At 35.6% G+C, this 144,179-nt stretch overlaps 1 protein-coding gene and 1 long non-coding RNA gene across 3 annotated transcripts; both read right to left on the bottom strand.

Moving 5' to 3' along the window:
* Positions 1 to 24,066: 24,066 nt before the first annotated feature.
* On the bottom strand, positions 24,067 to 120,465 carry LOC149786504 (baculoviral IAP repeat-containing protein 7-B-like). Of its 2 annotated transcripts, XM_089978216.1 has the most exons (7): positions 120,300 to 120,465; positions 61,490 to 61,673; positions 40,492 to 40,693; positions 39,808 to 39,959; positions 37,074 to 37,122; positions 26,579 to 26,692; positions 24,067 to 24,269 (listed from the first exon to the last, which is right to left on the bottom strand). In XM_089978216.1, the coding sequence occupies exons 3-7, from the start codon at positions 40,691 to 40,693 to the stop codon at positions 24,070 to 24,072; spliced, it is 717 nt and encodes a 238-aa protein (XP_089834342.1). In that variant the 5' UTR covers positions 61,490 to 61,673; positions 120,300 to 120,465; the 3' UTR covers positions 24,067 to 24,069. The 2 variants fall into 2 exon arrangements, with proteins under 2 accessions (XP_089834342.1, XP_089834341.1); XM_089978215.1 differs by lacking the exon at positions 120,300 to 120,465 and having other exon boundaries at positions 61,490 to 61,830.
* On the bottom strand, positions 88,059 to 93,862 carry LOC149786505 (uncharacterized). Its single transcript, XR_016424934.1, has 2 exons — positions 91,306 to 93,862; positions 88,059 to 88,343 (listed from the first exon to the last, which is right to left on the bottom strand). It is a non-coding gene; the product is annotated as an uncharacterized LOC149786505 (long non-coding RNA).
* Positions 120,466 to 144,179: the final 23,714 nt, after the last annotated feature.

Here is a 144,179-nt window from a genome sequence, read left to right on the forward strand (position 1 = left end):
AATATTGTCAAACATGGTCTTTTAATTTGAATATGTGCTCTGCCCTACAAACATGATCCCTAAGATTCCAGTTGGAAATAAATATTTATAAACATCGGTCATCTTTCGTTGACCATATATTTTCTTAATATTTTCTTAAAATATATATTATTTTAACCTGAGAAGGCTTATATGATGATCTTGTTGTTGCACTACTACTGCTACTACTACTACTGCTGCTGCTGCTACTGCTGCTGCTGCTAATAATAAGTTTTTTTTTGATCATGTTGGTGTAGCAGATACATGTCAATATTATGATGGGTTCAAATAATATCTTTGTGACATAATATTAATTACCTGAAACAATATTTTTTGGATTACTCGGACTGTACGTCAGTTTTTCCCTGGTTGGATATTGAGAAGTAGATTATATCACTCATTAAGTGGGTCATACAAACCTCTGCGCTTACAACGGATCAAATGTCCTTCTTCAGGAAAAATTCATTTGCAGCAATTTATTCTATGAAGCGAATTTATGATATTAAATGTTTACTGGCAAATCATTCTTAGTGTCTTTATATTTTAAATCTACTCAAGTCTCTTGAGATAAAATATTATAATGGTTGTTTTTCGTTGCGTGCTAATAGGTGAACGCAGATTGTATACTATGTAATACTGACGCTATTTCTCCTGCTAAATTATGTATTTGTTGGTCCATTGATCGTTGAATCGAAACAAAAGTACAAAAAGCTATATTAAAGCAAAGCTAAAATGTAACATAAAATTAAATTACATCAAATTAAATCATATAAATAAAAATGAACAAAACAGTTATGTTAAACTATTAAAACAAACTCTAATTTGAATGTTATTTCAGTTAATTTGTCATAATATGCATTTGACTTTTATTTCTGAATTATGTGAACCTGTACTGGCAATACTGATCTACTGTACAAGAAAACAGAAAATCAGGAGAATTCAAAGTAAATGAATACACACACAAATGATAATAAACAGCAGTAACTTGAATATGCTTGTTTAAAGTAAATTAAAATATTGAGGTATGCTACTTTAATATGGATTTAGTTCACTGATGAATAAAGAAATAACATTCAATGTTCGCTCTCGGTAGTACACAGTAAACTTTGAATATAGTTGATGATCCACTAATCTCCGCTACCTTGAAGGACTGAAACAACACAAAATAGTTTTCATTAATTTTAATTGCCAACATCGTTTGTTTTATTATTTGTGAGTCTCTGTTGTTGAGGCAATGCATGGTGTTTTAAGTGTACTTGAAAGCCCAAAATAATGCGTCACGGCAAGTTATAAAACTCATCACTTGATTTGTAATTCTGACACTTTTAGTCAATATTTTCTTTCATTCGTACAAATCGTAGCCATCTATAGTTAGCAAATTACCACCAGTATGAAAATCAATTGCATCCAAACAATATAATTGAATTAAATTAGACGTTTAAGATTGTAGAATTATTCAATGCGTTTGTTTTATTTACCCATACAAATGATACATTGCTTGTTTCAAAGATCCCAGAGATCTCCAAAAGTTTTAGTAATTATTACAATGATTAGAAATTACACTGAACGTGAACAAAACAAGGCTATAAAGCAAGCAATATCATCAACCAAGAAAGTACTATTGCTTTTAAAAACAAGGGCACATGGAACGTTGACCTACTTCGAGATTTCCATTGAAAATTATTCGATAGTATCATGGCACATATTTTACTATATAGGTCGGAAAGTTAGTGTTCTGAAAATTGTGAAATCTTTGAGAGAATTTGTAAAGATCTTCCCAAATTGTTTTTAAATGCAAAAGGATTGTGCATGCTTTGTACAGAAACTGGAACACACGCACTTACTTTCAAATTGAAACTAAACACTTGGAAATATTTATGTAGAATAATTACGGAAAAAACCCGGATAAAAACGATAAAGTCATATATAACATGTGTTAGCCATGCTACATGTATATCTGATGTATGGCCTGATTGATTGTCATTCTGGAAAAATGCCAAATGTAACATGACTCAGCATTTTACCTTGCTCTGTATGCAGTGACAATGTGCAGTCATTGGTATGTTCATTATACAGACCACTTTTGGCTTTCCTGGTAGGAAGTTCGATATATCAGTGCTATGTAGCCATAATACAGATCGACCAAGTACACGACCTTGCTAATATTTAGACGATGCACGTGAATTATGTCTGTGATTCAAAGAGATAATGATGACTACATGATCCTTGTACATTTATAAAGTTTATGTACTTAGAGGATTATTTATAAAGGCTGCTACGTTGACTGAAGGAACATTTATGAGTGGAGAATTTATGATACTGTACGTTAATGATTCTGCCCTCATCAGTTATCAATCCGAATCAATCGTGCATATTAAATTACTGAATTATCACAATCGTTAGTACATAATCCATCTTATGACATTATCAAGGATGGTTGGCCAGTAGAATCCAGGAAAACCCCGGGAAGAACCACCGTCCCACGGGAAGCTATGGATAAGCTTTCTCACATATACACATTGAGTGAACCCGAGACTCGAGCCCACGCAGACTGAGGCGATTTAGCATTAATCTATAAAGGCAAGCGCCTTAGATACTCAGCCACCCGGGGCTATGACAGTATCAAGGCGTACTTAGACATGTTTTAATTACAGTTTCGTAGATATGTGGTTAATAAAGGTCTTTTGTCTTCGGAAATCTTGTACACCTCTACACTCTGCATTCATCTAATAATAACATCACAACTTTTATCCCAGAGGTTTTAGTCAGAAGTCATTTTAAATGTTAGTGAAACATTTTCTCCAGTAAATATTATGTTATACATCAGCGATGGATGCATGAATATCGTTGGCGGAGGGGGGGTTTCTAAACAAGTATTCATGGTGTATGTGGAATGTAATCCTTTGTCTGGCCCTGGGGGCGGGGGTGAAGTCCCCATAAGCTCCTGCGTTTACATCATATCCGGGTTATAATGTTAACCGTCTTACTGCAAAGAAACAAAAACTTGTTCTACTAAACGTTCCGGTAGTTTCGCGCACAACTTTTGGGGGTATCGCGCAGGCCTACTACCCCTTCCCGTAGCTTATTTGAAATATCGTAAAAATATATTTCAAAATGGAATGCACACATTATTCACAGAATATAATCGATTCTACTCAGTAAATAAATTGCACAATTTAAGGTGCTATAAATGTTTATCCTTGAAATGGTTTGAACTTATCGTGTATTGACATTTCGGTGGGTGATCAAAACACTCATATTACGTTTGATGGCAGACACAAGAGAAACACAGAGTGAATATAAATGAAACATGTAACAAGATTGAGCTTGTCGCAACATATGAATCTGTCTTGTATTATCGGTTGTGAAGACGGGTCAGTCTCAAATTATGGAAATGACAGCTATCTGATGTAAATCAAATTGACAAGTTCAGTGTATAATTTGCGCATTTATGTAAGGTCTTAAGCCGTCTTTCTTTATTGTATTGCCCTAAAGTGAAGCATGCATATAGAGAACATGTATGTGAACAGAAAATGTGCCCTCTATGAATATGTGATATCTGTATAAGGGTAATATTTGCATGCAAAATGATAATGCTCATAAAATATTGTCCTCTTTAAGCAGGTGTCCTCTAAATGACTGCGTTAATTCAGGTCGTAGTGCATTTATTACACCACCAGTTGCGTGAGAAATCAATATATCAGAGTTCACAACTATCCACCCACACACACATATATGTACGGAAGAGACATACCAAAATAACACCTGAGAAAACTAATAAACAAGGCTGCTCTCGTAAGCATTTCGCACCATGACAAACTCTACCAAAACGGGTGTAATACACCATTCCATTCACATGTTGTGCTGAAAAAGAAACAGAACAACAGCAGCAATAAAACGGATACAAATTCCATTATTGCATGTTTTAAGTACTTCACTGGTACCTAATTTGTGGGGGCCCCGAGTGGCCGAGTGGTCTAAAGCGCTCTTCGTTACGGATCACTGCCATCTCACCTCTGTCTGCGGCGGTTCGAGTCAAGGATTCAGCCAATGTGGGTATGTGAGAAAGCTTGCCAGTAGCTTCTCGTGGGTCGGTGGTTCTTTCAGGGGTTTTCCCGGGTTCTTCCTCCACCATTAATACTGGCCGCCATGTATAGCCTATCGTGTGCTGAAAAATGGCGTTAAACCCCACAACAACAAGAACAACAACCTAATTTGTATGGCGTTGTTTTCGCTTACATTCTGCCAGTGTTTGAGTTACTGGTTCTATTTCACTAGATCGCGTAACTGTTAAACGTAAGTGGAAGTATGGGTATAGTGCTTTTTGAACATGCAGGAACAGCGTCCCCCTACTTTCTTTGCGCGTTTCCTTCCTTTGTTGTGCTCGCCATTGTCCCTCCGCATTTGAGTAACATGCGTTCTCTCACATCTTTATTGCGTTTTCTTACTTCATTGTTTAGCAGGTCACCACTGCAAAATAGATGTGGGTGAGGTTATTTTGTCGTGACATCCACATTTCCTGCCGTCTCCGACAAGCTCAAAAAGCTTTGTGCAGTTCAATACGTAGGTGAGAACCTACTTAATTTTCTACTTCGTGGGCGTAAGAAATTCGTGTAGTTTTCCTGGAAAGTGAAGAGGCAACAGTCTTACAATTTTTCGTATCTTGGCTTGGCCTTTATTTTTCTGCCAAAGGTTTGATGTAACTAACTGAACCAATCTGTCAAATATTCAAAGATCCCGACCCTCAATAACGCAAGAATCACTACTTTGTATAAACTCCACTTAACTGGATCAGGCATATTGTTATACCCTACGTTTGTACTTCTGTATGTTCGTCCCTCTGCTTAGCTGCCTGTAACACTGTCTTATTACAAACTAATTTAACCAAAAGTACTAGTATTGTTGTCCATAGGATAACCATACACAAGACATATAGTATGCTGTTTTGCTTTATCCCCTAAGGTCCCCCATTGGAGAGTGGGGAAAGTCAGGGGTCGGGGTTGTATGTTTAAAAAAATGTAAATGTATAGTCATATTTTCAAATATATTGTGATCAAACGTTACAGATTTAATCCTAAGGATAGGTCACAGTATATCTGTTGTGATGTGGAGTGAACAATAAGCACGCACTCTCCATACGAAATGTGTTTATGTGCTTTACTATAAATGATAATATTTTCAATTAGTCGTTCAATCATCACCATCCAGTGGTAAAATGGCTACAACAGCAACAACAACAACAATAATAATAATCTGTCTTCTTCCTCGTTGTTGCTTTTGCTGTCTGGTGTTTCATTATATTGTTCTTGTTGACGGTAATGATGATTAAACATGTCATGTATTATGTTGCTTTTTGATCATTAGTATTGATATTGTGCGTGTGAATGTGTTTGAGAGAGAGAGAGAGAGAGAGAGAGAGAGAGAGGGACGTGGTGGGATCAACATTATCAAATGAATTTAATTTCGCCTTGTAGCCGGAGTAGTATATGTGCTACCTTCCCGGTGCATGTCGGGTAGCGACTCCAGCTATGAGGAAGATCTGGCCACCTGACACCGACTAGAGCCTGAAAAATTGGTCCTCGACAACTTAAACATAATGGCTAATAAAAACTGGGCAAGTGGCAAGAGCTGCAATAAACTCCAACGATAAGTCTGGGAAGGGTCGTTGAGGGTAGTGTCAGCTGCTATAGTATTACTATTGATATAAATTTACAATATATTTCATATTTGATGTAGATACAAATTTTCTCTGCAAATTTTCGATATAGATATAAATTTTGTAGAAAAGCAATATTTGATATAGAAGAATCCGTACCATGTAAGTACTCGTGAAATAAATATCCATGCTTTCTTCATAAGTGCTGACGAAAACCAAATAGTGATGTCATTTTGTCATGATATAGGTAGATATGTCATGACTGTGAGTTTTATAATAATTAAATATATTACCGGACTGTCACAGTAATAAACACATGAAAAGAACTTAATTTGATTTCCATGGCTTATCCACACAGTCATTCAAACAAAAGGTATACTGTATGTCTTATCCTTAGCATCAGGTCCTTTTTCAAATACACGGTGCAACATCTGTTTTATATCGTTACATATCCCGCCATGTCGACCAAAAATAAATAAATCATATATAAAACAATTTCAAATCGAATATGAAAGACAAGATATGTTACTCGATTATGCGTACCTTAACTCCTTCTACTATAAGGGCATGCACTTGACTGCATATGTAAATGTTTTGAATGTATATAGGTCACAGTTTGATTGCTTCGATCAACATGAATCACTCAAATAAACTGCATGACTAGAATCAGTTGCTCAGTCCATACGATCAACTTTATGTTGACTGTGACCTCAAAAATCTCCAATTGAAGACTTTAAATATGGGTCCAAGTATATCGGGTTCTTGAAGTCATATTTTTGTGTTGAGTAGTTCGGTACGTTCGGTACGTCAAATCATGTCAATAGCTCTAGTTTTCGGGGTATTTTTAAACCTTCAATAACTGTGTTTGAGACAATGTTTTACTGTCTTTTCTCGATATATATTATGACAGAATATATTGGGTGGGTGGAATTAGTTTCTATGTGTTTAATTATGATAAGATAGTATTTCTTCCCCTTGACATAATCTAGTGTAGAAAACGGAAAACAAAACCTATTCACTGTACATAGAGCAGGGTAAATTTTCTGAGCAAACATTGTCCAAATATTTCGAGAAATTTGGAAAATCGACAGTTTTTATACGTGTAACCTAGCGCGAAAACAAATTAGACGCAGTAGGGCTTAAGAAACTCGAAGTACTACGGGTCCAAATATTCTATTCGAGGTTTGGTTCTTTCGAGTTTTCTGGATTTGCAGAGAATATATTACCCCGCATCGCGATTGGGAGCAAGTCATTCGAGTTCTGCTAAGTTTCGAGTCATTCATGCAAGAGTTTTCGAAGTTTTAGTCGGTAACTGTTGCATCCTAGTATCCATATTGTCGATGTTGCCAACATCATTAGTAGCATCAGCTATACTATTATTCACACATCGTAATTGTTTTTATTTCTGTCACGACTGGCCGCGGCGAACGCCTGTAGGAAGACAAGATTAGTGCTGGAGCATCATATTTGTAATTTACTCGGCTTATCCGACCGCTCACTACTAATTAATACATTTATTTCGACTAATCTTTCATACCGACGGTAAGCATTATCCCTATTGATCCATTACGTTAACTAGATTCTAATAATATCTTTTTTAATCACTGTTTACCTTGGAGTTTAATTGGTGACATGTGCGTGGAAAGCAGTATCAACCCAAGGTAACATCAACGTGTCGCAACCGTACCACATATTAGAATGTCACGGTGATATAATGTATGCACTTGCTTATAGGTCAAAATAAACAGCAAACATCCAGATCTGCCTTAGTATAATCAGGGTTTATCTCGTTTGTTCTACTGATTACTTAAGAAACTGTTTATTATTAATCAGTCTCCAAACATTCTACACAGCGCTTAATGGGTTACTATCGGTTCAGCGTTCGTCCCAACTTCATTCCTTTACCTTAATATTCCGTTCGCTTATTATTTGCTTAACAAACATATAGCACTGTCATGTTTACCCCGACCCAGAGTAACCCCAGTTTGAAACATGTAAAATCTTAGAACAGGAAATTCTCAGTACTGAGAGCTTCAAATAAGGAAGCTTTGAGGGACAGACCAGTTACAGATTGGTCCCGTAGTCTCAGATAGAGAGACGGAGGAAAGGAAAAGAAAGGAGAGAAGTCAGGAAAAGTTGAAGTATGGGAGCGAAATTGGAGGAGGAGATATTAGAGAGGGAAACGGAGTTGAAGGAGATGTTAGAGGAACGGAAAGAAGGAAGGAATTAGCGGGAAAGAAAGAGATGAGTAGATGCAAGGACAGGGGGAAAATCGAACTCACACTGTATATCACGGGATGAATTAGGCTGTCACTTGGTCGAAGGAAAGACGGGTGATTGAAACTTATCGTTTTCAATTATCGAATTTATTAAATTGTTATTGATTGAATTTCATCTTCGTGTTCTCTATAATTAAGCCGTCGGCATTGCTGACTGGGGGCTCAGAGCTGTAAATCTACCTCGTCACTAATTCAACTTTCTAACCTCACGAGCCAGGGTGGAACTTCCATCATAACTTAATTAAAATATATAGGAAGAACCCCACCCCAATGCGTGCAAACGTCACAGTGGGCGCTTCGTCCGGGATTTGAATTAGACATAAATATTATTTTACGACCCAAAGTTTATTTGTTAGGAGTATTAGTGAACAGTGTGAAATAGTTGTGAGATATTTTCCATCCTGTGTATTTTGAATTTGTATGATTTTCTCATCTTCTGTTTGATATATCTGATATTTGCATGCTTGGTAGATCTTTAATTACTTGCAAGCAAATATCGAGCAAATATCTTACCTGAATGAACTTAGTTGCTGTCGACGGGTAAGTATTTGACTGGGAACTTGTAATATCTGTCCAATGTTAGTAAGGTCAAAACAAGGTATCACTTCCTATCCGGTGGCCTAGTGGTTAGAGCGTCCGCCTTGGATGCGGGAGGTCGTGGGTTCGATCCCTGGCCGAGTCATACCAAAGACATACAAAAATGGTACTAACAGCTGCCTCGCTTGGCGCTCAGCATTAAGAGGTTAGTGTTAGGACTGGTCGGCCCGGTACATGTCTGCGACATGATGCCCTAGTGCTAGACATCACTATAAACTGCCACATTGCAGACATCGTAGCGATATGACTGAAAAAATGTTAAAGCTACGTTAAAAATCAAAATCACATCACCTTTTAGTATTATAATATGGCTACAGAAAGGCAAATGATCAAGGTGTACCGTGCCATGGGTTCGGAGGATCTCGGATACGAGGGAGATCGCCTGGCAGCATTTATTGAGGAAAGAATCAAGGAATGGAAGGCAGAAAAATCAGCGGGTAAGGCGCTGGCTAAGATAGCAGCGGAGCAAGAGCTGGCCAAGATAGCAGCGGACAAAGAGCTGGCCAAGATAACAGCGGACAAAGAAACCCAGAAAGAGCTGGAGCTGGCCCGGATAGCAGCCGAAAGAGAAACACGGAAAGAGTTGGAGCTGGCCAGGATATCAGCGGCCACAAAAGAACGAGAGCTCGCTCACACTCTCGAAATGGAGAAGGACAGGTTAGCGGCTACGATCACTAATAGGGACGAGTTCGGAAGGGACCGGACGACCTTTCATCGACCACCGAATGGTCCAGATAAGTATGCCACGGTTTAACGATAAGGAGGAATCTATCGACGATTTTCTGGTGCAGTTTGAGAAACTCGTTCACGCTCATAAAATTCCTGAGCAACATTGGGCGATTAATGTCTCAGCCTTTTTGCTTGGTGCAGCTCGTGAAGTCTATCACGGCTTAGCTGCAGACGATGCTGACGAATATAATGCACTCAAGAAGGCCCTTCTTTGTCATTATCGGCTGACCGCCGAAACTTTTTCGGGAGTCGACGAAAAATGCAACGGAGACCCACTCTCAGTTACACAACCGTGTTGGAGGGCTTTTTGAGAAGTGGATGAAGATGGCCGAAGTCGAACGATCGTACGACGGGCTACAAGAGGTTATACTCAAGGAACACGTCCTGAGTACTTACCGTCGCGAGTTGATAGTCTTCCTAGCAGAGAGAGAGCACCGGACACTCGAAGAGTTCGCTAGCATGGCGGAGCGATACGAACAGGCACACTCGAAGAGTGGAGGTTCCGAGGGTGCGGACCGACCCCGACCCACTGAGTCACGCCGTGTGATTGAGGTAGAGCCGGCTGTCCGTAACCGTCAGGGCGACGGGAGGGTCGGAGGGGGATCTACAGGCAAGGATGCCAACCATAGACCTGGACAGGCCTCACCAACAAAGGCGGGACTTGCAAGTCGGCGCGGGCCGCCGACTTGTTACGACTGCAAGCGCCCGGGGCATATTGCCAGGGACTGTCCCAAGGGTAGGCAGATCCAGGTGAATGTCGTCGCTAGGAAGAAGCGAGCCGGAGGCAAGCTGTAACCCAGCCAACCTCGCGTCTACTACTGTCAACGGAGAAGGTGCCACCATCTTGTATGACACTGGATGTAGCTTTCTAGCCCTTGTCGACAAGAAATACGTGAAGCCCGAAGATTACACAGGGGAGGTAATCGAAGTTCAGTACGCGACCAGCGCGCGTGACTCATTGCCAGTGGCTGTCATTGACCTTGATTCACCGTACGTGAAGGGGAAAATTGAAGCTGCATGCTTGGATGGTTTATCACATGACGTTATACTGAGATGTCGTTATGTGTTGCCACAACCGAACCCAGAAAACTGCACACTGATGCCGGTGAGTGCTGTGGAAACCAGGTCCAAGAGTCGACAGACGAAAGCGAAGCCGATGGAAGTTACATCGACACCGGTGAGTAACGTTCTTCCGGCCGAGCTGAGGAAGCTGCAACAGGAAGACGCAACTATGGCGCAGTTGCACAAACACGCTGCAGCAGGAACGGAGAAAGAAACTCAGAATGGCGTGGTGAAGTTTGCATACAAGAAGGGGATCTTGTATTGCCACACCAGGAATGGTAATGAACACTTTAAGCAAGTCGTCGTGCCAAAGGAGAAGCGAGGTGAAGTGTTGAAACTCGCGCACGAGAGTCTCATTGGTGGACACATGGGAATTGCCAAGACGCGTGACCGTCTTGTCAAAGAATTCTACTGGCGAGGGGTCCAGGGAGACGTTACGTGGTCCTGTCTCTCCTGTGACAAGTGTCAGAGAATGGCACCGAAAACGGATCATCGACCCGTCCCCTTGGGGAGTACGCCCCTTATCGATGAATAATTTAGACGTCTCGCGATGGATTTGATCGGACCGATAAAACCCGCATCGTCGCACGGAAATCGGTATATTTTAACGGTCGTAGATGACGCTACACGCTATCCGGAGGCCGTTGCGTTGCGTAATATTGATTCGGAAACCGTCGCGGAAGCGCTGTTTGGTATTTGGTCAAGAGTCGGAGTACCCGACGAGATCCTGACCGATCAAGGGACGCAATTCATGAGTCGTGTGATGGCGGAGGTGAACCGACTGATGTCAATTAAGCACCTCACGACTACACCGTATCACCCCCAATGTAACGGACTGGTCGAACGGTTTAACGGGACCCTAAAGAACACGCTCAAGAAGTGTGTGAAGGCCGCCCCAAGGATTGGGATCGGTATGTTCCTGCCATGCTTTTCGCATACCGGGAAGTACCACAAGCGAGTTTAGGGTTCTCTCCCTTTGAACTCTTGTAAGGGAGGACCGTACGTGGCCCAATCGCCGTACTGAGACAGCTGTGGACGGACGATCACGCTTTGGAGGAGGTACGCACTACCTACCAGTACGTCGCGGACTTGCGCAACAAACTGAAGAAAGTTTGTTCCCTCGCACAGGAAAACCTCAAGCGAGCGAAGGCGCGTCAGGCGAAGAATTACAACAAGCGCGCAAAACCACGCCAATATGAAGTAGGGGACAAGGTGTTGTTGCTGTTGCCCCAAGAACACAACAAGTTGCAAGTTTCCTGGAGAGGTCCATACGCTGTCACCGAGAAGGTCGGAGGTCAAACATATCGGATACGGCTACCAACGAAGGAGAAACTGTACCATGCCAATCTCCTTAAAAGATACCGGGAAAGAGAGACCGTCAACTATTTTGTTATCGCCACGATAGTCACCGAGGACGCCGAAGGCGATACGGAATGTGCCAACACTCTCCCGAGCTGTCCGTCAACGAGGTCTGAGACACCCTCGGACGTGGAGTGCGACCCCATGTTGACTGCGGTACAGCGGGAAGAGATTGAGACGTTGATGGCCCGGTATTCCGATGTGCTTACGGAAATACCCGGGAGAACGTCGCTTGTCGAGTTCGGGTTAAAGCTGGCGGACGACCGGCCAGTTCAGCGGAGACCCTACCCCTTGCCCCACGCAAAATGACAAGTCGTAAGGGAGGAGATCGAGCAGATGATTGCTCTGGGAGTAATCGAACCCGCCGACTCTCCGTACAGCTCTCCGGTCGTCCTAGTGCAGACGAAGGACGGCACCCATCTGTTTTGTGTCGACTACCGGAAGCTGAATCAGGTGATAGAATTTCAAGTCGAAATGCTACCTGACCAGGAACATATTTTCGCTTTTGTCTCGAAAGCGAAATATTTCTCCAAGCTGGATTTGTCCAAGGGCTATTGGCAAATTCCGGTAAGGGAGGAGGATAGGGCAAAACTCGCTTTCGCTACTCTCGACGGGACCTACCAATGGTTGGTCATGCCATTCGGGGTACAGAACGCGCCTAGCGTCTTTACTAGGATGATGCGGAAGTTGTTGGAACCCTTGCGCGATAGGGGTGTCCACAACTTCATGGATGACCTCTTGTTAGCCACAGAGACATGGGGTGAACACCTCACTCTGTTAGTTGACGTTTTGGAGCGACTACGTCAGGCGGGATTGACAGCTCGCCCTTCCACATTGGCAGGGCCGGAGACTCGAACGCACACAGACAAAGTTGATGTAGCAGTGATCCGTAACAATCATTGATAACATATGTTATATGTGACTTCACATATTTATCTTGTTCTTCCATAATTATACAAGACAAATATTTCAATGCATTAAGTTTCAGTTTAAGTGTAAGTGCCTGTCTTGCAGTTCCTACATAAAGCATGGACTTTCTTTTTTCATTCTAAAGCTTAAAAAATCTATTAACATTCTCTCATAGATTTCACATTTTTCGAAAGGCCCCAAATATATGACTTATATGTACTATGGTAGTATCGAATAATGTTTGCTGCCAATGTCTAGGGAGGTCAAAATTCCTTGTATCATTGGTGTTAACAAGAATAATGCTTTCTTGGTTGTTGATATTGATTGCTTTGTAACCTGGGAAAATCGTCCGTCTTACTCAGATTTCCAAGATAACTGTATTCATTAGCCTCTCCTAACATTATGCTTTTATATGCAAACTCAGACTTTTTTCATGTAATATTTACCGAACACTCGTAAGTTCCTTGCGTTCATATTCGCTTTTAATTTCCAACCATCGCAATAATTACTAAAATTATTTATCAGTGATTCGAGATTGTTGGAACTGTCTTTGAGGCGAACTGTAACATCTATGTAAAGATGTAAAACAAACTTAAATATTTAATAATTTCATCATCAGAAACGTTTAGTTTAATGCAATTGTATGATCTGTGATGCGATGGGTTTTAATGATGTTGGCAGTTTGCTATTGGTCGAGTACTACGAAAGTCTTAGCATTGCGCATCAAGCTGCAGATGACTGTTGCGCCAGGTGGACGGTTTTATTAGTTTTATTTACTATTTGATGTCTAGATATTGTTTTAATATGCATTGTTTTTAAAAATTACTTTTAAATTATAACGCCTAAAAGTATCCAACATAATCTTGCGCCATGTAACATCGTGTGATATTTAAAGATTTAAATTCAAAAAGTAATTTGCACTATATACAGTGTATGTGAATTACACCTGACACTGTGGATGGGACTTACAGTATACCATTATATAGCCTGTGATTGACTGCCTTTGTGGATAAACAGTGAAGAAATATCTGCTCTCAGTGTGAACTACTTCAATATATGGAATGATTATTTTGTACCGTAAGATGATGAACGTTGTGAAATATCTTTTTGCATCATTATATAAACTAATGAGCCTTATAAATTTTCTTCAGCACTTTCAGCACTCACCAAGATGTCATGATCTTTCATGTCCGAATCTGATATACCTACAATGATATAGTAAAATATGTACGTTCCTAGCCCTAGTATCACAGCATTTAAATCATTCATATCCCCATTAATTTCGCATATAAAGACACCAGAATGTAAATACTAGGATTGTTAAAAATCCTATTATTATAACTGGCATTGACAATGGAATTCATCCTACCCTAATCTTGAAAGGACTCAGAACCTAGATCATAGCATAAACTAAAGACATACCCACCAAGTAACTATGTACATACTTACTGGAAATGAAAATACCATGCTAAGCTCACATTTGGCCCCTGGACAGTCCTCACCTTAAGAATCTATCGAAGTTATTCAGATGTAGGTCGAAAAGGGGAATGCACACGGAGATGTGCTTTGCAAACTTATAATTCTAGTTCATATTAGAAACAAGATACTCATTATTAAAATAAATTCACAATCATAAAATCCTGATAAAAATGCAAGAAATATATTTTCTTGATAACCAGTCAATTTTTTTCTGTAACACACTGTCCAAAGCTTAACATTCGTACAACGTCATGCACAACGTCATTCAATTGTAACAAACTGGTTTGTTCAGTCACCGAGTACGTCATCCACTCGTAACCCACTGGATCGTTCACTAGTCGCTGGTCGGATGGCCAATATAATATCACTTGTTACTGGCAAGGTATTAGGACCTTATAAACCGTCCACTGTTAATTCAATGAATGATAACATTAAATTAATCTTATTCGATCATGATCCCGTTCCTTCGTTGTGTGTTACAAAAAGCTGTTCTTGCTTGATCAAAGTTAAGATAAATTCTTACGATCTGACCCTTGCAGTGACTTATATTATTATTTGCTCATCACAAACACAGCTTTCAAGTACATTTAAAACACTATGCATTGTCCACGCATTATCATGCGTCTCATTTACTGCTTTTTATTGAATGGTGTGCTATTTATCTGTGTTTGGCGTTCAGCCATATTCTTTTGACCTTGAAACTAGAGAAATAATTACATGTGTATGAGGTTTATCTCTCAAAAGGTGTGGGACTACAAAGTGAATGAAACAGTACAATATATTTATGCGTCAGCATAAGGTCCGCACCACAACAAATGACAATAAAAAGTAAAGTCATAATACAAAATAACTATTTTCTTACTGTTAATGTTTTTAGGGTGAGTAAGGCATATCAATTAAATTCTTGCTCTCTCTCTCTCTTTCTTTCTCGGCACGTATCGTAAGTTGTGTCATTGTGATGTCATCAAGTCATTGATCGAGACTTACATATTTCAACTCGAACATGCAACATCGTTTTGTCAGGCAATACGCTAAAGTTGTTGTAAGACTTCATTCAATAACGAATTGTCCATTTATGCTGATACTATTGGAATGATCGCATAAATCTCTTGCTTCCTTTCTCTTTATGTGTTGGCCTTGATAGTTTGGATATGTTCCTCTGACGTATTAGTATGCTATTTTCTTTGAAGTTCTATATTTTATAATTTTGACAATTTGATTATTTCACTAAAAACAGCTGAATAATGGCCACTTTATTACGGTATGTGTTATATTAAGAACTTCCTGGCTGTCACAAGTTTCTTCTTTCGTGGTCTATCAAACAACTACTATCTTGGGAACTATACTAATTCTTTTTAAATTATATCTACACATTTATTGTCTTTTTATTATTATATAGTACAAACAGCATATATGGCAGAATAAATGAAGTACCAGATGATGCGAATTAAAGATAATAAAAATTATTTTATGTTGTTTCAAGCCTTCTAGATAGCTGAAATTAGCGGATCATCCGCTTTATTCAAATTTTATTGTGTACTACCCTGAGCAAAAATCATAATTTCTTCATTGATCGGCGTAATGAAAACACCAAATTCTTATTACAAAGACACCTCCGTCATGCGTGCAATTTTCCTAAAATAATAGTATTTACCTTTCTCTTATGTATTATGATTTGCGTGTGCGTTCACTTTTTATGCATTGTCCTTATTGTCTGTTTTCTTATACAACATATCAGCAATACCGATATAGATTCAACTAAATTAGAAACAGAAAGCTGAATGCATATGGTGATAACTATTCTGACTATCTCTCTCTCTCTCCCTCTCTCTCTCTCTCCCTCTCTCTCTCTCTCTCTCTCTCTCTCTCTCTCTCTTCACCACCTTCCCAAGAAAACACGTAAGCAATTAGTGATCGTCGTTTTGTGTAAATTATCTTGGCTTGCTATAATTGCTTATCGCTTTATATTGTTAGCATACATCCATGGGGTATCTTCTGCCCTACCAACCTAATCTCACTAAGGGAAATCACTAATAACAGCAACAACAATCTAATTATCTGTGACGAATTCAACCCACACAGTGAATTATGGGGAGGTAAAAAGAAAGATCAAAGAGGGAAAATGGTTGAAAAATGGATAACTGAGAACACTCTGGTCATCTTAAATGACGGGTCGAACACTAGATTAAACCCTGAGGATGGCACTTTCTCAGCCATAGACCTAACCATCACTACCCCAAAGCTGGCTCAAATCACAAATTGGTGGGTGGATCAAGAAGATACGTTAGGAAGTGACCATTTCCCCATCACATTCGTTATTCAAACAAAAGCTCAACACATTCGAAACGAAACCCCACCTAAATTGAGGTACCAACAGGCAGACTGTGACCAATTCCAATTATTACTAGCTAGAATAAACCCAGATAACTTCGAAAGCCCAAATATTGACATGTATTATGATAACATAACAGACACAATTATAGAGGCAGCTAATCGATGCATCCCAAAGACAACTAATATCCAAAATAAAAACCCTGTACCATGGTGGACTAAACAGTGCACTATAGCACATAAGGACAAAAAAAGGGCCTTAAATAAATATAAACGAACCAAAAATTCTATATACTTCCAGCAATATAAAAATAAAGAAAAAGCTAAAACCAAACTATACAAACTGCTAAAATTATTCTATGGCAAACCTTTTGCTCTAAACTGAGTCTAAAATTTAACTCAAAACACATATGCGACAAGACAAAGCCATAAAAGGGAAAGCAACTACCTCAGCCCCCAAAAATAAAATGCCATAACACATAAAGACAAGACAGACCTCGTAGCGAAGCATTTTTCGAACATGATTAGCAACAATAACCACACCAGAAACTTTCAAGAACACAAAAAACTAATGGAGGAAACCCAACCTCAAATGTTTCAAGATCAAGGAACAAAATGATCTCACCTAAACAGCGACATCACAGTACATGAATGGGAGATAGCCCTACGATCCAAAAACGAAACATCCCCTGGTAAGGATCAGTTAGGTTACATTATCTATAAAAAAAACTACCTATCAACATAACAATAGCCATAATCAAAGTCTTTAATAGGATATGGGATAAAGGCCAACTACCCACCAAATGGAAACAGTAATAGCAAATCCCCAAGCTAGGTAAAGATCCTAACAACATAAATTCGTACCAACCCATCTCCCTTACAAACAATATTTGCAAAATAATGGAGACAATAATCACACATAGGTTATAACACCACCTAGAAACCAATAATCTACTCTCCATAAATCAATGTGGCTTTCAGAACAAACGGTCCACCACTGACCAACTTCTCAGACTGGAAACATACATCAAACTCGCTTTTAGCGCACATTGGAAAACCGATCGCAACTTCATAGTGGTTTTTCTAGACGTAGAAAAAGCGGTCAACCTAGTATGGACCAATGGACTAATGACCAAATTAAACAATTTGGAATAACTGGACGCTTGTTCAACTGGATTAGCGATTTCCTCACAGGCCGGAAAATTACCACAAGAACAGGCAACATCCATTCGGAAGAATTTTCACTTGAAAATGGAACACCGCAAGGAAGTGTAATAAGTCCCCTCATATTTAGCCTAATAGTAAACGACCTTGACCTCAATACAGCCTCCACAAAAATAAACTTGATACAATTTGCAGATGATAGTGGCATATGGAAGAATGGAAATCCTGCCAATAAAACAGCATTTAAAGAAATCCAGCAGAGCCTAGACAACATAGGGAGATGGACGGACAAATGGGGTTTCAAAATATCTCATGAAACAAATGTGGCAATCATATTTCACTCCCAAACGAAATAACAACCTAGTCTATCCAAACTTCTATATATAAAATCAATTAATCAAGTACGTAACAGTAGTAAAATTCCTAGGAATGTTTTTTGACATCCACCTCACATGGAAACAGCACATTGAACAACTCACCCAGAAGTGTGACAAAAGATCTGAATTTACTCAGCAACATCACAGGGACTGACTGGGGATCCAACCAGGAAACCATCCTCACGATATATAAAACCCTAATTAGATCAAAACTGGATTACGGTTGCCAAACATATAATTCAGCTAAGCAGCCTGTACTACACAAACTTGACACAACCCAGAGAAAAGCCTTAATATTATGCACATGAACACTCCCCTCAACATCATTAGAAGAACTACAAACACTAACAGGAGAACTACCCTTAAAATTACGTAGGCAAGAACTGCTCCTCCGATACTCCATTCGATTAGATACCCACCTAGACAACTATCCCACCAAAATAGCTATAAACAAGTGTAAAGTTGTCTTCAAACCCACAATCATACCCACCTCATAAAGTGGCAATGTAATGCTTTAACTAAGAGAGAAAATACCTATACTGAAAAAAGGTAACAAACAATACAGACCAGAACAAATCATGGTTACAAAAACCACCAAGGATTAACATTGAAGTTACCAAATTAGGCAATAAAGAAGGACAAGAAAACATACTGAAACCTGTACTGGTAAACGAAATCAACCAAAAATACTCGGACTATGTTAAAAGATATACCAATGGATCAAAAACAAACAACCCACCAAGAACAGCAGCAGCAACAGTCATCCCTGAATTCAATATACAAACTGGATCCAGATTATCTGACTACTGCTCCATTTACAATACTGAATTCTGGGCTATACTTGAATCACTAGAATGGATCAAAGACAACCAAATACCTAAAGCATTCATTATAAGCGATTCCCTAAGCGTTATCAAATCGATCCAAAATCGCAATATACACTCTAGGGAACAATTCCTCGACAGAGCATGCCAATTAATCGACGATAACACCACAGCACATCAGTTAGTCGAGCTCATGTGGATACCGTCGCACATTGGAATCTCTGGCAACGAAACAGCAGACAAAGTTGCACAAACCAAACTAGGAGATTAAAACTCTATCAAGCTTAACTGTAGCTCTACAGAAGCACTAAGCTTCGCACAAACATAAATAGACCAAAAAAAGGCAAGATTTTTTAACTCCTCCACAAAAGGTAAAAAGCACCATGAAACCCAAAAAACCCTAGATAGGAACATACAGCTACATAAGGGTACATATTTAGAACAGAAAACCATAAACAGGATATTCACTGGAAAAACTAAACTAGCAAGCAGTTTTGGAAGGTTCATAGGACCCAAACCAGCAAATATTAACTGCTTTACCTGCCACACCACGGAAGATCTACACCATGTATTCAATATATGCCCGAAATATCAACCCGCTAGGAAAATATTTATCAAAAACCAAAAAGAGACTGGATCACCACATACATACCCAGAGTTACTTATGGACTCTAATAAAAATACACAATCAGCAAATAAAAAAATAAAAAAATTCATTGACTCAGCAGGACTTAGGAACAAAATATAATTACTATCCCCACAAAAACAAAATACACAGTAACTAGCTAAGTACATTTATTAGCCTCCACATAAAAACCCATAACATATCATTCAATTTTATAAAAATATTAATAAATAATTCACTTACGAAGCACCTATCAAAAACTAAGGAAACCGCAAAATCGGATGTCCTAGATGTCCTTAACGAACCGAATAATCAGCTAGGACTCTGGTCCTAGATGTCCTTAACGAACCGTGCAGTAATCGGCTAGGACTCCGTTCTCTTGCTAAATAAACTATAAATAACATTCATTCTCTAAAAACATTAATAAATACATAACTTAAAGAGACAATATCTAAAAACGTATAAATAACATAACGTAGGAGGCACACACTAAACACCTCGACTAGTAATACCATAATATTCTTGAAAATCTCTCTTCATACATGATTTCTACTAACAACCGCTATAAACAACATATAAAACACGACTTTTTATAACACTTTTGGGGGAATAAACAACAAAAAACAAGAAAAACTAGGCAAATTCAACAAGAAACCAGCGATGTGAAGCCACCAAGCTCTCCTTCCCACTAATGACAGCCAACCATTCAAGTGTAAGGGACCTTTATGGACCCACAGATTGAGGCCAAACTATCAGGGTTCCTTGAACCCATAAATCCTGGGGGCGGTGGCACCATTCCCTTCGCCAAGAACAACTAGCAGGCTGCGGTGCTGTCAGAAAAAAGAGGCACATTCACAATTGTGCGCACGCCACTATAATTAAACTCAACAACAAAAGCACAAACATCCTGTGTTAATTTTATCCACATTTAATGACTGTTTAGTGCTACAAATAAAAGTGCATTACAATTGTTGAACTCTATCAATGTTATTAGCCGTATCCAGTGTCCACGATTATGAAAATAAAATAAGGCTTTGCATATAAAAATATATCCCAAAAAGCATCCTTTAAATATGTGTTTTGTAAAATAACACAAACCTTATCGTTTGCTTCAGTAATTTCACAAAACTGTTGTTTTTTTTATAAATCTGATCTAATTTAATTTTTTTAGATTTAATTTTATATAACATTTCATGTTTGCTTTCATGTAAATTTTGTACCTTTGTTTTGCTTACCTCTGGAACGGAATCCAAGATTCAAGACCAACTAATACTTAAGTTAGTAGAGAAAGTGCGTCAATCTTAAAAAGTATATCATTTGCTCGCAACGATGCTCAAGCAACGAAAACCTACACGTATGATATCTTATTCCCAGAGACTGGAGTTGGTTCAAATACAAAGACACAAATGGAGGCGTGCCAAAAACTATTTAATATCGTAAAGGTGGTTTAATTGAACTGAGTTTTATCAAGGAGGACATTAGGTCCATTGTACGCACAGATACAGCCAAAGTAATCCATGCTGATACAGGTAATTAAAACCCCAAGCCACAAAGGGAGTTCATATCTTTCTTTGAATCATGATATTCACGTGTATCTGCTACATCAACATAATAAATAAAACTAGTAGTAGTAGTTTAACACCACACGTATGCACGTAGCCTTCTCAGGTTAAAATAATCTCTATTTTAAGAAAATAATAAGAAAATATGTTGATTAACCTAGGATGACCCATAACATTTAGAAAAATATATTTCCAATTGGAATCTAAGGGGTCATGGTTGTTGGGAAGGGCAGATATTGCAAACAAATGATTAATGTTGACCAACGTAGGAAATTAGTTTAAAGTATAGAAGCGTACACTGGTTTCATACATAGAGGATCTTAAATGGGTAACGATTTACTTTTGAATTTATGAAACGAGCTGAATAATGTTCATCTTTTGTTAGCATTGTCTCATAAATGTAATATTAAAACATTACCCATTTGTGATTCTTTTTATCACATACAGAAGACGTAAACAAATCTCTGAGTCGGACTTGCATCACATAATTACCGCGTACATATGCTGTGGTTGGACAAAGTTCTGTCAATTGCAGAGACCGGTTTATGTCTACATTCTTCTGTGAACAAATGTGAGTTTATTTACTTCAGTAAGTTCATGTTTAAACCAAAGCTTGCATATAGGGTGGATTCCATGCTACATATATACCGTCCATCCATCCCCACTCCAACTCTCGTTATCATCTAAGCAATACCGGCAGTTTTACTTATTGTTATTATTCTTGTCTTGGGGTGTTTGCCATTTTTCATGTTATGATATGTTATACACAGGGGCGGATTAAGGCTCACTGGTGCCCTAAGCACTGACAGATATTGGTGCCCCCTCCTTTCCACGTACACCTGGGAAGATAACGCTAGGGTGCACCATGATCAAGAAACAGAACATTATGATCAATTTGCACTAGTTTTATCAATTTTTTTACAAATCTTCATACGTTTTTTATCCTTTCACCCATTTCTCAGCTTTGTGGTGCCCCCTTTAGCCCTGGTGCCCTAAGCACGTGCGTAGTCTGCTTAATGGTTAATACGCCCCAGGTTATACAAGATATAACAAACCCCTGTAGGGGTACATTTGCAATATTGAAAAACAGACGAGACCATATTTTCCCAATTCCCTTTTGCTAGTAGATTAAAAAAAAAATTGCGGCCAAAATGTTCAATGAAAACGAAAAATTCCAGAAGGATGGTTTAAACGTTTTTCCCACGATCGCAGCCAATCAGTAAAGAGAATACTGCAGAATAATTTCATGGGCTTATTTGGACTATATAAAATGATACGTTCAGATTTATAATATGTCATGTTCAGCTATCACAAAAGCTTCGAATGAATAATCAAGGAAGACACGAACATACTAGTTGGAGAATAATAATAAGAATGTGCCATATTTGTATTTGCAGTGGCGGCGCGAGGGTTGCAGAAATAAGTTTGTAGCTAGATACATGTACGAATGGATGTCATCTGTCTGTAAAATCAGTCAAGATATTAAAAATGTGTCTAAAACAAAACGAGAAAGCATTCTGAGTACACGTATTTGCTACTATAAAAGACTTATGGCAAACCATTGGTTAACGTACCCATGGCTAAAAGGCAACGATAATCGTTGCTATCCTATCTTAATTTCTAAACGTACTGCTTCTAACGCTTTGCTTTATTAATCCGCTGTTGCTCTTGTAATAATAATAATAATAATAATAACAACAATAATAATAATAATAATAATAATAATAATAATAATAATAACAACAATCTTAATATTAATATTAATAAATAAGAACATCAACTACTGCCAACACTGCTACTTCAATAAAGCAAGTTGACCCCTTTCCTTTTATATTTATTATATGGCTAAATATGAGGATGCAGTAGTGATACGTAATATGAGGATGTAGTAGTGATACGTAATATGAGGATGTAGTAGTGATACGTAATATGAGGATGTAATAGTGATACGTAATATGAGGATGTAATAGTGATACGTAATATGAGGATGTAATAGTGATACGTAATATGAGGATGTAGTAGTGATACGTAATATGAGGATGTAATAGTGATACGTAATATGAGGATGTAATAGTGATACGTAATATGAGGATGTAATAGTGATACGTAATATGAGGATGTAGTAGTGATACGAAATAAAAAAATATTGTAATGATACGAAATATGAAGATGTAGTATTGATACGAAATATGAGGATGTAGTATTGATACGAAATATGTGGCTGTAATAGTGATACGAAATAATATTCTTTTGTAGAACCATATGCTTTCAAATGTGTGCATACCTATGACGACACAACTTATGTTGTATCAAAATATCCAAGTAACTCTTCAAAGTCTTTGAAGCATATGAAGTTTCCTAGCTGGATCCTGTTTCATGCCCAAGTTGTGTATTCGTGCTGATACACAGATAGCTCTTATAAATGTTTTAACCTACATTCTGTATGAGATGAAACAAATGTACTGGCCAAACCACTGGTCAAATCAAACCTGAAATTATTATTTGCATATCCAAATGTAGTTTAAAATACTCTTGTAATGGGATAAATGGTTGCATAGCGAAATTGGGAATTCAATAATATGACTGAGTTTGAGATCTACAGTCCGACTCCTATACGACATCACACGCCATTGACTCAAAATTTAGCAAACAAATTACAGTTTTGATTTTTATGAACTTGAAGAACGTCATTTGGAACTTATCGCCAGTAACGATAAATGTCACTAAATTGAAATATATTGCAATGTCTGATATTCGTTCTACATAATATCTAATAGGGAGGCGCATGGATGTTTTGTTTTCTTTCTAAAACTTATTTATATTTTCTCATCTCAAGGCTGAATGTGTCCATCCTACATCTGAACCTGGATCAACCGCCGCGGCGTATCTCTGGAGAGGATACATTATCCCAAATTGTGTGATCTTAAAAGTATCATACATGTATTGATTTACCATTAAAAATCAATTAATCAACTGCACAATCTTTGCTTTTGTCCCCTCAAGCAAATGTAACTAAAGGCCCCGTTTGTAAGTACTTAACTAAATATATCTGACGCACCAATTCAACTATTAAACAATGACAAATTCTAAGATCGTTTTCAGATTATATGTGTTTTAATTTTGCAACTGATATTCTTGTTGCAGATAGGGCAGATAAGTGTTTTGTCAGCGCAATTCGAACAAAGACAGAGATGCGTGCACGGTAACAAACAAATGTCTTTTTTGGTTACTTTACAAACAGCGCATAACACAAGTTTCCGAAGTCTTGTATTTTCTTCGATGAGACTTTCCTTTAAATCTGTTAAAGACAAAGAAATTCATGTTGTAATATGAAAAAGACATGCTCGATGAGAAGTATAAATATTGATACCCGCTTCCTTCGTTGGTATTAGAAATCAAAATGTCTCCAGATGGTTTCTGTTTTATAGCATATGAAATTGATAATTTCCAACTATACATAGCTTCCTTGCATAATTATAATGAGGTATCAATTATTTTCTTCTAAAATGTTTTACTTCCAACGCGCTTTACATAAGATCTAATCAAGGTTTGTTGATTATTTTAAAGTTGTGTTGTTTTAATAACGGCGACTTTGTGTTTTGGGAGACTAAGTTTACTTGCATACATTTATAAGTACTGATAACAGGATGCCCTCTGTCAAAGTTCAGTAATTTACTTGTGTTTAATTGTACTTACAATAAGTTTCTGAAAAGTGGTTTCTATTTCTAGAAAGTTACTTCTATTATCTAACAATAGAACCATCTTTGACATCAGAAACAAATCATTTTGTTTACATTGTAAAGTTCTTTATGCAAGGACAATTTTTACAAACCCAATGTTCTACAGCAGATTAAAGAATAATAAACTACATGCCGGTGCCCACAGCACGATATATAATACATGCAGATCAGGGATTTATCACATATTAATTGTATTTTGGCTCAATATCTGAGTTGTTATAGAGTGTCACATAAACATTTATGGCAAATGCAATAATTATCTACCTTTTTTAGTGTGTGCTTTATATTAGGACTTTAAGAAACACGTATCAAAATCATAACTGTATTCACCAGATAAGGATATAAATCGGGTCCGTTATCTTTAATATCTGAAACTATATTGTTTGCCGTCAAAACCGATGAATTGGTTATTGAGGCTAAACACATTTCCATGCAAATTTAGTATGATGATGACAGTTTCGTGTATGGTGTACAGGGAAGAATGGCTCCAAAATTAATCAAAATTCAAAGTCATAGGATTAAGGTTGATGAGCGTTCGTAGTTCATTACATCATGTATTTCGACCATATGATTTCTAACGAACACAGCAGAAACTATACATTCTAATTACTTTTAATAAATAGGTACAAATATTTCGTTAACGTCCCTTAAAGAAGCAATTGATTTATGTAATTTTTAATTTCGAAACCTTCACCGGAAAATGACAAAGTCAAAAGGATTTCAAAAATATTTTTACACAGTCCATGACAATACATGTGCGGGTGTATTCACACCATAGTTACCATAGTGTTTATCTATTTAAGCCATAGTGGTCACTGACATTACAGACTGGTAACCTAGAGTATACAATTACACGTTTAGGTTTACTTTGTGCTTTATTTCTAAACCGGATGTTAATCATTCGGACACTGTCTAATTTTGGCAAATTTTTGAAAACTAAAACTAAATACCCACATTGCTGGTTCTAGTAGCAGTTGATTAACTTTTCATGACTTATTTTATGACGCAATCTATCTAAAACTTATTTACAGCATTGGACGCTACTTGTCGTGGTTTATTATGGCAGATTGATTCAAACCATATGAAATATATACAATTAGTTAAAGAATACAACCTCTTGACCCTTTCGTACTATGATAATTTAAAAGTCTCAAGATCCAGGCACTATTGATTGCCCGTTTCCACAAACTCGTCTTAAATCCATAATTATGTTATACAATGATATTGGTAATTGTGATATTTATATCCTATATTTTCTCTTCAGTTTTAAATTTCAAATTTCGTTCTTACTGGTCTGTTAATTCTTATTATTATTTTGAAATGTATGCATCTTTATGAATGTTTAAAATGTTTGCGTAACACCAAAGCCTGATTGATTACTGTTCTTTTCTTACTTTTCATCAAAATTGAAAGAATACATTATTATGACTATACAATTAGAACTTTATAATATAAATAGGTTCTAAAGTTGCTAGATTGTAATGTTTTGACATCCACAATTACTGACAAATTTACGTTGATGAGAGAGAATATAAAGATGCCCTAAAATGGAAATAATTCACTACTTAACATGCTTATTAATAATAGGAAGTTAATATTTAACTTTAAAGTAAGAAACCATACACGCCACTTATAAAACGAAATTGTCCCGAAAATAAGCTAAGGTTCCTCCACTACCATCATAAAAACTGTGTGCAATATTACATTCCTTTTTGTGTCTCCATTATCTTTGATTTTCATAGCATTCACTAGGTTTGTATCGCACATTAGGTAAAGAAGAAAGTGTGGTACGTAGCGCAAATATTAAGATATATTTTTGACAAAAATTGGAAACCATGAATTATGGATGAGGAGTAAAATAACTTACCATTCCTGCGACTGCTAGGCCTTGGTGTGAGTGAATGATTTATATCCCCATCAACCGTATCTTCCTGCTCTATAGTTACGTTGATCATATCCATCGAAGGATAGTCCACATTTCCTTTAATTAATAAACAAAAGCCAGCCATATTCGTGCCAAGATAAATAAGATTATATTTGCATATGCCGGTCTGAAGAAACATCATTTCACCACTGTTTGTCTAATTGCTTTATACCATTTGCAAATAGGCACAATATAAATATGTAAACCCTAATATGAAAACGAGGTCATGGAATATTTAATTACCCATGAATTCAGATTTAAATTCAACGCCATTACTACATTAGATTTTACGTTGAAGCAGTGATGGACCTTTATGCATCATAGGAGGAACCCGATTTCAAAATATATGTGTAAATTTAAACAGAATCTATTACAAGAAATATAAAAATATATACATTCGGAAAAGGAGAGACATATTTGAACAACGTGTCAGATAAATGTTAAAGAATCAAGGAAATATTTGTTAGAAATTGTGCAGATTTAAGTATTCTTTTAAAAACGAGTATAAACTCCCAGTTCTTTGTATTTGTTTATTTTCTAAGCATTCAGCCACATAATAAAATTTGTCAAAGTTAGACTGCATGTAATTATTATTAAAGAAAAATCAAAGAGTACTTAAAAGTCTGTTAGAAAGTAGAAATGCACAAAAAGAAATGTAGTAAAAGAAATCCAATTGCAAATATAAGTTTCATATATGATTGCGATGCCAAAATATCATAAAGCTCATTTTTGCAGAGCACTGCTATCGAACGTAGTGATGTAGTTTCTACAAAATGGTTTGCAAATGAGGTCTTTACCAATTCGGATAAAATATATGCGAAATGAAGGCAGAAATATCAGACCAATCAGTAGAGAACAATACATATTGAGTATGATTTTTTTTATCTGAAAGGATCCAAGAATGGGTTTGTACTGTGTAAGCATACAAACCTTTAAACACGTCATATACTGATATAAACATGGGAGCAACCAAAAGCATTTGAATTTTGATGCAATGGATAGATACGGACGATCAAAAAAACTCTGGGTAAATTGCTTTTGAAGGACATTTATTTACTATTGGTATTAATAGCATATTTTGTTTAACATTCCTGACAATAACGTAAAATACAAGAAAACAATATCGCTACTGTAACTATGGTTCAATTCGATGTTATATAATGTATTTCAGCTTTGTTCCATCCAAACAAGTTGGTACTTGTAAGACATGCAAATGCAATCTACAGCGAAATCATTCTTATAAGAATGGTGCTGCTATTTCAGTAGTTCCTTTTATGTTCCTTGATAGAGGACGTTCTACGGGTTGTGTAGGCAGCATCACTTCTGTATTGACGAAGAATATGTTTTGTATATTGAGGAGGTACAATAGAACAAAACAACTATATGTGTCTGCAATCCAAATTATTAGCACTACACATGTATTACCCTATGGAACAAGTAAAAAGGCCCTACAAGCAACCTACTATGACACTATGAAGCCAAGAATAAGCGCTTAAGATATATATATATATATATATATATATATATATATATATATATATATATATATATATATATATATATATATATATATATGACATGTCAATGCAGCATAATGTCCATACAAATTTGCAAGATAATCCATCTGCTGAAGAAATATATCTTCTCTTCAGTATTTAGCGTATTTGGTAAGATTTAAATCGAGTCAGTAGCTTGATTAGCGATATTGTTATTAAATCGAGGCAGTAGATTCAGCTATGTTTCTTTCTTTGTGGAAGAGAGTGTCATCCAAAATGGGAGCAGGACATTACCCCCCCCTGTCAATTACCCCCCTGCAACTACCCCCCTGCCATTACCCCTATAAATTACCCCCCCCCCCCCGCATATTACCCACTGCCATTAGCATCATTTAGACATACAGATACAAAATAGAACTAAAGCAAATCCGACGAATTAAAAGTGTACACAAACACAATCTGATAACCCGTGCCCAATCTATACTATTGCTTTGTCTTCAGCTCACTGAATAAAATTTGAGCAGAAATGGTTTCTAATTAAGTGTACACAAACACAATCTGATTAGAGTATTGTCTTCACAACAATAAAAATGATTTTAGCAGTTTAATCTGTGGTCCATCTATACATGTGTGTTGGCTTCACCTCACTGAATATACTTCGAGCAGAAATGGTTTCTAATTACGTGTACACAAATACAATCTGATAAGGGAATTGGCTTCACCTTATTCAATATACTTTAAGCAAAAATTATTTTTATATGTATGCTCCAGAAAAAGAAAAAAAAAAAAAAAAAAAATATATATATATATATATATATATATATATATATATATATATATATATATATATATATATATATATATATATATATATATGTGTGTGTGTGTGTGTATATATATATATATATATATATATATATATATATATATATATATATATATATATACACGTTCTTAAAAAGATATATCACCAGAAATATTTTTACCATGGATAAAGTTCAGAGTATACGTGGAAAGCAAAAATTATGCACAATGGATATGTCTATGTAAAGCAGAAAGATTTAGCGGCAGGTGTAATCAGTTACGAATGTGAAAAACGACGAGGAAATTTATTAGGAGTATCTGAATGTAAAGCAAAGATCAAAGTTAAAAATGGTATTGTAGTAGGATCTCTGTATGAATATACACATGCACCAGATGCAGCACGATGTGAAGTTCTGCAACTTAGACAAAGCATTACAAAAAGAGCAGTGGAAACAGAAGAAACACCTCAACAGATTCTTGGCCGGGTAATGCAGAATCTAAGTGAAGGAGCATCAGTACAAATGGTTCCTATAAAACATCTTCGTCGTCAGGTCCGACGAAAGCGACAAGTTATTCATGCTCCACAGCCTCTTCCAACTGATCGAGCAACCATTGAACTGCCTGAGGTATACAAGAAACTTCCAAATGGTGAGAATTTCTTGTTATTTGATAGCGGTGTAGGAGATATAAACAGAATTTTAATCTTTGGGACTGATAAAACGTCATCATTATTAGCACAATCTCCTAACTGGTTCATGGATGGAACTTTTGCTATTGTGCCTGAGCTTTTCTTTCAATTATATACGGTGCATGCACTCATCGGTGGTGATGTCATTTCTTGCCTCTACTGCTTGCTCCCAAATAAAACTATGGAAGCTTATCAACGTCTCTTCATCGAGATAAAGGCACTAATTATAAATGCTCAGCCTGCAACAGTTATGATGGATTATGAAAATGCAGTCATGAATTCTGTTGCAGAATGCTACGCAGGGATAGATGTACAAGGATGTTTTTATCATTTTTCACAGAGCATATACCCAAAAGTACAAGCTCTTGGCTTTCAGGAAAGATATCAAGATGATTCAAAATTTGCAATGTCAGTTAGAATGGTAGCTGCTTTGACTTTTGTGCCGCTTTCGTACACTGTGCAGGTTTTCGAAGAACTTCAAGAACTTACAGAAGATGACGACATGAATCAATTGTTAGATTATTTTGAAGATAACTACATTGGCAGAAGAAGACGTCGAAGCCGAGCTAATCCTGTCTTTGTTCCTCAAATTTGGAGTGTACACAGCCGTGTTCAAAATGAATTGCCTCGCACTAACAACAGCGTTGAAGGTTGGCATCGAAACATGCAAGCTGCCGTTGCTGCTGACCATCCAAACATTTGGCGCTTTTTGACAATCCTTCAAAGACAGCAATCATTCCTGAACGTGATAATTTCTCAGCAACTTGGAGGACATCCAGCGGAAACAACTCGAAAGAAATATCGTGAATGCAATGCTCGGATTATGAACATTGTTAATGACTTTGCTAATAAAGAGCACTTAGAATACTTGCGAGCGATTGCACATAACATTCAGCTGTAATCTTATAAATATAACATATTTTATGGTATTATAACATTATGATATGATGATTTTACTATTGAATATTCCAGGACAAGTATATGTTTTCAAGGCTGAGATTCATTTACTAAAATAAAAATTTAAAATAAATTCTTTTGAAATTTATTTTAATTTATTATTTACTCTTGGAATATATCAATTATATGTTATATAGTAATAGAGGGGGGTAATGGCAAGGGGGTAGTATACGGGGGGGGGGGGGTAATTTCCTAGACCCAACCAGAATACCTGTTCCTGTCTGTTGTGTTAGATAATATCAGATGATATTTATTTCTTAACCATATTTGTTTGATCTAGTGATTTTCTCTGTGTGCTTATCTATTCAGCGAGTGATTGCTCTGTTGCTCATCTGGCCAGTTTCACTAATAACACATGACTGTATTATATATATATATATATATATATATATATATATATATATATATATATATATATATATATATATATATATGAAGAAATATCACCAATACAAATCATAGCAAAATAAATGCATCACTCTTTGGTAAATAAGACCGACAAGCAATATCTAGACGCTCAGAATGTATGACAGTTTTTTTTCTCACTTACAATATTTTGTAGGTATGATGTTCAATTAATCATGAACGAATCTAATAAAACGATTATGACCTACATAATGAATCAGTGTAGATGCATACTGAAAAATTTAACATGCACTCAAATAAACTAGTCAACGATGTTGACACAACAAACGTCAGACAATCCAATGCTTTGTCTCTTCTTCTGCTAAAGCGGGCTGAGTAGACAAAAATAGTACCAAAACCAAAATTATAAAGACTAGTTAGCAATATCTAAGAAAACGAAAACATCAATTGTAACATGTTTTCAGGTCAATCTGATTTACGTATCTTTTCAGGGTAGCCAGTTTCTTGAGAATAATGTTTTAGAACCTCGATAAAAAAATTGACGGACTTTAAGAACTTTGCATACATTTTAGCTGAACAATAGAGGAACAAGTCATTATAACTGTAGTAGAGGTAAGGAATACAATAAACTGTGTTGTTATGAATGATCATGACTTTTTGCAGTGTAAGTTGGTTTCTCCCCAAGTCACTGTTTAAGCACTCTTTTATCTTCGAATCCAAGATGATTTAAGTAGCTTTCGCATCGTAGATCTCCATATGCACGCAAACTTCGATCGTGCACAGCAACATGTTTCCATTCCTTCCGGAAAGGCATAACGGCTCACTGTTTTCTTCTTTATAAAGAGCCATGATAGATATTAATTGCTCAACAAACTTTATAATTTATGTGTTCCGTTATCTTAAACTAGATTTTGTCCTCACATAATTCGTTACCTGATCATAATACCATACGAGAACTACTTATATGTCGAACATCCCGGTTAAAACTCTTTAGCTAAGAAGGTAGAAGTTATCTGCTAACATATGTTGCAGTTGGATTGAATGATCCGTGAAAACTCCAGTTACTAATTCCGTTCCTGTTACGTTGCGCGCTTTCTACAGACAGAGGAACCTCGCAATCCGCATACAAGTATTTCTGAAGTTTTCTACTATAAAGCAAGCTGATGGAGTGTTTCCCTAGATTCCAAGTATATTCCATCTCAATTTTAGAACTTCTCGGTCTTACTTATAATTATATTATCTCCACGCACTTATACGCCCTGTGTATGTCTCTGTATTGGTCGCTAGTGCGTCCCTCACATTGATGTAGCTTTATTTCACGTTCATGTATTAGGTGTGCTATATCAGTAGTATTGTATGCTTCCGCCGTGGTCGGATAAGAACAGCTAAGTTTGCTATAGTCTAGTCATAACATCCACTTAGCAAGTACCTTATTCGACGCTCTGGTGATTTTATTTGTATAGGCATTCGATTCGCCTTTCCAGATCACTTTTCTTAAATTGATGTACTAACGTCCACTTAGTGCGTATTAATGGCAAATCTACAACACTCTATCTGTATTGGATTAACGTGCGTACTTTTACAGGCAAACTGTGCAATGCCGTAACAACTGCTACTAACTGACAACTGCAAATACAAATTCAAAATGCAGTGATCTCCACTTTCACCTTTCTTAGAGTTTATCATAATGCCTAGTTAAGCGATCAGCCAGTATTATATAATCTTCTATTCTTTGGTCAGGTTGAGTAAATCAGAAAGCGATCCAAACAAGAGACTAATATCCCTCAAGCACAGCGTCGGCCACAAAGGACAGAATTTCGGTAAAATCAACAAAGGATCGAAAGTACTTCCCTCGGACATAACGTTACCAACTACAGCTTCCATGGACGAAAGCGGACAAGAGTTAGAAAGAAGGATATCTTTTTGTCCTCCTTTCACTAAACGCCAGGTTTCCTACGCAAATAATGACATCGTCTTCACGCTGCCCTTGTCATGATCCAGGTGGCGGGAAGGAATATATTCTTTGCTGCCGAATGGGAACGTATTTGCTAATACGATTAATGGACCCAGTAAGTGGTTTTACAGGAACTCAATCAAGTTCAGCACACGCCCTCCATTATCCAGGTTCACTTCAGGTACCAAGGTTCCGTCCACTCTACATTAATAAATCAGCAACCTTATCAAGAAAAGGTCTGTCCGAAGCGTTCGCAAGGTAAATTCCTTAAAGTTGTATTCAAGACCGTTCTCTAAGTCTAACCGCACTCTCCGACCTATTTTAGACATAAGCACCCTGAATCAACTCATGGGTACCGCATTGTTCAAGATGGAAACATCAAAACTGCTTTTAAAGCCGCTCAGGAAGCAGACTTCGCAATTAGAGTGGACTTACATGCTCTTTATCACGACGCATTCGGAATGTCATCCAGCTTGCTTCACACGTCTGATGGGCATATTATTTCCGCATGTACGGACTACCTCTACAGCGGCAACATCAAACCACCTGATTAGCATTGTACAAAACACCCTAGGGTGAATTTTGTTCTATAGCACAATATGGCATCAATTGTTACAAGACATGTTGTCCCTTGCAAGTCTTTTACAGCCCTTCGTTCCTTTACAAACAAGAAAAAATCCGACCTCGTAGTCATATGTATGTCTATATTATGGGCTTCATTTTTAATTCATGATCGTAGATTGGAAGGGTAAGTTTTGTTAATACATTACATAACATATGATAGTGGGATGTACATTTTAATTTGAATAAACATGTTTATATGGCGTTTTGAGAGGCTATAGAAGTGATCTTGGTGATCTTGTTCACGAAATTTGATGTGATTTGAGTTAAGCCCATTGGTTTCCCCATTGAAAAGAACCTAATCTTTTTTACAATTCAGAAAGTTCTGGAAATTAAAGTATCCCCCCCCCCAATGGTTCTGAAATTTAGTTTTAGTATTTTGTTATATAAAAGTAGCGGGTAGAATGATTCATTATTCCTATCATAAACATCTTTCATTTAGTTGTGATCAAATATCCATTGGAATTAGAAAGTGGTCATCATTTTAGGACTAGATAACTGTTTTTGAATAACTGTGAATTCATTTAAAGACCCTTTGGGTAATATCATTGCGATAAATCAATCTTGCTAGCATATACACTGATATGGTGAACTTATTATTCACAAGATGTATCTAACTGAAAAAAGGAGTCATTCATGGTAAAATTAATTTAGTAAAGGTGACAGAAGAGAGTTTTGATAAACATGTCCGTTACATCATTACGATGGGAAACCGAAGCATTTTCTTCCTGAAATAATACATATCGGTTTTCATTGACCCTTTAGCAGGTAATTCAAGAGTCTATCTTCTGCACAATAATTGAACTCAATATTTTAATACAATATCAGAACTATATATTATCTTGTCAACGTTGACGCATTATGTGCATTTTAATTTAACATATTCTGTAAAGAAGAATACAAGTGGAGGTAATGCACCATAGAATATATAGAATAATGGTACATGTACGTTTAGTACTAATTTTATGTATAAATTTGCTAAGTGCTGATACGAAGGCGATTTTTGATTCGTTTTTAAAGGGTATATGCACAATTAATAATTTCAAGCTGGATGAAGCACAGTCCGATATATTCATAGCATGAATAAGCCGACCATAATTAGAACATACGCGACAATATGTAGTGCCTGTATAATAGAAGCCAGCAGAAAAAGGACAAGCTTTTTAAAATTTAACAAATAATATATTTTCCTGGAAAATTCTGTAAAAAGGGGAAAAGGAGAAGAGCATACAGTTTCAAGAATCAAATCCAAAAATAATCTAAGAATAATCCACGAATTAAATTGCAAAAGTCCTGGTAATAAGTATTCTAATAATTTCAAATTCGAATCCTGATGTAAAATCCAAGATAGATGACGATGACGAATGCTGTAGTCAATACTGTGCTTATCTACAGCTCCTTGTAGAAATACAAATAATGGCATTCAGGTGTTGGAAATCAAATTAAATTTGCAAGCAATGCCTTTCCAAAATTTCTGTGTGAACACTCCTCAAAACATTTTCATAGAATAAAGAATTTTTCCGTTTGAAATCCAACTGATCTGAAGAATTATTACAGCTCAAATCTGGCTACAATAAAATTAACTTGGCATAAGTATGAAAAACCCAGAACATAGAAATCTCTCTCTACATATCACTATTATAACTAACAAATGTGTAGTTAAGGAAGAACCAGAATTGCGAAATCAAAGGGGCCAGTCAGGTGATCATGTTTATATCACATACACAGAATATGGCCTTGATTAGACTAATGATTTTATTCCCAGAATAAAAATAAAAAAGTGTTTACTTCTTAACCCACGTAGTTCCATCATGACCTTGACAACAACCAATCATATTAAAATAAAATAGAACTTTGTTTACTAATTCTGAATCCAGGTCAGAATTTAGATCAACACCTGTTTTTTTTATAAACTAACAGTCATGTTCAAACAATTTTTCTGGAAAAGTATCATCTCTAGTGAATAATTTACATTACAATAGCTTGTAAGAAAAATGAATATTTAAAACTGACAAACAAACAATTAAATTAATATATATATATACATATATATATATATATATATATATATATATATATATATATATATATATATATATATATATATATATATATATATATATGTATGTATGTATGTATGTATGTATGTATGTATGTATAATCAGAAAGACGTAATACCTTCCCCCATAAAAAGGAAAGATTTATATGACAAAGCTTTCTTTTTACCATAGATTAATGCATAAGTTTAAGAAAAACATAAGAAGTACTCTTATGAATTACAAAAAGTGTATATGAAAGAATACATTTCTATACATGGAAAGTGAATCCGCTATTAAATTATCTTTTCCATTGATGTGCCTGATGTCAAGATTATATTGCTGTAGCAACATACACCATTTTAGTAGTCTTCGATTTTTATTTTTTATCTTGCCGATGAAAGTAAGTAGGTTGTGGTCACTAAATACAACAATCGAGGAAGGATCTGAACTAAGATAAACCTCAAAATGTTGTAATGCCAATAGCAAAGCCAAACATTCCTTCCCGATTGTTGAATAAGTTCTTTGGTGCTTATTTAATTTCTCGGGGAAAAAAGCACACTGGATGATCAATACCACTTTCGTCTTCTTGAATCAAAACTGCTCCAACCCCAACATCACTTGCATCAACAGACAGTTTAAAATATTTGCTGAAATTTTTGAGCTGTAAGAACTGGAGCGCTTTTAAGTATGAATTTCAACTTGTCAAAGGCCTCTTGATATTTTTCAATCCAAAAGAATTTGTTTTTACCTTTCTTAATAACTAAAACTTTTACAACTTATATAGACCCAACTTGTGTACTCATATCATAAGAACCGATCCGCCATCTCGTGTAATATAAGTATAACGCATCGTTAGAAACTTAGACAGCTTGGTTTTTTTAGAGCGTTCCTTTGCTTCTTGGCCAATTTAGTTTCATATGAATTTATTATATATATATATATATATATATATATATATATATATATATATATATATATATATATATATATATATATATATATATATATATATATATATATATATATATTGTCAGCCACAAGAGTAAATATGTTGTTTGTATCTCTCTTAAGGCTGTTTTAAATACAATTTTCACATAACCTTTGTATGATAGTCATAATTGTTTCTTGTGATGCAATAGGCTATTTTTCTCATGCACATTCCTAGAAAATCTTATAAATTTGTACCACGTGACATGTAAATTAAATATTTCAAATGCACTAAATGGATTTAGAATTGTCATCGAAGTCAAGAAATTTCGTTTTTAAGAAGTATATTAGGAATGAAATATCAGATAATCGTTTTTTTATCATTTAGTAGCCCAGAATTTAGTACTTGAGTCATCTGGTTTAACAGTGTCATAGATTTAATCACTCTCTCTACACTTCAGTGATACAACCTGTATTTGTTTAATGGTATAGGCCGCGTTTTTTGTTGTACTCCTCAATAAACAATTTTAGTCGATTGATTTAAATTTGAAAGAAATAGCAGTAAACAAAAAAATAAGTTACTCACCTACAACATTAGTTTGCTGCGAATTCAGTGTGCCATTGATTATTCTTTCCTGAAAAGATATAATGTAGAAAATGTTCATATTTACTAATAATCTGCAACAACAAAAAAAGTAATTTATATTGATGGCAGAACATATTTGAAAAAACATACTCACGGTTATGACATTCTTCAAATTATTTAATTATTTTTACGTGAAACAAGAACACATACTATAAAATATACATTCTGAATGAAAGTAAAGGAATCAACTTTACTGTCAATAAATTTATGGCTAATTACGTACAAAAGTATTGTCTGCAGTACGACAACGAATAAAAATGGATTGAATATATATGCTTAGGAAACCGTTTATGATAATATGCGTATTTGAAAAGAAGTCTTATTGAAATTAAAGAAAATAAACTTATTTATGAACCAAAAAATATTTTTTTCATTTTTTTTAACTGCAGGCTGTGAGTGCTTAAGAAGGTTAGTGTCCGTAGCTTTCTGCACAATAAGATGACAATATGGAAAGCAAAAATATTCAACAATACTGAATCTATATTTTAATCGTTAGTGGAAAAAGTATAATGTATATAACTTGAATATATATTCTTTATTTTTCGTTGTATGGTACAATGTGATTTTTTAACGAGCGGAGAAATATAGCCGGTATTTACGCAGAATATATGCTTAGTCGTGATGGTATATAGACTGGTTTGTGCAGGCATTGAGATGGATGCTGGTTTTCCGAGGACCTGAGTTCCAATATCCGTAGAGTGCCAGTTAAAACTTATCTAACTTGTATGATTGCCATATGTGTACTAAACAGTGATTCTACCTAGCAGTATCAGTCATCCTCATTCAGAATACCGGGAGAGCAATTGCCCTGCCGAGTGGTGTATAGTATGTAATTCTCTATAAATAAGGGTCAATACCTTGATTTCTGTCGTTTAGAATCCGCAATGACTGTAGTCAGATGTGAATTAGTTACTAAGTCGACATGCGAGTGCATATACCATCGACTATGTACCATCAGGTTATGGTGGTGTGTGCTTAGCCGCGATTGGTGCCATTTACCAGCGGACCTATATATATTAAGTTTACCAGTCTTACATGGAAATAATTGCTGTTACTTTAAATCATGTAATTATAATAAAGTTTACCGTAACTTTTAATTCATAATATTGTTTGCCTTTTAGATATTGCGCAAAGTCCCATTCGCATTAACGCATACTTTCCATGAAGATTTACTTTTACTCTAAGTATCTTAAACATTTTTAGCATGAAAACATTACGAGTAAGTAAACAACAAAAACGTGTTATGGTTTAATGTTTTCTCTGATGAAATAATGATATCAACTTCTAAAAAGCATAATCCGAAATTCAAGAACTTTTTCTTGAAATTCCTATATTTCGACGTTTCACTGATCTTGGTCTGTTCTATAATGGTTCATGAATATTCATTTTTTTATCTATTACTTGTTGCATGTTATCTGCATAATTTCCATCTTTGAGGGAAACGCAGTAGCCACACCTTTTATTAAAATAATAGTCTAATTTAGTATGCTTGAAAGTTATTTTTCACTATCTAACAAAACAACTTTAAATTATACAGTTTTGACGCCAGAATCTACTCTGTCAAAATATTGCATTTAGTTTTTGCAATTATTTTGTGGTGAGAATGATGTAAATTCGCTCATTAGTATAATGGACACCCTATTCTGACTTGGAGCGGAATGATTTATTGTTCTGCAAAGATACTCTGTCCTATTTTGTAACACTTTCTTCGAGTAGTTTTTCAAAACCATTTTTCTGAAAGACCGCCATATATAACCTATTTTGCGCTGAGAAGAGAGTTGATCTTGTTACAATTGTTTTGTTGTTGTCAATAATAAAGGACACATTACACTGTAGAATTACACCGTAGAAAGAACATCACATGCTCATAATCAAAAAGTGATTTAGGCCTATTATTCTCTTAAAAATATATCTAAAATGTATTCGATAGAATTTGTTGGATATGCAATTAATTGTTCATCGTCTTAATTAACTGTCAGTCTTGATAACAGATAGGCAATATTTATGCAAATAATACAAATTATTGTTGTCACAGTACTCTTTTCTAAATCTGGTGAAATGACAGATAGAGACAGACAGACAGACAGATAAAACTACTTGTCAAGTACTGATGAACAAAAGTGGTCTGAGGATTTTACATCTTGGTAACAACAACCATTCTGTTTTCGATTGGCTCCATATAGACCAAATTGAAAGCTTTCATGCGAGAGTATTCTCAGTTAAATTGAGTTTTAGTTTCTCAGATGGTGTTTGATATAAAAGAGCGAACAGAGCAACGTTGGTGGATCAATGACAATGAAAAGGAGAGTGTAAGCAATCATCATACAAACAGGTTTTCTAGGCCTTACTAAAAGGTGACACCACACAAACATAAGAAAAGAACCCAAATTGAACCTGATAATACTTATCTAGTACCCATCTATCAAACGCCAAGGACAAGAGTAATTGACTACAAATTAGGGATTACATGGATGTTCTCTGTCATAAGGTTTTTTTTTATCTTGATTAATCGGGACACAACGATTGATCACCTTCAGATTGTGTAATATATTAATGATATTTTTGGGGGGATGAACCCCAGTTTTATGAAACAAATTGCATGAATTACTATGCATGCCAGCCACAAGACAATGCCATCAGCCGGTCTCAGGCCAATTGAAAAAGAATGTCATACCTGGTATGCATTTAGTATCTGTTCTCCTAGGGTCTGCTTAAGGTATCCACAGTTCGGAGACTTCTTTACGTGCTCTAACAGGGGATCATTGTTGTATGCGGGATTGGCGAGCTCAATGGCGCAAAAGAAACATCTAATTTTTGTTCCGCTTCCTACCCATATAAGAAAGAAATGCCATGTTTTACGATGCAAATGTACACAGTACACTGTACAGCTCTTAGAAACATTCCAGGACTTATCGTGTCGCTCGGCTTTCTACCAGATACTAAATTAAAGTAATCAGGACTATTCATATATTGTATTAATAAGTGTAAGCAGTTCGTATACCAGTTAGAAACAGACTCGACAGCTGTTACCGCACCCTTTTAACTATTTTTGAACTAATCAGTGCTATTGTAGTGTTGTCTTCGCCTTACTGGTTGTCTTGTTCCGGGTGAAATCCTTGAGTTCAGTTGAGCGACCAATAATCCTTAGCATAGCGGACATTTTAAACTAAAGCAAGTTTAACACAACTGTTTGGAAAAAACCTGGCTTTTCTAATATCTCAACATAAGGCGATCACGAAGAAAGATTGATTTAAGACAGAAGCAAATATATGCACATGTTAAATGTGTTTATGGGATAGAAGCATGTTTATTAGATAATTGTTCAGAGGAAGTATTAGCCCCACCAGTGTTGACATACCTATGTAATAGAAACCTGCTTCAGCCAAGGCTGCAATGTCGAACAGTTGAAACTGTCTCCTCGTGGAGTAGGACCTGCAGCGTGAATGATATGACGCATAAATTGGATGACGTGGTGCACTGGTTCCTATAGTGCATGGATCACCGTTAAATTGTTCAGTACTCGAAGAAAGGGAAATTGAAAACTCGGGAGTTGTATCCATCTAAAACAAGTAATGCAAGGTTATTTTGTTACGAATCATTGCAATGTTTTATAACCAAAATGTATAATGATTTGATACATGAAAGGAATGAACACGTGATCTCCTTCTTTGGTTTTATGTATATACCATGTGACCAAAATTATTTTACAGAAACAATAAGCCACTTTTGTGTTAAGCGATTTAGAAAGAGAGTTTTGTGATTAAACTTCAGAGCATCGAAGATGGATTGTTCTCAAATTCTATCTTTTGTCTGTAAAATAAAAAGCTTCTCTTTTAAACGAATTTGCCTGTTGCCCCAGTGTGAAAGAAAACTTGAATATTGTGGAGAAAGAAGGCGATTTTAACGTGGAACCATTATATTCACCCTCACCAATGCGTGATCAAGAAAACGTTCATCGAAGAAGTTGAAGATCTACTGGCCAAAAAATATTTCTTGGGATCCAAAATATGGTCTCATTTTTATCATCATAGCTTCTCAGTTTTGAGGATGAGAGTCCCTGAAAACTGAGTTTATTTTAGATCGATTATGAGCCGATTATATTTGATGTCAGCTGGAGACAATGTTTGTTTAGAATGAACTAAGCCTCATGTTTATATGAGTATTCCTTAAGTAGAAGATCGGATCGTCATCATATATGTTTAGAATCAAGACATGATAAGCAGAGGAAACCCTACGTCGGTATGACGTTTGGTTAGGAATAATGATAACTAGATTCTCCAAATAGGTACATTCCATTTTTAGGTGATGTATGAACCTCATTTTCACAAACTAGACATTATAAAATGATTTTGGCGATAATCCCAAATCAATCTGACCATCTTTTAAACAGAAGTAGTAACATAATAATTTCAAGGTGGCGAAGATTGTGGCAATATTATAGCGGCAGCTGTATTTTATTTATAACTAACTTCGTCTACATGGAATAAATTTGTGTCAAAATATATATTGCATTTATCCAGATAGTTTAAGAGAAGTAGTGAAAACAAAGCTCTTATAGGACGGAAGATTACACGACAAACAATGTCATAATGTACATGATTCTTATTGATGGCCAGTATAGCGAAAAAAATTATACTTATACAAAGAGCTTGACGTTTGATTGTGTAAAAAAATTCGCGTACAATAATAAAGACAAGAACTGACGGACGACGGACGACATATTTGTTTCCATTCGGTAAAGTCAGATCGATATATAACTTTCTCTTACTCGGTGTTGCTGTCACGTTCTTTATAGATTATATCCAATGATTCCACTATACGTATGATTTGCATTGAACAACATCCTCCTTTGATGACAAATGCCACCATAATATGCATATTCTCAAACAAGAGAATGAGGGAGGAAGTTTTGTACCTGCACGGATTCTCCACTTCTAATTGGTTGAAACTTGTGTATACAATTGCTAACTCAAGAAACAAATCAAAAAGGGGATAATGTGCACATGGTAAAAGGCTGATATAAATATGTACCAAGTTTCACAGCTGTCCATCAAATACTGCCAGACGGTTTGCATTAACAAGATTTAGCCTTACACTAAGTCTAACTCTAATACAAAGGGAAATAATTCTACACATAGATATGAGGAACGAAGTAATTTGCGAACATGAATCTATTCAAATAATGACGTAATAATTTTCACGTTTTGCTGCTGAATAAAGCAAGAAAATAACTTTTTAATGCCTTAGAACAATTTGAATAATTGGTTTCTTATACGCATACACCGTTACCTAGGGTAGTTCATAATGGTGACACAGCAATACCTGCATTTCCTCTTAGGTCGCTCGCGGCGAGATAAACATACAGCACGATGTACATTTTCTTTTTGTATTTATAGGAGACATATTGTCTTATACGACACAGTGATCGCGTGGATCTTGTCAAGGAGTGTCAATACTCTTAAGACTTGCTACATCCATAGAGGTAAGTGATAAATAATATACAACTCAAATTTGTAAGCGTGTATATATATGTATATATTAAATGCCTCCCATCAATATACCATCTTTATTTTGTTTTTTTTCTTCAGATTTGAAACACCAGCCAATTACTGTCTATTACAATTTATCGCTGAGAACTTTATTTCGACGTAACATAATATGGTTGCATGTATTTATGGATTTTCTCGCTGCAGTTAGTTTATTTTTTGTTATGACCAGACTGGCTTATTTAGAGCTGGATGGATGGGCAGATAGAACAAGAATGGAGACAGCAATGCATGCAGTGTGGCAGTGTACCCATCATTGATGTAAATTCAACCCACAGCGTATCTGCTACTACATGACTGGACGTGCATGATAGGAGTTCTGGATTCTGGAGAAGGACGAAGAATAGCGATATGAATTCCGAACTCAGAATAAGGCCAGTATACACTGTTACGTTTACAAGGACATATAGTTGTATGAACCATGCGTATTTTTTTTGGTATCGTATGTTTCTGTGAACCCTACTCATTTCATTATATATATATATATATATATATATATATATATATATATATATATATATATATATATATATATATATATATATATATATATATATATATATATATATATATATATATATATATATATATATGTGTGTGTGTGTGTGTGTGTGTGTGTGTGTGTGTGTGTTTGAACTATGCTCATTTATCTATCGTATAGTTATACGAAAAATATTAATTTTTTGTATAGAGATCTGTTTTCTTTTCATGACATGTTCAGTATGGTAGTCTTATATCATATATAGTGTGCGTTTTGAGTACCTTTGTATGTGTTGTCGTAAATAGTTTTCATTTCATAAACTTCTATTCACTCACATCGTTTTCTCGCTCGGTCCAAAATCCATTTGGTTACAGTTGCGTTACACGGCTGTTCATTGAAAAATGGGACCAGTTCCGTTCACAAGATTCAGTCACACGCTACATTCAGACATACGTTTGCAACGGAATTAAATACATTAAAACACCTGCGAGCCAATTGATATGTCAGATATTATCAGATAATGAACATTATATTTACAAAATTTCACTGTAATCCAATAAAAACGGCGAGACTAGTTTATTCTGTGACAAAATGGATGGACGAAAGAGGAATCGGTTATAAGAATCTTATCTTCACCCCCTCTTGGATGGATATAATTAACGTTTAGTTTACCCGGTCATTATGTGAATATCGGGCATAATGTGCATCTAAAATTAAAAGATCTTTTAAAAAATATCCCTTTTATAACAATGAATTTGTTGAAATATTTGAGTAACTGACATGTTTGACAGTACATCATGACGAGGACACGGCAAAAGTGTGAAATACGTTATCCATTACTTGGACGAGAACTAGTTGAAAGGCAAGAAATTTGTTCGACGTCAGTAATCCTTTCCACTCACAGCACAGACGTAACTTCTTGAACCAGTATCAGATTTTTAATCTCGTAATCCTTATTTTGTTACGAAAATCATCTCTGAATATTTCATGACTTAGATGTCATCACTTTCTTTAGACTTCAGAATCATGAAAAGAGTCAATTACTGTCTAAAGCAAATTCCACAAATTGTATATGCTTTTGTGATTATGCTTTGCGGCGAATTATATATAAGATCAGTGATTATGATCCCTATGAAAAACCTTCTCTAAATTTGCCCCTGATGCCAATAACCGAAAATGATATAAAGGCTTGCCATGCTCATAAAATGTTTTGATTTTTGTTCCCTCCCGAAGTATTGGACAGCTTCTTCTCTACAACCTAGCAAATTATTGCATTTTTAATAGTTTTATTTTATTTATATATGTGTGATTTTTCAAATAATTTTTGTAAGTACTTTTGCTTTCTATCGCATATAATAGGATCATTTGATCTTAGATTTTTTTTAATTAATCCTCTCCAATGTTATTGCAGACAATGCGGCTTTGTTGCAAAGCCCAGCAACTGGGACTTTAATAATCCGGAGCAATATCAGCTCATTATTTAATTGTTATTTTAGACGTGTCGTAATCAGACTGTGGACATAACTATCTCGAATTAATGACAGTGGCATCAATGATTCAGTGATGCATACAATGGCAGCTTTCTCAGTTTGTCTTACTGATCTGCAAATAATACTCTGAAATTAGTGTGGCAGTATAATAATAATAACGCTTGTCTTTAAACGCAGTTCCACATTGTGCTGTTTGGAGCAGATCCTCCTTTTGGCCCTCGATTATCTGCATATTATTGGTATATTTACATACACAGTACAAAGTTCCACATATAATAAAGGCATACAACTTAATTCTTTCTAATGGAACAAATTGAGAAAATAAAAGTAGAAACAAATCTAATCAAAGGCTCATTTTAGATGCAAACTAAGTAAACGGAAAATGTGATATGAGTATGTTTAGCTATATATATACAGTATCTAAATAGTAAAGTAGCAAGATGAAGGTTTGAAAAATTAATACTTGGAAGCTGCAATGTTTTATCAGCACTAAAAAAAACGTTCTGATATCTTGCATTAAATTAGATTAAATTGAAATGCATTTATTATTGCACTGTCCCCAAATGATTGGCGCCTCAGATTGAAAACTTGCATCATTTGATTTTGGAAAAGACACAAACACATACACATGCGTATATATATATATATATATATATATATATATATATATATATATATATATATATATATATATACAATCACTGTAATTTATCATTGATATATGATCCAATTTTAGCCTACGGACAGAATGTTTCTAAATATTAAACTGTACAAAATGCATAGGGTAATTGCATCTTTCGTGCATGTATCAGTTCATACACTATTTCTGTTATTCCATTAAACCATTAAAGGGTCCTCGTTTCCGTTTAAATATGACTATTTTTGATATAGGTAAACATTGATTTTCCATCTATAGAGGCTTTAACGTATATCACCGGATCTGAAGCTGACAAATACGAAAGTGCCCATTAGTATTACTAGGATTAATCTTTAAAAATGTTATGTGTAAATAAGCAGGAAAGTGTAAAGATCAACTATTTCTAGCTAGTAGTTCATTACAAACTGTTCTGTAGTTTTCACATTTCTGATGGCTAAAACTTATTTTTTTTTTGCAGTTAAAGATGAGTATTTTGTATCTGTTACAAGTTATTACGATTCCAAAAAGTTTCTCATACAAATAACACCGACAAAACAAATTGTCATGGTTATATGTTACATATAACCATGACAAAAAAGATTAAGTAAGGATGAATCCAACTTAAAGGAAAATTAAATAATAAAGAGGTAAGAGGGATTGTAGTAAGTAGTGCTGGTATCGAACATTTTCGTGCTGTTGTATTACTATCTCTGTTCACTCGGTCATCAATACCAAAACGGCATTCCATCCAAATAGTTTCAGGATAAAACTGCGTCAGGTAGATAATGATTTACTTATCCAAATATACTTGAAAATTCTAAAATTTGCCATCTACAACTTGGATTGACATGAATGATATAAGCTTCATAAATATCCACCTACTGACTGTTAAATTACTGTCTACTTGCACATTTAAGTTGTATTTCTCAATAACGCTAACATTGTATGTTTTGGTGTCGCGTCCAATGAGGTTCGTACTTTTGAAGTTGAGTCGGCTACTACTGAAGGAGAGTAGCACAAAAGGTGAAGGATACACTACCTTTATCTCCAGTTCTAATAGATTTCACGATTGTTTTCCTAATGTTTATAGAAATGGTTTTCAAATTTTTACATACAATTTTTAGATTTGACAAAGGAACTTAAGTCTGGGCTTACCTTTGTTTCTGAATTTCAGCGATATCGCTGACGTAAGAAACGTATGGCTTAAATTCACTCTTTCAGTTACACCGAACACGATTAATATGCTTGCTGCCCAGTCTTATTGTTAATATTATGTATCAGAAGGTTACTCATTTTATGAAGCTTTCTGTGCGAATTGGCTGTACAACACAAATGTTTTTTGCTTATTGTGTTAGCCTAGCCATGCTTGTTGGTAACCGCTCAAAATCGATATGGCAATTCTTCGTCACATGAGTTACCTTGATCAGTCCGTCACCAACACCCCAACACCGGCTAGCCCTTGACTGACACACCCCGAAAAGCAATTCAACCTAACACTGTTGCAACATACAAGCGAAAAAAGCATTACTCTCCATTTTCCTCATAGGATTACAGCAATAAGATTTAATTCGCTTCTATTAAATACGCATACATTGTTGTGAGCCCATTCTTTTTGAAAGAGTCAAACCTTTCTTTTCTAAATACAGTCACGTGTCCAACGATAAAGCTAACACTTTCATTGTTGTGTGGAATCCTGTTTCATTGTCGTTTGTGTATATGTATATGTACATGAAGTAAAACTTTGTCATCCGTCAGAAAGCCATTTTCTCGCCCATGGTTTACGATGATGTCTTCGCCATCGTAAAAAGAAGCCTTGTTCAGTTACACCTGCATCTGCTTTAGTTATAAATTATATTACGTATAACATAAAATTGCATATCAAGGCCTTCTTCTGGCTCAAAAGAAAAGATGATGATGATCATTATTATTGTTATCATTATTATTAAGCCGCACGTAATTTCTTGGATGACAGAAAATTCTAGCATGTAAGATATGGAATTCCTTTTCAAACAGTTGGAGTTTATTTTCAGTTTCTTCTTTGTTATATTGATAATGATTGTTCAAATGCGTAGAATGATATATTGGAATAGATGATACATTTAGGATATGTTATACTATAAGGTTAAATGAAGTTAGTGAATCCCCTGGTTGATCGATCAATATATATTGTATTTATATTCAATAAATATTTCTTGGTGGGTTTCTATGTACGTTATGATTTTATCTTTGCAAATTACACTGATTTACAAACGTTTAGAAGTCGTCTGCTTCAGAGATAAAATGTGCTATTTATTATGGATTTTGATGTGCTGAATTAAAAAATGACAATTAAAACAACTGATTGATTACTGTTTCCAAGATATTAAAGTTGTCACATTTTACGTCATTGTATACTATGTAGATCATAAATTGTAAACCAAGGTATTTTCATGCATTTATGGTTGCTTTACATGACAATATTTCACTTTTTCTGCTTATAAAACTCTTTTTAAAAACAGCAAAAGGCTTATCTAGATAAAATTTATTATGACACAGAAGACAGAACAACTGTTTATACAAGTACATAGTTTAGTCCTTATTCAGTGTCTACTGGGCGCTTCTTGGCTTGTCTCTTGTAATAATTGAATTCAGCGTCTCTTGTCGCTGTCCAGCAATAGTCTGCAAGCATTGGTGGGCTAAAATTGATCTGATAGCTTTCTTCCATTATTGCAATTTTCTGGTGAAATTGCTCGCCGTCCTCTCGCTCACTGCTCCGCAGTTAGGTGAAAAAATACCTAGATGAGAGTGCAAAAATGTATCTTTAGTGAAATTTTGCCACCAAGCTTTGGTATGCCTTCAGGATGTTTTCCACAAGTTCCCTGCAGCTGTCCGCCTTGTTGTTTCCGGAAAAAAATGTGTTGCCACTAACCGGAAAGCTTTCCATGTCGAACTTTCCTTGCCACGCAGTGCGCGGTCAAATGCATCATCTCGCAGAAGTTCACGAGTCTGAGGATAAACAAAGACACCTTCCTTTATCTTAGCTTCACTTAACCTTGGGAACATTCTACGTAGGTACTTGAAAGCTGCTCGTGTTTATGTCCATTGCCTCGGCAACGTTTTTCATCTCATGTACTGTCCAAACCTACAGACAAAGATGCATTTTAGTCATTTCTGGTTTAAACTGAGATCCTTTCCCTTTATAACTCACTTTTCCTCTTTAATTCACATGTTAAGGTTACTGACCCACTATCATATCTTTAAAACTATCGCCAATCAACAATTGTGTGCATCATTTTCGTTCTCAGTGAGTCGGAATTAGTAACGGTTGACTACATTTTTTCGGAAGCATTTCGGTTGTAGACTACTGTTATTGGTGTATCTTGTGTGCTATTCGTGAATGAGTCTACATTATTCATGAAAGAGTTTACTGTATTACGAGAATTCTTACACACTTGGGACCGCTTTTGTGGCCAGTGGTTAGAGTGTCCGCATCGGATGCGGGAGGTCGTGGGTTCGATCCCCGATCAAGTCATGCCAAAGACTTACAAAAAATGGTACTAACAGCTACCTCGCTAACCGCTCAGCATTAAGAGACTAGTGTTAGGACTGTTAAGTCTGGTATCAGGATAATGTGACTCGGTGAGACATCATGCTACATGTCTACGGCATGATACCCAAGTGCTAGACATCACTATAAACTGTCACAATGCAGACATCGTAGCGATATGACTGAAAAATTGTTAAAGTTACGTTAAAAATCCAAATCACACACACAAACACACACTCTTACACGCTTGGCATATCAGTTGCATTAATGATGTGTAGATCTAACTCATTTTCGTAGATTCACTCAAATTATACGGATAAATGAAAACATGCATTAACACTACGTACCACACGGTTACCCGACTTCTCTGCGGCGTATCAAGGCAAATATCACTATAGTTTGCCCAATTACCGTATCGATATAAACGATGCATATATGTGTTGGATTTTGTTGTTGGTTTGTTGTTAACGGCACAGCAACCAAATTAGCCTATTTAATGATGTGACAATTGGATTAAAATGTTTAGACAATGCATACAATACATTAACCGCCTCGAAATGATCTGATGGTAAGGAGTCTCAGAAGTTTGCCAGCAACTAATCAGATCGTTCTTGGGAATTTCCACCTAGATCCTTTCCACGTATATCTTTAAATGTCTTTTTCTCGACACTCGAAGTCTCATTTGCATTAATCTGTCATCCATGCTGTTTGTGAGATTTGCGAACCTGCTACTTTGCTTTCATGTGATGACACAGTCCCAAAGCAGCGTAAAGTAATTCTTCTTTACTTTGGCCACTCCTGAAGTTATAGTCGGCTTATACTTATATTTTCCTTCCTCAGTTAGACGAATTACACGCATGGCTACTATCTCGATGTTGAATCTGGCTAGTTATCTATCAGCGAGAGCTGTTCTTATCTCTAGTCTTTTTCTTGATGTGTCTCACATTAGTGTGTACGTTCCAGTCAATCATGGTGAGTTGTCACCTTTGACTACTTGTGTTTTCGACCTCTACGGTGGTATACCAGTCAGCCGCAGTATGCTGGCCAGGTGTAAGATGAAGCAGTGAGTGTTTATATCACCTTATATAGTTATTTATTCGTGATATGGTCATTAGCATTATCATGCTAAAACGCTGCAGAGTTTCACTGCTACTTCACGGTTTAGTAAAGCATCCATGTGCACGAAGCAGGCTCTGTGAAGTTCTACAACTACAGCTCATAGTGCATCTCCACCTACTGATTTGCTTCTGTCCCGTCTCTATAGGATCGGACGGTATCAGGAGGTTGACGAGAGAGTAATGTCACAATTTTTAATTGTGGGAAAGTTGACCTTGCTCTCTCGCCATTGCCTTTCTGAATACAGTGACACACGTAGACACATCTGTAGACAAGGCCGGATTAAGTGAAAGGCAATCAGCTTCAATTGCACCTGTGCTGATGCTCTGCGCTTGTGATCTGCCTTCATCACCAGGTGATAAGCATATATGTTCGGCCGACTAGTCCACCAGAGAGGACTTTCCAGAGGACATATGTTTAGTTGCCCACTCTGGATCAAGCCACATGTATTATGGACTACTGTTACTTGCGGTATCAGGGATAGCCTGACCTGACGCTGAGATGTATACCGCATGACATTATCACAATGGCAAACTAAGTCATACATGCAGAAACGAGAAAACGTAATACCATTTCCCTGAATAACATCCTTCTGGTAGTCTCAAAAGGTGCATCTAACAAAACACTCGTAATGTCATAGTGTGTGCAATACAACATTTTCTTATATTGAATCGCATGCGCAGCGGTATCTTCTCCCCTGACCTTTATGCATATTACTTTGTTCAAAACTTATTTTCTTTAGTTTAACACAAACATCCATTCAAAGTATGTTTATCGAGGTCTCATAGACATTCGAGCGATAAGCTTAGCATAAATATATGAAAATAATCAACATATGAACACACCGGAAGCACTTGCTTAGCTATAAATACCACTAAATATGTGACCTGACGTTATAAGCACCTGAAAATATCTGGAGATTAACTTGGGCAAATCTATCAGCCAGCTATTTGAAATATGGATTAAATCTATTGTGGATATCACAGGATATTGGCGATGTTGATTGGTTAATTGTAAAATTCAGACAGAGGTCAATAAAATCAAACTAGCAATGTTGGCATGTATAATTGAAAAGATCAGTTTCTATAAAGAATCAGAGGAATTTTAATAGTCTTATAAGTGTGTGAAATATGTTAAAAGTAACCAACGAAAGCAGCTGTACTCTTTTTAGATTACTATAGTTACGCTAACAACGCATGTTGAATATGTTTTTCGTGTGATAGTATGGAATACAAGATGAAATCAGTTTGTATATAATGCCCAAATACTCGGAATCGAGATTTAAGTTTATTGTAGTATTGATGATGTGCGTAATTTAGCTTTTTCTCCTGTATATAAATAACTCTGAATGGGGAGTTTTTTATTCTTATTTCTTCTGTTCTTATTGTAATATAAAGTCTGCAGACGTGCCGACGTAGTGTATGCTGTATTTACATACTATCTGAGATGAGACATATTTGTTAGGATTATACATTGGAAACAAAGTGCGCTCATTGGACTATAATATTACTCTGGTACAATTTTGATTTATTTAAAGGAGTTCTGGACAAAGCCATTTTGACATCATCACGACTTTTTGCGGACCAGTACATTTTCGGTTCTGAAATTTATATGAAACTTTTCATTCCTTCGGATATGCATTTAAGTTTTTTCAGGATTGTTTGGGATTCAGTCTATAATACTGTTGTTTTTTTTAATTTAATTTTATAGCATTGATAATTAAATTGTTTCTTAAGTTTTACAGAACGATTTGGTTTTGCTTTTTTATGTTCCTTTGTTTATGACCACAGTGTCGTAGGAATATAAAACCTCAATATTATAATAATTGAAAGATAAACAGAGAGAATGTAGGAAAGCATGCTCAAAGAAGTATTATGTCTAAAAACAAACTGAAACAATCTATTCTATATCAAAATTCGAGTATGCACAGACTCTATCTTAACAGCTTGTGCGGCCTTCGATTACTTTTGAATCAATTCATGCTGATCATGAGTGGCTTCACGGCGTCGTCTCTAGTACGATTATGTGTTATCTCTGCCATATATTTTTATAGGATTGTTTGTTAAATTGACGCATACGTGTGAGACACATTCGTGTCCAGACCAACACAATACTTGAGTAGCCCACCAATCAAGACATTCATGAAAAACTAACTAAACATGTGACAAAATTCATGCCTCGAATGGTCGAGGGCAAACCATGTCCAATGAATGTTTCTAAGACCATGTGCGTCTATCCCACGAAATATCATCTGCATTTGTCACGGATCACTTTGGGCACATAGGTATCTTGCTGAGTCAAATAAATCATGTTCATGATTTTATATCAGCATCGTGGAAACATTTGTGCAGGATTGTTTCTTTTAGTATCCAAATCATCAGATTGTTTCTTTTAGTATCCAAATCATCAATGGTAGCGGAGTCGTCAATTTTGGGAAAGAAATCTCCGCTTCTTATGGGCAACAGAGTCGTCTTAGTCTTGTTACCAATTCTGAACGCTTTTTAAACATCTTTAAGCATATTATAACAGGGTTGATCATCATCCGATGGCGCAATCGCGTATAACAGATCCCAGGTAAACCATCGTACAACCATATTCTGGACCAATGATGAGTATATGAAGTGAGCAATGAAACACGGTTCTGTTACCATGATTGGACAGTTTTGTTGCTAGTGCAGAATAATTGATAATGGAGAAGTCTTGACTGATCAGTATACCTTCAAAAGTGTTTGCAAATTTTCTATTGCGTTATATCATAGATTAATGTAATGTCGTTATAATACGATCATGTTTTCATATTGCGTAAGATGACGTGCCAAAGCACTTACCAGACATTCAGCTCGAGTTCAAATACGTAATTGGACGACCAGCAGTTACGGGGCTGATGCCCGATGTTGAGCAAGAAAGTTTATGTTTGTTGGAACTTCCAGTTTCATCGGGAAAAGGCCGTGGATGCACAGGGTCCAGTTTGAAAAAAGTTACTAGATAAACCTTTTAGTAAATATCCGGGCTAAAAGGATGTTCCTGGCTAAACTTACTGCGGCCCTGCTATGCGCTTGGATCTATGACTTGATTCTCACAACCACCAAAGGCCGGGCAAAGCACCTATCAATGGCGTGGATGAGGAGTGTTACTGATATGATCTTGCATATAAAGCGTATAATGATACCCGTGGACTTCAAGGAGCTGACATAGACCACATTAGTGGCCTAAATGCGATTAATAGAACATTGAAAGAACAAATTGCAAGATAGTCTTCAATGGACGCATGAAATCAAAGATTGCATTGGGTGTCGGTGGACAGAGTCCACATGGAGACAGACAAAACTAAACCAGTAAAAACAATGTACATCAAGAGTGTCACATTATCCGAAATATACTATAGTCCGAGTGAATATTGGATAGATGAAGAAGCGGGGGAACAGTTAGCCAGTGGGCCCAAGGTCACTCATGGGATTGCTTGAGCATGGCTGGCCAAACAATTGCTCTGGGAATTTTATTTGCATATATCGAGGGAGATTTCACGGTTTGGTTTGATGTGCGGATACCTAATGAGGTTCATCAAGCTGATTTGTTGTTTCTTCCACAAGGCCGTGTCCGTGATCGACAAGGCAAGTTAACCACCTACAAATACGCGCTAACCATCGTCGACATGGCCTTCCGATACAAAGAAGTAGATCATGTTGCGATTGATGCAAATATATCCTGGCAGAGAATTTCTCGGATCTTTGGCTGCGATGTTAGCCAAACACAATGTGCAAGAAAATGTCTGACATGTCAGTTTGAATCGTGACAATGCAATTGTGCACCGATTGAATCACTGAATCGTACACTTGCGGAACGGATATTCGGTTACCAGTACGCACATGAATTGGTACTAAGACCAGAGCGGGCTCCGTAATGGGTAACCCGACTTCCAATCATCATACCAGCCTTCAACAGTGAAGTCACATGCATGACGGAATTACAACCAACCAATCCCATTCGACAAACAACCGTCATGGTTACTCATAAAATTATTTCACAGCCGGCATTCTTACAACCACTCGAAGACAAGCTCGCGCAGTATTTGTATGCGTCGGGGGCGCTTAAAGGTGGACAATATCGCACTACTGACACAGTGTGGACCGTCGAGGTGTTCACCGTTGCAGAACTCCAAGACAAACCACCCGATACCGATTGGGAACATCATTAGACCAAAACCTTCCAGCCGTACCTTTGTTCTAATGGAATTGTAGTTCATTTTAGCAAATATGAAATTGACACCAAGATTTGTGTTTACACGTTGAAGCATTGCACTAATCAGTAAGATCGTAAGTTGGCTCGCAATAGCAGGATAACCAAACGCGTAAGTGGTGATGCCATAGGGTAGTATTGATTACTTGGTATCCAGCGGGGTCAAACTCACCTTTCTGCATCAGTAAATACCCATGCGATGCGTCTTGGATTGGATCGTATTTACCGTGTGCGTGAAATCACGACGGTCTCGAAAACATTCTAGGTATAGTCCGTGCTTGAGATGTTTCTGCACAATCACCCTTGGAATACCTTTGGCCTTTTAAATGTTTTTGGAGCCGATCACAATCTAATACATTTTGGGCTCCATTACCACATACTCTTCGATCAGTTTACCCGAGCTTTCCTCATTGAACTTGCCAACCACCTTTTGTTGGCATTACTTGCTGTTATCAAATTTGTTGGCCAGACGTCGTTGTGCAATGTCCGCGTACACATAATCGGTGGTGACGTGCTTTAGACCTGATCCTGGTGAAGCGGTTTGTTCTTGTCGCAGAAAAATTTGAGCAACTTCTTCAAGTTCAACAGGGACAATTCTACCTAGATTGTTTTTTCCAAATTTAATTTTGATTTTCACTGTGAACGGCAACACGTCCACCATCACCTATTTTGTTTTATTCGTACACCTGGTCCGCAATGACCCTTCGAAATCTGTCCTTTTCACTATTTTTACTGCCAAGAACCTTGCGAATTCGTTTGCGTAGATTTTCCATGTTTTACCGAAACACGGCATTATTTACAAAATTGAAAAAGTCCTTCACGAACTAGTCAGTGGCCTTTGTGAATATGTCGGTATTAGTCTGAATTAATAGAACATCACAGCGTACTTGCGAAATTGCAGCACTCCATGAATCTTGGTGACATACATTTCCAGTCGGAAGTACAACTGCGTCTTTCGCACGTGCAGTAGATAGTTGTGTTTCGAACTTGGTCTCGGGACGAATTTGTTGCACTCGGTAAATTTGCTGCCTGACTCATCAACGATCGACTACTGATACGGGGAAAACCACGAACCGGGCACCGACATCGTTTTGGGGCCAGCCGATAATCGTTGTGACCCTCGTGTAATTGCTCGGGATATTCCAGGTCAACTTCAAAGAAGCATCCGTGGTGACCGTGGATGCTTTGATTGTGCACGTCCTTTTGGAGAGCAATGTGCACACGACCGATCCAACTGGCAACGGTTGCATCATATCCCATTCATATGAATTACTAGAATCGAGATCCATGATGTAAATGTGGAGGTCGGAAGGGTTATATCCGTAGATGCTGGGGTTGTTGGCACGAGTGTATATGTGACTTAACATGGATTTTCCTTTTCGAAGTGATCTCTCGATAAACAGATGCTAATAAATGTACGTCAGCAATTCCATCTCGACTTTGGCCTTAAACAGCAATAAATGCGATACCATGTCCGGCGACGAAACGTAATCGGCAAGATTGAGTTTGTACACAAGCGTGGTAGTGTCACGTAGAGCCTCAAACACGTCCGCTAGCAACAAAACGTCCATGCACAGACACAGATCGTTATATTCGTGTAGATTTTTGCAACGAACGCAGACCAAACTTTCTTAGCATCTTCGTAGCCGGCGGCGGAAATATTTTCAAGTCACAGCGATGAATAAAACGCTTCGAACGCTGACAGCTGAGTGTCTACAAATCTGCTCCAGACCCTCATGTACTCGCACGGATACACACATATTTTATTCATCAGGTCCTTGTTAGTGTGTGATTCTAAAGTTCTCCGCATTAAGATTGTTGGCTAACGTTTCCATGGACGGGTTCATAAACTGGATCTAATCGATGAACTGGAATTGTTCCACACAAAACCTCTTATAATGTTCCATGTTGTTAGGGATCACGCTTATCGGTGAGTCGGCCTCCGTGCTTTTTGTTTGCATGATCTAGTGGATATCGTATCACGCAGATTAGGAAGCACCACATCAAGTTTGGTTTTGTTGGGATAAATTCTCGGCTTCAAATTATACACTTGGTCTGGGGCAACGCTGTATGCACCGGTGAAAAGGCAGTGATCGCAAAGTTTGGAACCAGGATTGTAACTTTTGTTCGGTACAGGTTTTGCTCTTTGTCAGTGAAAGTTCACAAATCCATTCGTGAGTGGCTGCAGATATCTCAAGAATCGTATCACCCGTTATTATAATCAATACTGAAGATTCGAGTTACTGTTGTGACTTATATAGATCTGAGGAATACCTAAAATGTGTCTAGAGTGTTAAAACTCGAAGTACGATAAAGGATTGGCCGCCTTGATTTATCACATCAAACAACATAGCAAAACCTGCATGGAATTTGTTCTTTGACTTGTACTGTCTGGGCGATATAAGGCACATTTGTGTTTTTATCAGCAGAGGCGGGCTCCCCATTCAGTCTGTACGGATAATGTTTAAAGTCGTATTTGCTGTGCCGATGAAGCGGCCGATCAAGATCGTTGATCCATATTTAGTGCGAGATAGACTCTGATTCTTTCTTTTCATTCAGCAGTACAAATCAATCTGAATTCGTTTATCTGTCCGTTGGGGAGATAATGCCATCGGATGAAAGCCTTGATCATAAGCGAACATATTAAAATTGATACATGGGTTCAGTATGCCAATTATCTCCAGTGTGTGTTTGGTCATTTGCACCGGAAACTTGATATCTCTAAAACTGAGTTTATCCAAGTGTTGCCGGTACTTTCGAGCCATATCTTGTTTGTCAATGAACGGGTATAGTGTCTACTTGATTGACCACTGAAAACACCGATTATCAAGATTCTTCACATTGATCACTCTCCATGGCGGGGCCCAGTTTTGTGCCGCCATGTAGTTGGATCTACAAAACGAGAGTGAGAGATGGACTTCGACATGGATACATATTTCGAGTGTCACCACGACCCTGCATTGGGGTATTTGTTCATTGCTTCGAGAATCTTTTCATTGTCTCTACCATTTCATCGCTGATGGTGCTGATGACTTTTTGGTTCATGATGATGCGGTCACCACCCTGAATGCACTGATAGTAGTTTTGAATCCATCCTTGTCACGACTAACAGGCATGACTAGATGAGCTCTGCGGACAATGTCTGCTTTGACCCCAGCCTGACCAAATTATATAATACCTCTGCCATTCAGGTAAACAGATTTGTCAGCAGTTGTAGAGCCTCTATGACTTTTGAGTGAACGTGGGCGGGATAATAACCACGTGATTTTCCAACTCACCACTACGTTTCTGAAATTTGAATTCGGGGACATCTGATTGCTTGTTTGTGCACAAACATACTCAGTCGCTTCAATACGAATAGCACAGGCGAGACGAAGTTGTTGATCTTCCTCAACACGAAGACGGTTTTGATCATACAAGTATACTATTGCAAAGATGTCGGCGTCTCTTGCACATCTGAGTATTCGAATGTTGTTCTTGGTGGTGCTGATGGTATCGGTAACATTTGTGGATTCAGCAAAAAGATGAATCTAAATTAATTCAAGCATGTCTTCTTTTCTGATACGACTTGGTATGTGTATAACATCCTGCCGTGCGAGCTGCCTCAGCTGTCATACTGAAAGCGTGCTTATACTAATTTGAGCGCAAAGCATTTTTATAATTGGGAAATTATATTCATGTTTTTTTCGGTATATTATTAGGATCGGAAACTGAGATCGCTTTAATCCTGGTGTTTATATCATCTATTTCTTTTATTGTGGTATCTGTTTTTGCTTGGGCAGCCACAGGTGTTTGTTGTTTTGATATTTGTTCTGCCCAATTCATAGTACTCCCGAACAGATCAATAAGACTGACAAAGTTGATTACGCTACATTTCAGGCAGGATCGTGTCCTTAAGTCTTCGCGTAATATTTGACCACGTGTACTACATACAGTACATGTAAAAGCGTTTTCGGTCACAGGTTTCCTATTTTTCAACACAGGCTGCTTATCATGTGTTGCGTCCCAATGCCATGGATATTCATATTTCCAAACACTCGAGTGTTTATTAAACGGACGAAAACACCGCTTCATGTTCTGTTAGCAGCACTCCCACTCGTACCATCCATGGTGAACACGAATCTCTTAATCAATCCTTGCCAAACGCACCACTCCTGTCTCAGAATAACCAGAGTAACTTCCATAATGCCTTCAACATAATTTGTGAATCAATAATTTCGTCGCCACTCATCAATTGTACATTAAAAGCCACCAACTATATTTTTAATATACGAATATTCGTAGCTCAACTTTAATGTCCTCTTTGTACCATCTTAAATGATAATCATACCTATACCAGAGAGGCTATACAATACACTTCAAAAAATAGAAAGAGAGGGAGATACAGCCATCTGTAGGCACTCCTGGCTTCAACCTTTTACGACATATGTAGACCATTTTTAACCGTTTCCGGACAGAACAGGGGCGCTGTGGACTAAAACTTTACGATGGGGCAAGGCCGATGACTCCTCCTGTACCTGTGGAGCTCTGCAGGCTATGTCACACATGTGAACACCTGCCCACTGAGAAAGTTCCCCGATGGACTGCAGGCTATACACCTTGCTATCATAGTTCTGATAAATGGCTGGGCACTTTAAATCTCTCTCTCTCTCTCTTGGGGTTAGATGCCAGGATAGATGGAAAAGCCGCAATTTAGTTCAGTATTTCAAAAGACCAAATTTCGTACTGCTGTGCAGGTCTGCAGCTACAGTTCCCAGTGTATCCACATCTGCTGAATTGCTTCTAGCCCATTGCCACAGGATCTCGTGCTATATGGAGGGCTACAGGAATAATGTCATGATATTAAGTGTGTGAAGGTTGCGCAAGATCGCCCTTACTCTTTCGACAAAACCTGTCTGAACCCAGTTCACGACAATGTCGCGACATCTGGAGACAAGGCCGGATGCAATGGATGGCCATCAATCCCTACTGTACTTGAGATGGTGTTCTGCGCTTGTCATCTGGCTTCACTGCCATGGGGGTGTGCATATATGTTCGACCGCTTAATCCACCTGAAAGGATACGTTCAGGCTATTCAGGTGGAAACGTTTCTCTACTTTTAAGAGATCAATAACGTTTTGTAAATATATTTTATCTTGTTAATTAAAGTAATGGGCAGAATACGAAAAAAAAAACAATTATTGAAATTGTGCATGTTGTTACAGGTTCGCTAATAAATCAATGCATTCCATTTTTCACAAAGACAAACTAATATATTTACATTGCCCGATATATTTACGTTTCTTCCTTGCAGCTTGCAAATTGCTCATCGACAACTTAACTATCCTATGTGTGATCTATGTAAAGTTTTTCAGTCTACGCCACTATAATGCAAACATTTAGGTTCCTCATTTTTTCGAAACCAGAGAGTACCGAAAAGTTGTCCAATGCAAAAAAAAAAATCACTGAAAGCAGGTTTGAACGGTATAAATTTAATGAGATAATATACCGAAACTTTTCTTCACCAGATTCAGTTCTGTTAAATTAAGTACAAATAAATTTTGGACGAAAACAAATTTGTTTGAAAGGAATACAAAGTTTGTATATTTTATTTCAATAATTAACATGAAAGACACTAAGGTGACCAAAGGAATTAAAACTACGTGAATAAATAGTTATGATCTGTACGTTTCGCCATTGTAAAGACTTAAGTTTGTTTAATCAAGTATTCATCTTGTTTATACATGATTTTAAAAGCCCCGTCACTATTTTATCATACGTAATAAACACACACTGAAAATGTATGTTGCTTGTAGCTAGACTTACATGAAATATATTATTCTATATCAAACATTTCCTTAAAGTAATGATTTTACGTGACACGACAAATATTATATAAGCATCTGATCAGTACAATATTACAGGAACCTAAGCGGATTTTTTTTTACACATACCTTACATTCCTTGCCTTTTCAAAATAAACAACATAGTACTTATTTCGTCTAGAGAAAGGTGGATACAATTATTTAGTTTGCTAACTTATTTGGTTTTAATATAATTCGCACACTCCACCCCATTCTCTCCTTGTTGCGTTTTCATAACAAATATGCTTGCAAGGCTTAATTTTGATGTTTGGAATAAAAAATCTTAAATCATAATTATTCTTACACCTCTAACTTCTTTTACACCGATTTCTACAAATATCAATGCCATAATTTTGCATCATTAAAAGCATTTATTATATGTTTATGTTCCTCCGTTTATTGCAGCCTATGTTTCACAATGATGCCAAATGCATTGCAAGGACAAACTTAATTGTCATCTAAGTATTTGTCGCAATGCTGAGACACATATATTAAAGAAACTAAACAAAGCAGAGAGAGAGAGAGAGAGAGAGAGAGAGAGAGAGAGAGAGAGAGAGCGGTGGTTTCCATTTAGGCTTTAACTATTAAGCAAAATTACCATCTAATATCCACAATATTAAAATAATGATTTCGTATTCTCCCGTTATTGTTGTATTAATATTTGTTGTGTTTTTGACCTACTGCCAACAGATAAAGGCATTGTTCTATTTCAAGCATGATGCACTCCCACAACTATTGACAGATAAACCTATATACTATATATTTTTCAAGGTTTAGGTTACAATGCATATGGCAGAACGCCAACAACATATAAAGAAAATGCCGTTATGCACAGGGAAGTAAATGGGCAGTGTTTGAAGTATACACTGTACTTGAAAAACCAATGTAAATAGGGAACTTCATTGATTGTGACCAATGGTAAACAATTCCACACAAGTGAAGTCGTTTGATACCCCTAATATCAATCAACTTTTCAAACGATACGATCCAAATCAGTGCCAGTCAATAAGCATAAAAGTTTACATTCCTGTTTAAACAACATGAAAGAGATTAGTTTATTTTTGTACCATGTGAAACGTAAAAAAGGACGACAATAACAACAAAAACAAACCTTCAAAATGTCGCATTGCACTTTAAATGAAAAGACACTAAAGGAGTGTATATTACTATAACATCCACTAGTTATGCTAAATCTGGACATCCTGTGTCTTGTTATTTCTGGGTATGAATTACTATGAAAAAATAAACTTCACCACTAATTTAAAATATTTAAATCTTTGACAGCCTTTACTGCAGTTTTCTCCATTATCAGCTTAAATTATGACAATGCTGTCTTAGACAATAAAATTCGATCCGTTCTGTAAAATTGTATGACCGTAAATGCACCATATTTACACCGGCATACATGTTAAGATGGACAACATTGAATACCCATGACTACAAGAAATACACCAAACAATGGTATAAAACAAAAATCGTACCTTGTGCTAGTTGAACCTTGATATCCGCCTGAATCACAATAACAAAGTTATTCGATCGTGGGTTGCAGTATTAAAGTGTCTTCCGTCGGCATTCGTCTGCTTTACTATTGTCTTCAAAGCCAAAAAAGTACAGATCTATCTCAAACTGACAGCACACGGATTAGACTACGCTATACAAATCTTCCTGGAAAATAAAATATCGTCCTGCTCTTGAAATCCCACGTTGAATTTAAACTTCCAAGGGACAGCCAAATATAAACATCTTTATTAGGCCTGATGTTAATATGTACATAGATTCAGATCATAGATATGTCAACCAACCGCTTTAGAATATGTTCTATTATCAAATCACTTCCTATATAATGAAGAATAACAACACTTGTCCTTAAGCTTTTTCGAGGTAAATATCATGTTGCAATGCATTAGGCGCATTGTCCTGTAATAGAGCTACAGCTACGTACATAAAGTATTCAATCAAAGTTACGTATATAGTCACAGTTTTTAAATCACCATACTGCATATGAATCTAAATGTGGCAAGGCGCAAAACTTTGTAAAACAAACTCTAAACAGAAATGGAACAGCTAGCAAACTAATCTGTGCAGAAATATGATGTACAGCTATCACATATTAAGAGAAAAGATTAAAATTATAGGGGACTTAACAATGAGTTCAAACTTTAAAATATTTATTCTGGAAAGATTTTTCGTACGTCTGACTTTATCTGAATTGATAAATGGTCTACATAATTAGCACCAATTTTGCGTGAAATATAACATCCTTATATTCATTTGTCTTCCATATCTCCATTACAAATAACATATGCTGCAAATAGGATCAAGTTTGTACGAACCATATAAATTTCGGCAAAGCTAATTCTAATGATAATGATGATGACGACGACAATAATGGCAGCGAACGATCATGGCAGTAGTGCTTGCTAAAGTGAGTAGAATAAGGAAATGGTGACGAAGACGGCACTGATGCTGCTACAGATTACGAGCAAAAGGAAAATGACAATGATGATGATGCGAAATTTAGACTGTTAGCAAGATTATCCTTTGTAAATAGGTTGCGACGAAAATATGTAAACTGCATAAAATAGAACAACGTGTGCAATATATGACAAACAATACCAATATCGCGCTTACCAGTGAAAACATGGTGGCGAATGACCTGCCATCACTTACATGTTGAACTACTGTACAGTATAGTAAAACTTCAAAAACTCTACCCAAATTTCGAATCGCCAATTATTTCGAGTTTCTTGATGTCACATTCAGCAGAAGACTTTTAGATTGGACAGGGCAACTCATCCGAGTCATGCTGTGTATTCTAGTGATTTGTTTTTATCGGAACAATACAACTTTGTCAGATGCAGTCTATACAATTAAATATGGGGCATATTCCATGATTTATTGTACAAGCAATTAAACTGCGGTTAATTGAATAATACGTATTCTCGTTGTTATTCTACCTGCAGTTGTTCAATATGCATTTATATTTGCAGATATGGTGGGATGTATAACGATATGAAACGTAAGTTGCACTTTGTAAAGTCTCTGTGTAATTGAATGTGATCAACAACATACCATTTATGCGGCTTGTGTTTGAATAATTGTGTGGATAAGCTAGTGAAATCAAATTAGGTTGTTGTCAAACATTGGCTACTGTAACAGTTTGCTAACTCAGTTCGGGTGCTCAGAAGAGATGGACTTGTTTCTTCAACCGTTTGAGGAAGAGATAGAGGCAAAAACAAGAGATCTACATATAAATCCAACTGACGTAGAAAATTGCATTAAACACCGGATATACATATGTTTTCGTATCAATATTTCGTTTCTCTTTTTGGTCACATAGCATTCCGTTCTCTTTAGCAAGCTAAGTTTTTTTATTAATGCGCTGTTCTCATGTTTCGCTTATAAATTGAACAAATTATTAACTATTGATTAGTACAAAATAATAGTATTGTGTCAATGGCATTATGCATTTAATATAACATAATGATTTATATGCTAGTTATTAAGTATATATTAAAACCTTAATGACTGAGTATTGAAACATGTAGGGCCCTTTTTAATGTGGGAAGCTTAGGTATCATTTGCCACATACAACTGGCATTAATATGTTTTAATATTCAATCAGTAACGTATACTTATCATAGGATATTTGATAAAATTGTTTGTATAGTTACATCAAACATTCTGCAGAAATTGACAATAATGATCCATATGAATGTCGACTGTCTCATCATTGTTCAGTGAGAGTACACAAATTTATTTGGCTCAGGAGTAGCAATGAAGGTAAGTTTTCTTCAATTTATTGGACTGCTCAATAGTACATGAAAACGTAGAAAAATCTAAGTGCTTCTGACCCAGCGCTTTATTCATCACTTACATTGAACTCTTGACGTCACCGACTAGAAACAAATCTATGTGAATGTGTAATTTTTAAATATCCCATTTTCAATCACACATTTATTTAATTCTCTTTCAATATAGACTTGGAAGTTTTGATCTAATTTTCACATCCGGGCTGGATTTTAAATATTCATTTGTATATATGTTAACAACAAAATTCTACAATATTTCAATAGTGTTCTGTGTTTTTCTTTTGCGTGTCTACTTGAAGAGTCGTATGAAGTTAAAATGTAAACATATAGTTCCTATATGTGCCCGGTGTTTAAAACTCCAACCTTCATTTTAACAAGATGTATTTATCCTAAATCTGCCTCGCAATCAAAACCACTGCTACTCTCTTTGATACATCTACCTTTATGTTGCAGATATGTATCAGCGTTATCATCAGGTTAACTAAACGTATTTGATTTCTAGGTAATTTTAATAGACAAGTTCGAAGTCATCCACTTAAGCATAGTCTTTTTGTGTGGGATTTTTAAAGTATCAATACAAGATTTCGGGGGCAAATTACTTGTTCTATCTCTCTCGGTTGATGTCATTTTGCACTCCAACTTCGTCTAAGAACTCATTGTCAGGCAGTCTATTGTTGTCACATAAACAAACTCTAATGTCTCGGACTAGGTACCATAGAAAGTACATAAACCGCTCCTCGCTTCTTACGGTACTCTCCCATCATCCACAGCAGCAAAAGCGACTGTTTTCATCCATTATGACTGCATTACGTGGCATATTGGTTGATGAAGATTTCATTAACTGACATCATTATTTTTCGTATAGTAAGCACTATAAAAGGGATAAATAGCAATCTTAGTTGATTAAGTTCCTCTGTGATAATGGTTCTATTCTCAGAATTTTACTCAATATAAGTTGAATAATATACTTATCTTACATATGAACTCTCTTGTTACTCGAGTAGTGCCATCAACGAGAATCATAATGGCGGTAGCATTCTATACAAGAGTCAACAATAATGATTGTTAGTCTATTTGTAATCACGTGCTTTTAAACCTCCTTGATTACACTGTCTTCCAGAATGACCATTGTACATTTAACGCACAGTATATTTCAAGTTTAATAAAATCAGCTTCTGGATAGAAAGACAACTGAACCAGAAACAACATATCGTTCCCAGGATTGCACAATGTTATCAATAGTAGACATTGATTCAGTTCGCGATCTAAAATTTGAATGTTGGTATACTGTTGCCTTTATCTTTACCAAACACACGCAAAGAATGAATAGGACATTCAACACGTGAAATGTCCACAGGGTCTGAAGCTTGACTGCACCGCTAGTCTTTTACTTAATTGCCGCTTATTTAGAATATATTTGGCTGACTTTCATAATAAAGAGTCAGATTTTTTTTCGACCTGTGTCAAAATTATCTAAGTTTTAAACCAGCTATATTGTTATGTATAAATAATTTATATTGTTTGCTAGTTGATTCTCCATGATCATATTTTATGCATACTTGTATTGTGGACTTAACGTTGTGTAAAACTAAGTTTATGTTGTACCTGACCAGCAATATCTGTTTGGTGGACTGAAGAATACATAGCTGTTATTTTTCATATAATTATGGATTAATATTTAAATTTTCACTTTGTATTCTATGCTATTTTCTGTTACTTAGGCTAAGACCATAGAGTCGTAACAATATATATCCTTTGATATTGATAGTTGTCATGACGAAGTGCGTATTGAGATCGAGTCCAACTGTACTGACATGCACAAGTAAATGGATAATGCATCGTTTGCTTAGATGCAATATTTGATGTACTTACATGAATGAGTCTGGGTCAGAAAGCAAATGTCTAAAATCCTTCATGAATATTTCAATGAATGTTTTAACCTGGTAGACATTGCATGTTTGCTTTAATATACAATTTGCCTGTATTAATAAAAGGGAAAATCGAGCAAAAGAAGCTGACCATAATCAGCATGTCATGGCAGCCATTGAACTTGCATGATGAGAATATTATTTAGTATTGATAAAGATAAGTGCATAGTGAAGCTATATTCCAAAATCTGATGTGGCTCAGAGAAAATGGCACTGAACCAAAACGAAGACAATCAGTTTATCGTTGAATGTAAGTTATAGCATGGACACAAATGGACGGTAACACAAAAAAAAAACGTCTACTCGTTGTCTACTGGATCTTAGATCAACAAAAAGCTTACAAAAGATTGAAAACTACTGTGGGTGTACGAAAAATATAATTGTAGTCCTCACTAAAAAACCATAAAAAGGAAACGAGATTTACTCATTCAGCTACAAAATCCGTGTAAAATAGCCCCTCCACAACACAAACAACAACAGTACTGAAACTGAAGACAAATCTCAATTAATATTGTTATTATTATTATTACTATTATTATTATACTATTATTATTATTATTATTATTATTATTATTATTATTATTATTATTATCACAATAAGATTATGCTGATGTTGATTTATTGAATGCCTGATTGCAATTAGGAATGACATTGTTGCGAAAAGAAAACAAATGATGGTCATTGACAGTGAAGAACATAACAATTATTGCAAGTTCCATATTGTTTGTTTCTATATGTGAAGTATACTGGTGTCCTTGTATCTAAAAAAATAAGATAATTCAATGAATGGTGAAAAATGCAGTAATATTATTATTTTTAACAATCAATTTGAATATATTCAATTTCCAGTTTGTGTGTGCGTCTCAAAAAGTTCTTATCTCCCGCCCAATTTAAGGTAATTTGTTTCAAATTTGACTCATACCATGACATCCTTTAGTTTTGATCGTAGCATGTAGACTACTTTTCGATTGTACTTCAGTCATCCTGCATTGTAAAAGCATTATCAAGAGTGTCTTATTTAGTGCCTTTTGTTGAATAACATGTCTGTGTTTTGGCGTTCTTCCATATGCGTTTTTACATTGAACCTGGAGAAAAAATAACAAGCGCGGTATATAGTTTTATCTTACAAACTGTGTGGGAGTGTATCGTGATTAAATCAGTACATTGTATTTATCCGTTGGCTCTATGTTGCTAAAACAAATATCAACAATACAGAATTAAGCAAAGAGTACAATGTCACTATTTTGGGCGTTACCGGGTTGATTATTTCATCATAATTAAACGCCTACTCTCTCTCTCTCTCTCTCTCTCTCTCTCTCTCTCTCTCTCCCTGGGCAAGCGATATGTTATATGAGTAGTAGAGGGAATTGGGGGCTCTAGACCAAACGTAAGGGCTTTGGACCATCTGAATTATTAAGTGATGCATGTGGATTCTGCACCTATTGCTTTTTTTTAAATGTAAATTAAATATGGGTTCTGTACCAAAAGTTTTCTAATGAGAAAACCATGGTCGTTCTGGACCACTGTGTGGTGATCAGATCGATGTTGGTTCTATACCAATATGTATATTAGACGTTTATTATCAGTATAAGCAATGGATCAGGCACCTTCGTTTGAGAAAACTTAGTTTCCACAGGCGTCAGAGCTACCATCGTTGCAGTAGCCATTGACATCAGCGTTACCTGAGCTGGATGCGAGCACTAAAGACTCCATCGACGATATTTTGAAACGTTTCGATAAGACTGAGGCGATATCTAATCAAGATTTGAGTTATATTCCGGAGATGATTATTTTGGAGGAGAAACATGAGGGGGACCAAGCTAACCAGTGGAGGAGATGTTACAGCCACCAGAGACCCATGCAGTGATACAAGCAGCAATATCATATCAGAAACAAGCTCAAGCGTTTTACCCTAAATGAGGCACAACAAGATCACCTTTGTCATTGGATCGACCTGGTCACAGGAGCTCCACTTCCAGTTCGCATGAAATTCATCAAGTTTGATTACATTTTCAGGCCTATTTCTGAGTTGATGGGATTACCAGAGCAGGCTGCGAAATGATAAAAACGAGTCAGAAGCATACTATAAGATTAACGCCGCCGACGGGATCCACGGGTTAAATTTATCAGGATAACCAAACCATTTCACAAGAGATGTTTTACCTTTCTGTCGAAATGAAAAAGAAGTCACTTCCTGTTTTCGGTCTACATCAGACGCTTCATTGGGCGTCATTTTGATACTTCTTTGTTTGCGTTTAAGGTATCCAACAGCTGGTTCTGTTTCACATCATGTGCTATTTTCGTTTCACCCATCTTGGTTAACAATAGTTTATTCACTCCCTAAGCAAGATCGCGTTTAAACGCTTGCAAAAAAATAAAAATCATTAATTTCGACAACAGGACGAAGACGAAAAAGCATCTTTGATTGCCATTAAATGATCGTGGGTCCCACTGGCTGTGGTGACATGTATCTGCTGATAAATTTTTTTCTGAATAACATGCTCAATTACGATCGCATGATCATTTACACGTTAAATTCGCATCAGAACAAATCCTAAACCCTGATGTGGGTTGCGAATCTTGTGAAGCTTAATCAGATGAAGAGAATTATAAAAGGTTTAAATAAGTACCCACTGTGGGTGGTGAATTAATCACTGCAGGATCTCGGGATGAACGACGGTTTTAATCACATCGACGAACATTTATCTGCGAAAGACCGGAGAGAACTCGAATTGTACTACCGCTATTACCACTGAAAGTTCTACGTGTACAAATGGACGTATCGTCATTATCGACGCTTTCCGCACGTGTGCCGCTCGCCAACACAGCGAAAGGTATCGTGTACACAGGCGCTATAGCCAATCCGTTCGTGCTGATTTGATCCGGAGCCAGATTTACATGAAAAACGATGGTCAAATGCATGGAGTCTGAGCTCAAAGGATAAATCATATCGATTTCATGATTAGCGATCACGTTTTGGGGGTTCGTGTACGGCATGACTTTCGTGCCAATCCGTTCGTGCTGATTTGATCCGTGTAACTGGAGGAGCTCTGATTCGCGGAGGCAGTGTTCGCCAAAAAGAGAACGATACCAATGGCGAGTGGCGCTATCGTGTAACGGCAAAAGCCTCAGTGATGAAACTTTTTGCGGCACCGCGTTTAGAAATTCAGTTCCTTGTAAGAGTACTTGCGAAAGACGGTATAAATCAGCGATTTGAGACAATGCAAAACCCGATAACAACCGCGAATGATAATACTTGGGCACCAGTACTGTGTGGCTTGCAAATGGACACGTAAACTATAGCAGAACAATCTTGGCATCCGTCACGATGTACCTGTCGGGGAAATAGCGGAATCCCGGAAACGCTTCATCAATGCAGATGTCAGTGCCTATGATCTTACCTCTCAGCAGCTTCTCCGTGTAAAGTCGTAACGCAAGGTCGAACATCAATCCCCATGGTAACGTCGTCATGACGATCTTACGGAGAAACGTTTTTAGTCACGATCGAATCGATGACTCCAAAAGGACAGCATCCAATGATCGATGTGCTCGCTCAAATCCTCATCTGTTATACTTATTTTATAAAACTTGTCTGACTACGACGATGACGAGATGTATATCACAGACATTATCTTCAACAATATACACATATTGGACGAAACCACCGCGACCGTTGTAGGAAACAACGTTCCTGTGACTTTAGAATTCACCGCGACGAGAGCCATATGAGTTGCGCTCATGCAATTTTTTCTCACGCGAGGAGAGCGGCGAGAGCTGTCCGTAAACGATGTTATCATGGTCGTCTACGACAAAGAACTCATCTGGAAGTACTGCGAGAAGTGCATGTGAACAGATTGATTTATAAATCTCTTAACATTATCTCATTCTTAAAGTATAGAGAGACATGGCAGCAGTCAACGATGTTGACCGCACTGGGTACCTCACCTATGCCACCGTCGAAAACCGTAAACATATCGAGGATGCGACCTTCTCAACATTGACATCGGTAGGAACATATCTCTTGTTACTCATGGTGGCACAGCAAACAGTGCTCTACGACAATGACACAATCAACATCGTCACCTCGTGAAACAAAACATCTCCTGCATGCATCGAGAAGAACTCATTAATCTCATGCACGGATCATCACTATTGACACCATTTCCGCGTCCTAGGGATGACTGAGATTCTGAGCTTAATTTTGTGGTTATCGCATTGTGCTCTCCAGAGTATTGACCTCTGCATGTTTTCTTGCATATCTCCGTCGTGCTCTGAAACAACCACCGACAGCGGTTATTTCCTCGAAATGACGTTTTCCGTATGCTATAGTATTATTAAGAATTTTCTTCCTCCAATTAGAAAAATACCAATAATTAAAGAAATCGAAAACTGACAAACAATTAGAGATATATTTTTAAACTTTGTATAATATAAGATAACTAAATTTATCTGAACCATTGCCGCAATGATGAAGAGAATGAGACACTGAATGAATGTTATACTCAACCCCGGACAACATTTCATTCTACGAAATGAAATTATCCGTCGTCTGAATGAGATTCACTTCGGGTTCAACCAGCGAAAAGCACGTTACGCAAGGTTGAATATTACGTTGGATGAACTCATCGAACAGATACGTGAACTGCTGATGAGGTTCCCTGGAGTCGCTGGTGACGAGAGTTGTTCACGACTAATGACGGATTTTAACCACCTCATCGACCAAGGTATCATAATCCTACAGCGGCAAGTACAGAGAACCCACCGATAAATCCACAGCGGCAGTGGTCGAACTTCAAAATGAGACAGTGAGTCGATGGGGGTGATGTTAAATTGAAAAGCTTCCCCTGATCGACCTTCAACAGACCCGACCACTGACACCATGACAGACCGAAACTTGTTCGGATGTGGCGACGAAGATTTTGTTCACTACAATCAACACATGCTCGCATGCGGTGTCGTTAAAAAAACTGATACAGCGACTGTTGCAAAAGTGACCGTCGATAGAGAACTTCAAGCTCAAGCAGATATCAAACTTAATGTTCAAGCTGGTCGTCGTTTCTTGCAGTTGACACCATCTGGTCATTCATCCAGCTACACATTGATGATTATCAGCATAATAACATATGCAAAAGATGTTTATAGTTTAGATTATAAAAATTAGGCAGCCAAGAATTGATGCTGTGGATACCACTTTATATATGTGTGTTCATGAACTACTTTAATTTCCTACTTGATACATTGTGCTCTGTTTGAGGTGTAATCTGCCATATTATTTACTGGTATAGTATATATGTTACTAAGAGTGCGAAGAAAATCTTCTAGTAATGTGTATGCATTGACTAAACTTCACACAAGTTGTATCTGTTCTTGACACTATTTCCCATCCCCAGGAAACAGATTCTTACTTTCCTACGATTACTGGAAGATTCCCCAAAAAGGAAGTCACGTGTAGTGCGCGTGACTAGTACAATACCTGCAAGTTTAAACTTAGCAACATATCTATTTTATTTATAGATCCGTGTAATTATAACGTATAATACGAGGTCTGAGTAAGATTTTAAATTATAACCATTTCAACGCACATTTGCCTTGTATCACAGCAGGCTTCAGTATATTCGTATTGAACACGACTGGCGTTGCTAAACTCAATATTGATGGTCTATCTTTAATCTTAATGTTTGCTTGCGATGCCATGTAAATTGTTACAAATTCTGTCCGCACTAACTGTACTAAATTATCTGATAAACAGCAAATGTGGATACAGGTAAGTGTTAGCCTTAACTTTGTTTACTGACCACACTTATTCGCATAGGGTTATTTAACAGAGGACCTAGTGCCATGTCACAAATCAAGACCAGGTGTCTGAAAATACAATGTATCAACAGTTTCTGAAAAACAGATGGGAATATGGCTGGCCAGTACCATTTAAAAAATGATAAAATACCGTACTTAGAGAAAATGAACAAGGCAAGCTAACTTGTAATCAATATAACGAAGCAGTAATTAATCTGAGTCATCGCTTTATAAATACATTTCTTGATGCCTAACAATCTATGCGTACGTATGTTCTGTTCTATTTGTAAATCTCTTTAACACTATTTATAAACTTATTATTCTGATTTATTATATAGAAACTTCTATTCTAAGATCCATTAGAGACTCGTTATATATTTTGTTCTGATTGTATTCTTTGACTGTTTTTGAACGATTGTAAAATGTTACTTCTTGTTCATTTTTAATAATGATAACTCATAATCATAAATATTAATAATTCTTTTGTACTAAATTCATCTAATGTTAACGGAAAATAAAGCAACATGTATGGAAATGTGGGGTACGAAATATTCCGGTTACGACATAACGTATGCACTCCGCTACCCTCCTCACTCCCGCCCGAATTTCAGTCAACATCTTATCTTTAATCATATTTTTCAAAAGTGCGTACTAAAAATGATATCTGAACTTGTAATCTCTTTATGAGTCCATGCCCTTGAGTGTTTGTATCATTTATGTAACGTAATCGCAATTAAATGAAATAGTTTGTGCTCTATCAAAGGAACAAACATTTTTACTTTCAGTCAAAGTCACGGGATATTTACGAAGTTTACAGCCTTTAAGATCGAATTTGAAAGGGTTAGTTTGTTTTGCATTATTAAATATCGGATATAGTTAAACAACTTTTATTATTAAAATCTACGTTATTCTTGTAATTTACTTGCAACGATGTACACAAGAACCCTATAAAGATCAAGTTATAAAAGCAGCAACAAAAAAGACAATAATAGTTATCATCATTATCATTATTATTATTATTATTATTATTATATATCTTGCATAGTCATAGATATGGGTGTGTGATATGGATTTTTAACGTAGCTTTAGCAATTATTCAGTCATATCGTTACGATGTCTGCAGTGTGGCAGTTTATAGTGATGTCTAGTTGTTGTTGTTATTCTAGGGTTTAACGCCATTTTTCAGCACAAGATAGGCTATACATGGCGGCCAGTATAACTGGTGGAGGAAGAACGCTGGAAAACCCAGGGAAGAACCACCGACCCACGAGACGCTACTGACAAGCCTTCCCACGTACCCACGCTAGCCGAGCCTTGGACTCGAACCCACGCAGACAGAGGTGAGATGGCAGTGATCTGTAACGGTGAGCGCTTTGGACCACTCGGCCACTCGGGGCCCCATAGTGATGTCTAGCACTGGGGTATCATGCCGAAGACATGTAGCATCATGTGCCACCCAGTCACATTATCCTGACACCAGGCCGACCAGTCATAACACTAACCTCTTAATGCTGAACGCCTAGCGAGGCAGCTGTTAGTACAATTGTTTTATAAGTCTTTGGTATGACTCGTCCGGGGTTCGAACCCGCGAACTCCCGCATCCGAGGAGGACGTACTAACCACTAGGCCACCGGAGCGGTAACAATACATAGAGGTAGGAGCAGTCAGTCCAATTGTCAAAACAACATTGTTTCACAACAGCAGTTTAAAGTTCCTTTTGGACAACACACAGAAGCTCTAACTTTGAAAAAAAAGATGAAAATAATAAGGTTTAGATGTATCACAAGTTTGTCCGAAACGAACATGGCAGATGGCTCAATGCCTGGTGGGTAAATGACATCATACAATATTTATAGCTCGCAAAAAAAAACTATTGCACCTATTTATAACTAATATATATATATATATATATATATATATATATATATATATATATATATATATATATATATATTAGCTATTATCACCTTTTGTTTCCGTACGGTACTTTTCATATATCATACACTACTGACTGGCAGTCACGAACATGTCAATTATTGTTTCGTCTTACGTCTGAGTATCTTACTTTATCTGTTGGATAGATATATTGGATATTATCTACTGGTATTTATAAAGCGATGACTCAGATTAATTACTGCTTCGTTATATTGATTACAAGTTAGCTTGCCTTGTTCATTTTCTCTAAGTACGGTATTTTATCATTTTTTAAATGGTACTGGCCAGCCATATTCCCATCTGTTTGTCAGAAACTGTTGATGCATTGTATTTTCAGACACCTGGTCTTGATTTGTGACATGACACTAGGTCCACTGCTAAACAACCCTATGAGAATAAGTGTGGTCAGTTTCTTATTGTGATAATAAATAATACTTATGTTCAGGGCCGGATCAGATGCTGGCCACGACTTTAACATTAAGATATATATATAGTAAAGGGAGAAACATTAATTTTATAATGGGGTTTCAGAGCGATCAAATGAAAGCACACCCTGATAAGTTCCAGGCTATTCCACATGGAAAGAAAACCAAGGAACAACTTGAGACATTCTCCTCTAGTGAGGCTAGATATCTTGCGAATATTCCATAAAACTGTTTGGAGTCACTTTGGACTCTATACTAAAGTTTAATCAGCAAGTCACTGAAATTTGTCATGTGCTAACACGAATTGGAAAATGCTATACAAATGAATAAAAACAAGGTGTGTACCTCTCTTTTGTCATAGCAAACGTCAACTCTGTCCTTAAATTGGCATTCAGCAGACTCCTTATTATGGACAAGTTTGAAAAACTCCATCAAATAAATCTGAGATTTGTCATGAATGATTTCGTGAAAATTTTCTCGGAAACATCATGGATTATGCAAATGTATCAACTCTCCCGTCCGAAGGATGAAGACCATAACAATTAAAACATATTAAATAGTTTCCAGGAAATATCCAGCATACTTAAACGACGAGGCCTAGTTAAATGTATGTATAGGTTTTAAGGCCGAGTCAGCACAGATTAAAATCTATGTTCTAAATATGTGAAGATTAAAAATTCAGAAAATATTTAGAAAAAAAAACATTTCAAATAAACATGTTGTACTGCACGATAAAATGAAAGATAGACAAAGATATTATAATTCTTTCAAACGTGTATCAAATACAAAATAAAGGTTACACTATTCACTCTTTACAATATTGGAGTACTAGTTGTTACATAAACCGCACTTGAAATCCTACCGGGAGAACTCTCTTTTGAAAGGAGAATATATTTCAAAACAAGACAGAGAGAGAGAAAGACAGGAAGAATGGACCTAGACGGATAAATGTGTTTATCAGTGTACATTGACGGTTCAGTGATGTGTATGCAATTTTCTTGCAAGAGCTTGTGCACAAGTTAAATCTCCAGCTGAAGGTCCTATTTGAAATATCATACATACTCAATTATACAAACATGTACAAGTCTTGGTACATTGTAGGTGGACAAACCTGAAAGGAATGTTGTTTTAGCAATTTAGCCTAGATCATTGTTTCAACAAAGCAATGAATGATATCCAATGAATCCATCCAACAGATAAAGTAATATAATCCGACGTAAGATGATAAAATTAATTGACACGTTCATGGATGTCACTTATTAGTGAATGATATAGTAATATATATATATATATATATATATATATATATATATATATATATATATATATATATATATATATATATATAGTTATAGTTATAGTAGTTATAAATAGGTGCAATAGGGTTTCTTTAGCGAGCTATAAATATTGTATGATGTCATTTAGGCATTGTGCCATCTGCCATATTCGTTTCGGACAAACATATGATACAACTAAACCTTATTATTTTCATCTTTATCAAAGTTTATAGCTTTGGTATGTTGTCCAATAGGGACTTATAAACTGTTGTTATGAAAATAAAATTATTATGGAAAATGGACTGACTGTTCCTACCTCTATACATTGTTTAACTTTGCAAATAATAATAATAATAATAATAATAATAATAATAATTATTATTATTATTATTATTATTATTATAACGATAACTATTATTATTGTCTTTTTGGTGTTTTTTTATTCTTTGATCTTTATACTGTTTATGTGTAAATCATTGCAAGTAAATTACATGAATAAAGCACATTTTAATAATAAAAAGGGTTTAACTATTTCTGATAATTACTAGAGCAAGACAATGTAACCGTTTCAAATTATATCTCGAGAATTTCACGTGAGTTACTTTGGACTTTATGCTAAACTTTAATCAACAAGTCATTGAATTTTTTCAGAAACCATCGAAACGATTAATTGTGCTCCAACGAACTGGAAAATACCTTACAATATATTACTCAAACCACATTAACAGAGTTTTAAATCACTATTAAAGACCTCGTCTGGGAGATTATTGTGTAACTGCTCCATGTGTAATCGCAAATAGATAAGATGCTGCTGCTATCTAAACGACTGCACCCTTTGCCTGTGTTTCTTTGCTTTTGATAATGATTGCACCTATATTATGCTTTTTTGTTCTAGGTAGTGATTGCATAAATGTTGGCTTGTTTTCTACTCATGCTGTTGAATTGATTTTCTATCATATATATATATATATATATATATATATATATATATATATATATATATATATAGTATGTACGCCGTACTAATGGTATACAACGAGATGTATACATTTTTCAATAGTAGGAAACGAGGCCTGCCGAGTGGTTATCATTGATACAGCATACATACTATGCATATATTTTATTTATATCACATACAAATACACATATATGCCCTTTGAACGGAGTTAAGATATGCTTCGGACAATTGTGTGTTGACCAAGTGAATGAACTCCACACATCCCTGCGAGTGAGTCCGCTATAAAATGTATTTCAATGCCTTTTTTGGTGTTCACAATCACATTTGTAAATTGATAAGTTGATTGTTTTCTTTTTGAGTTTCTAATTGTATTCACACCGATTAAATCAATATAAGACACACTTATGATTTAAACATCAACGATTGTTTATTATGAAGAAAGTGGAACAATACAAACACGTTAGCTTCTTGAAGACACTGAACGCTCAGGCATTCACGTACTGGCGTATGGAAATTAACATGGAATAAAAACTAAGCGAAATGACGAACCAACAGGAGGTAATTAAAATATTTTAATATATTTACTGTTGATCTAAGTCATTATTCTGCTTTAATTAACATTACTACCGACCATAAATTTCTCTCTCTGTCTCTATCTGTCTCTTTCTGTCTTTTTCTCTCTCTGTGTCTCTCTCTCTCTCATTTTCCTTTGGACCGTTTGACTTAACTTTACCATCATGTATAGCTCCATAGACATCGTCGTATGACACAAGCAAAAATCTCCAACGTTCGTATTTTCATGGATTTTCGCCATTATCTTGCTACGATGGTCTGGAGAAATAGACAGACAGACGGAGAGCTAGCGGTGGGTGGGGGTGCACTGTTTGGACATTTTTATATTTAATTAATAATAATCGATTTTTAGAACATTATAATAGGTATAAGAAAGAACAACAACAACACAAAAAAGGCATTAAATACGTTACAGCATGTGTGCCTCGTAATCGACAACGTTAACGTATAGTGTCGAGCAGAAGAGAGGACGAACAGACCACTTGCTGGAAGGTCAATTTTGAAAAATAAAGCTTCCTACGAAAAAGGAAAATAAAAAAGTCAATAACATAAAACCAAAGCCTTTAACTGACCGAGAGTTTCTCTAATTGGGTTAGTTTATTTTGTTACTTCATTTTTGTCGTTTGTGTTTTTTAAAATTTGTGTGTGTATTTGTTTACCCACACATTTATTTTGTGGTCGCACCCTCTCTGCTGCTGTGTTGGTGTGCGTAATTAAATCATTATTATATCAATAATGGCGCCAGCTATGGAGTCTTATATAGCTAAATTAGCTCGAGGGCGATTAGAAGCAGTCAAAAAATATCTTCCCAGTCCTTGATTCTGTCACAGGAAAATTACAAGAACGTCAAGAATCTCAAGTTGGATTTGCAGAAGGTACAGAATAATTATTTAAACCCGTTACAAAAGTTACTGAAAGAGATGCGGAAGCTACAGAAGGTCTTCTTCCAAAGTTAGAACAAACTGCTTTGGATACTAGAGAAATAACAGAAAGAACTTAAAACAACAAAAAAGATTCTACGAGAATTTCCAACTGAAATAGCTGCTGCTCAACCTCCTGGTAGAGAAGAAGAAATACTTAAAGATATTGCTGAAGCTTGTGCTGAAATAGGTGAAATTAAAAATATTTTGCACCCAAACCTAAAGTAAGAAATGAAAATACTGAATTGGTTAAAAGAATTAGAGAAGGTGTTATTGAAGAACTCAAAGAACAAGTTAAAGAGAAAGATTTTTCTCGTGTTGTATATGATAGTCATTTTCGAAGGTCTGAAATTGTAAAACCTAAGTATGTTAACATAAATTCTTATTTTAAATGGTTATATCGTGTATATTATAACAAGGGCCAGGCCAGAGGTGATGATGAAGTATATAATAAATATATTGACGACATAAATAGATTTTATTTGGAGTCACTTCAACAACAAAAACTACAACCTCCCCAAAGACAACAAATACAACCTCCCCAGCAAGAACCTTCCTATCAACTCTCTCCACTGCAGCAATAAATAGAACAAAACAACAATCTCCTTAACAATAACAACGAAAATCGTCGAATTTTAGAAATAAATTTACTCCTGAATGTATTGCTGAAACTGATGATCCGATCAAAGTAATAAATGTTGCCGCATATGGATTTGATAAAATAGAAAAATTTATAAAACCTAAATTTATTAAAGGTCGACAACCTGAAAATTGGGTTATCGAGGTATATCTCGTCGCTAGGAATAAAGAATATGCCAATAGCAAAGATCAAGATTTTATTGAATTTCAACGAAAAGTAGAAGAAAAGGGAGATTCAGATTTTTTTAAAAACATTAGCAGGACCATCTGCTGCTGAAGAGGAAGAGCAATGTTACGATGTAGAACCTGACATACCCCCTGCATTTGTTGGAAGGGATTTTCTACTCAAGGAAGTGGTTTTATTACTAGTCCTAACAATGTTCTTTCCGATGTAAATATATTAGAAATTCTGATTCAAGTAAGATGAATTTTGTATGTTTTAAAATGACCTATAAGGGAAAGTTCAGCGCGATAAACAGAAGAGTAAAATTAGTAAACTAGTAGTCCCCAATTGACCATCAAATAGTCAGGAATACAATATTAACATCCATAATCACATATTTACTTCGTTACATTACTCTGAAGACAAATTTAACTAACCATGATGTCTTAGATGAGATGGAGATATCAAAGATCAAGTTTAATAATAATAATAATAATAATAACATAAGTTTCCAATTTCCACATATAAAGTGATATTATCAGATGGATCAACATCGACCAACCAACAATATTTTTCTTGTGTAACGATGATTGCTTACTGAGGGAACACCGTCAGATCTGTTTTATAAAATGATTTCTAAAAGAAATCTTACGGATTTTATTGACTTCATTACAGGAAATTAGATGATTTTAGATATCGTTAATGTAATTATATAGAATTCGCTCTATGTTTCGCTATAACTTAAAGGTCACAGTTGGGATTAGACTATAACTTACAGTATAATAAGTCTCGACCACAATATCTTGCTATAGAGTACAAAATAGTGTAAGTTAGCACTACAGAAGAATGATGACATATAGGTTGAATATTAAAGTATATTACCTTATCAACAGGCAAATCCTTTGTTTGTATGTAGTTAGCGTAAAGAAATCAAAGTATCACATGGTAAATACTCAAGAGTATATCATGGGCTATCAAGGATGTGAACATGTGATATCTATTTTAATTAACAGGATGACAAGAAAACTGTGTTATTAGACTGAAAATAGAGAACATGCAGAGGTCTTCAGAAACAAAACAATATGTCTGTGCATTTATTTATGATAATAACCATATGGGAGAAAACGTGTGAACGATTTCAAAGCAAAATCATAAACCTCCAATTAATGAGAGAATCCACGGCGGGAATCTGTATTATTTCTGAATTGTCGCTGGAAAATTGACTGATACATAACTGTCTCACCAGATAATATATAGCGAAGATGGGCTATAAAAATGATACATTATTGTTCAATACAGGAAATGAAACTTTTCAGAACTAATACACAGTGTTTCTTTGTAAGATAATCTGATTCAGCTTAGAAACGTTTTTGAAATGAAAGAGAATGATTTTGTTTCCGATATATGTCAGTAAGCAACATCGGTAACTTCAGTAGTTACCATATATAGTCGCACATAGGTCAATCGAACTGCATATGCCATCGCCTAATGCGGCAATAGACTGGATCTATGCAGCATATCCGCAGAACAAAACAGAACTGATTCCAATCTACCGACGCATCATGCTCTGTTGGAGCAGGCTCTTCAGTGTTCATTGTTGGACCTGACTTATACGATAGTAAGTACAGTAGATGTCATTTTAGGGACTTGCTATAAAATGTAATTAAACATCTTTAAAAGTGGCTCCGTAACTATTATATCATATATCATAATCTTCACATGCGAAAAGCAGCAAGCAACATTCATTGCAGCCAGTACTCGCCATATGCGGAACGATCACAACAAAATATTCGCTATAGGCAAAAATGTAAACTAATCACAAAGAATGAACGTTCAAGACGAAATAATTGCAAAAGAATAAAACATGATTAGATATTGTGCACACTGCGCGTCCTACAGCCTTGATTCATTTGTCTGAACTTGGTCAGAGCCCAAAGTGGATCACGAAACCGTTACATACCTTAAGGCAAACTCTTATTGCTAAAGATATAATGAGTATCCATGCATGTCCGGTTAAGAATTACCGTGACGGGGACAGTAATGTAATATTCAATTTCTGCAACAATTTGAGATCCAAACGAATATTGTGATATACGAAACCTTTCGAACTGCAATGTTAGGATGGGAACACTTGCTATAAAGATGTATACTTAAAAATACTAACCAACAGACTGATTGCTGATCTTATTCAAGAAACATTCCTGTATTATCAAACAAGCGGATGGACATATTCTAACCCAAGAAACCCTTCAGTCTGATTCTGGTTTTAAAATACTTTGTAACGAAAAGGGTCTACATATAGAAAATCTACATTTCCGGTACGCAAACCGAATCGAAGATGTACTCAGGCTCTCTTTGTTCCATAACCTTCAACATTCTAGAACTCTGCGAAAGTTTCGTAATGTCAATACTAATGATCATGCAGTGTCCATCGACGCTTTCCAATACAATGACGGACGATAGGCAAAGCCCACCCGTTGCCAACGCACTGATACGTTCAAAACTGTTAGTGGAACAAACAATCATGAAAGTCAGATGCTAGAATGTGTGAAAAATGTTCTAAACAGGAAAAGAAGCACAGCTAAATAAATATCTACAATAAATATCCTGAATGCTAAAGCAGATGCCATCTATCAAACAGCTAATGAATAGCATATACTCGCTGACAAGTAGGCTACGAAGCTACTCTTAAAATCCGTACATATACAATAACAATAGAGCAGTTTTTAAAAAATGCATTAAAAATCAACAAATGCAACACAGCAGCAGAAGAAGATAAAATCGGGAGCGAAATGCAAATAGTCTTAGATGAATACACGCTGGGATGTATTTAACAAAATAATGAAAGAAGAAAATTACCCCGCACAACGGAATAATAGTATCGAAAGAAAACTCCACTACAAAGACATCTCTCTGACTAATAATGAGTAGGATATGACCCTTATATATGTGGCTGGAAAACTCTTGTGTGGCATCTGTACTGAATCGATTAAGATCAGCGATTGACAAACGTTCAGACTGGCATAGGTAGGGTTTCGGTCAGGAAGATCACGTGCCAAACCAAATATTTGCTCTAACAATCATCATCGAGGAATCCATCCGATGGCAATCCTCACTCCTTGCCAATTTTGTCGACTTCTAGAAAGCGTTTGATAGTCTCCCTAGACGCACACAATGGAACATATTGTATCAATACGGTGTACAAGAACAAATCATCAATATAATTAGAACTATATTCAATAACTGTCAATGCACACTTCGCATAAACAACATTCTATTAGAATAATTCAGTGTTAACATCGAGATTAAACATGGACGTATCCTATCATCTCTTCTGTTTGGAACAGTGATAGTCTGGATCATGAACATCATAGATACCATGTGAACTATCATGGACAGACACCATGGTAGTGGAGAACATGGCAATTTTCAGACGATGTAGCATTAATAAGTACCACACTCGAAGAACTACAAGAAAAACTGACAATCTGAAATATTAAGCTGAGCAATCTGGGTTAACTATCCTTGGAACAATGACGAAGGTACATGAAACACAGAAGTTTCACTCGATGATCAAAGTGGCGGGCAATTCAAAGGAACTGATCAAAATCTTCACCTATCTGGGAAGCTGCGATGAAAAGAGATAAGGGTCTTAAGACAGAGATACCAACCAGGATTGGTAAAACTGCAGCTTACTTCAAAATATATATCATTATATCGAAATCAAAACATCTGAGCCTATCAATGACAATGAGGATCTTTAACTCAAATGTTCCCCCAATGTTGATGTAAGAGTCAGAAAGATTGAGATGCAAACGACAACAGCAAATAAACGTAACCTTGTGAAAAAAAGGGCATCAGAAACATAAGAGTAATACGTTGAAAAAACAAACAATTAAAAAAGGAAACAACACAGGAGTGCCAGTATGACAATCATCAGAATCTACAAATTAGCATCGAAGGTTAAAATGGTGTTGAACAGAATAATATTAGAATCACAAACAAGATTTATTAAAAGAAGATATATAAGTTATAACATTAAGTTAATAAATGCAATATTCAGAACAAACATTATTATTATTAGTCTTACTGACTTGTGGAAAGCAAATGATACAGTATCATGAACATTTCTATAAAACTGTATTAAGTATTGCAGATCTGGAATGTATTTATGAAAATGGATTAAGATATTTATAACAAAACTAAATTTCGGCAGTTATAAAGAACTGTTTTATATCAGATTTGTTGCAACGGAGACAAGGACAGTGAGACATTATCTCATAGTCAATGTTTATACTTTATTCAGAAATACTATCAGCTTTTGTAATAAAACAAAATATATATTAAATATATAGTAGCTAATAATAATAAACATGAAGTCGCACAGTTTACAGATGATACAACACTAAATACTTGACAGTTCCCCAAAATTCTTCTATTCCACTCTGAATCTGTTAGAATGGTTTGCTTCAAAATCAGGTCTCAAAATAAGTTCTGATAAAACCAACGTAATATGGATAGGAAGTAACACATTTTGTGAAAACGTATATAACGTCATTACGTTTATCGTATATGACCGTGTCATGCATAGTACACGGTGTTAGATGTATTTTCAGCTGATCGGAGTCGACGTGGTACCAGCTGTAGAGCTAACCATAGAAATTGACCATAGCAGCTGTAAAGCTGAATCATAGCATCTGTAGAGCTAGGTGAAAGGTGTTGCTGGTCGAGTAGTAGGTGATCGGGCGTTGCTGACCGATTGGTGGGCGCTGATTGCTTGATTGACCAAGGAATTGAATGGTAGTCAGTGACTACCTGGAATACGACTGCTTCATTGACCAGTGTGACTGGTAGCCAAATCTGCTGGTTGTGGTTGTTGTTGTTGTTGTGGGGTTTAACGCCATTTTTCAGCACACGATAGGCTATACATGGCGGCCAGTATTAATGGTGGAGGAGGAAAACCCCGGAAAGAACCACCGACACACGAGAAGCTACTGGCAAGCTTTCTCACATACCCACATTAGCTGGGTCCGAGACTCGAACCCACGCAGAAAGAGGTGAGATGGCAGTAATCCGTAACGGAGAGCGCTTTAGACCACTCGGCCACTCGGGGCCCCCCAAGTGTGCTGGTTTCTGAGTGTGTAACTCCATACATGCAATCTTTTAGCCGTGGGCTAATTTTGGGGATTGTAATACCCAGTGTTTTGGGATTGTAAATATAATTTGTATGATATCTGTTCTTTGTTTTCATCATTTTTCTATTTGAGTAAAATAACTCATTTTTCACTATTTGAGTGAATTCATTTTTTACCATTTGAATAAAACACATCATTCTTTTCGTCGTGTGAAATTACTGCGAATCATTCAATTTTGTCCTTGTACTAAGTAAGGTCATTTATTTGTATTTTCATTTTTTGTTGCATTATTAGGTTCGTGCCGATTATGTTGATTTGTCCAATATTTGGATCTTATACACGCACGTATTAATCATAATTATTTTCTCATTCAGGTCATTCTTCGTTAAACATTGTATTTGTATCACCATCAAAAGTGTTCTGTTATAAATCCGAAATCCAACCCGATTATCTTGTTACAAGCATGTACGTTGGAACTAACAATGGACAAATCTCAATTTAGTGTTCTATGAATAGAGTTCTTGGTGAACCAATATGAAATAATTTATAATTACCAAAATTACATCCCCAAAATGCAATTACTATTTACTCAGTAGTCAAAAGGAACATTGGCTCCTATTGGATAAATTACTGTAATTATAAAGCATGTTCTCTCCACTCTTATGTGTTTTTGACATTATACAAAACACCAGATACTATTTTACAACATTTATGAAATGGTTTGGCGAAATTAAACATATTGCAGATCTTGGGCTGAAGTAGGTGACGAAACTAAGAAATTATACTTAATATCCCCTTAGCAGAAATGTATTCAGAGCTTGGATTAAATTTTGTAAAACTTAGAATTGGATTATCTTATGGTTAAATCTAATCATATGGGAAAATAAAAAAATATGTAGGTTGCAGATACAACAGTGTTTGATGTAGAAGTTTATAAGTGATATCATGGATACAGTTAACGTCAGTATATATAAAAACGTGAAGACACTAATATTGACAAGGTAAAATCAATTACTCTTTCTGGGTCATTGTAATAGTTGCAAAAGGAGATTAAGAGATTCAAATTTATAATTTATAAAAAAACAGTTCTTGTTCTTATACTTCATCCGTTTATATCAACATATATTGAGATATTATTAAAAGGTGCAAACGGGTGTAAATATATGACTCACATTCCAAATGATAATATGTTAATACCTAAAAAAATAAAAAATAAAAAATGAATTAATTGCTGGGGATCTTATTTTGCTGTTTCTAAACATTCTAAACCAGAGGTATGGAAACTAATTTACCGACATATATTTAAAATCAAATGGATACTTTTAATTTATTATCTGTAAACGCTACTTAAACGATATATATATATATATATATATATATATATATATATATATATATATATATATATAATCGGAATTTTTTTCATAGTAAACCGAAATCTCTGCACTCCGAATAGCGAAACATTTTCAAACCAAAATTTCTATTTCAAAGAAAAAAGGAAAAATGACCCATATAACCAATCTTATTTTAAATTTGGAAATGAATTGTAGCTGCTCATTTTCTTACCCGCTGGACCAGATTATTTATTGCTAACAAATACTGCCTGATTCGGAACCAAATATCTCTTCTCAGAAAATAATGTCATTATTATTATTATTATTATTATTGCTGTTGTTGTTGTTCAGGTAGAGTTCCGTTCACGTATTTGGTGTGAACCACGTGCTGAATGAAATAAGACGTTGAAAAAAAATAATGCAAAAAACACTTTCGGAACAGATACGTCAGTCTCTTAACACCAATGAGTCAATGTTCATACCTTACAAAATGAAATGTCGACAGCAAAAAGGTCCGGCGGATGGCGTACACCTGGCGCTTGAGGTCTCTATCTAAGCAGAGATGGGTGCTGTAGATACCTTAGAACTCTCAATAACAGTGAGTGATAAATGTTCGCATAGACTGTCGACCCTTCACACGTGACATCATTGCCAGCCCAGCTGGTAGCATTGCTGAGATATTTACTATTTAGTTTATAGGGTTTTAAGATGATGAAAACAAATGATTTGAATCACATGAAAATAATATTATTATTGTATCTGTATACACATTTTGATCTGTATGTGCTGAATGTGCCTCATTAAAATGTATTTGAAGATGCCAGTTTTAAGGAAACCTTATTGGGAAGAAATTGTCAGGCTGTTCGCAATGGACAGAAAGAGTTTTACTTGGAACCTTAGTGCGAAGGGTCTCTATCGACTCATGATATGGTCACCCCTGCTCAGAATTTATAGGAGGCGATGTCAACTTCGTACCCATTCATTAATTCGACGTTTCAAAAGTTCCCGCCTGAAAATGCAAAATGCTTTCAGTGATACTCAACACGATAAGCTAAGTGCGATAGTATTCAGATATATTCCATCAACAGGTCAAGTGCATTCCTATGTAGAGATCGTTGTCCTAAATTTGCATTTTTATGTAACAACATAAATTGACTGCTCTGGTTTTTCTTCCGTATTTCTGTATATTATTCTTGTATACTAGTATAACATAAAATGTATTGTGAACTATACAAGAACCAACATGATATATCGATATTTCCGTGCCATCCTTTCTTTAGAAAACTTCAGCAATTCAATAAGTATTTATAACATCAAGAAAAAGCTTACTTCCAAAACGTTGTGTAATATTTCCCTGTGGAAGCCAGACGAAAACCAGAGGATAATTTGCCCAAATACGCCAGAATTATATCCAAATACTGGCTATATATACCCAAACATTAATCCAAATACGGAATACCCAAACACACACAAACATATACCCAGGAAATACACAACAAGCACACGCGCAAGCACACACATGTCAAACTTCTGCACATATATTTACAAAAACAACTCAAGTTTGATCAAAGTATATCAAAATACGATCTAACATACAACCAATTAAAAATAAAAAAATAAAAACTTTTACAACTTATTTCCTTTACCGGACCTTAGTTTTGCGATGAAAATGTCATCGCTTTCCAAGAAACAAGTAATTTTAAAAGGCATATTTGCAGAGCTGTCATAAATTTATTATGAGATATAACAGCCTTTAAAGTACGTATATCTGTCTGCATTAACAGCATGGCAGCACAATAGAGGTTATATGGAGCCGAATTAGGGGTAAGTTTTAAAAATGAAGAAATGGGAGAAAAGGTCAACTCTAGGAAGACATTGCCTCCCAAATTATAAAAGTAAAGAAAGTAAAAGATAAATGCAGAGGTGTTCAAAATCTGTATAAAGGTATATGAAAAGGTGAAAGGTTAAACATATCAAATCTAGCACTAGGCTCAATATTTGCTGTGTAAACCAACTTCCAACACAATGTAAACTGGAGAAAATAGAGTCCCTGAATTTCAGACGTAATGGCTGTCAGAATAAAAAAGGAATTGCTTGCTTGTCCTTTTTAAAGGAATTTTAAACCCTGTACACACAATATCAAGTTTAATAAGAAGAAGCACAAGAAGTTGTAAAGTAAATCATATTGTACTAGTAAACGTACTAGTAACAATACTACATGGTTAATTCCCAAACATATGCATTAACAATATCCTATTTCCCACCACTGATTTTGTGATCTCTAAAACCTGATGTGGCAACAATAATACATAGCTCTCCGCCAAACCCATGTAGTAACAATACCCTATGTCTAGGCATTGATTATTCTTCAAAATCTGATGTAGTAACAATACTACATAGCCTTCCCCCAAACACATGTAGTAACAATACCCTATTTCTAGGGCACTGGTTTTGTGATTTCCAAGCCAGATATAGTAACAATACTACATAGCTCTCCACCAAACCCATGTAGTAACAATACCCTATTTCTAGGCACTGATTTGTTTTCTTCAAAATCTGATGTAGTAACAATACTACATAGCCTTCCCCCAAACACATGTAGTAACAATACCCTATTTCTAGGGCACTGATTTTGTGATCTCCAAAGCCTGATGTAGTAACAATACTACATAGCTCTCCCTCAAACCCATTTAGTAACAATACCCTATTTTTAGGGCACTGGTTTTGTGATTTCCAAGCCAGATGTAGTAACAATACTACATAGCTACCCCCCAAACACATGTAGTAACAATACCCTATTTCTAGGGCACTGATTTTGTGATTTCCAAACCTAATAGTAACAATACTACATAGCTCTTCAGCAAACCCATGTAGTAAAAAATACCCTATTTCTAGGGCACTGGTTTTGTGATTTCCAAACCTTATGTAGTAACAATACTACATTGCTCTCTGTTGACATAATATTACTTGCAAATGTAGCATTTCTACATTGTTATACTTGAAATCCTTTTGTAAAAATGTTGTTCCTAGGAGACTGCATTGTTCTGAAGCTGTCATCAACAAGCCTGGTTTAATGGTATGGCCAGTAATTATACAGTCTAGTTTAGATTGTTGAAGGTGCTATTTATAGAACTTAGAAGATATTCAGTATATTGAAGTACTTGTACACAACATTTTAATCATCATGAAATATAGATATTTTCAACAGTAATGTAATGCACAATTTCTTTCTCATGTAATAGAATTAAAATATCACTAGCATCTCATGCTGTTATTTCTGGTAGTTCTTCCATATAAGGCTGATATTTGGGTAATTCTTTCCTTAGGAGGCTGTTAGTTTCATATAAATTCTGTTCTGCTCTTCCAGCGATCTCTTTTCAACATATAGCCTACGCATAGAGTCATTGTCTCCACTAATACAGAATTTTGTCCCCATCAGTTTTCTGAAAAGATAAAATAGTTTATTTGAAAACATTGCAGACACTAGCATGGAAATTTTGTTAATACTATTTTGATCACCATGCACATAGCATACAATATGACCTTTAAAACAATATATGGTTATAGGGTGCTCTCAACAGCTTCCAGGAGCTTACCCAAGGGCATCACTGGAGAATGGAAGACCCAAGTGTGTAGTTATGAAGCCTATTACGTATGCCATCTTTCAGATCTCCACCTGCATTTCTTAAGAACCTACATTAAGTATGTATGTATCAGCATACATATAGATGGATGGACAGGCTGGATCGTAAATGTCTGTGTGTGATTTGGATTTTTAAAGTAGCTTTAACCATTTTTCAATCATATCGCTACAATGCCCACAGTGTGGCAGTTTGTATAGATGTTGGGGCATGATGTCCCACCCAGTCACTTTATCCTGACACCAGATCAAGCAGTCTTAACACTAACCTCTTAATGTGTTGGCAGGATCATATAATATCTGCCTTTACAAAAAGCAGAATAATACATTTATTATGAAAACTGAATATAAACTTCTAAAATATTTTGTAATATTTAGTAGTGAGAATATTTTCAAGATGGCCTTGATCGATTTAATATTAAATTATTTGATTTACCCAGTTTACATTCAGTATCTGTTAGACCAGAAGTTGAAAGATTGTGTCAAGTTCCTGACTACTTTGTAGTAATGATAAGCATTAAACTGCATGCAATTGCAAAACAACACTTGATATTAAAGCCAACAGACTTCAGATTTCACATCGACAGTAATGTCCATACTCTCATGATGAACATTATATGTGAGACTTAGAGTCATTGCAGTGATGAGTTATCACATAATCTGCATATGAACTATGGCAATTATACAACAAGTCAAGTTAATTAAATCATGGTTTAAGAAAATTTCCTAACCTGTTTTAACTTCAGGTGATGAAAACTTTGATTCCACATGTCTAAAAATGTTGACCGACTAACTGCATGGATCATTTGTTTTATCATGCAGATTCTGCTCGTATATTGTTAATTTTTTAGATTTGTAAGGCAGCATCATATCACCATTAACTGTCATTCTGTCAGCATGGTGGTATGCATAATCCTGAAGCCAAGATATTGCATGTTCTCTTCCTTGTCCTTTACCACTCTCTTTTCTGTATCCAGCTGAAATTGTGCCACGCTTAGATTTCTTTATGTATTTGTAATAGAAATGTTTGTCAATCCTATACAAACATCTGAAGCAAATCCACAAACACGCTTTCCATCAACCGCTCTGGTGGTCTAGTGGTTTGAGCATCTGCCTCGTATACGGGATGTCGTGGGTTCGATCCCCGGTCGAGTCATACCAAAGACTTACAAATATGGTACAGTACTAACATCTGCCTTGCTTGGCGATCAGCATAAAGATGTTAGTGTTGCGACTGGTCGGCCTGCATGCCAGGTTACTGTGACTGGGTGGGGACATCATGCAACATGTCTGCGGCATAATGCCCCAGTGCTAAAAATCACTATAAACTGTCACTCTCCAGATATCGTAGCGATATGACTGAAAAAGTGTTAAAGCTATGTTAAAAATCCAAATCACACATACACACATGCACACATGTTTTCCACCATCAGTAAAATAAGAAACATTCCTTATTTTGTCCTTCCCATCAGCTATTTTGTCAAAAAAAGCACTCAACTCTGTTTTCAAAACAATTGTTCAGTATCAATATCCTGCTTGTTTGATATCAGTTTCTGTTATCATTTTTAGACAGTAATTCACACATTGTTTTGCCTTTTGTAAGCATATTGTTACATTTTGCATAGCTTTTCCAAGCAGCTTGGAGTTACTGTAAGTTCTTAATTGTTTGCTCTTATTCGATTTGCATGTATCATCAAAGGTGTAATTATATATGCTTAAATCATAGATTTATATGCTTAAATCGTAGGCTTTAGAGTTAAATTGTGTTATAAAATGTAAAGGTTTAAATTTGTTTTTTGTTCTTTTATTTTACTTCATGTTTTGGTACAAGAACATAAACATCAGTAAAACACACTTTATAGCTAAAATGATTCAACAATGAACATTTTATCTTCAAAATACAAGAAAATTAGAATTGTTTCGGCTTTTTTAAATGACACTAAAACCCTAAGCATCACCACATGCCCTATCTTCCAGCTGCAAATAATGTCATAACTAATTAACAAACATATTTCTTGCTAAAATGCAATTCTGGATAAAGTGCATACATCTGTTGTTGGGTTTAATGCCATTTTTCAGCACATGAAAGGCTATACATGGTGGCCAGTATTAATGGTGGAGGAAGAACCCAGAAAAACCCCGGTAAGAACCACCGACCCACAAGAAGCTACTGGCAAGCTTTTACACATACCCACATTAGCCGAATCCAAGACTTGAACCCACACAGACAGGGGTGAGATGGCAGTGATCCATAACGGAGAGTGCTTATGACCACTCGGCAACTTGCATACATTTGATGTCACATGAAAACTAAGGATAACTAAGATAATGAACATCTTTATATGATGAAGTGAACATTTAAGTGGATAAGTGCATTCAGTTGTGTCACTCTCCCCGTTTTGAGGCTTAAATTGCATGCTTGAACTGGAAGCTACATCAACAGACTAACATTTATTTCTGTATTGCTGTGATGTGCTTATATTAATGGCACAATAAGAACTGTAAAAATTCTACACATACCTACATCTACAAAACGTATTGTTCCACACCACCTGGTTAAACAATAAATTATACTAAATTTTAATCAGAAGTAGGATATTGAAGAATCATATAAAATAATGTAACTGCTAACTGCTACATCTGAAGAAAAAAAATGGTAGATATTACAATTAATTACAAGCAGAATAGATAAAATCCTCAAATACATTGCATTTATTTTAAAGTTTATAAATATTTTGTGGTATAACATTTAAGATGCTACATACCTTGATACCTTTAGTAAATGATGGGTTTTTCATCTGGATATCCATGAAGCAACTTCTTGAATATGCTGGTTTTGTAGAAGTTATTGATGATCCAAATCCATCAACATCATCTTGGGCATGTTGTCATCTTGAAAAGTGTTGTGTTCCTCTGCAACTGATGTATCTGAATCATCATGACTTTTTGACAGATCTTCTTGCAAAGAACTTCCCAATTTGTCAATAAGTGCTGTACCCAGAACTTCAATACTTTTGGATATAGCATTATCCTGCCACACATAATTTTCCATTAATGAGGTTCATAAAGCATTATTACTTTCAGTTTCATAATTGTTTTCCATGGAATTGCCTACTTCATCAAAGTCCAAGTCTGTTTCACTGACCATTTCAGTGTTATATGGCAATACATTCAAGGATTTACTTCAGGCGGCTTATAATACTAACCCATTTAATAAGCCATATGTTTACATTTACTGCTAGATATTAGCAGTTAAAATACAAAGCACTGGGCATTGCATGAATCAAATATAGCATAGCTAATGTGAATAATTGGATTTTATCCAGTCCTTACCCTTCTAAATTGTTTTACAACTAGAGAGCCAATTGGGATCCCATTCATTACCCAACAGGTGCTGACATTTAGTTTGATACTCCCATCATCAGTTCTCAGACACTAGTTAATTGTACAAATATAGTCCAACATAACCCACATGTGTCTTGCTATGTCAGGCAAAAGAACTGCTCTGCCATTCTTGGTAACTGCTATCTCAACAGCTGTAAACTTTGATCTTTTCACACAAGGGATTTGTCTCTCCATTTGAAGTAATTATAAAATAACTTTACCAAACCTGAGTTTTCTCCATAATGCAAGTGGGAGGGGGATATGCTTTCCTTTATTCTTGAAACACTCAATTTCCTTGCATGCACTCTGATTAGAAGTATATTTAAGATGGAATAATTTTTACAACAGATGTAGACAGAAATGGGGTTGCATTTCTGTCCTACAGAATAATGATTACATCATATGGACAAGAACTTTGAGTATGTATGTATGTATGTATGTATGTATGTATGTATGCATGCATGCATGGCACATCTGCCAGTAGCTTCTCGTGGGTCGATTAATTAATTAATTAAATAATTAATACTGGCCGCCATGTATAGCCTATCATGTGCTGAAAAATGGCGTTAAACCCTACAACAACAAAAACAGCAACAATGGCACATCTGCACTATCATAGCCACCACACAGAGCCAGGTTAATTAGGTAGTAATATTTGTTAAGTTTAATTTGCTGATAATTGTAACTGATGAGATAATCCACTCTCAGATTTGAGCAAATTCATGTGGGTGCACTTAGGACTGATTGAATGTAATTTAAATTGTATTTGAAACAACTTCCAAACTCAATATCAAGCCCTAATAGTCAGGGTTGGTTCATCATGCTAAAACTATTATACACATAGGTAGACCATCTCCAGTCATATCCTAAACTTCAAAGCCTAGAGACAAGAAACGTTTGGAGGACATGTGCAATATTATTAATACATCAACTCATCCATATATCCAGGATTGCATAATCCCTAAACTTTCATCAAAATACTCAAGATAACTACTAGATTTACTTTGTTTTTTTTTGTTTTGGAAAACAGTAACTTTTCCAAGTCTAGACATATATTTGTTCATTCAGAAAGTGCTCTTGTTCTTACATCTTAACAAATCTCTCTCTCTCTGTCATTAAGAATATATTTCAACTCTAATGGTTTTTCACACACTTCTGCTGGAACTAAGGCCAGCAAAGCAACAAATTTATTAAAAAAATATATGATTTTAAAATAAATTTTAATCTTTTTCAAATAATCTTGCTAAAATATTTTTCTTATAAAATAAATGTTGAAAAGGTAAATGTGTAAAAAAAACATCGAACAAATATTCTCATGAAGGCAGTCACAGTCTCTAGGCTGAAATTTTGTTTTGAAATCAATTTCGTTACTTCTTTTTAACTGCTGAATGTGGTAACCATCTCTGATATTCTTCAACAATAACACCATTTTCAATTTAACTGCTATGGTGGACATATTGGAATCCATATTGGCATCATTATTATTTAGGACCAACAAGACATCATAAGAAGTCTTTTGGTGGAAATCCCATGTTGATATTACTTTCTATTTTGGAGGAGAACAATCTGGTGTATGCTTTTCATGTTAATCTTTAAATAATCCCAGCCCTTTTTTTTTAAACATATGGATAACAAGTTGGTTCACTATATGAATTTGTGGAAAGCATTATCATATTAATGTCTACCATTTTTTTCTTTAAATCAGAAAATAGTTTATTCGCATCATACTAAAAATATTTACAACTCGCTCTCTCTCTCTCTCTCTCTCTCTCTACATTATTTGATTGGCCAGATATTTAATATAAACGCTTCATTGGTTGTTAACACCTGCTGTGCATCCAACTGTGTTTTGCTAACATCATCAGCATGCTAAACAATTATGAGCTCACAGTTAGCAAATTCCTCAGTAAGGAGAGTGCATGGATCAGATGTTTACAGTGATAGTGTGTTTGAGCCCAAAAATCTTCTTTATACCCATAAAATAACAAAGTTTTGTATGGACACTTCATTTATAATGCTATGGAAAGTAGAAGAAAGTAGGTTTGGATTACTGAACTATAATTTATACTCTGGAAAGCCAATATGCAGCTAGCAAAACTGCACCAGAAAAAGAAACCAAATAACTCTAAGAAACTACCCCTCCCTCACCTGTGAAAAGCCATTTACAATGGGCTAGTAATAAGGACACAAGCACCCCCCCCCCCATGCAGTGGCCCAAATTCGCTATTTAAAACCCAACAAACCCAAACACATGTACTAAAGTTATATTAGCACCCCATGACTCGGTTCCAGCATTTGCTGGTAAAGAGTTGGAGGTGTCACACTGTTGTTCATTTCTAAAGGTCATGGTTTGTAATTTATGTATTCCCCGTTCTCCCAATTTTGAATTTCATGTATGCATTTTTTTCCTTCATGTCAGGTTGTTCTTTGTTTCATTTTGTCATATTTTTTGAGTTGTCCCTGCATGCTGGTTGTGAGATCTACTCCATTACCACCCGATACGTAGGTCAGTTTCCATTATCAGGTCAATACTTGCAAACACTAGTGCTTGTGAGCGTTTTCTTGCCTTGAACCTTACATGCATAAAGGGCCCCTGAGTGGCCAAGTGGTCTAAAGCGCTCTCTGTTACATATCACTGCCATCTCACCTCTGTTAGCATGGGTTCAAGTCTCAGATTCGGCCAATGTGGGTATGTGAGAAAGCTTGCCAGTAGCTTCTTGTGGGCTGGTGGTTCTGTCCGGGTTTTGTCTCGGGTTCTTCCTCCACCATTAATACTGGCCGCCATGTAAAGCCTATCGTGTGCTGAAAAATGACATAAAACACTACAACAACAACAACAACAACATGAATGAAACTTAGGATCGAACTCATTTTCCTTTGCAGAAGTCCAGGGTTAAAGTTTCCGCTCCCATCCCCATTTTGTTATCATTATTATTTTGAAGTGAACTGCCATAGTCATTAAAGTCCGGTGTGGTGCTGTTTGTGTGTGTTGTGATGTTATGTTATGTGTTATGTGATTTGGATTTTTAACGTAGCTTTAACAATTGTTCAGTCATATCACTACAGTGTCTGCAATGTGGCAGTTTATAGTGATGTCTAGCACTGGGGCATCATGCCGCAGACATGTAGCATGATGTCCCACCCAGTCACATTATCCTGACACCGGGCCGACCAGTCCTAACACTAACCTCTTAATGCTGAGCGCCAAGTGAGGCAGCTGTTAGTACCATTTTTGTAAGTCCTTGGTATGACTTGGCCGGGGATCGAACCCACGACCTCCCGCATCCGAGCCGGATGTTCTAACCACTAGGCCACTGGAGCGGTGTGTTGTGATGTAACTGTATGCTTAAAAAAGATCATTAGAAACTAATTTAGACACATAGTGCCTCTAATACAATGTGCAGGAGAAAGTGGGCCGAAATCCCGCCAGCTGACGACAGATGGAAGACAGCAGGCGGTGAAGCCAAAATCAAATTACGAAACAAGACTGATAAGTGCGCCCACATAAACACGCAACCTAATGATGAATGATAAACACAGAAGGATCTAACATTATGACATATACAAGATAGTCATGCAAAATACCACAGGGGAGAATTAACAGAAAATAACCAAGAAATAGAGCACTAATTACAAACTAATTCTTAAACATAGGGCGAAATAAGAACAAATGAAACTTTTGAAACCAGAATTTTCTTTACCTTGCCTACAATAAAAACATTTGATACCCATGACAACAAAAACAACATAGTATATCTCCCTGGAAAAGCCATCTCAGGATGTGCTGGTTGAGAGGACATCAGACCACCTTCAAGCAAAAAATTGCATAAGAAAAATCATCTTGTCTATGGAAAGCCTTCTAAGGTGGCTAGTAAAATTACACCAGAAACTCTTCTGATTAGCATATTTTCCATCACGTCAGCATGCTGGAAAATTTCAAATGTATATAATTTTAATCATTCTTAGTTGAACAATCTTTTGCCATCACACTAAAGTGGATTTGGAATGGGCATACTGATATACGGATATAAGGACAGAAATTTCTTGAAGGACACAAGCAAAATAAAAAGGCACAAGGAAGACTTGTAAGGGCTCGAACTATGTGATTAAGGAAGATATAATGAAGGCAACATATGACTTCACGGTAAAAGTAAAATATGAATCTTTGTAAACTGTCATTTTTGTAATGGAAGAATAATGGGAACATGAATAATGATAAAAACTCAGATTCTAGATGAGAGAAAACCTGTCAAAACTAAAGGACCACATTCCCAAGTAAAATCTTACAGCATAGTGCAATCTGACCAAGTATGTAAATAAACTTATAAATTAGTATCATATAACTTTTTAAAATGTAATATATGGAAGTGTTCCTTTCCTACAATATTTGTCTTACGTTTGATACTAAATTAAATTGTTTGTAAAATAGCTTTTTTACCTATTTAACCACTAATTGTTAGAGCATCTGCCTCGAATGAGGGAGGTCACAGGTTTGAACCTTGGACAAGTCATACCAAACACTTCTAAAAATGGTACTGACAGCTGCCTTGCTAGGCACTCAGCATTAACAGGTTAGTGTTAGGACTGGTTGGCCTTAAGTGTCCGGATAATGTGACTGGGTGAGACATCATGCTTCATGTCTACTGTATGATGCCCTAGTGATATACATCCCTATTAAATGCCACACTGCAGACATCATAGTGATATTACTGATTTTTTAAAAAAAGCTATGTTAAAAATCCAAATCACACACACTCACACATTTAGCTTTCTTTCTATCTTGACAAGGAAGATACCTATTGTTAACCATGCAAAACTGTAATGGATGTCCCCAAATTACTTATTTTTTGCAATCATTATTTAGTATAACTGGAGTTCTAGCTTGTGTACTTACAAGCAGAGATAGAAAACCAGTCTGCTTTTGTTTCTACAAATCATCTAAAGGCTTACTGTCAGACTGGAGAGCAATTAAAATCCACTTCTTTGATGCTGATCATGTATTACGAAAACTGGTCATGGGTGCAAGGGACAGTTTTTATGATAAAATTTAATGTTGCATAAACCTGCCAAATAAATTTTTTAAATTAAATAATACATCAGTGAAGTCAAAGAGGGCCATAATTTTGGATAGGCATAATAAAGCAAAACATAAGAATATCACTCATTTGGCCTGATAAGTCAATGGAAATTCACAGAATAAAATGTTTTTGCACCTTATCCCCAAATTTTTACATGCATTTTTCATGTTCGAAGGCCTGCCATTTTTGAGAGCAATGTTTTGTGATGCTCACAGTGCAAACACCAGTCCTTTCCCTGGTTAATAATTCTACATTGCCTACTTAATAGCTTGATGCAAGTCAAAATATTTTGTCATCCAAGCAGTTTTTGAGATATTCTACTTGCCTTGAACAAACATGTCTACTGCTATAACTGGCTAGCTCTGCTTCCTAGATGACTATGGGTGTTTCATTGGCTACTTACTGTGCAGTGATTATATGAGGTGTACATGCCTCACATCAGTTTAAAAAAAAACCCACAAACCTACAAGACCTAATTAACAAATATATCCATATCTTTAATTATTAAACAATAATATTTTTTTTAAAAAGTCACACCACAGCCTTAAGTTAAGAAATTTGCCATGTCCACTGCATCTTTAATACCTTGAGGGCGGGATTGGGGGGGGGGGGTCGGTGAAGGGTAACCATTGGTAAGCCAAAAGCAAGATTTTTCACTAATACTAAATGAACAGCAACGAAGCAGACTACACAGGTTGCATCATTTGGATTACTGAGATATTTTAGATAAAAAGAAATTAAAAAAAGCAAAGTTAAAAAATAAGTGACAAACAAGTCATAAATACTCTTATTAAATTACTGGGCATTGGTTTTACCATTTTAAGAAGATTTAGATAGTTCACTTAAAAACATGGACAATTTGTGTTTTAGGTATCACCTGTGACTTTGTTTACTTCTTGTCTTTCCTCTTTTCTCAGTATCTTATTGACAGTATGAAACTTTGTTTTATATGTAACCAAAGAATAACAAACAAAATGTTCACTATTGCAGTTTTGGAGAAGACTGTCTATGCAAATACAGAAATAAAGTACTCAGCAATGTCAAATATCATTAATTTTAAGAGAGGGACAATGGAAGAATTATTGAGAATTGCCTCCATGGGTTTGGGAAGCCCAGTCAAAAAAGGATGTTTTAAAAACCTGAAAAAGAATGCAATACTTAATATGTCTATTGCAAGATTTGCATATTATAAAATGATGGGAGACATATTAGATCATGTTTGGTTTATGAATGTATCTTCAATTCCTTTGCATCCAACTCAAGGGGAATACATTTTTTTTTTACTAAACAATAACTTTCAGTTTTCCATACACAGAGTAAAAGCAGATGTAAATGGCAACAAGATAGTTTTGGATATTTCAGCTAACAATCACAGGTATACACTTATAAACAAAGAATATATAGTTTCACAGTATGCAGATGACACCACTCTCACCCTGGATGACTTTTCAAAGTCCCTTAAGTCAACTCTGTATGTTATCTACTAATATTGTAAATTTTCTGGACTCTGTATAAATAGTGGAAAAAAAAATTAAATGTGTATTTATATAAAGTCCAATAAGGTACTGTGAAGAATATCATTTAGATTGGAATACATCTTATTTTAGGTATGTAGGTACATGTATTACATTCTGTATAGAGTTAAACAATATGGTCAAGCTTAATTATGAAAGCAAATTCAGAGAAGTTAAATATTTACTTTTACAGTTGTCGGTATGGCCTTGTTTATTTGATGCTTTTGTTGTTTTTGTTGTTGTTGTTGTTTTTGTAGGGTTTAAAGAAATTTTTCGACACGTGGTAGGCTATAGATGGTGGCCAGGATTAATGGTGGAGGAAGAACTGGGAAAAACCCTGGAAAGAACCACCAACCCACGAGAAGCTATTGGCAAGCTTTCTCACATACCCACATTAGCTGAATCCGAGACTCGAACCCACGCAAACAGAGGTGAGGTGGCAGTGATCCATAAGGGAGAGCACTTTAGACCATTCAGCCACTCGGGGCCCCTAATGCTTTTGTTGAAAGGAAAAGAAACATTTAGCAGTTGTATATACACATCAGTAAAGTAGAGTAATTTCAAAGGTAATAATGCAGTAAATTGTTAAAGTGCTCTTTGTCTCATATGAGATTAGTAATAAGGGAAAATAATTATTGAAAATAGTAACAGAATGCAAATATTGTCAACTTTATAAAGCTTGTAATAACAATCAAATGTTTAGTCTAGTGATAACATGCAAATGTGCATGACCATATAAGTATATGTGTGTATATTGTCTAAGTGTTTGTGTTGATATATGTTTGTATGCTAAATATGTGTACATGTAGAAAATGCTTATAATAAACATATGCTCTTTTTGTCACTCTCACTCTATTCTTTTTGTTTTGCACCATCTTTCCTTAAGAGACTGACATATTTGTATCCCTCTTTTTTTTTCCTTCTGTACAGCAGCCAATATTAAGTTCGGTATTGGGCTTAGAATGTAATGCTTTATAGTAGTGTTAACCAATACTCCCTGTAAAGTAATGTGCCACAATGAATTATGATGTAGTCCGTCAGATGGTTCCCTGAACAACTGTAGTCTATGTTCAAGGAAATATAAAAACAAATGACCCTTTCTTTTATGGCAGTGGTGTTTTCCCAAATTGTTCTGTTAGAATTGTTGGCATAAGGTTGTATGACATTTGTGCAAATCAACTTTCACAGATGCATACAAAAGTTTTGAAATTTTGGAATGCAAGATTTTAGCTTGGATGCTACATGTATTTGGATCCCTATCTTAGGACAATATTTACAATCCTGTTATCATTATTCATATTAATTATTTAATATATTTTAAAATTATATAATGTGATCAGCACATTGTAATGCCAAATGTTACCTACCATGTGTTTGGTTATTTGATCTGATGCACATATACTTATTTTTACAAAGGTCATTCTTTACCAGTAATGTTTCTTTTTATTGTCATAGTAATGTATTTTTTTATTAGGATCTTACTTTTGTTGACAATGATATAACCTAAGCCCAGTTCACAAACATACTGAAATTATTGTAATATTATGTACTTTAATGTACACCATCTATGATGTAACATAGATTTGATACAGAGAGAGAGCTTAGTTTGCAGGTTGGATACCGGCCTATGCCACCCTGGGTTAGCATGATATAGAGAATAATGTCTGAGGCCCAAAAAGTAAATTTAATATTGCATTATTATATATATATATATATATATATATATATATATATATATATATATATATATATATATATATATATATATATAAATTTAGGATTTAAAAACAATACTCCAGGAGGAAAAAGTGATAGGGGTCAGCAACAAAAAACAGAGATGGTCAGCCAACCAGAAACACAGATATTTACTTTTTCTTGCCTAATGTAGTGATTTTTGCTGAGATGTGGCTTAAGCATATTATTCTAAATGATGAAATACAGGAAGGAAAGGTTACACTTGAGTGTGATGCAAGCATTAAAAAAAAACAACATTCAGAATGTTCTAAAGTGTAACTTGGACATTTCTGACCTTGAATGTACATGGTTAGAACTAAATAATACAGGGAAGAAGGTAGTAGCTGCATGAATATGATGATCACCTAATTATAACATAGCTGCTTGGGAGGAACTTGAATTTAGTATAGAGATAGCCCAATCCACTAAACTTAATCATTTCATTTCAGTAGATTTTAACTGAAAAAGTCTCTCCTTCCTGAATAAAAGAAATCACTGTTTTGAAACTTAAACTCAGTTAATGTGTAAGGATATAGGAATGGTCCCAAATTTGGTTGGCTACATTTAATTCAAAGAAAACTGAATTAAATCTAATACAGTATCACAAAAGGTACTCAAACTATCCAAGTATGTATACATGGCTGAAACAAACATGCAAGAAATTACTTAATGTATACATATGGGTGTTATCTTTGTTAGTGATTCCTCATTGTACACACATACTCAATATATTCCTGATAAAACCTGCAAGGAAGTTTAAAACTTGAGAAAGTTTCAAATACAAACCAGATTGATTCTCCTTGGAAAAATGTACACAATGGTTATATTTTATAAAGTTTTGGCTGAACTGTAGTCTCATTTTGTTGAACCTAGGACTAATAATGACTTAATGGACACAATGATTTTTGTGTTAACATACATATATACAGATCTAGTTAAAGCATAATAAAGATGGTATTCCTTAGTAGATATGAATGTAATAGTGCCACTGATGTTCTTGTTTCAGTTTTTGTTTTTGTTTTTATTGACCTTAAAGAATGCAACACGGAGCATACATTCTATGAATTCTGTAATTTTCATAAGTAAATGATAGCTATTTTAAGTAAATGTATGACCAGGTATGTGTATCTGCCAAAAGAGAGAGTCTCATTGCACCAAGAATGACAGTCACATTGCAGTAAAGAATGACAGTCACATTTCAACAAGAATGACAGTCACATTGCAGTAAAGATTGACAGTCACACTACAGTAAAGAGTGACACTCACATTTCACCAAGAGTGACAGTCACACTGCAGTAAAGAGTGACACATTTCACCAAAAGTGACAGTCACACTGCAGTAAAGAGTGACACATTTCACCAAGAGTGACAGTCACACTGCAGTAAAGAGTGACACATTTCACCAAAAGTGACAGTCACATTGCAGTAAAGATTGACAGTCACATTACAGCTTAGGAGTGACAGTTACATTGCACCAAGGGTGTGTATCACATTGTTGTAAAGAGTGACAGTCACACTGCACCAAGAGTGGGTCACACTGCAGTAAAAATTGACAGTCACATTGCACCAGAAGTGACAGTCACACTTATTAAAAAGTGATGGTCAAACTGCAGTAAAGAGCAAGTCTCCTTGCAGTAAAGTGTGACAGTCACATTGGAGTAAAGAGTGAAAGTCACATTGCACTAAAGTGTGTGTGTGTGTATGTGTCATTTGGATTTTTAATGTAGCTTTAACAATTTTCCAGTCATGCCGCTACGATGTCTGTAGTGTAGCAGTTTATAGTGATGTCTAGCACTGGGGCATCATGTCACATTATCCTGACACCAGGCCAACTAGTCCTATCACTAACCTCTTAATGCTGAGAGCCAAGTGAGGCAGCTGTTAGAACCATTTTTGTAAGTCTTTGGTTTGACTCGACTGGGGATTGAACCCATGACCTCCCGCATCCAAGACGGATGCTCTTACCACTAGGCCATCGGAGCAGTGTGCAGTAAAGAGTGAGTCACATTGTACTAAGAGTAACAGTCAGCTTGCAGTAAATTACTTAAGTGGAAGTCCATAATTCATTAGAAAACAATAAATGGTTAATTGCAATCTACAAAACATGTACAGACTGTGAAATGGTGAGAATTACAGCAAATTCAATTTCTAAAATCAAGTGAAACATATATGTTACTCCTGCTGACACAAATGTAATATACTCTTGTGTTTGCATGAAGTTCAGGCATGTATAATACCTTTAATTAGTTCGCCGTTTTATCCACCATTGCATTCAATAATCAGTAACAATGATACCATGATTTTCAGAATCACTGCAAAGTTATAACACTTGTGCATGTCTAGTTTTAAAATGACTAGTAGACACACAAACCTTAAGATATCATATTACTACATACTACTGCATACAGTATGAGCAAATATATTATTAATATTATTAATATTACTCTGTATCATACCTAAGAATTAGTTCACTGTTTTATCCACCATTGCTTGCAATAATAAGTAACAATGATACCATGATTTTCAGAATCACTGCAAAGTTTTAAAACTTGTGCCTGTCTAGTTTTAAAATGACTAGTAGACACACAAACCATAAGATATAATGTTACCACTGCATACAGTATGAGCAAAGATAGTATTAATATTAATCTGTATTATATCTAAGAATAGCAGACAATGGGATATGTAATGCATTTGGCTTTATCCATGGCAGATATATTAATTAGACTGCTTCATTTCATCACAGGCTTTTGAAGAAATCCAGACTGTGAGTGAGACATTTTATGCAAATTTTCAATCTGTATGTACAATTTGTACAGCTAGTTAAATATGCTTAGTGTTATGAAGTAAGGTTGAGGGATAACTCACTGTTACCAATTTTTTATATGATTAGCAATAATATCTGAATGATCAGCAGTCATTCCAGGTAATCAATACAGTACTAATACATATGACATAAAATAGCCATCACAAAACCCAAAACATTTAGAATTGAATGTTATTTGGGTTCAAGATAGAGAGATTAGAGGAAATTGAGATTAGATTTCGGTTCAAACCTTTAAATGCATCAGAAAAACACTTTTTTAAAACATAGTTATAAGCTATCATGAGACTGACCTTCTTGGATATATTTTCATATAATTTTTACATTTGGATAGAGAAGTGATCTATTATTTGTTTGCAAAACTGACAAGACACAATCTTAAACCTATTTGTTAGGATAGTTTATGACATCAGCACTGTTTAGAGGAAAAGATACTGTTTGCTACATGTAATTGCATTAAATAAACTGAACCAATCAAAATTACTATATTGTTACTATACATAATCATTTATTGTAGCAAGATATTGTTGTCTGCAAGCGTGTTTGCTAGAAGCACACTGATGCAGAAAATGTCATACAGTTTGAAAAAATAATAGCTGCAGCATTATAAATTTTAGTACAATGCTTATTTTGTTTATACTGGAGCATACATCAATGAGAGAGAGAGAGGAATGGGTACACAAAACTTGTGAGGGCTGAGTGTTTTTTGGCTTAAAATTCATTTTGGTATGACAATCATATTAGACTAGACATGGTTCTGTATGTAAGTGGTTATGCCTGACATACTTGCTTGAAAATAATTCAATATGGTTCTGATAGCTTTTACTTGAATGCCTTTACTAAACAGCAAGTTCCAATCTGTTATTTATTGTACATTTTTATACAGGTGTAGGGGAGTCATGCACATGAAATTGTTGATTATGTTTAGATCTTTATTGTCATCTTCTCTAAACAAAGGCTGACTGGGAACTACAAGCACTGATGCTTTGAAAACCATGCAACTAAGGCAGGTGCTATGATAATTAACAGAGATTGATGTATCATTGGACAATCAGGACCAGCAAATATATTTAGTAACACAGATTAGAGATAACTGTGGTTGATACTTGTACTAACAGCTGAAATAATTTTCAGCCTAACACCCTGTGTGATAAGGATATCTTCATTAACTAATTCCCATGGGTCAATGTTGAACAGTCAGTGTTTGAACCATTCTGCCTCTAATGTTAACCCTCTCCATCTGAAAAGAGCATCAATCTGAATATAGAATGAAGATAAGATATGGTATATCACTCAGCTGACAACTTATGCTGGTGTGACAAATTATGTGTGTGTGTGATTTGAATTTTTAATGTAGCTTTAACAATTTTTCAGTCATATCGCTATGATGTATGATGTCTGCAGTGTGATAGTTTATAGTGATGTCTAGCACTGCAGCACCATGACGCAGACATGTAGCATGATGTCCCACCCAGTCACGTTATCCTGACACCAGGTCAACCAGTCCTAACACTAGCCTTTTAATGCTGAGTGCCAAGCGAAGCACCTGTTAGTACCAACTTTGTAAGTCTTTGGTATGACTTGGCCGGGGATCGAACCCATGACCTCCCGCATCCAAGGCAGATGCTCTAACCACTAGGCCACGAGAGCGGTCTTGAACAATGTAACCATTTGTAACTATAATCAATATAACTACCATTGCAAATCTTTTAGAAAAGTAATCTCTAAATGCAATTGGGAACAAGAATTATGAAGTAGAAAAATTCATATACAAGTTATCTTGACAATGAAATGATGTTCACAGTGATAAGACAGGGCATGGCATACAATAACTTGATTTTATATATCAAGGTAGGTACTATAATGAGTTGATAAAAACACAGAGGTTAATTTTGTTTTCCTTGTTAATGTAAGTATTTGTTCTTGGAGTCTGCTTCATTAGTTATTATATTGTTGACCGACAGAGCCGGATTTTTTGTGTTTTGCTTTTGTTGGTTTTGTCAGCACCATTATAACCAAATACTTTTCCCCAAGGACACACTAAAGCGGTTAGCCCAATGCTGGCTTGAGCAGACTGTCAAAGCTTGAATGCTAGGATTATGAGTCTAATTCCCTATGAAATGAGCCATCACAGGTTGTTTTACTAGGTGAAATTACACACAAACACACACACACACACATACATACACACACAAATACATACATATATACATCCATTCTTCCATCCATCCATCCATCCATACATACATACACAAATACATACATCCATCTATCCATCCATTCTTCCATTCATCTATCCATCCATCCATACATACACACACATCCATCCATCCACACACACACACATGCACACATACATACATACATACATACATACATACATATAGTCTTTCCCATGCACAGTTACAACACATTTACATAAATACATACATAGCCAATAATGATATAGACAGAATATGTGAATTTCTTGTACTTGGAATTGTTGTAAGACAGCATGTTCAAGTACAAAGTGTTACAAAGTGTGGAAAGTATAAAATACAATGAAGTTATAATGTCCTGAACATCTAATTGGGTCAATTATATATATATATATATATATATATATATATATATATATATATATATATATATATATATATATATATATATATAATCTGTCTTCCCCATTTGTTTTTGCTTAAATGTGCTAAAATGTTTTTATTTTCAAAATCTAATTCTGAAAACTCCCCATTCAGGTGACCCTGCACAGCTACAGGGGAACAGCTGCAGAATCACATATCAACAGGTTTCTCTTTGTAGCAATTACAGTCAATTGGATTCCAACAAACTGACATTGATAATCTGAAATATGATAGCCTTCATGTCCTCCAGTCCAGTAATTGGGTTTCTCATAAAAGGCAAACTGATATCATTTTGCCTGGTCATTTCTGAAACTCCATCCTTAGTGAAGTGATATAGGGGGGCCCTTCTTTGATACAAGTCTGAGAGGGATCACACCAATAAACAGCAGAGCCAAATGGCGCAGAAAGATAAGTGGGGGATAAAAGACAATATTTTTGTTTTGAAAGATGTATTGATGACAGAAAAGAAGATACTTCCAATATATGCAACAGCAGTCAGACAACAATGCAAAGGTATGTTTTCAATGTCATGATATTTGACAATTGATTTAATATTTTCTTTTAATTTGATAGTTATATTTTCAGTTGACTTTTTTAATCTTATATAATGTAATTTCCATAAACAAAATGACATCAAACTGGTTAATTCTAAACTAGTAAATTACTTTCTTTTAAAGATGATGAATATTTTATATGAGATTTTCCAAGTCATACTTTTTGTTTTCAATTACATGTATACAGTAGATGTGATTAGCTATATCAGTTATGTATGTAAAATGTGTTGGTTTAACTGAGTTGCAGATTGAGTTTAAGCTTAAGAATGGCCATAAAGATATCAGCAAATATTCTGTCAAGGTATTTTATATACGAATTTGATGTATTGTGACTAGTACCACAATAATAACCCAAACAGACCTTTAGTCTAAAAGACAATAACATCATTAGGCTGGGTAATAAGAGTTGGAACATATTCTCCATTTGGTCATTATGAAAGATACACAGTTGCAAGTCCGGTAATGTTAAATACTTCGACCATATATTTATTCATATTTGAAGCATTTGTGGAGAATTAAGTAAAAAAGAACCTCTTCAATATATGCTATGAATATAGGATACTGGTAGGAAGAATACAAAAGACATAATTTTATATATATTGGATAAATGATTATAAAAGTACTTCATAATGAGGTCCACAAACATAGACCACACTTTAAGCAGGATGTGAGTTACCAAGGGAACTCCAAAAATTGAGAAAAAAAATCCCTTTGATACCAAGAAAACTGGGGGGGGGGAGGAGTAGTGTTATGGAACTGTGCTGTTTATTGACCAATTCCTCATTTTACATTCATGTCGATATTAATTTTTAATAACGTGCTTTTTCTAATGAACTTGTTCGTTATTCTGTTTAAATAACATTTATTTTCAAAATGTCCAACATATGAAAGATCGTTCCAACTGGTTTCAACAACCTATCACGTGTTACAAATTAATTAATTGGAATTGCGGGTTTGCAAGTTATCAGGGCATGAGTTATTGAAGGAGCGGTGTACTTTGTTAGCTTAATTCCAAATGCACACATTATTTTGCTTATAATTTTGCAAATAAATGTTAGTGATTTTTCGGCATGATTCTGACTAACTTTATTAAATTCCATTGTACAATTCAATACAAATCAATAAGGCCTAACATTTATCCCCATGATATGTATCTTTATGCCGATGTAAGTTTACAGAGGTTTACTCATTCATGTAGTGGGTCTATGAGCCTTCTGTCTTTAGGACATTTGTGACCAAAAATTCAACATTCATATGCTTTAAAGTGTATGTTTCTCAAGATTATATCCTTAATCATTTCATCTTCACAGATTTTATGCAGTTGGTTTTTAGATTAGAAGTAACAAATTAATTTTTTTCTATCTCTGATTGCAGGAAGGAAAAGGATCAGAAAGCACAGACCAAGAGTTAGCTCTTGTTGAATACACCCACAAATTTTTGTATCTGGCCATTTTTTCAGATGAAAACACTTTATATTTTGTAAAGAACCAATAGCAAAAGTGCAAAAAGAGAAATTGGCATACAGCAAAATGTCAATGAAGCTAGATAAAAAAGGCAAACATATTATATATACAGCTTATCTAGCATGTAAATTGATTGGACATGTCACCAAAGATATAATTTCAATGAAAAATATTAACAAGAAGTGGCTGGAAACTAGAATAAAAAATTACTTTAAATAAGTCTAACAATCTTGTCACTGTGGCACAAGACTGCAAAACTGATATTAATCATATGACAAAAGTAAATTGTTGTACGATCTGTGTGATTTATTTTCCTTTTGAGACCGATTTGATTCTTTCAAGACATCACTGTTTTGAGCAAAACATACAAACTTTTTCAATCTTTAATGCTAAAATATTAAACTTATGACAATCTCTATAGGAAGTATTTTGTATTGTTTTGTGAAGACAGTATATGCACACTTGTTACTGGTTGCTTCCTTACAAAGATATGATTGTGCTATTATAACCATTAGGGCTGTTCCATTTAAACATACATGGTACCCAGGGAAGGCAGTTTTTAAAAAATATATGCCATGGTACTTTGATTTCAACGAGTTCATATTAAAATTATAAGAAATTTCTAAATAGCATCTATGGGCGAGTACCCCACTTTAAAAGTGCCTTCCCTTTGTTCCACATATTTTTTAATGGAACAGCCCTTATTATCTGGAACAAATGTTCATTATTCAGTTTAAAGTGACACACTTGTCAGGTATCTATCTATGCATTGATCATGGAAAGAAGGCTTAGCATGATCTTCAGGATGACAAACTTGATGTAGGGGTGATATCTTTCTTTGTATCCAGATATTATTTCAAAATAAAATCCATAACTAGTCACATTTAACATTAGTACCTCTTGGTATAAGCAAATATCAAATGATATATAAATGTATTCAGGAATCACCTTAAATTTAATTAGGTATATGGTATGTTTGGCAATATAGTGATATTATCACATTCATATACACATTTACTGGGCGGCCAATGTGGGTATGTGAGAAAGCTTGCCAGTAGCTTCTCGAGGGTCGGTGGTTCTTTCTGGGGATTTCCCGGGTTCTTCCTCCACCATTAATACTGGCTGCCATGTATAGCCTATCGTGTGCTGAAAAATGGCGTTAAACCCTACAACAACAACAACAACATTTACTGGGAGCACACAAAATATCAAATATGTCTTCATTTGCATCATCACCTGAACATATTTTCCCAGTAGTCAAAACAAGCATTTTAAGCTGAAAAAGCTGCTGTTGTAATTGTTGTTTTGTTTATAAAATATACATTCTTATTGTATCTTTTCTGAAGGGTAAATGAATTGCATCTCAAAGTTGAATGAGAACTATGTCATTATTTTTGTCCATCTTGATTAATCTTATCAATAAAAGTGGACTTATTTTTGTGACCTCTTCATATGTGTATCATTTAACTATTGTGTTTGTGTTCTTTGAAAGCTAAAAGGAACATCGCTGAACGTTTCCACTGAATAGTTCAGTGTAAGTCTAACTTTTTAAGCTCTATCATTAGGTAACGAAAGTGTCAAAGTTGCTGCAATATTAACAGTATGCCTTTTTGACATGGACTCCCATTTTGATTAAAATGTGTCAGAAAATAATAATCGTTGTGCTTTGATCTGGGATAGAAATGTTCCCCTCGGGATTACAGATCTGCATCAGACACTCAGAACAACCTTGTATACCACTTTAAATTCTGAGCCAAGGATGGAATTTTCATAATTTACACATAGGCATATGATGGATTCTATCATTACTACCATGGACAGTCTCCACTTGGGAGGGTAGTACATTTGATAATCAGTAGAGTAATATAATAATATAATAATATAATAAGCATTTACAACTAATATTAAACACAAAGTTCAAGTCCTATAGGAATAACAACACATCATTTTTTTATATTCTGGAGGCAGCGAGGCATAGATCTAGTAATCTTACATCAGATATTTTAAACAACCAAATGAATGGTATACTGTTACAATGCAAATAGGGTAATGTTGCTATTTGTGCTTTGGAATTAACGATGTAGTATTTTTACTACACCAGGTTTTGCAAATCAAATAAGTTAGTGTTACACTGTTAAATGGAAATAGGGTAATACAACTAAATGAACAATGTAGTATTATCTCTACATCAAGTTTTGGAAATAAAGACAATTAGTTTTACAATGTGACCTAGAAATAAAGTAATCTTACTACACAAATTTGGTGATTGACAATGTAGCATATTACTACATCATATTTTGGAGATCACAGACTCTGCTTTATAATGTCACATGTAAATAGGGTAATATTACTAGATGGGTTTGGTGGAGAGCTATGTAGTATTGTTACTACATCAGGCTTTGGAATCACGAAATCAGTGCCTAGAAATAGGGTACTGTTACTACATGGGTTTGGTGGAAGGCTATGTAGTATTGTTACTACATCAGGCTTGGAAATCACAAAACCAGTGCCCTAGCAATAGGGTATTGTTACTACATGGGTTTGGTGGAAGGCTATGTAGTATTGTTACTACATCAGATTTTGAAGAAAACAAATCAGTGCCTAGAAATAGGGTATTGTTACTACATGGGTCTGGTGGAGAGCTATCTTGTATTGTTGCTACGTCAGGTTTTAGAGATCACAAAATCAGTACCCTAGAAATAGGGTAATATTACTACATGGGTTTGGTGGATGGCTGTGTAGTATTGTTACTGCATCAGGCTTGGAAATCATAAAACCAGTGCCCTTGAAATAGGGTATTGTTACTACATGGGTTTGGTGGAAGGCTATGTAGTATTGTTACTACATCAGGTTTGGAAATAGCAAAACCAGTGCCTAGAAATAGGATATTGTTACTACATGGGTATGGTGGAGAGCTATGTAGCATTGCTACTACATCAGGCTTTGGAGATCACAAAATCAGTGCCTAGAAATAGGGTATTGTTACTACATGGGTTTGGTGGAAGGCTATGTAGTATTGTTACTACATCAGATTTTGAAGAAAACAAATCAGTGCCTAGAAATAGGGTATTGTTACTACATGGGTTTGGTGGAGAGCCATGTAGTATTGTCACTACATCAGAATTTGAAGAAAACAAATCAATGCCTAGAAATAGGGTATTGTTGCTACATGGGTTTGGTGGAAGGCTATGTAGTATTGTTACTACATTAGATTTTGAAGAAAACAAATCAATGCCTAGAAATAGGGTATTGTTACTACATGGGTTTGGTGGAGAGCCATGTAGTATTGTCACTACATCAGAATTTGAAGAAAACAAATCAATGCCTAGAAATAGGGTATTGTTACTACATGGGTTTGGTGGAAGGCTATGTAGTATTGTTACTACATCAGATTTTGAAGAAAACAAATCAATGTCTAGAAATAGGGTATTGTTACTACATGGGTTTGGTGGAGAGCCATGTAGTATTGTCACTACATCAGAATTTGAAGAAAACAAATCAATGTCTAGAAATAGGGTATTGTTACTACATGGGTTTGGTGGAGAGCTATGTAGTATTGTTGCTACATCATGTTTTAGAGATCACAAAATCAGTGGTGGGAAATAGGGTATTGTTAATGCATATCTTTGGGAATTAACCATGTAGTATTGTTACTAGTACGTTTACTAGTACAATATGATTCACTTTATAACTTTTTGTGCTTCTTCTTATTAAACTTCATATTGTGTGTACAGGGTTTAAATTCCTTTAAAAAGGACAAGCAAGCAATTCCTTTTTTATTCTGACAGTCATTACGTATGTATGGACCACACCGGTTCAGTAGGTAGCGGGTTAGGTGAAACCAGAAGGCTGGCGGTTTGATTATACCTGCCACGACCAGCTAAGGTCGTCTGCTGTAGTGTATCTACTGCACGATATAAACTTTCATGTTTTGTTGTATTTGTGATTACGCATCAATCAATCCCGAGAAAGATCATTAAAAATTGTATAGAAGGAGCATAAACAATAAGTCTACAGGTGTACGGGACGGAATCCTTGATGGTGTCTCAAACGGCGAAGTATCTGCATTATAAGCATTTCTACCGTATAATTTAAACCATCTAAGTATAAAGTGAAATAAACAAAAATTTAACTAAGATACGTAAAGGTTGTTTTGCGCTCATTTATTTGCATCATTTCTTGTGGGAGGGGGTGCGAGGGGGGACTGAGGCGGAGGGGGACTTCTCTTGCCCAGACCCGACCATGCAATCATTCCAGTGCTAACTATGTTTCTTCATTCGTTGCTAAACGTAAAATAAGGAAGCTTCTATAATATTGCACAGGATCGATGTCACAGGTATACTATTATACAGTATGAATAGACAAAACAAAGTGATAATTCGTATAAAAATAAAATCGTTCTGTCTTGAAATCCCCAAGAAAAGTTAGTAGCTATTTATAAACACAAGTAATTGTAACGTGTTTTGAAAATAGCACTTGTTGTTGGCGTGAATTTTTGGTTAAGGCGAGAGAGAGAGAGAGAGAGAGAGAGAGAGAGTTAAGTAAAACCAGATTTCCGAAGTAGATCCGATGAATTCACTCAAGTATTACATGTAAGCTGTTCCAGTCAAGCCTGATCTTTTGGCTCAAGGTAGTGAAAACTGAAGTTTGCACAAATGCACAAGTTTCTCTGATCAACTACTACTACTACTACTAATAATAATAATAATAATAACAATACTAATAATATTATTAATATTGTTATTATTAACATTATTATTATTATCATTATTATTATTATTATTATTACGATGAAGGCATATATCATAAATGAGGATCATACCATAGTTTAAAAGAAAGAAACGGCTGAATTAATGTGTGTGTGTGTGTCTGTGTGTGCCCACTCGTTGCAAATACAAACGTAATTGAGTTCGTTTTGAAGTAGACCTTTACGGCACCACGGCACAGTAGTACCTATATGGTACCAATTTAAGGTAGATATTCGGAAAATGCAAAAATGAATTGCATTTAAATCCCATGATGATGAAACCCTTTAAATAAATGTAAGTAGTCTCTCTGAGCTTATTTCCAAATAAATCAGTGACAATGCTGAACAGGCAATTAAAACTTTTTTTTTGGAGGGGTGATGCTTTCTTTCTGTAAAGAGAAAAACACAAATAACTACTATATATGCGTATGTCAGTAATAGTAGCCATCATTGATTTTTATTAGAGAATTATTACATGCTGACTTGACATTCTCAATACTAGTATAAACTGGATATAAGTTTCGCCCTTTTGTCCTTAAGCAACTCTCGCAAGAAACGAGACGAATTCGGGATGAATTATTTGGATCTATAAATAATCATTGTTGGGATTTTGTTCCTAACACTAACACAATCGGGAGGAATTATTTGTATTTATAAATAATTATTGTTGGGATTTTGTTGCTTACACGTACTACGCCTATGTCACGTGATAAGAGCTCGTTAAACGAGCGCGAAATATTACATGGAAAGCGCATCCCAATACAAATATGGGATAAACGACTAAATTCCAATGAATGAATCAGTGGACAGGATATTTGGTTCCCTATGCAAAGCCCACTGATGGGTCCCAGACTGATCTATTGTGTAAAAAAATTATTCGTGGGCTCCAATTCTTTGCATAATCTCGGTATACGGTATCTTCGCCCCTGGAATGAATAAATACAACCAGTGTGTATTTGCCACTAGACTAGACTAGTATACTTGACCGTATAATAATCCATGCTAGCTCCTGATCTAGTGAGCACCCCTATATTAATAGGTAAGAAAACAAACAGGAATGGGGAGTGTTTGGGGTGGGAAAGGATTTTACCGTACAACAGCACATTGAAGGTTATAGTGTGCCAAGGCGAGTTAGGATATAAAGTGCCTGGTCTACTGGCATCTCTGTAACGGATTTGCGCTGATCCGATGGTGTTAATCGAGCCCACACATTCTTATTCTTATTCTAACTCCTTTAAATCTAAGCGAGGTTGGCTGCAAGGAAAAAAGGGGTATCAAAGAAGAAACAAGCAAAATTGAACTCGTGGTAATTTATTTATGGCTATATTAATGCAGAAAATGGCAATATTATCAGCGTTATCATCATTATCATCCTCATTTATGTATGTTTTTAAACAAGGTGAAGAAGAGCAATTTCATTATGTATGTATGGCGATCTGTATGTTTTCCTTCAAGATATTATTTTTTTATTTACTTCTTCAAAGACACAAAATCTGTTCACTTAACAACATGAGAGACAATGTGAGTAAAAAAAAAATTAAAAAATGTTGCCCCAACAAAACGGGGACAAAATTATGTTATTTTGTTCCTTTTTCATTTTGTTTAAGAAGCAGCAGAGAAAACACCGGCATTCCACCCGCACCCCAGTCCAAGAAGCCGGATTGGTTCAGTGGTTAGCGTACTAGACTTGTGACTGAAAGAGTGAGAGTTTGAATCCTACCAGTGGATCAGTCCGGGTCAGCTACCGTCCCAGTTCTAAATAGTATACTTTTTGCTGTAATGTAAACACCAAACTAAAACCCACCCACCTTGCCTAATGTTAAAATGGACGATTCCAACGTTTGTATAGGAAAATAGAACAGAGTATGTGCACTGCAGTAACAGTACAAATGATTGGGAAAACTCTTCCTTTCAATCCCATAACACATGAAGCGCACATACCGTGAGTTCCAAAGGTATTAAAATGTGAATCCAGATTCCAGTGTACCCAATAAAAATTAATAGTCCCTTTTCTCCCAAACTGCCAAGAAAGCCAAAGGACACCTTTCCAATTTTTTCAAAGCATCGAAACTAACCAGCATTGTTTCCACCCCTTCCCTCCAAAAAAGATGTATGAGGTAATACTGAATGTATAAGGATGGCATAATCATACATTATGTATCTATTAGGACAGACCTTTTGAGTAAAAGTATTAAGATTGAAAATTTTCTCTAAATTGTATTAAAAGTAATTTTAATTAAATTATATTGAAAGTAATTTTACACTAAAATATATTGAGATATATTATATATATTTGTATAATACAACTGTATGCTATTTTTTAAAGATCGCGCTTTACGAGTAGATGCAGAAATCCATAAAATACATTTCTCTTGTATCTAAAGGTCATAAATTTAGATTTGGTGGGAAGCTGCTGTACAGGAAAACTATAAAATCAATAATGGATGAGTTAAGCGAGATGATTCACATGGTTTCCGTGAGAAAGAGAGCTTTGTTCTGATCCGAAATGAGCGAAAAAGAAAAACTGCTTATAAATAGAGAAGCAGATTTAAGCAGAATCTGTTCGTTCCTCGAATCAGAACAGCTCTGAGCTCTGTCTTTTCCTTACAGGTACGAATCATCTGTGTTCGCAAACTTCTTTAGATAATAGGCACTTTTTAACATTTGAGATTTTAACGGTAAAGTTCATATTTTTCCAACATTGTAGTGAGTTCTTTATATTTTATATTATAATATAAAGGAATGTTTAATTGTATATGTGGTATGTATTATTGTAAGAGATGAATTCGCTACCAACCTAGTGTTTAAATTTAATTTGGAAATAAAAGATTCTTTAAGTAATAATAAGTAATGTTTAGTAACCTATTACAAATTAGTATTATATTTTAAATTTAGTAAAATACATTTCTTCAAAATGATTTTTGCATTAATCGCAACTATTGAATATTATACTAATTGGATATCATGAAGTTAATCGAGATTTAACTATCTGTATTACATTCTGAATGGCAGAAATTATACAAATGTATGAAGTTGGTAAGCTCCAATGAAAAGTGTAATCTTATATGTATTTCGTATATTGTAAATCTCAACACTTTATGGATGTATCTAAAGAATGTAGTATTATGTATATCAATTATTTAAATAAAAAGTTCGTTCCTCGAATCTGAACAGCTCTGTATTTTCCTTACAGCGATTCCGTACCTTATTCCCAAGATGTAGCTGTATCTACACCGCAATGAGTGACACCCTTTGTTAAGAGAGAGCCTGAACTCCTTCTTCTTCTCTCTGTCTCTCTGTCTCTCTCTCTTTAACCATGGGCAAAGACATTTCTTAACTTATGGGTAATCCCTTCTCATAGCAAGAAATGAGAAGAAGCTTATGACACAATCCTTACCATAACAGATCTATTGCTTTTGACTTTTATATACGAAGCATCGGTGAATACGTCAAATAACATGCTCTCCAAACCAAGAAAACACCAATGCACGGTCCTACAGCACAAAAAATGCCTCAACCCAGTTTGGAGACTTTCGAAGCGAACACGAGAAAATAAAGTAGGACTTTTTTAAAATAGTGTAACCTTTTATTTATTAAGTTGCACGTGCAACACACAACTTGGACTGACATTACTGGAGAAGGTGGTCTTGGCTGGTTCAGGCAGGAGGGTGCACACAGAGGAATAACGTGGAATATAGCACTGCGGTTCAGAGCAGTTGGATGATTGCTCTATACCTATAATTTAAATTGATAAGATGGGCAGACTCTTCATGTATACTGGAACATTAGAAGTCTCATACTCTAGATCGAATTGTATTAAGTTCTTTGTGTTCCGGTACTTGAAGGGTTTGATCTAGTAACCAACTGATGATTTCCTAATACTTCATACCTAGATTTTGCGACTTCTTTTTTCTCTTCTTTCATCAGGCATACGATCCAAGAAGTTTATCTCGTAGTACTGAATGCAACTTTGTTCAGATCTGGAATTTTTAATCCATTTTGAATTATTGAATTTATCATTCTGACAAGAAATGTAAAATTGTGTTCTTCAACCATATCTCAGTATTTGCGAGACATACAGTCTATGTGATCCAACAATTTAAACACTGGTGATATAGAATGGCAGCTTGGTAATGATTGTTCCTCTTTGAGACTTGTGTAACGAGGAGGCAGTTGATGTGCTATGGGGCCTACATATATGTACAAAAAATATGAATATCCATGATATGAAAGTGTATAAAAAGGAGTTCGAAAAGAGCGATACAATTCCGTACGAAGAACATCTTTTGAATGGACCTAGGGTAGTATTAGTTGCAAAGCCAAAGCTAAAGGCTTGGTAGAAAAAGAAGACGAATAAGAAGAAGAAATCAGCAAAGCATTTCATATTCTTTTCTTTAATAATCAGTGGCGGTGCGAATGACGTTGGGGTGTTTAGGAGGGCAACCTCCCTCCCCGGGCTGCAGATGAAGGTGGTGCCCACCGGAATTGTTATTGTTTGCAGCTCAAAGTTCGTAGTAGCGCACCTTCACCTTAGCATAATGGGAGCAATCTTTCTCAATACTTATATTTAAGAGGTACGTTGGCAACTGAAGCAAATTAGGTGCGCCTGTGAAGTACATTGCTCCCAAACGCCAAAACAGCTAAGAATGCCATCTATCTAAGGAACTGTTTTCCACTAGTTTTGCCTGGTGGATTATGGGGTGGTTGACTTCAGCTGGGGTACTATACTCTTCCTGAAAGCAACATGTAATACGTTCGCTTGCGAGAAGGGGATAATATTTACCACCATCCAGCATGATAAGATTATGTAATGTATTACATATGAAATATAGATCCGGACAACAATTCTTCTTCCTTACATTATTAATTCATATACTGTGATACGTAACTATGTGCGATCTGATACTTGTTATTTAGATGAGCCTCGTGACAACGGCATACTAATTGATTTAGTACACATACAAAAAACATAAATTCAAAGAATTTATCCAGAACATTCAGGATACTAATCTCTTAAGTATAGAAATACTCATGTCGATAATATATGCTGGTTAGCTGTCATGCGGCTGACCATAAAAGACTGTTTAAAAACGTACTGACACTAAAATTTGAAATCCTCCAAAACAGCTGTTCCTAAGCGCCGAATTCGACAAGATAAGGTTAAAGTCAAGCATTAGGCAATTATAGTTAAAATATATCACACCCAGTTGCCCATTGTTACGCCCTGAACATTACATTATGATGGTATTGAAAAACCAGTTACCCAACAGACTGGCACCATGCCAACTGAAGCACCGGCTACTAAAGAAAGTGTATGCTAAACAGACAGATGAACACTCACGTACTTTGGCTTAGAACACGTAGACCCACCAGCAGCGATGCAGTGCATAAAAAAAATGAGTGAGAGAAAGACAATGAAGAAGTGAACTCATGTTACTCAGATGAGGGAGGAAAGGACAATGGCAATTACAAAAAAAAAAAAATCAAAAAAAAAGTAAGGGAACGCATAAACAAGGAAGGGAAAGCTGTTCCCACGCGTTCACACAGCACTGAAACCCTGCCCACAGGTGACATACACGTCTGGCTAGGTTAAATGACCTGAGATTCTTTTAAGCATAGATCAAAGGGGTTAATTATAATTTCTCAGGTTGTACATAACATAATTTATTTTTGACATGTGACATCAGATTGGTCAAAACATGAACTATATACATCGTACTTAATTATGTTTGGAGTACCTGGATTAAATTATGGTAACATTTTATGGGTACAAATATTTAATAAACTGCCACTTAGAACAAACCATTATTTTTTAACTTATGTTTTTGTTGTTGTCAATTTCTAAAATGTCACTGAATAAAAGTCGCACAGTCCAAGACATTTAATGCTATGTTGAAACAACGCCTATACATATACAGGACAACATATTACACAGATGTCTTGCCACAGTGATCATGTATTTCAACCACTGTAATCACGTATTTAAATCACAGTGATTATGCATTTAAGTCACAATGATCATATATTTAAACCACAGTGATCACGTATGTAAACCACAATGATCATGTATTTAAAGCACAGTGATCATGTATTTAAACCACAGTGATCATGTATGTAAACCACAATGATCATGTATTTAAACCACAGTGATCATGTATTTAAGCCACAGTGATCATGTATTTAAAGCACAGTGATCATGCATGTAAACCGCTGTGATCCATGGTATTCATGTATTTAAATCTTATCATCATGTATTCAAAAAATAGTGGGCATGATGGATTCAAACGATAATGGTCATGTATTTAAATCAAGGTATTCAGGTATTTAAACCATATAATCATGTATGCAAACCATAGCGGGCATGAATTCAAACCATAATGGTCATGTACGGTCACTGTTGTAATGAACGAGTTTTCTCAACTTCACAACAAAATGTTTAAGGGGCAATAAAAAAAAAAAACTAATTTGAATGTTTTTCTTGAAATTCAGATACTAGCAAAAAGTAAATTTAGTGACAGTTGATTCAATATTATCTAATTGTAATTACTCTAATGTAATTTAGATGCCTTATCATTTACAATGAATTACACTGTGTAATTTCTCGTTGGACTGTTTGAAGTTCTACGGTCGAGAAGCGCGTATAATGACAAAACAGAATATACAATTTAGATGTGGAAAGATAAAAATAATTTGGAAAACACACTAAGTTTCAGTCTGAGTTAAAAAGAATTGTTATAAAAAATAAATTATATATACAAAATAACCGATTGCCGGCGAAGCTTTTATTCACCATACATGAGCGCTGATATCTCAACCCAATACGTTTTCTAAAATTTCTTCAAGTTAAACGGTTCTTCGATTAAAAGGAAACAACTGTTTCTGATGACGTTACACCCTTTTGGCTGATTGGACCGCGCGTTAGCAATTTGTAAAAATATATGTATAAAGAGAAAGTAATTTCAAAGCGATGCAAGAAAATTTTAAGTTCAATATCATATACAACTTGTTTGAAAGTTTATTTCCAAATGCCGCGCTCACAGGGGACACCGCCAAAATTATCTAAATCGGGCCCCGCATTTGGCTAGTCCGAAGCTGTTGACAACCGGCAATAGAGGCATCATTAAAAGAAATAATATCACAACATGAAAAAAGAAGGTTGCAATTACTACTACTACTACTACTATTACTACTGTCAGTGATTTACTCCGTACGTTTCTTGTTATTATTATTATTATTATCGAAAATAAAGTTAGACAACTATAAAGTGAAGTTCGTAAATAGCAAATTTTATTGTAAATAAACTATTTACCTTTAGTTAGGGGAAATATGTAGTTCGGGAGTTGCACTTTTGATTTCAAACAAGATTGCACGTGATGGCGTACACCGCACAGTGTACCTGTTTACATTCCAAATGGAGATGTCGGGTCTCTTTACTGAGAATTTACATTAAATTGTATGAGTATCTACATGTTTAACAACAACACTTCATTCTAAATAGATATGAATCCATCACGAGATGTCAAAGTAAATTGACAAAGTCAGGATGACGATGATTATGATCATCATGATGATAGAATTGCATGGGTTTCTCCCTAAAACCACTTTTAAACAGTAAACGAACGATGCTAATTGTTTTTACATCTAGATATTTCTTTACACTATCACATGTCCTGACAAATAAAATAGTTAATAAAATATTTAGTGACGTATATACAGGTACTCTTCTTTTAGTCAAATGAAATTTATTATCGACGTATGACGTGAATTACGGCATAAAGGTCCAACCTCACCCATTAAAACATTAGGAAGACATCAAGGAAACAAATATAAAATGTGCTTACCTAATCTAAGTAACAATCCTATACTGTCGTTATCCGCTGTTTAGGTCTGTCACCAGCCCATAAAATGTTGTTTGTTGCAATCAAAATGAGATATTTGGGGTAACATATTCCTGAATTGCAAGACTATAAAACTTAATTTCAGTACCATTCGCGTTTATAGTGATCTCTATTCCGTAGAAGCTGGAAAAACCATTCAAAATTAGGGGAGGTTATTTCTCAACTATCTCAAACAACAGATGTATTGTGTTATGTCCCTTAGACCGTCTTCATGTCATAACGAGGAGGCGGTATTGTTCGGAAAACCCACAGGGAACTCCGAACCGTTTGTTAGTTGTGACCCTGGCTTTCCTTTGGTATTTCACTTCTGATGCCTTTCAGAATATTTCCTTTGAGCGAATAATATATGACTGAAGTAAAATGTTCCATGATCAACGTGTTTACAGCATAGTGAATGCCACACTCGTTAATACCCACAAAAGGTTTTTATACATGAAACATATGCGGCATGTGTAATGGTCCATACATTCATTTAATAAAGAGACAGTGAAACAATTGTACAGTTGTCTATTAGATTTCAAGAGAACTATTATGTTATCTTTACACTGATTTAGTTATGAAACTATATGCAGGATTTATTCAAATATAATACCTTACACATAAAGATTATTTTTATATTTTATTCTCTGATGACACTTGTTAAATGTAAATAACCGAGCTCGCTACTCATATCCAAAACCTGTAAAACCAGTTTGTCTTTCCTCAATGGGACAAATCAGTGAGAAGGCACTTGCAATAAACAGTGACCAGTGTAGGGCGGTGGTAAGTCTTTGGCAGTAGTTTCGGGCAGGGTGAGGTATTATTAGGGCGTGAATAAGACGGGGCTCTTTATAAGACCATGAAGGATAGTCAAAATCGATCATAGCAGGACCATTTAAACAAACCAGGTTCCATGTACAAAGGAGTGCGAACACACTGAGGTCCCATTCGTTTGTACAACTCAAATGTCTGAAAAACAAACCTGACATGTACGATATTTGCACGTATGTACTGCTGTGAAACTCTTGCATCCAACCAGACTACGAATTGTATGGGAACATTTGTAAGTATCTAGACAGAATTTGTAGTCTACCGTGTGCCTCGTTGTCTTATGTGAAATGTTCATTTGGACACTAATACCCTTTTTCAGTCTTCGCTAGTCAAGGTTTCTATTTGTTAACCTATCTAAACCTTGGCGGATTGATCATATATTTCAGTGCTTAGGGTATGTAAATTTCATCCAGTCAAAATCAAGTTCAAATATGAACACTGTTTCTCCGTAATCGAGAGACAAGGGGAGGACACAACTGGAATGGACTCGGTAAATGAGCAATTTCTACTGCTGGTCAGTGTTTGTGTAAAAAACTTATATTCCTCAAATACAACCTGCATTGGCTTCTTTCTGGTACGTAGTCAGACTTTCGATGTTAAATTTACAAAGTATCTTTCTGAGGTAAATTCCCAACACCATTTTCTGCCGATGTACAACTCTCCGATGTTACACGCTATTGATTATTTTGGCGTTATACACATATTAAGGGAGGCAACTAGTGAAATCCAATAGTTTTGGCTAGTGCAAAGCACTGACATTTCGGATTGATCCGCCAAGGTATAGATAGGTTAACATATTGGAATCTTTGCCATCGAAGATGACCTTATCCATTTCCATTTTGTATTCATGAGTTATTGCAGTTGTCTTCCCTTCTACGCGATGCTGTTTGGAGAGAATCGCGCCAGTTTTGTGCTAACTGATAATGATGGAAAGCTGCAATAGGAACTGCGGACAGTTTGCATGATTCTTTGAGCTGGATACTCAGTACCAACATTTGCTCAACATATTAAACATTTGTGTAGAATCTTTGAAAATCGTCATCTATAGTATTCCTCCTTTATTTTTTTCTTTCTATCTTTTGGATTTAGTTATATAGAAAGAGTCCTTAGATGGCCGCGTGGTGTAAGGCTCTCGCCTTTACAAATCATTAATATGTCACCTCTCTCTGTGTGTATTCGAGTCTCAGCTAGGCCAACGTGGGTATATTCTTCTCAGAGATTCGCATACTAATGTATCTTGGTTATATCATTGCGTTTCAACACAATGTACCCAATCCTCTAAACGTGATATGTGAATAATTCGCACCATGATAGGGTCGGACCATCAGTCAGCTTTAATGGCTATCAATGTTGACCTACTTCCCGATCTTGATTCATGCCCGCACGAACTAGTCAATTTGAAAAACAACCTTACTGAATGATGCTAACAAATGTCGATAATCTTCTTACGAAACTAAAGATCCCTTACAGTGTATGTAATGATCGTCGATTTAGTAATCCTGTGCCTATGAACACATCGTGGGTTTTTCACATAGTAATAATTTTGCAAACTTGTTTTATGGCGTTTTATACTAGGCTGGAATGACTGACAAAATATCTGCACTGCTATGCGAGAAATGCTTTCCTTATGTGGCGTGATAGTGGTAAACCTTGTCATTGGCATCACGTTATTACATTGTTCTAAAATTTAGACCAAACTGAATTCTCGAAGCAATTTAAACGAAATGCTACTACAGCTTCCAGTAGGCTACCAATGTAAATAGACAGGAACCATATCCAAAATAACAGATGCAGTATTAGGACAAATCATATTAAATAATTAATTAATATTATTATTAATGAGTTGAATAACAATTATGTTCTTTCAACATGCAATTTCCATTATAGTCTTATTAAACTTATCAATCATACTGGAGGGCGAGGGGAAGTTAGGTCACTATGGTGGTGAATGTTTATGGTCACATTCTTTTCTGTACAACATTTTAAAATCGCAGGCCTTTTGTGTAACCCTGGAATGACAACCAATATTACAAGCAAAGTTCATCCATCAATAATTACCTTGATTAGCCACTACAGACGGTACATACCACTCAAATCTGCAGCATTCAATTCACTCATTTCTCTGCTCTCATCTAATTGCTCTGTTCAGTTACATGGGAAATACCGTTGCATTAAACAGGCAATTTAGATGATGTTAATAATTATGGAGGTATAACACTTGAGTTGCATAAGTAATTTATATAAACGAATACATAACAATAAACTTAATGACTAGGAAGAAAACGTACGTCTTTATTGAAGCATAAGCGGGATTCAGAAGAAGAAAAATAAAAAACATACATGCAGTTGAAACTGTTTTTTTTTTTTTTTTAAATTTACATGGGCTTATCTTACATACGATCAATCAAGGTAAGATATTATTTTGTGCGCTTATTGATATCACTTAAGCGTTTGATTACATAGAAATTAATAGATATACATTTTGGTTTAAAGGGAAATAATCTATATATAATCACATCATTGTACAACAATGTCAAGTAGAGAGTTCGTTATGATAATATGTTAAGTGATGTCATTCTCGTGTATTCTTGGTGTCAGGGAAGGTAACTATGTATCACCATTTCTTTTATGAATACATGTAAATGACTGAGAGGAAAGGTTTGCCATACTTCGAAATGAAGGTATCGATATTGGTATGATTCGCCGTTTCATCGATTTATACGCAGATTACATGGTAATATTTTCAGATTAGCCGGAAGGTCTTCTGGACAGGCTAAATTATAAAACGATTATTGTGATTAAGGGGAACTTATGCTTATAATCTAAAAAACGTTGTGATTTCTATAAAATGTGGCACTTTACATACAAATATTGCATTCACTTACTGTAATGTAGAACCAGAACTTGTAATTTCTTCTATATATCTTAGACGTATTATGACATATAGTGGTTCTTTTTCCACAACACACACACACCATCGGCACGATAAGCTAAACTAAGGATATGTTTACTTAAAAAAGTACCTTAATACATTAACAGCCTTTAAGACAAGCCACGAATCGTTTTGACAGAATGATAAAAACCTGTCTTAAATCAGTGTTGCCAAATATGGGTCTTTATACCTGCTAAAAGCATTGACATCGGTGGAACCATATACTTGTTTCTTGATGGACTGGTGATATGTTGGTGCTTTATCGATTGCGCTCAAGTATTGATACATGGTTCTTCGTAATAAAAAAATTATATTGAAGTGTCTTGTTATTTATGCTGCGTTTCTAGTGCTGTACTCATCTTTATTCTTTAAGCAGTTGCAGTCTCTGAACTCGCAGATCTCATATTCATGGGGGTAAGGTATCTTCTTTTGAGAACTGCGTTCCTTACCTTCATAAAAATCATATTCTGATCCCTCAATTATTCTGTTATTCAGGTCTTATGTTACGTGTTTAGACTCGAATAAACAGTAACACAAGAAATAGTCAAAACCACAAGTTTTGAAAAATATAAAAACTTATTTCCCTGGAAAAATACTGCAAAAATGACAAAATATGAACTTAAAGTTTTAAGAATCAAATCCAAAAATAATCCAAGAATAAGCCACGAATAAAATTTTAGAAGTCCTAATAATAAAATGTTCTAATGATTTCAAGTTCCAGACAAGATGAAGAATCCAAGATGGAAGGCGATGACGTATGACGTAACCTGTATTGTGTTGAATTCTACAGTTCCTTGTAGAAACAAGAAATATCACTCAGGTTTTGGAAATCCGAATAAATTTTTATAAGAGACGTCATTGTTCAAGAATTTGGGATGAACACACGTATATTTCCAGGAAAAAAACGAATGAATCCTTTAAATCCAGCTAATTCTAAATAATTATAAACGACACAACATACACTTTCCAATGTAAAAGCCCAACTTTGATTGTTTCTCTAAAACGATGGTTTGAAACTTGAATTTTACGCCCCGGATAAGTCAGGTGATCATGTTTACAAATAAAAAAATGACGTAGCCCCTGTATGTCCTTGATAAGGCCCAGTCATTTATGTCCAAGAATAAAAGTTGTTTACTTCACTAAAAACTATTTAGAAGTCTCGGGTCACGTATTCAATACAGACTCGATCTCATTCTTATAAGTCCCACAATACAAATAAATTTAAAAATGAACTTGTTGAAGTGATCGCTACCAATCCCGAATCAAGGTCGGGAACCAGGTCAGCCTCACGTGCCCACTAAAACGAACAGTCAAGGTCAAAATATTTTCTGGAAAAGAATCGAATTCCTAATAAACAGAACTACATTATTTTGACATATAATGAAATAAAAAATAGAAAAATTTTAAAACTTACAAACAATTAAATCAGATACAAAAATTGAATCAAATATGGATACCACAGGGCATAAGGTGTTCCATCACCTGGGCTATTGTTGCTTTGAATTGTTGTAATCTGATCGTGATTCGATCATTGTATATATGCGTTGTGTTACTGGCGAGGAGGGAAATTGCTTTGGTTACTTGTCTGGAAAAGTTGCACATAAGGGAGGAGCATACTACGGAAACCTTTCATTGTATCCAACCAACCAGTATGGAAATTCATCACTGATGGTAGTGACTTTGACAATCAGGAATCATGTTAATTCCTCCTGTATTACACTCCCAAATAATTGGAATATAAGGCTTTAGAGATTAACATTCGCCTTTCGTACATCTTTGGTAAAGGCACCTATCCCCCACTTCTTCGTACATCTTTGGTAAAGGCACCTATCCCCCACTTCTTCGGCATGACATAGTCAATGCTGACGGTTCCCCTAAAAATAATTAAAACATCGACCCCCCCCCAAAAAAAATGCCATAGCGCTCAAGACGTAAACGTTTCCTAGAGCAAGTTTACTTCACAGTTTTCTGTTATAACATAAAGGTTAACATGCAGAAGATGCTGACTGCTTTAGGTCCCACCCATCCCCAGATTATTTACGTTCTACACACCCACAGCCATAATCCTTGAACTGCCCCTGATCAGGTTTTCATTTTGGTACGTAAGAGTCGCATAACTGTCGAAGTGTTTCAAACTTAACATGTTGCATTATGTATATACTGGTAATCGTCATGTGATGTATTGCAAATTTTCAAGTTAAAAACTATATTTTTCTATTGAATGATATATCTGTTTATTTAAACCGTTCAAAGTATCCATCCATTGTATTTGCAAATGTATTTTTTAAATGTAATGTTACAGTGTTTCTGTCAACATTTTTCTTGGCGAAATGAGAGCAAGGCATTCACTGTTTACTATTTATTATCTTAGAACGTGGCAATTAAACTTATACATTTTCTGCTTAATGTACAGATAAATAAGCAATGATGTTGATTAGAAATCATACTTTCTGCTTAATGTACATATACATATGTTATTAATTATTAATTATGTTTCTGTTTTCGTTTATATATAAACAAGTATGTTATTAATTAGAAATTGCGCTTTCTAATTAATGGACATATACTTAAATGCCTATTAATTAGAAATAATACTTTGTGCTTAATGTAAATATAGATATGTATGCAACAGAAGAGTTTAATATTGGGAGAAACAACTTTGCACATTTGTATGTGTGCTGCTATGTCAAACAGCTGGGAGATGCGTTAAGTATTGACTTTTTTCAACATTTCTACTAATGTTCCTTTGAAAGGCAGCGGCTGGTTACCTTTAGAAACATCCAGTCAACTGCTTGCAAACAAACGGACCTATTTATGAAGAGCTGTACCGTCATGTTGAAGAACGTTCTTCATACCGAGTCGCTTCACATTTGGTGAACGACAAAGAAGGAAACTTATAAAGAACATTTGCATAAAGTGAAGCATAGGTGCTAACATCGTCTTTGGCTGTCAAAAGCTATATTTAATCCAATTATTCCAGAAAGTTACCGACAATATAATATTACTGCGTGTAATTTTTGGAATGAGTTCCGGCAATTTCCGTTGAAAGTCTTTAGATGAAACAAGTTTTTCAAAACGGTTATTTATTGGATTTTGCACCAATGACTGTGTTGGAATGCCAAATGATATCAATAAAGTGGGCTTGTCATCAAACAGAGGTAACATATAGTTAAAGTCGTCATCTCTCTCAAATATACCCTTGAATAAATGAAGGTCATCGTGCTCTACACCATATATACTCATGGGTAAATCCAACTATACGCGTCCGTTTTAATAAGTTTTTAAACATATCGTACTTTAGCCTAGTGTAGAAGTGAAACAAGAATGCACTATTCCTCGCTACTAAAAGCAAAGCAGACCTAGGTCTGAATGTGACGTGTTAACATAGGCTTTCCACTGGCTGCACCTGCACTAGATCCAGCTGAAGACAACTTGACAAGCAAACGTACAGGACAGTCTATATGTATTTTCGCTTTGCTTTGAAATTGTCCCGTTGGGCGGAGTGACATTGCTTTAGGCACTTATTAGACTTAAGTGGCCTTGCATGCTACATCGATGGTACCATCATTGCAATGTTGGAGGTTTTATTGACACGGGTATAATCCAAAGTAAAGCCCTGTTATTGTTCGCATTTTGTTATGCACGATTAGGTCATTGCTTTATAAAAGCGTAACACAATTACTATGGAACAAAATCAAAAGAGACCACTTTCTCGTCATATTCTGAAAACTGAACCATGATAGCATAGCTTTGCTTTTGCAAGAGAATTGGTATAATTAATTTTTCAACCTCTTCTTCTTATACTATGCATCATATTGATATATTGTGTAACCTTGTCGTACTATTCATCCTGTTCAGCGTCTTTCTAACCTTGTTGTAATAATTCATCCTGTTCATATGGAGCTTTGTAACCTTGTTGTATTATATTCATCCTGTTCATATAGGGCTTTGTAACCTTGCTGTACTCATCCATTTTATATGGGGCTTTGTAACATTGTTGTAGTATTCATCCTGTTTATATGTGGGTCTTTGTAATCTTGTTATAATATTCGTCATGCTCATATGAGGCTTTGAAACCTTGTTGCACTATCCATCGTGTTCATATGACGATGCAAATTGTTTCTCCGTCACACTTGAGGTGTCTCTTTTCATCTGCCAAAAATATGTAGATTTCCTTTTCAATTATATAATTTAAATTATAATCACCAGTTTTCACGTACATTCATTTTCTGGATTCAGGACCAGTGCGATAAATAACAGAATTGCTACAGCTATCAATCAAGTTACGAAATTTAACAGTATTTTAGGAATGAGTCCTTTGGCAAATTTAATTTGTACATATTGTGTTTTGTCAAATTAAAGACCTTCCTTACGAAAATGCAGAGACTTTAAGTTTCGTTAACGATTTTGCTGCACTGGCTGTTGTAGTGAACATATTAGGGATATGAAGTACTGTAGAAACCATTCAAAGCGGTCGCATCTGATACAGGTCACATACATATACTAACTATTCTATTGATTATGAGTTTATCCATAACGATTTTGGTTGTTTATTTTGTTTACTTCTGCATTCAAACGCGAATTATGTGGCATTGGCATACCTGTGGTCTACTTAGGTAATAGAAGGTACGTCCAAAGTTTGATAGTATCTTTATTTTGGATTCAAATTAACACTATCCTCTCTCCGATTTGTCCATCCTTTTCAAGCATAAATACGAACAAGATGAGTTAAACTCACTGCTTATGACATATTTTGTTTCCATATTTAATCAAGGTAATTTCATTGAAACATGCTCTTTTTTAAATGGGATGTAACATGTAATGTACGGTATGGGTGACACAATACATTCAATGTAACAGTTAATGTTTGGGTGCCTCTGAATATCTAAAGGAAACTGATCATGTAGGTTCAGTAATTGAAAATTTGCTCGTTTTTTGTGGAACTCCATTTTTTTTAAAAATGTCAATACCTGAAGTCAACTTGGTGTTCGGAGTTCCTTTTAGGTGCTTGTTTATGTCACCACATATTTAAGATAAAGCTCATCCGAATGGAAAGATGGTAGAAAAGACGGAGAGAGAGAGAGAGAATGAGCAGCTGGAGAAAAATGTAATAGGTCTCAAAGTGGAAAAAAACATAAGTTTGTAAAACATTCATACCGCCAGATATATGTCATGAATGGCAAAAGAAAGTAGTGCCAAAATATCGCCTTTTTGCCCATAAAGGTGGTATAGCCACTTTGACACTATCGATTTTCTCCCACTAATGCAGAATGGTTATATACGCTATTTAGCACATATAAATTAAGTGGGATACACTGTATTGTCATGACTGACGAAGCCACTAATGCCAAGACAAAATGTTTACACTTCACGAGTGAAATATTTCTTTACATCTATGGACAAGAACTTAGTTTCTTTTTTTTAAATTTAATTTTAATATAAAACCGTCGATTTGCGTGCATAACAATCTGACTAAAATCAGATCTTCGATGTCCACCATTAATATCTGACTACGACCGCTTAAGGGTCATGTTCGGATGACATGTAAAGTAGCCAATGGAAATGCAGCTTTCAAATATCTGAAAGTGAATCAAGTCTTTCGGCACTCGTAGATGCTCTTCAGCTACATTAAAAATAATAATTACGATAATAACATAGGTCACCAGAGCATGTCCATTAAGCGGTCACTGTCAGATCATCACGTAAGAGAGTCGATATCTGATTTTAATCAGACTAGTGTCCATAATTGTCAGCATTCTGTTCTAATGTGGCTAACGACTGAATTCCTACAGCCGTAAAACGAAGCTCCGAAATTTTACAATAATTTTTGGACAGCGACCTTTGACAAATATGGATTGTACATATAATGCCTCAGATTGTATATTTTATGAAATTAATGACTGTTTCCAAACGACAATGAAGATTTATTCAAGTTTGTTTACATGTTCTCTTCGCCGATTGGTACAGTGAGCATTGGAAGTACTGTAGAAACATCACATCGAAGCGTAAAAAATTATTTTAATGATTTTTTTTTGTTCACCTCTACGGATACTAGTTCTTTATTCAAACGTTAAGTTTTTGCCTCGTCAATCTTTCATTTTAATTAGGTAACATACTTTTCAGGCAAATTCCAGCTATCATTTAATTTCTATTTGCATTCAGCACTCATCAATGCCCGATTTCTCTACTGTTTTCAGACATGCGTGTGTTGATAGTTCAGCTCACTGTATAAATAATTATATTACTATATATAATCAGAAGGTTTCTCTAACAATGTGTCTGTTTGAAGTAGAGTGTAAAACTTATCTAATGTAGAGTGTAAAACGTGTCCCAGACCATATGGGTGATACAGAATATCGAACAGCAACACTTCAGTTCAAATTCAGTCACGATAGTAATAAACAATTATTCATGTGAAAAAATAACCTACTTTCTGTTGTTCGGAGTTCTTTTTAGGTATATTTGGATGGTGCTGCATATTGGTTATATAAATTCATTGCAGACGGTCGACAATCTTGGCATATTCTAAGACCTGTTCATCCCGAAGAGAGAGAGAGAGAGAGAGAGAGAGAGAGAGAGAGAGAGAGAGAGAGAGAGAAAGAGAGAGAGAGAGAAAGAGAGAGAGAAGAAGAAGATGAAGAAAAATAAGAAGAAAACTGAGACATGCCTAATATGGAAATAGAGATATGAATTAAATGCTTAATGGCAGATATACATTCTTTAATTGGAAAGGAAAGTAGTTCCAAACGTGATATCGTCATTGATATAACTCAATCTCTCATTACGAAATACATAACAACTTTTAATATTTCGTTATGAAATACACAATAAAATCCGCTTTCTATGGAATTCCCAAAATATATAGTCTTAATTCCTTGGCAGGAATGATAATATTTACCGAAATGTTTTCCAAGAAATTTGACTTGTTAGGTCAGACGTCCTACTACCACACCAGTAAGCAAGGCAAACGTCAAAGCTCGGGTGTTTTTCTCTAAACGTCATGGACCTGAGGACTGCAAGCAAGATTTACTTACCTCCGAACTCTAAGAGCTCGACAGCATGCAAATCTACGCACACAGGAAACTATAGATTTGACAACAGAAGTGCTCTAAAAGGCATGGGCAATTCTACAGTTTACAAAAACACATGTTAACACTCTAATTTTACGAAGAATTTTACGCTGCTAAAATTACAGACAAGGCATATATTGTATTGATCTTAGCAAGTCAAAGAAATAAAGAAAGTTGAAGAGCCAATTATTTGGACTATTTTGTTGTTCTTGAAAAACAGACATGTCTTCAGATCTGATCGGAGTAGGGATACTATACATACTTGAATAGTAGATCAACTGATATTCCCTTATTTCGCGTTGATGATGCAGAGTGTAAACAATGTGAATAATATTGCACATTCCCGGATAAAAAGTGAGCTTTAAAACAACTACGCCCTTTGGACACTGCTGAAAACACCAACATGAGAACCTTAGCCTGACATTACGTGATCACATTATTACGTCATATACATTACGTTATTTATTACCTAGTAGTATCATAGCGTTATGAATGATGGGAGACATTTAAGGAAAATTGTAACATCATTCAATCAAACATCTCGGTCTCCGCTAAAAAATAATCTAATAATAAAAAAAATAAAAAATGAATGTCTCTTGTAATCCAAGAACGATAGTTTCGTACAATTTGTAAAACTTGCTAGATTGGCTGAAGATATGAAGTAACGTATTACGTCGTTGTGGTGATGGTATGACGTCATGTTTCTAGCAAAATAGGCAGTTTTATTGAATGATTTTGACAGTTTCTCTATAGGCATTGTTTGCAAGAGTGAAAAGAGAAACGATTATATAATTTTCATAATCGCAATAACTTTACTGTGATTACTGTTTCCTGTAGTCAATATTAACTCCATTGTCTATTTGTATGTGAGGTAAATAAAATATATGCAAAGTATGATCTTAGAACAATCAGAATTTTAAGTAAACCACATACTAAGTATAAAACGACAATTTACTTGGCCCGAAACGTGAACCTGGTTTTACCTAACATCATTCTACAAAATCGTATATATATATATATATATATATATATATATATATATATATATATATATATATATATATATATACGGGACATAGAAAAACAATACTCAATCGACCTGAACATGAGTGTAATGTTTCGCTTATGCATGACTGTCTCTACCACCAGGTCATGCAGGTCTTTCATCATCCCTTCGCAATCCTAAACTTCTTATCTGAATTCCTCTTTCGTGAATACACACAATCTTGTAATACACACATAGTTCCACAATACACACATCATCGAAGTGACGTCAAGGTGACAATAAGCGTGTAGCCCGTAAATCTGTTTCAGACGCGTTACTTTAAAGTTGGCTGGTTTTGCATTATTCATAACTTTATGATCACCAATTCCAACATGGACCATTCCTTTCACTCTCCTTTATCCTGACATTGTGTTTGTACTATATGTTGACAAAGAATGCATGTGTTTAAAATGAGGGCCGGCATTCAAATGGTAACTGGATGTTGTTAGTGCAAAAAGTCCTCAAAGCCTGTGATCTAATATCATAAAAGCGCACCTTGAAAGCTGGAACGAACGGGATGATAGAATGGCTTACCTTTTTGGAACGTGTTTTTGTCTATGAAGTTACAACTGCTGTTCTGTGAACATGTACATGAAGCACTTCAGATCGATTGACGACCTATAAAGGTTTTAATTAGACTGCTTTTTACACATTTTCTATTTGTTCTCTCAACGTTTGTTTGTTTGTTTATATTCACACGATCTTTAAAGTATTTTGACTTACAGCCCATCCGATACGAAGCAAATCTACTGACCAACATACTGGGTAAATGAAAACGGAATTTACAAAGAACACTACTCTTGAAAATCGACATAAGGTTGATCATGCATAAGTTGGCATACACAAATCTTATTAAAAGCATTTGTTCTTTACTCTGAAACTGAAGTCTCTATTTTCCTATAGTCATATTTAAACGTCCCATGGTTGTATTTGTTGATCATGTATCTGAATCTTGTTGAACTACAATACCCTTTCACAATGATGTATTTTCAAATTACATATGTTTTAATTTTTTCCTTGATCTTCTTATAGCAAAGAGGACAGATACACACTTTAACAGAGCAATTCGAACACAGGCAGAGGTGCGTGCATGGTAAAAACAAAATATCTCTTTTTGCCTCTCGGCACTCAACACATTGCATACTTCGTCGAAGTCTTTCATTCTCTTCGATGAGACTTCTTTTAGAATCTGTAGAAAGGGAAAGGAAACATTATGTCGCAGTCCGATAGACGTATTAGGTTAAGCCTAGAAAAGCGTTAATATTGAATGAATTATTAATTGTTTCCTCCTTGTAAGCGAAATAAAAAATGACATAAAATTATTCCCCTTATTAGACAAATATGTGAAAATTGTGTTGGACTGATGGTAAAAATCGAATGCGTGAGGTAATACAATACGGATTCATCCATTTTTGTAATAACGTAATGAGAAATATTCAGTTGTTCAAAGAATGTAAGACGAACTAAATTTTCTACACAACAAAATTATGACAAATTTGACCATAATGAGGAAACATATTTGAATCAGAGAAAATATTAAAATGAAGTCTGTACCTTTTAACATTTAAATCCGAAACATTTAATAGATCCAAAAATAAGAATTAAGCATTTCAAAGCAACAGTGAAAGAGAACATGAATTGAAAACTGTGTTCTGAGTAGGAATCTGAGTCTTATTTTTTAGCATATGTTGTAGAATGTCAAAAACAAAATAAGTATGATACCATTGAAAAGTTCCATATGCATCCTGAATACAACTTTAATACGGAGATTGTGATGTATTCATGACATAATGACGTAATGACGTAATTAATGATGTCATATCACTGTTTTTCCTTCTTAGCTGACATGGGTTCACATTAGATAATCAAATCAATCAACTTCACCGATGCAAATGCAAGAAACTAGCAAGAGGTTGAGTAAAAACCTTACCACGCTTATGCACGATTACACAACATGGTACAGATTAGACAGAAATGTTATACAATATTGATGCTAAAATATGTGCTAGCACAGGTTTAAAACAAATTTGCTCCTTTCCTAAACAAAGAAACGAATTAAAATCTGCATTGTCGCTAACAACTAATATAAAACAACAATAATTGCTAAAAAGACAATAATTTTTCGTGACCGTATCGTTTTGATATACAGTTCAGCCCAAAATGTGCAATTTTACTTAATGGAGGCGTTCTTGAAAGCAGGAATATGTTTTCGTTCAGATTGATTCTTACGGAAGAAAAGTATAACAAGCGGCAAAACCCTTGTTAAATGAAACAACCTGCTAGTTTTCGCTTAGTAACCCAATGCAATAGCAACAGGCCAAGCGATTTCAGTTTGAAGTGTTATGCACCACGATGTCAGCCAATTCTGCGCGTCAGGTAATTCTGCGCAACTATATGTCATTTCTGTAAACATTGGATCACGTGTTATTATGGGTCAAAACTCCATTTTGTATCAAGAAAGGACGATCGTACTTTAATTAAGAAAAGTTATATTGATAAAGTGTACAATAATATCCCATATTTAGACTCGAAATGCATATGAAAGTGTGATTTCTGAATGTCAATATGAAGACATACTCATTGACCGTCTTGAACGTGTAACCCAGAAAATCGTATTTACTAAGTATTGTTTTAAAATCATACAAATAAATGCATTATTTAAAAGATGGAAATGTTTACCTTAATAACAATCTGCATTTTAATCCAAGTTTCCAATTTTGCAAGAAGTTGTCCCACGCGTACAAAATCGTCTGATCCCCAACGTGTCAACTTGCCGTTAGAATGTGATTCTCAAGAAATTATCCGGCGTATAGTCTGTTTCTGAATTCTTTAGTAATTTTTCCCATAAACAAGACTTTGTAAGCACATTGCATCCTATTGATTGTTGTTTCTCTTCCACATAATAAATTAATTTTTCTAAAATGTTTAACTTAACTATTTTTTACGAGATCGCTTTAGTTTGCTTAATATCTCTAGCCATTTATTGGCATTGTTACGTTGAATTTTGTAAAACTAGCTATACACATGACCTAATTACTGAACTGAAATCCTGACAGAAATAGTCCAAAGTAATGAATTTCATTTCTATAGCCAGATGGATAAATATTACATCTTTTCAAAGCTGTGCGCAGAATAGGCCGACATATCGAGAGTCATGAAAACACGGGGGTGGTATCCCGTGCGTCCAAAATTAATATTATTTTAAACAGAATATTCTGGTGACAATTGCCTTTTCTCATATTGTAAGCATTGCAGTATTTTATTTTTTGTCAAATGGTCGAATTCAGTATGCGTTTTGCTTCAATATTGGTGACAGAAACATTAGGTGTGTTGAAATGACCGACAGCATTGTATATTTAATTATTTGTCTGTTCTTTTTTTTTAAGAAAGTTTTATTCCATTACATGCTATTGTAATGTAATATTGTTTACTGGATTTGATATTGCCAAGAATAGAGTTTAGTTCTATTTGACCTTACTGATTATTTTATTTTTATTTTCGATGTAAACAACTAATAATAAAAACATTGTACCTAGTTACTTAGATTGTTTCAAAATCAGTGACAGTTTAAGTAAACAAGCTTTTTAATTTTTTTTTGTATTATCCTTCTCAGAGTAAGAATCATTAAGTTGAGTCAAGGTCATACTTGGACTATGTGGCATAAAGCATGAGTCAATTGATAAACAAACTTTTTTTCGTCTAGAAGGATGAAATCTTGACCCCCTTCCGGAAGTCTGTTTTCAGTTTTAGTAAGTTTTATAAATAATGTTATGATAAGAATTATATCAGTCGTGCCTTAACCCTTTAGACGTCATTTTGTTATGTTGTGTCCAGTTTTGGACTGAATGATTTTATTTTCTTCAAATTATTGAAATTCAAGTGATTCCATTTCCTAGAAATACATAAGTGCTCTGATAAATCTTGGACAAAGACATTTACTGGAATTTATACGGAATTAAAAAAACTGGAATAATATTTTCTGTGATTCAACAAGAGACTAATGACACATCAGGACAACACTGACTATTACATACGTCATCGCCTTCTATTTTGGATTTTCATCGGGATTTGAATTGTTATTCACTTAGAACTTTTCATTGATAGTACTTGTGTTTCTTAATTCTTTGATTAATATTGGATTTAATTCGCAATGCCGTAGTTCTTTTTTCCCATTTTTCACTATTTATTCTTGGGACATAAATTATTTGTTAAATTATACAAAGCTTGTTGTTTTCACTCTTTTCTGTTACTTATTTTAAGAGCATAGCCTCGTAACAGAAGTAAGTAGTCCGACAAACTGGTTGCCAGTATGAACAGCTTGACTTTTAAGTAACTCGTTTGTGAAATACAAACTTCATTAATTTTGATCATATTTGAACGATAGCATCATATTGTGGTTGAAACGTGGTGTATAAAAATAGTTTGACGTTTAAGATGGCTGCTTTGACAATCGATATCGTTACACAGATAAAATATCAAATCTGGAAACATGTTCGGCCTCCGTTCCTGGTTCGCAGTCGAGCGTGTGTGATCTAATGTAATGTATATGAAATAAATTAACATTGCACCATTCTTCAATCGCCATATGTATTGAATAGGGCCATTGTTCCACCATTTTGCACATTGTCCGTGCCAATCAAGCAGCGATCATTTTGATAGTCAGAGTTTTAAGTAAATCTAATGAGTGGCGAGATATAGATTTCTTAACTGGAATGCAAAATATTTGAAAAGTGCATTTGTAAAAGACGACAAAAAAGTTGGAATATTTATTTATTGCAAATGCAGTACATCAATACATACCTTTCATCCCAAATGACCAGGACTAGCAATAATTAGATATAGTTAATAACTTGCTATTTGTTTATGTAGCAATGATGGACATGAAAGGAACAGCATGAACGTCAACATGTTTTTATGCCACAACTTAGAAGGATGCCATTAGTCAACTATGAATCAATTCTGAAAAGTTGCTTGTTGTTTTATGGTTTTTTGTTACATTCCAATGGCAGATTAGCATCATTTGTACTGCTTTGAAAGGGGTGGAAACTAGAACCATTTCTGGCGAAATAGTTGTCTGGGGTTTATGAGAAGGAGATACTTAAGATTTTTGTTTTTCTTTTACTTCATGCAAGAGCTGTTTAATTTGATGTGAAATTGATACAAATTAAGGAAATGTCTTAAATATTTCGCTGAGGGTAAAATTTATTAACTCTACTTAGGAATTTGTTTTGGAGGTCATTTTATGGTGCCTTTTTTAAGGCGGATCAGCATCACTTTGATAAATGTATTGATGCAGAGATGCTCAATCTGTGAAATTTGGCGCAATTGTAAAACCCCAAACCAAAACAATTTGTAGAACAAGTACCTTTCAAATTACAAACGGATGCCTCATTGTCTATTAGAAATCAGTAATTTAAATCTGAAAGGTAAAACATAGTCCAAGTCTGCTAAACAGATGTTTGTGTTTTTCTTCTGTGAATGCAGTTTAAAGAAATTTTAAGTTTTAGTTACAGCAACCATGTTTGATGTACAAATGGCTTATTTGTTTAAATTGGCAAGGTCTTAACGTTTCGATTCTATATTTCAGAGTTCTGCTATGCATGTTGTTTTCTTCTTGCGAACAAGTGTTCTAAACATAGTTCTGTGTTAGAAACATGACCTACATTTAACTGCAGATCACATTCATGTCTTAATCGTCTAAGGCCTAAATACTAGAATGTTATTTATTAAACTGTGTCAAATTATGCCCAGACGAAAAAAAAGAGGAAGGTTAGTAAAGATTTATTTTCTTCTTTTTATGAAGATGCTTACATATGGTGAACACATCTGTTCACATTATGTTCATTAACGTTTATGATGTGTTGTGATGTGATTTGGATTTGTAACGCAGCTTTAACAATTTTTCAGCCATATCGCTACGATGTCTGCAATGTGGCAGTTTTATAGTGATGTCTAGCACTGGGGCATCATGTCGCAGACATGTTGCATGATGTCCCACCCAGTCACATTATCCTGACACAAGGCCGACCAGTCCTAACACTAACCTCTTAATGCTGAGAGCCAAGCGAGGCAGCTATTAGTACCATTTTTTGTAAGTCTTTGGTATGACTCGGCCGGGGATCTAACCCACGTTTATGAAGAAGAGCTTTTAAAAAAAAGTATTTGGACATTTAAAACCCATTGCAAGGTTTAATGGTAGATTGGTATTATTCTTACAAAATGGAACCACAGCTCTCTGTCAAATTAAATAACGTCAGCAAATGTAAGTAGACAAAGCAGGACAAACAAAATATACGGTGATGTAAATGTACATCAACTTCATATAAACTTTTATCCAGGTTCGTGATAAATTACAAACGCACCTGGATTGACAACAATAACAGCACGACTGATAGAACAATGCTAGAATTGCTGCATGAAATGGAAATATTCCACCAGGTTTTTGTATTTGTGTCACCTCTGACTTTACTTGGATAATGTTAATGTTACTGGGAAGTTTTAGTATTTAGCCGCATTACGCTGAGCGAGATGTGTGTTGGTCAACCATACGATACATTTATAGCGAATGTTGCGGGAGAAAGTTTCAGTGTGACCCCACAATTGTTTTCACAGCGTTGTTTTATTTTCGCAAGTTGCTTTTGAGTAAGACCGACCTTTACGTAGTGATCGGACATTATTATTCAAATATGCAACAGGTTTAAATGTGGTATTCTAAGAATTTTGCACAAGTGCATCGATGACCCTCATTCAATCACCGGCTCCCTCCAACAATAGTGTCTTTTAACAAAGTATCACAGCTTAGCATCTGTAATTTACACCAGCATGAAACTACATGCCAACGACTGACTGCCTTAATAATAACTCCAGATGTTCCAGTGAAAAGTAGTAGATTGGGTACAATGTGCGCAAGTCCTGTTGAGACATTTACATACCTGTGTCGATTATATGATACCAATCTATGTAAAACCACAGATTATGATATATATGTGCAATACGAGAAGTATCGGCTGATGAGTCTAGCCGACATTCTTCCGAAAATTTATGATGAGAGATTAACCGCAAAGATATCCCAGTCACTATCAAGGAGTCAAACATCATCTTACTCTGTGTTTGGTGATTTGCTCAATTTACATTTTGATATGCCACAAATACATGTTTTGGTGCATGAAGCCCATGATGGGTACTTATTTGACAAGTGAATGTTTGCGCGATAGCGTTTGGTGGGTGAGCATCTGTGGTATGTTCGAGAAACGTCAAACGTTTAAGTGGTTCCCGACTGCATACAAGATAATAAGCGTCTCTCTGTACTCAGTGATGTGTATAACACATGCATCAAGTGCTATGTATATTTGGTTTAATTTGTATTTGATTTAATTTGATTGTTTGTTTGTTAGTTATAATTTTTGAAAAAAATTCCATTACATGCTATTGTAATGTAACTTTATTTACTGGATTTGACATTCTTCACTTCTGAATGATTTTTTTTTAAAAAGTAAACAACTAATAATAGAAACTTTGTATCTAATGCTGACCTAGTTCCTGACCTTGATTCAGAACCAGTAAATGTTGTAGTAAACAACCTTTTTAATCCTTTCTCAGATAAAGATTCATAAAGTGGAATCGAGGCCATACTTGGAGTACGTGACAAATAACATGTGTTTATTGTTACAAACCTTTGGTTTTCCCAGAAGAATGAACTCTTGACCTCCATATGGGAATCTGTTTTGTGTTGTAATTAGATTTATTACTTATGTTTTGAGAAAGAATTGTCATTAGTGCCTTAACACCTGATAGGTCGAGGTGTTTTATGTTGTGACCAGTTTTGGGTTATTTATTTTGTTTTCTTCAATTTATTTCGATTTCAAGTTTGTTTCCCTGGAAATACCAGTGCTCTAAATTAATTCTTGGACAAAGACATCTATCGAAATTCATAAAGAATTAAAACAATTGGAATATTATTTTCTGTGATTCAACAAAGATCTGTTGGCAAATCAGTACGACGCTGATTGCAGCATACGTCATCGCCTTCTATTTTGGATATCATCGGGATTCGAACTCAGTTTCATTAGGACTCTATATTTCTAGGACTTCTATTTTTTAATTCTTGGATTATGTTTGGATTTTTTTCGTAAAACCGTAAGTTATTGTTCTCATTTTTACCTTGTTTTTCTAGGGAAATAAATATTTGTTATATTTTACAAAGCTTGTTGTCTTCACTTTTTTCTTGTTACTCTCCGTAAGAGCCTTAACACGTATCACAAGAATGTTAATGTTTCTATTGCAACCTTACAAGCAGCATCACACGCAGCTCACCATATAGCATCGTATGTGGTGTTTTTAGGAAAGAAAGTGACCGTGTGTTTAGCTAACTAAATGTGCTGTGACTGAAGGGAACTGCGCTCGAAAAACTCAGTGAATCACCAATGAACTGTACAAATCCAAGTTTGAAATTTGGGTTGGAACCATTCACCAAATGTAAAGCGGCACCAGGGCTGGGATCCATACCAGCAGGATATGGATCCACACAATAATACTGTTCAATTTGATGAAATTTAAATGGTTTGTGATCTACCTGATCAGTTACATCCTTGACAAACATCTTGTTTAATCCAGCTGTTCTTGTGTAATCATCGCTGTATCGAGCGAATCCGAGAATCGTCGTGGCCACGTTAACGTTGTCCAAAATGGGTTTGAGTTCCTTTCTATTGATGGACTAACTTGCATGGATAAACAACGCCATGATGCCATTTTTAATACATCCCAATGTGATATTGTTATCGTAACTGAAATTGTTATCGAGTACCAATTTTCCCTCAACTTCCAAAAATGTCTCACATTGAAGGATAAAACCTAGAGGTATCTTACATTTGCAATTCTAGTTTTAGATTATTGGGTTCTCTGGCTGGATATGAGTAATACTGGAAATCTCCTTGACTTTGATCAACTAACACCGGTGTTCCCATGTCAAATGCTACATCAAATAATTCTTTGAAATCATCCATTTCAAAATGATACATTATTGATTTTCTTTATTACAGTGCAAAGCCACTCCCTAAGGTCACCAGTTGCTTCAATCGATCATCATCAGCACTTTCAACACTATCACACCTCGCATGTTGTTAAGCGATGGAAACAATGACAACGAGCCCAGTTCATGTGCCTGTTTTGATCCATCGGGAAAAACGAATATGGGTCAACCAATTAGAATGGCATGGAGAATACGCATTTGCTGCGGTCGTGATCGAGATCAAGTCATCTAGTTCGACGGTTGGTGAAAACCCAAACAAAATATATCCCTGAACACCTACGTCTGTTGCGTCCTACCTGCTTTCATGACCGCAACTAACAGCGTCACAGTTTAAATTGACTTGCATCGTTGACGTAATGTTCACAATATCAGGCGTGACATGATATTCCATACGCATGAATCGTTAATCCTCTGAAATGAGTTCAGGCCAACCTAACATTAACCTTATAGAAGACCCTACAATATTCACCTCATCGTTTCATATTCGATGGCAATGAGAGAAGTGAGTGTAACTCATGTTCACGTATATATATTTTGGAGTCTTCGCCGAATTCCTTCATTGATCGATTCTATGTCGTACACGTCCGAACAAAAGAAAGATCTATAGTATGCCAGTTCGCTCTCGTGTTTGCTGAGAAAACAAATTAATTGTTCGTGGGTAGACCACCAAACGGGTGAGATCGGATATTAGGCCAACTGTAATACACTCGCAGCGATGTTAGTGCGATGTAAAGTGTGCAGGATTGCCCAAAAGCCAGAGGTGCAGAAAACGTCAAACTGAATTCTTATTTGGTGGATGAGATGGTAATCATCGAGGTCACGCTCTTGGCTGAATTTACAACAACTTGTTGCATTGAAACAGATTTCATGCAAGACACAAAGAGTCTCAGTCGTTTTGAGACCCATCAAAATGGTTGTATATATATATATATATATATATATATATATATATATATATATATATATATATATATATATATATATATATATATATATATATATATATATATATATATAGATATATATATAGATATATACATATATATGAAATCTTCAATAGGTTCATGCATCAGTGCACGATATGTGTGTCGGTCCATAATAACATTAGTGGACAATCGCTGACAAAGTGATGTGGCCTCATTAATGTCCTCGGGTGCACTGTTGCCCGCACAAACTGGTACCTTGAGTACTTTCAATCGATACGCAAGGTCGTTATAGTCACAATATTCATCACCAACTCCTGTTCGTTGTTTTAACTTATATTCTTTAAACTTGTATCCATTCGTTAATTCTTTACTTTCGAAAACTGATGGAAGTGTGGGATAGTTTTCTTCTACCCATTCATCAAATTCTTCCTGATATGCTGCTCTTTAATTAAATGCCTTTCCCGTTGGCATGAGTGTAAAATATTCTGCTGTAAATAAACGGTTTAGCCATCCATCTCTGAAATTCTTCTTTTTTGTCTTTCTACTGTGTGTGCAGATCATTTCTATTGTGTTTTTTGTGCACTTTTTGCACAAACTTCTTCGCTTAAAGTTTTTACACGTCGAGTCGGTTTCGGTTTGGTTATGCGATTTCCCTTTTGTGTTTTGCTACTTGTTTGATTTTTTTTCCACGCTTCTAGTTGATTATTTAGCCACGCGTCGTTCTTCCTCTGAGTAAAATTGAGGAACATTTTGTTTCTTTAGCCAGTCGCTAAATGGGTTTTGTGCAGGTGCAGATGCCAATGCTTGTTCCTGTTTAAGTTCTTCTGTATGTTCAGGAATCGGTGGAGGTATTAGAAACACAGAACTTTGTCTTGGCAATTCATGTGGTGTTGGTCGTATTTGTACAAATTCTCGCCATGACGATTAACCTTCTTCATTTCTTCCTTCTGTAAATGCATTATACGTTTGCACAACATGAGCCTACTGAGAACCAGTTGCTTGTTGTTTTTTTTTCTCAGTAAACTCCCTGAATAACATTTTAGGCTATTAGCTGCTCATATATCTATTATATGTCTTCGTTGGCTTTATCACGTAATCTCTCAAACAGGGAGATCTGTTAAGATCAGAACGCATAGGCGTTTCAAAAATTGCATGGCGTGCAACATCCTTAAAAGATTGAGTCATTGTTGATAACTATGACTTGTGTTTGAGTGTCACGTCTTCGCTAAGTGCCTCCGTACCTTTGGCAAGTATATCCTGGATCTCACCAAGTTCTTCAGCACGTTCATCCTCGGCGCGTTTGGTGCGTTTAATCCGCTGCGTAATGTTAGTTCAAACTACACTGTGAGGTTATTCAGTGCAGTCTGTCGCAACTGTAACATATTTTTAACATTTTGTACTGCATTCGATTACTTTTGAATCAATTCTTGCTGATCATGAGCGGCTTCACGGCGTCGCTCTCGTACGATTATATGTTATCTCGTGGGCCCCGAGTGGCCGAGTGGTCTAAAGCGCTCTCCGTTACGGATCACTGCCATCTCACCTCTGTCTGCGTGGGTTCGAGTCTCGGATTCGGCCAATGTGGGTATGTGAGAAAGCTTGCCAGTAGCTTCTCGAGGGTCGGTGGTTCTTTCAGGGGATTTCCTAGGTTCTTCCTCCACCATTAATACTGGCCGCCATGTATAGCCTATCGTGTACTGAAAAATGGCGTTAAACCCTACAACAACAACAACAGCAACATATGCTATCTCTGTCATATATTTGTTATGTTTTTGTAGGATTGTTTGTTAAATTGACGCATACGTGTGAGAGACATTCGTGTCCAAAGCAGTATAATACTTGCGTGGCCCACCAATCAAGATATTCGTGAAATATTATACAGGTTCGAAGTAAACATGTCACAGAATTCATGACTCTAATGGTCGGCGGCATTGCAAGTCCAATGAATGTTTCCAAGACCATGCGCGTCTACGCCACGAACTATCATCTGCATGTTACATTTGTTACTAATT

This window comes from Sinohyriopsis cumingii, chromosome 12 (assembly GCF_028554795.1).
Source record: "Sinohyriopsis cumingii isolate HCF-2022 chromosome 12, ASM2855479v2, whole genome shotgun sequence".
Lineage (NCBI taxonomy): Eukaryota > Metazoa > Mollusca > Bivalvia > Unionida > Unionidae > Sinohyriopsis > Sinohyriopsis cumingii.

Excerpts from the sequence above, each read along its gene's own strand:
- LOC149786504 (XM_089978216.1), bottom strand. The coding sequence starts at position 40,693 with ATGGATACAACTCCCGAGTTTTCAATTTCCCTTTCTTCGAGTACTGAA. Across the intron at positions 39,960-40,491 it reads AGCAGGTTTCTATTACATAG|GAAGCGGAACAAAAATTAGA; the intron begins GTATGTCAACAC and ends TTATATGGGTAG. Across the intron at positions 26,693-37,073 it reads GCAGCAAACTAATGTTGTAG|GAAATGTGGACTATCCTTCG; the intron begins GTGAGTAACTTA and ends TATTAATTAAAG.